General features: G+C 41.9%; 4 protein-coding genes and 3 long non-coding RNA genes across 12 annotated transcripts; 2 read left to right on the forward strand and 5 right to left on the reverse strand.

Annotated features, from left to right (window-relative positions):
- Positions 1 to 31,219: 31,219 nt before the first annotated feature.
- LOC118120360 (FERM and PDZ domain-containing protein 1) lies at positions 31,220 to 75,023 on the forward strand. 4 transcript variants are annotated; one of them, XM_035175237.2, is made up of 17 exons: positions 31,220 to 31,511; positions 41,496 to 41,609; positions 48,694 to 48,816; positions 49,832 to 49,995; positions 55,000 to 55,102; positions 55,237 to 55,282; positions 56,421 to 56,525; positions 59,644 to 59,739; positions 60,074 to 60,199; positions 60,346 to 60,465; positions 63,508 to 63,644; positions 64,250 to 64,469; positions 64,591 to 64,773; positions 65,337 to 65,481; positions 66,207 to 67,183; positions 67,277 to 67,538; positions 69,456 to 75,023. In XM_035175237.2, the coding sequence occupies exons 3-17, from the start codon at positions 48,698 to 48,700 to the stop codon at positions 72,959 to 72,961; spliced, it is 6,309 nt and encodes a 2,102-aa protein (XP_035031128.2). In that variant the 5' UTR covers positions 31,220 to 31,511; positions 41,496 to 41,609; positions 48,694 to 48,697; the 3' UTR covers positions 72,962 to 75,023. The 4 variants fall into 4 exon arrangements, with proteins under 4 accessions (XP_035031128.2, XP_035031096.2, XP_035031104.2 ...); XM_035175205.2 differs by having other exon boundaries at positions 66,207 to 67,538; XM_035175213.2 differs by having other exon boundaries at positions 31,220 to 31,506; positions 66,207 to 67,538.
- Positions 75,024 to 78,852: 3,829 nt separating this feature from the next.
- LOC118120393 (high affinity choline transporter 1) lies at positions 78,853 to 96,208 on the reverse strand. The gene is made up of 9 exons (XM_035175258.2): positions 96,108 to 96,208; positions 94,196 to 94,403; positions 92,305 to 92,418; positions 91,850 to 92,005; positions 91,603 to 91,751; positions 90,651 to 90,794; positions 85,987 to 86,140; positions 79,905 to 80,122; positions 78,853 to 79,728 (listed from the first exon to the last, which is right to left on the reverse strand). Exons 2-9 carry the CDS (start codon positions 94,377 to 94,379, stop codon positions 79,165 to 79,167), a joined length of 1,683 nt encoding a protein of 560 aa, XP_035031149.1. The 5' UTR covers positions 94,380 to 94,403; positions 96,108 to 96,208; the 3' UTR covers positions 78,853 to 79,164.
- Positions 96,209 to 98,316: 2,108 nt separating this feature from the next.
- On the reverse strand, positions 98,317 to 107,753 carry LOC118120400. Of its 2 annotated transcripts, none has more exons than XM_035175278.2 (9): positions 107,663 to 107,753; positions 107,495 to 107,566; positions 107,250 to 107,302; positions 107,032 to 107,100; positions 101,036 to 106,835; positions 100,312 to 100,849; positions 100,148 to 100,204; positions 99,911 to 100,061; positions 98,317 to 99,766 (listed from the first exon to the last, which is right to left on the reverse strand). In XM_035175278.2, the coding sequence occupies exon 5, from the start codon at positions 103,430 to 103,432 to the stop codon at positions 101,870 to 101,872; it is 1,563 nt and encodes a 520-aa protein (XP_035031169.1). In that variant the 5' UTR covers positions 103,433 to 106,835; positions 107,032 to 107,100; positions 107,250 to 107,302; positions 107,495 to 107,566; positions 107,663 to 107,753; the 3' UTR covers positions 98,317 to 99,766; positions 99,911 to 100,061; positions 100,148 to 100,204; positions 100,312 to 100,849; positions 101,036 to 101,869. Both variants share the same exon structure in this region, with proteins under 2 accessions (XP_035031169.1, XP_035031188.2).
- A 258-nt stretch (positions 107,754 to 108,011) lies between these two features.
- Positions 108,012 to 109,068, reverse strand: LOC124854600. The gene is made up of 4 exons (XR_007034781.1): positions 108,986 to 109,068; positions 108,549 to 108,623; positions 108,209 to 108,460; positions 108,012 to 108,109 (listed from the first exon to the last, which is right to left on the reverse strand). It is a non-coding gene; the product is annotated as an uncharacterized LOC124854600 (long non-coding RNA).
- Positions 109,069 to 116,649: 7,581 nt separating this feature from the next.
- Positions 116,650 to 119,255, forward strand: LOC118120432. Its single transcript, XR_004698214.2, has 3 exons — positions 116,650 to 116,735; positions 118,773 to 118,976; positions 119,147 to 119,255. It is a non-coding gene; the product is annotated as an uncharacterized LOC118120432 (long non-coding RNA).
- Positions 119,256 to 121,768: 2,513 nt separating this feature from the next.
- On the reverse strand, positions 121,769 to 125,944 carry LOC118120419 (myelin-oligodendrocyte glycoprotein). Of its 2 annotated transcripts, none has more exons than XM_035175309.2 (5): positions 125,815 to 125,944; positions 123,215 to 123,613; positions 122,951 to 123,070; positions 122,423 to 122,848; positions 121,769 to 122,327 (listed from the first exon to the last, which is right to left on the reverse strand). In XM_035175309.2, exons 2-5 carry the CDS (start codon positions 123,342 to 123,344, stop codon positions 122,146 to 122,148), a joined length of 858 nt encoding a protein of 285 aa, XP_035031200.2. In that variant the 5' UTR covers positions 123,345 to 123,613; positions 125,815 to 125,944; the 3' UTR covers positions 121,769 to 122,145. The 2 variants fall into 2 exon arrangements, with proteins under 2 accessions (XP_035031200.2, XP_035031209.2); XM_035175318.2 differs by having other exon boundaries at positions 123,215 to 123,610; positions 125,815 to 125,918.
- A 2,980-nt stretch (positions 125,945 to 128,924) lies between these two features.
- Positions 128,925 to 130,043, reverse strand: LOC118120430. The gene is made up of 3 exons (XR_004698213.2): positions 129,779 to 130,043; positions 129,643 to 129,714; positions 128,925 to 129,563 (listed from the first exon to the last, which is right to left on the reverse strand). It is a non-coding gene; the product is annotated as an uncharacterized LOC118120430 (long non-coding RNA).
- Positions 130,044 to 144,179: the final 14,136 nt, after the last annotated feature.

Genomic DNA, 144,179 nt, shown 5'->3' on the forward strand with positions numbered 1-144,179 from the left:
ATATAAACAAGTCTTCTTGGAATGAGAGGTAGTAGTATTCAGTAAAGCCTTTGATCCAGCCTTAACAAGATCGCTCTGACAAGTCTAATTTACGGCTGCTTCTCAGCACAATAGCTCCTTGTGTGGAGACGCTGGAGATGATCTAATCACCGCTGCCCTCAGAAGTCTGAGTGATGAGTTGAAGAGGAAACATAGTGGAAACATTGTCATCCATCACTTTTGATGTGAAAACACATGATGGCTCGGCCTTATCGGATTTTTCTTCCAAATTAGTAAAACCAAATGAAATAGAGCAGATCAAACAAGAAGAAGAAGTCATTTAATTGCATTACACACCCACCCTCCACATCCTGCAGTAAACTGTCCTGTTCCTCTGTAGGAATGGACATTGTGCGAAGGAATAGATGGAGAACAATGCTCCTGCAGATGATGGATTGTTGAGTGGTTAACATGGTTTTATCAGATCTCAGCTACCCTGTTGACATAGCTACAAATACATATGTCACATACAAATATACACAAATAGTGTTTCAAAGATTTTTCAAACTACAAATAAACCTGGTTACCAAGAGACAATCAGTGTCGCCTTATCGTTCTTGTGAGACTTCAGATGTCAGCCACACACTCAAAGACAAAGCCGAGCAAAGATACTGACTCATGCCATGCTCCTTTCTCTGAAAAAAAAAAGACACAAGGCAGATTCAGAAATGCCACCTTGTGACTTTTTGGAGGAGCTAATCTATTCTACTTAATGTAGTTCAGAGGGGCACCGGCTCCGCACTGAAGACACAAGGCAGGATTAGTCCTCATATAGTGGTGGCAAGATGAAAGGAGATAAACCACTTAGCCCGGTTCTTGGATGACTTTATATATTTATTTCCCACAAGTCTCTTCCCAACGTTTGAAAAGGGATTTAGCAGCAAAGACACTTAAGTCTCTGGAAGTTAATCTTTCTTTTTCCTCTTTCAAATAAGTTGTGAATTTCTTTTTGTTTTTTTGCATAATGTTGAGTTTTATGAAGTTTCGACAGTAGTTCAGGGAGGGTTGAATGACAGAATTCCCTTGGCTAAATATGGCCTTTGTAATAAAACAAACTGTAATGTTGCCTTAAAAGTGTTCCTGCTGTTCAACCAAAATCAGTGTTTGTTACAAACTGCTTTGACATGTTAATTTACTTAACAGGTCACTCTCTGGATCATATATCTCTAGGTCACTAACCCCTTTTTTAATTTAGATGCAGATTTCCCTAACCCTGAAATGTCTGGCTGAGAGTCTGACCCATCTGCTCCTCAGAATCTTCCCACTGCTCTATTGACTCTGCAGACCCTGTGCTCCGAGCTGAGCCCACTGAGGGGTGCCGACCCAAGGCTTTGGCCCCATCACATCAAAGGCTCCTTATGGAGGATGTTAATATTTGCTCAGGTGCATCTCGCGGGTCTCCCTCTTTGAGCAGAGACTGGTCTGAGCATATAAATATATCCGAGGCCAAAGGGACGTCTGGTAACGCTGTCCCTCTGTGTGTGAGAACAGGGGAAAGGAGTCGATGACAGTGTGTGTTGTCACGAAACACACACACACACACACACACACACACACACACACACACACACACACACACCACACACACACACACACACACACACACACACACACACTCATATACTTAGACTCCACCCCTCCTATTGACTCCTCTAGCCTGTATTTGAACCCCCTCATCCCCCTCTTCCCTTTCTTCTTGGTGGCCTTCTGACCTTCTGAGTCTGCCCTTCGGTCAGGGGGGACATGCACAGGACAGCTGGGGACAACAGGAGCCCTGTCCCAACCGAATCCCCCCCTGCCTCCTGTCTCTTCCATCCCATGATCCCTGCATTGCCTTTGAACTTCTGCCGCCTGATACCGAGGCAAGAGATCCCTGCTGAGACGCCGCCTGTTTACCCAACAATGTTACAAATAGAAGCACATAGGCAAGATTAGATGTAACCTTTCCCAGCCCTTTGTTTATGGCGCAAGACCTCCATCTCATATCGGCACCGATTCCGTCAATGCCACTGATTACAGTGGCTTTCAGAAAGCCTGGGCCCCATCTCCCAACATGACTTGTTTTTGCCGAGCTCAATATATATATATATATATATATATATATATATATATATAGATATGAATAAGATCTAACCCTCAGCAGCCTCTGTCGTCCGACAACGCAGAGAGACAGACGTGGAATGTAGAAACTCCAGCGTCACATCAAAGCAGCCGGAAGCCAGTCAGCCCCACATCTGTGGAACAATCTGACTGCGAGACTGATGTGTTTCATAACCGTCTCACTGACAATACACAGTATGTTGAAGACCTGCAGAACTGCTGCTGCTGGAGAGAACACGTAAACACAGTCTCACATACAGGATAAGCCTTAGGATCCCAGGCAACCATGGAGTTCTGGTGTCTTTGTTAAAAGCTTGAACATAGCAGAGGCCTCCTGAGCAGCCCAATTACTTGTTTCATAAAGTATGAGAGTATAATCATGATATATGCAGAAAGACATAGAGTAATCAGACTACTGCTATAAGCGTTGAACAGACACTTATTTTTTTTCTCACTTTAGAGAAATATTCATACTAAAATGAGTGAGGTAGGACAGATTGTAGTTTACTGAGAGCAAGGTCAATACACATGGTCCCGACAGCAGAAAATTGCCTTCAAGCTGTTTGTATCACATCATACATCTGAACATAATGAATTTCCCCAATGCCAGTGGCAGAAAATGAATGTTGTGAACGTCAGTTTATCATCGATGTACATGTTAAAAAATGTATTTGACAAAGACCTTGTCTATCTAAACTCAGTAATGGTCCAAGGACGTGTGCAGAAGGAAATGTCATTCTTTGATGGCCTTTTTCCCATATTGTCTGTGAATGATGATAAGATTACGGGGAAAAATCAAACTGGAGTGGTAAATTATATAATATTGATCATCAGTTCTTATCAGTGGAGCCCAGGGCTCGTCCTTCACGCTATTGTTGCTTGATATAATCATCACTTTCTCAAAGTTAAAGAAGTAGGACAATATTACTTTTAACTGAGAAGTTAAAAGTTCAATCAAATAACAAAAAGATGTTTTCAAGTTAACTTTATTTGTCAGTAATCTTGTTGTTAGGGCTGGATTATCAGTCGAATGACCTGGGCCACATACCCTAAAGGTGTCATGGTTTTGTATTTTTCAGTGTTTTTCCGCCTCTTTATTAAAAGTGTTTTCTGTTTAATTATTACCTCGTGTTTCTTGTACTTCCTTGTGTTTATGTTTGTCTGAGTTGTTTTGGTGTCCCTGTGTTCTGTTTCCTGTTTTATTTTGTAGTCTCTGTTCCTAGTGTATTTGGTTGCGCCTCAAATGTGTTTTTCTTCTCCCTGATATTGTTGTTGTGCTCTGTTATACAAACAGCAAGAATATATTTTTAACAATCCACTATTTGCACTTCATGTTTTTTTACATTGGTTGCTTTGCAAATTGTTACGCTTAAATGTGGATGTTATTGGATTTGCACTGCATATGCCTGCGTTCATATACAATTATTTTAGCTATAAAATGAATAATATGTTTGGTAATAGATGATTATTGTCCTGTGTGTGGATCTTATAGTTGTGATTAAAGGTGTGGGTGGGCCGCACAAATTTTTCAGTTCTCAAATTGGACCGCGACATTCTTAAGTTTGGGAACGGCTGCTCTACATCATTAACATTAAAACCAACAGCGTTATTTGTGCTCGCGCGACATAACTGTTCCATATGAACCTTCATTCGAAAAAGATATAAAACAACTTACAGCAAATTACATTCAGATAATAACAGCGGAGTTACAGAGCCGAGTTATTAATAGTAAATAATATCTTCTAAAACTGTGGGTGTATCATCAAGGACGAGTGTGTGTAAAATCGCTGCAGTGAACGTGACTGTGCCACCAGGCACAGAACGCACTGGAGATCTCTCACAAAAATAAAGAAAAACTATTCACATTCAAACTTCTATTTACCAAACAATAATCCATAGTGGGGGTTAGGATCCAATGATGTGTGTAGTGATCGGTCCAATTGCTCTAAATATATAAATACTGCGGTGACACTCGTGCGTGATGGATGCACGCGAATGGAAGAGTAAGGAGGAAATGAGGGTTCAGCGATCACAAAGATTTTTGTCCCTTGACGATGACTGATCAGCTGATATAGATTCTATAGATAACTGCCATATATTTCTTTTTTGTAAATACTTTTGGGGATTTAAACCTTTATTGATAGGACAGAGTTTAGTGTGAAAGGATGAGATAGACAGTGAAGACAGCAGGCTACAGCAAAGACCACTGTGGGGCAAATAAGAGGGGGTATCAATCTTTCAAAACTTTAAAGCGCGTTATTTTGCATCTATTATTGATGCAAGTGCTTTAATGCATATTATTAAACTATGCTAAATGATATAGCTATGATTTTATTGATAATAAGGTGGATAACTCTTTGTTATTCCTAAAATGGGGGGGTGGTCTAGACCCCCCTGTCCATTCTGTGATATCCACCCCTGGCACTGAACTCTCCAGACATTCTCCATAGAGGCTTATGCAAGAATACAAATGTCTTTCTGGAGTTTCTCTGTCCAGTCCCCAATTGAAAACTCTGGTGAATGTCTAAATGAGCCGATGTGAGAATACTACATGAGATCATCCAGAGGATTCACCAAGAGTGAATGGACCAGTTGATGCCTTTTTTTAACACGCAACAGATGCAAAAATGAAAAAAACACCAAAAGAATAAAAATATGTCAGTGCATAGTGAAAAAGTGGTGCCGTACACGTACAAGATACAGACAAAGATGTCACGAGAGCTTTTGGTGATAAGGGCCGGTGTCAATGTGCTGTAAACAAAACCACATGACCTCCACAGCAGAATTTAGACATTAAAGCTCTGCCTCTGCGCCACCCCTCACCTGAACGATCCCGGGATTTCTGTGTTGTTGTGAAAGCGTCTGATTGGAGAATCTCCAGCTGCATTGTTAATGTCTGAATGACAAACTCTGAAGCTGCCACAGTCGGAACCTAATTCTCTTGACATTCTCCATAATTCATGTCTAAAAACAGCTTTAGAGGAAAACAGCTTTACAGTGGAAAAGTATATGACCTCTCTGACTCGACACTTTGGGTGAATTCAGAAGTGAGGGAGGCTGGAACGCTTGTGTTAAGCACTTCTGCTTTCGTGTGACCATGAGCTATGGCCGAATCAGTTGTGGTTTCAACTACATTGTATAGTACAGCAAAGACTATAGCAAAGATATAATTCATGTAGGGTATGGAGAGTCAGATCAGACCAAAGCAATCTTTTACAAGCATAAGTATTTTATGTTTCATTAGACTACAACTAATCAAAACTTTTTATGATACTTGAAGCATCAAAAAATACAATTCAACAGCAATGTCCCAGTTCCTCTCCACCGACCTCGGGGTAGAAATAAATAAAACTGAAACTTCACTTAGTAAATCACAAGATCTTCCTTTGTTATTTGGGTGAACTGACCTTTTAATCTGCCTTGCACTGGTTTATTCAGGGATACTGACCTGACCAGATTTTTTACAGTTCATATAAATGGAAAATTTGAGGTGATATCATTACAGTACATTAACTGCTTTAAGGCTATATTTTACTACCATGAAAACTCTATATATCATGTTTCCTTATGTATTATTTAATGAAATCGCATAACTGCACTCATGTGTTGTAATCTATACAAACTACACCCCCTAACTAATCAAATATTCTCTTTAGTATACTATATGTAGTCGTGTGGTAACTCTTTGTATAATTTTCTACCACACTTTTCTACCATATCCCGTGAATGGGTGTTATGTCTGAAAATATCTCTTTCAGCACTTTTCCCCTGCTACACTTTCAAGTGGCTTTTGAGGATGACCTTCCACAAAGAGCACAAAATACTAACACAGCTTTTCTACTCTGTCTCAGTTGATTTAAGTTCAGAAGCAGCTTTAATAATACATTGAAAAGTCCCATAAATAAAAGAATAGATAATAAACAATGGATTTTTTCTATCCTCCTGTGGAAGATACCAAACTACCACAGCGTTCCTCATTTAAAGTTTGTTGATTAACAGTAATCAGTATAGTGTGAACGAGGCAAAGACATTCTGAATCATTAATGAAGACTGACCTTGTCAGTATTATCAGTCTGATGTGCCGCCATGTCAGGACACACATAGTTGACTGGAATTAACACAGACTCCCAGAAGGAAAAAACTAAAGTGAGGGCACCATCTGTTCAGCAATATGGAGATAATTAACTGCACACAAATGAAGTCAATAAACCCAATATCCATTTAAAGTAGACAGAGATTAGTGGAAGAGAATAACCTGTGAAAAAAGACATAAACGTATTTTGTAAAATTATATAACTCACATGACTCCTTGTATTTGTCTAAATATTCAGATAAGAAATTTCTTTATGCAATTTTAGTTGCATCATGTTGTAATCTGTGCAAATTTTAATTTAAATTCATGCCACAAACACTTATTGTGTTGTTTTTAACCAATTGGAGCTATTGCACAGTATTTGTGAGTTTTTTTCAACTGTTCATTTAATATTCTTACTTCCAGTGGTGAAATCTCTCATTACCCAGAAAGACTTCTAACCACCACAGAAACCAGCAGCACTGGGATGTTAGTGGGTAAAAGTTGATACTGACAGCCAAGTATCCTCAAGAGAGTGTTGCAAGGCATGAAAACCAGAGTTGTGCTCGGTTTACTTAAAACATTTCTTCTTTTCTATACATAGCTTTGTGATTGGCTGAGGCTACTTCCAATGGTTGTAGTGGTATCTACTAATACTATGTTGCACTTAATTTTACATCTTAACTTTAGTGCACAACGATGTGGTCTAGCAAGAAGCCCATTCATTTGGGATTGATTGTAATAACTGTATATTTTGGCCACATGGAAGCAGCAGAAACAAGCTGTAAACACAACACTGATATTAATACATAACACCGAAGTTGATGGAAAACATGTTAGCATGATTTTTTTCTTATCCAGCTGTCACAGAGCAACAGTATTATATTCAGATGCGTTTGTGCCAAAATGTCAATGCTCACTCTGGGTTTAGCTCTGTTTTTGGTCTCCACCTGCTCCAGGAGAAGATATCTGGCTCTTTGGCTCCACTATGTGCACCCGGTAATTGTTAACCATGTCCGCTGTGTGTTGCTGAGCATGTAAAGCAGAAAGGACTTTTTGAGCTTGTTTGCTGAGAGAAAGTTACCCAGAAAATTAATAGAGCGAAATTTGTGTTTTTTATGCTTCTTTATTCTCCTGTTATTTCTTCATGTAGTGGAGGGGGGTTTTGATTTATATAGCTTGATATTGCGACACCGAGTGCAGTTCTCAGCAGGTACTTAGGCCTATAGCCTAAAGTTGTCCTTTAGTTTCAACAGTTTTAACTTATGGAGCGATGCTTGCTAGCTAGTTCAGAAAACTTGAACTGCATGGCTCCAATCATGTGACGTGCCTCACTCTCAATCCTCTGTAATACACAACCTCCCAATTTTTGGCGGTCTACTTAAACTGCAAAAATTTCCCATCACTCCCTTTGCTTGCCCCCCTGCTGCTGCAGCGTCAGGTCGCTGCCGGTCGATTCAGCCCCTCCATCACCCCAGCATACACCTGTAGGCTCCGACAGGGGGTTATACATATCTGCTCATCAATCACATCATATCTACAGTATGTAATCATATTTGGGGTGTTCAGAGCCAAACACTAACTATGTGCTGCTGCAAAAAACATTTTTCAAATGTGAGTTATCTGACAGAAACACCATTATTCATAGCATATAACAATTTAATGAAAAAAACTAAGGGAAACAAATATCTCGGTGAAAAATGGCACACAAAGACACCAACGAATATGTCAAGAGAGATAGTGGTTGTAAAAGCTGATGATGGTGTCGGGGTGAAGTAAACATGATCACGTTGATCTCTGCAGTGGATTTGCCGAGGATTTGTTGCTGTGTTGTCCAAGTGTGAAAGCGTAACCGCTGGTCGTGAACAGTAATGTTCTTAGGAGGAATGTGCACGGACACATTCTCTTCCTTGCATCCCTCCATGCTGCAGTGTTTCTTCAGTGTTGTTTGTTGTGGTTAGCCTGTGGTAGCTAACAAGCTGCTAGCTGAGCTTAGCTGATAACATGTCTGCTTGGTGTCGCGTTCGGTGTGGTGGTGGTGGAGGTGTTGGGGAGCGGGGGTGGTGGGTTGGGAGGCTGGACTGGTACCGGCTGGGTGGGACTGAGAGAGGAGTGCGATCCCGAATGACATCATACGGACAGGAAGTACGAAACAAGACGTTTCAATAACATATTTCTTAGAATGGACTGAGTGAAAAAGTCTGCGGAGTGACTGTTTTCATACTTTCAGGGTACCTACTGACCCCCTACAAGTAATTACAGATAGTAAAAGCCCAGAAAATTTATTTTACACAATATGGGCCCTTTAATGAATTCATTTATTGAGCCTTTAAAAGTTTGGACAGGAGTGTAGGATGTAGATAAGGTCTGTGGAAGTGGAAGCACAATAGGAGAGAAGAATAATGCACAGTAACACTGATGATACAAATCTATAATTATCAAAGATGATGTGGAACAGAGCAGCAACTCCTGAAAGGACAAGTGAAACAAGCACAGCAGGATGAAACTGACTGTGAGGAAACCTCACTGACATATTGCACGTCACAAACTCTCCTTGTCAAATATTCATCACATCCCTTTTCCCTCCCGTTTTTATTCCAGCTTCAATAGTAATAAATATATTAGTGGATAAAAGAAAATCAAACCGGTTCCCAGAGGGAGCATGTGAAGCCTCACAATCTCCATGCTGTTTGTACTTGGGAAGAATCAATTAAAAATGTACAGCTGCCATAGATTTATTATTTATACACACATCTTTTTCAATTCGTCGATGGGCCGACACATGTATTTGTCAGGCGAGTAAATACATCAGCGAAGGAGGAAGCGGGAGGAGCTCAGGGAGCATTTGGGATTTTCACCATCTCCTTCTTCTATCTGAGATTTATATCCTTTCAGAGAGTAATGGCAGACCTTTTGCTCAATGCATCTTTTAAAACACTTTCTGTCCGTCTGCCTTTCTATCAAATCAGTGCCTCCCTTTTCTTCTTTCTTTATAACCCACTTTCCTTGATCTCTCTTTGTCTCATCTTCTTTGTCAGTCTGTCTCTCAAAACTCATTCTCAGAGCGCTCGCTCAGGTGCTTGGCCAAAAACATGGATTATTGACTGATGCATTTTTGAATTTTGACAGATTCTTATCTGATATTTTATCATTTCGTCCTCACCCATCTGCCTGCCAGTCAGGTTGCCGGTGCTATAGATCCCTCATAGCGCAGCCAAAGAAACCATTGAAGCTCTGCTACGCAACCTTTCCCCCTGCGCTTTGCTTATAGGATCCACAACTAGACCTACAAAGATGTGATTGAAGTGAAAGAGTCAAGTCAATCTGAGCTCACTCTCTGGCACGCACACACACTCACACACAAACACATGTGGGTGTTTCGTCTTGTAACATCAGAGATTCTTTGAATGCGCTTTTAAAAAAAGTTTCTCGCCAACCACATCAGTAGAGGCGAAACTTGTGAAAAGGGCTGCCAAGTAAGACACAAACACACACATGCACTGACGCACCTACCTTCAGGTTTCTCCTCTATAAGAAGAGTGTCCTTTCTTCCTCCTCCTCCTCCTCCTCCTCCAACACTTCTTTCTCCTTATTACATTTTTATTAAAAACATCAGCCTGTGTGATGCTCGCCTGACATCTGTTCTGGGGAAAATTGTTGAGCCTTAATGGGGTATCAATAGAGGAAATATTACTCGTGCTCAGGTGGAGGGGTGAAGAATATAGTTTAGCAGATGTTCCATGCAAAGATACGTATGTGTGTGTGTGTGTGTGCATGCATGAGCATAAAAATAAGCATATGTTAGAACACGTATGTACGTCGTGGTATGTGTGAGATAGCAGATATAAAGGATCCCTGAGGGAACTCTCTTCCTGAGAGCGTCATCCTTCAAGCAGTAAAGCTTTGGGGGAAACATTTCATACCTTTATAAATTACAAGCTTTGAAATGTGAGCGACTGATAGACAGCAGCGTTCAGGCTGAACTAATGCCTTCGTTTAGCCTTAATGTGTTGCCCTTGTCGGGCTGGATCTCTCCACCATGTCTTTGACTAAACTTGATGGAGGGTGCTCACACATCTTCGTCCATCTGCTGTGTAAATGTTCCTGACATCTCTGAGATGTGTTGCCTCTAAGATAAGATGAGATCTGAGATGACTTTGCCCAAATCCCAAACCGAAGGTATGAGGGTGAAAAAAAAAAGATAAATCTTGAATGTTGTTGATTTGCTCCTCAATCCTCTGCTGTTGTTCCAGCTATTCACCTCTAGAGGGCGAGTTTAGGCAGACACTTCAACTGACATGTCGAGTTAATGACTCTCAATTTGCAGTGGCCATTGTTGTTCATTCATAATTTGGTAAGAAAACAAGTGCCCACTGTAATAAATAAATGTCATTTTGGTTCTGTGATAATTGATAGATAGTATAAAGTAAAACAGCCCAGCTGATCATCAGAGCACCACTGTTTCAAATGAAATGTCATTCATGCCCTGCTTTTAAATTAATAACATTTCTTTACTTCTGTTAAGATTTTTTTCACTTAACTTCTTCCTCTTCATCTTCTTCTTCTTCATCTATTCCCGCTACCATGTTGCTCTCTCTATCTCTATCCATCTATCCCATCTATCTATCTATCTATCTATCTATCTATCTATCTATCTATCTATCTATCTATCTATCTATCTATCTATCTATCTATCTATCTATCTATCTATCTATCTATCTATCTATCTATCTATCTATCTATCTATGAGAGTGATGAGTAAGGTTCATTACTACAGTGTCCCATATATGAAGTTAGAAAAAAACGTCCCCACTCATGTTATAACGTTTTCAGTGCGGGCAGAAGTTTCTATGGTCAGGACTAACGTTACCATGATATACCCGATGTAGACACGCTGACTGACTTTGTATTGATCAATAGATCTGTCATGCAGTTGTCGGAAGTGTATCTGTTATAATGTTGGTTGATATTGTTTGTCACTGTAATGATGTTGGTTGGCTGCTGATGACGTAGTCAGCGGTGTCCCAATTCCTTGGGGAAATTTCCCAGTGTGGCTTCGTTTGGAGGGGACACTCCCAGCGAATGGCCCTTCATATCCAAGGGTTGGGCCAAGGGAGAAGAATATGGACAGGGCATTAAAACACAATGTTACTGTAATGTCTTATCTAGATGGAGAGGTCTTTATAACTTGGTTAACAATGATGATCCCTCTCTCATCAATCAGTCCATCTCCTCATACTTAAGAGCTGCAGTGATGGTTATGAAATTTTAAGCAAAAGTAAAATTATGGAGAGACAGAAAGGAGGAGCGAGTGAAAACACATGATGACCTGCTAAAGCAGCTTTCTGATACAATTCCTTCTGGCTCTTTGCCACAATCTCTCACCGCTTCTCTCCACATCTGGCGGTGGAACATAAAGGGGGTATTTGAAGGCTGGAGATACTGTAGGTTACTGGATGTTCCTCCACCTGCAGGTTGCTTCAATCACACACACACACACACACACACACACACACACACACACACACACACACACACACACACACACACACACACACACACTGTAAAACAAGCTTTATCTGGAATGTTAAAAGCACATCCCAGACGCAGGAGGAGCAGCTTGGATGTTTCCAAAGGCGCTGTTTTAGATAGACAGCAGGAAAGGTGTGAGGAGGAAAAAATACGTGGTCTTTGACCTCAGAGGAAGTGATTTATACAGGACTATAAAGCAAGCCCCCAGGTTTGGAGCTGGGCTGTGATTCTAGAGCAGTGGCCACAGTCAGAAGTACAGGCCGAGAGATTTCCACAGACCAAAAATATCATAATATTACAAGTTAAGCCATGACTGCCAACAAAAAAATAATATTATCATATGAATCAATGATTTTACCAGTTAATTGAGTAATTATATTTGTCTATGTAAACATCAGCATGATGTCAGCCTGGCAGTATTTGTGCACTGAGCAACTTTAACAGGAATGAAAGAGGAACACAGTCTTCAGTTTGCTTGATACATTTATAAAATCATGAAGGCTAAAAAAATCATTTTTTAATAAAATGACAATGTCTGAGATAAAGTGACTTCAAAATCGATTCTGCTCACTGCAGAAAATTGTGTTGCTAATATGACAAAGAACACACGAATGCTGGGTTTTTCCATACTGATCTAATATACCACGATTATAATTGCCCAAAAAGAAAAGGTTGGGGGTTGAACAAGGAGTTAATAATGTATATATAAAATAGAATCCAAAACAAGTCTCCTGTTGAGATACTGACTAACTGAGGTACAGGTTCAGATTCACAGTACAATGACATAAGCTTTCTCCCACTCCAGGGGTTGCCTCCTTCAGACGATGCAGGTTACACTGCCCATGAAGGAGGTTGTTTTCGTGAGCCGCATAAACCATGAGGGCCAAACCAAAAACGAGACGATCTGGTCTACAGAAGATTTCTGAGATCACTGTCACCAGCTTGTCCCACCCTAATTGCTGTCGCCTAGCAACACAGCTGCAGGTTGGATACGATAAGAAAGTTTAAATGCCCTTTGGTTGTTGTTTTAACATGAGCACCGTTAGCACCGTTAGCTGTTCAGTTGAGCTGAAGCTTGATACTCAAGCACTGGAAGTCTTGTCACTTGCCGGCACCATTAACTCTTTAAAAAATAGTTTGTCACAGAAGCGCAAAGAATCCTGGGCCCGAGAAGGATCCACCCGTTAGAGCCTTCATTCTTCTGGGATGGGCGGATGCATTCGTCAGCCACATTTGGAGAAGCCTTCAAAATGGGACAGTCTAGTCATACCATTGTGACGTAGCCCCTGAATTGAGACACATAGAGACAGATACATAGAGACAAACTCCCATCACATGGACCCATAGACATTTAATTTGGACCCAGAACCAGATACTTAATAGTTACTCATCAATCATCCACTGAAATTAACATGCAAACTACCCAATGGAAAAAGTGACCTGCTACACTGAAGGATCATGGGATCTTGCATGGATTTAATACTGCAAACTGCTTTGTTTGTCTGATTGGTTACATGTCACACAGTGTAATTTATACATGTGGATGAATGCAGACGTTACTTGACACAAACACACACAGAGGAACACACAAGAGGTATTTAGGAAAACTTGTCTCTTTGGCTTGGTTTCTTCTCACAGCATCAACCAAATAGATGTTCGCACACTCATTTTCTCATCTCTCTCTCCCTCTCTGTGTCCTGCCCTTGCAAGAGAAAAGGACGGGCTCAGACAGCCTGGGAACGGTTACAACTACCAGAGGATCCGAGCAGTGCTACATCAAAGGACATCCCATTTGCACAGCAGCGTACACACACCCACACATGCACAAACACCAGCTTACATATTTGGGCTTGCTTCCTCTGAAGTTCATTACGAGTGGCAGAACTATTACCCTCTTTGACAGAGTGTGTGTGTGAGTCAAATACAAGAGGGGAGAGTTCAGCTCATAAACAGTTTGAGTTGGCCAAAAACTTGGGAAGTTTTGGACGGTTTCCTGCATTATCATCGGTTTTTCTCTTATTTCCGGATTGTGAGGGAGAGTCGACTGTCTGTGTTTGAAAGTGTTTTATCCACAGATGCTCCAAAAATGTGTCGTGTACACTGAATTGCTTTCACAAGTCATTTTGGGTGACTGGTGGTTTAAGTTAATGGAACAAAGCAGTAAGAATCATAAGTAGATGGATTAGTGGACATCTCCTCCCACACCCTCTGATCTTTTACTGCAGCCTCATGAGAAGGAAGCCCCCTTCAACAGTCATCTAGTACACTTAATCTGAAGTGGCAATATTAGAACCCAGAGTGTGTGCCAAGACAAATGCAGCTCGTGCACACAACTGGCTGTTCTCAGTGGTTCCTGGTGTACTATGTCTGAGAAAGCAGAGGGGGGGGGGATCTCACATGAGTAAATGCTTGGACGAGAGTGGAAATGAGTGAGGGAGGAACAGTTAGATTAACGTGAGAACAGAGGAGGAGTGTATCGTGTGTGGGAGGGACAGATGATGGATGCAAGATGTGTGAAGATCCTTAGGCAGGATGAAAGACTTTGAGGAGTCATATTGAGTTATTGGACCAAGGCTTTGAGCAATATGATAATAACAACAGAGACTGAGAGAGCGGAGGTCACTGTGACATCATTAAAAAGGGGATTAATGTGCAGTTTCAACTTAAAAGTTACGTCGGAAATGGACTCTAATCGGCCTGTTGCGCACTGTTACTTAGAAAGGCTTCATTTCAAGGCCAGGTCTGGTCAAAACATGAAATCTAAGTCCAGATGAATGTGAGCTCAATCAGGACTGATGCCACAGTGGTTGAGGTGGTTAAGGTGGTTAAGGTGAACCGAGAGACTGACTTTGTTGTAAAGTTGAGTTTGCATTTCAGCATCCGCTGGTGGTTGGATACAAATCGTCTCACCACATGTTGGAACCATTACATGATGTCATGGTGGTACAATTTCCCACCAGCTCCTGCATGTGTGAGAGGAAGTGATGTCACAGGCCTTGGCTGAACCCTGCAGATGGCACTCTGACAGACCAATGGAGATACTATCTAAATCGTGTGTGTGTGTGTTTGTGTGCGTTAATGAGACATGTCAACAGATGGTTTATTTCCAAAATACCACCCTGCAATATAATTTTCCATCCTCCCTTCTTCCTGTGTAAGATATGAGGTTAGCATCAGTATGATGTTTAACAATTGGTCTGTGCCTTTAAAGCTGCTCTGATCAATATGTATATATCAACGCATTTTTATTCAAAATTCTAGTGTAAGTGAGGCAGGAGAGATGGCACCAAAGACAAGCAGAGCAACATCAAGCGTTCATCCTCACCTGACTTGTGAGGGGGGTATTGTAATAAATTCGAACAAATTGTCTGTCATGTCAAATTCGTTCAAACTTGATTTTCAGAAAGAGTGACCTACAAGAATTAATCAAATAACCATTTGTTTTGTGAGAGGTGTGAAACCCATTGAGAAATATCCCCTGAATCTGCTATCGTCCTAAGCTCATTGTTTTGGTTCACACTCCTCAGTGTTGATTATAATGTCGGCAGCTGTTTTCAACAAAAGCTCCAGTGCACTGTGCACTACCTGCCTATCACTAAACAGCACACTGACTAACTAATAACATGCTGTACAGAGCTATAGCAGCATACATGATGCTGTAGAGCAGGATTTCTCCCTCAGGAGTTGATGGGGACCGAAAACGGAGCTAAAAGAAGAATAATTAATAAACTTACATTTTCCAACTGACCAGAAACACATCTGCAGGTGAATAATAATGATGTTGGTCTGTGCAAATAAACTTTGTGCTGACATGCTAGCTTTATTAACTTGAAAACACACACACACAGTACTTGATATAATGTAGCAAATATTTACTAAAACAAAAGTGCTCTATTAGATCAGAACACACGTATACAGTGAGCAGGTTATAGACGACATACCCTTTTCAGACACAAAGGATTGTCTGCTACTGAACACTGTTTGTGTGCACAATTGTTATGTTGTACTGATATGTGTTGTAATGTTTCTTATTTTGATTTTGTAACCTTTATAACTATTTTCAGTTTCCGCTCTCTGTTTGAGTTTTAAGCTACAGAACTACTTCCTTTGGATTTCGCAAGACAAATACAAAAATACAACATGCTTTGTATGTGGCTTGACAAACCTTAATGCACATGTAAATACACAGTATGGCCATTTTATGTTACTTTATTCTTTATTTCCATTTCTCATAAGAAAAGGTAACACCAAATGTTTTTATCTCATGTTTTTACTTACAAATAGCCTTTCCACCTTGGGTTTGACCCTATGCTCTCTGATTCTTGTGTAGTATTTCTCATGATTCTCACTACATATACTTGATAACTAACTACATTGCCACAACTACTTGCAGCATTAGGAGCTGTGAGCTACACATATATAAATACCTACTATCAGGTATGATTCACATCATTGCAGCTTCATTCTTCCTGCAGGTGAAAATGTCACGCATCTTAAAATAAGCTAAACTATTCACCCTGTGTAACTGACTATATATAACTAATTTATGATAGACTTTATGTGGAATGCCAAGAAATTGTTGGCTAAAACAGTGCTAAACAGTGCTAAACATGGGAAGATACAATAAACGCTGCCAACAACCCTTTACATTTACATACTGACAGTAAATTGGAACTAAATACTACCACAGCAACTCATAAGACAATATACACAACCTTAAAAATCCCAGGTGTTTTTTTGTTTGCATTTCAAACACATCTCTTTTTGTGTGTAAACTGGTTAAGCACTTAATCACTAGTTTCAGGGGGAGGCAGAGAGGAAACTGAGTGGGGCGGTTAAAGTGGATTATTTAGCAAGAGGGAAAAAAATTGGGGGTAGAAGAGGGAAAAAAGGGAGAGGGAGGCTGAGCAGCAATCGATGTTTTTTTTCCCCCAGAGCTCCACAGGGATTTGTGCTGAGTGATCTGAAGTGGCACCCCGCTGTGCAAACCTGAGTGCTTTGACTCCACATAAAACCATTCAATCACAGAGCACCATGTTCGACTAAAAAGCCCCTTATGAGATCATTACCAAGGATGAACAAACAGGCGCTAATGAAAAGAGCCAGAGCATTTTTCCTTGTGTGAAGGGGACAGTCGGAAGTTGGAAGTGGTGCTTCAGTCACAGACTCACGAGTTTGAACTGTGGGTTTTCTCCCTGTCGCCAAGCTAAGAGGTTGTAGAGGCTCTTAACTCATGTCCTGCTTTGAAATGTTTTAGCTGGGAAAATTTCTGGTTTTGAGTCCAAGGGGAAGTCCACCAATTATAAGATCACTTTGCTCCATGAGGAGTAGCACTGACGATGTGAAAACAATGTCATGTTTTCTGTGGCTCTGGAGGATCATCGTCAAATCTGACATGACATCAGGGTCATTACAGCTGTAATATATAGATTGTGCAAATTACAGGTATTGAGTTTGTGGATGTTTGCCACACACAAATCATCTAAGGAAAGATTCTACTGAGCTGAATTGTGGGATTTGTAAGATTCCCCATTTCAATCTGTGGTTACTCCAGTCCACATGCAGTTTCTTACCTTGCAACATACTGAACCCCAAATTGCCCCTGACAACTGTGCCGGGACGGTGTGAATGGTGTGTGATAGAAAAAGTGCAGCATATGTTAGCACTCTATGAATGTGGCTTGTAGTTTAAAGTCCATTCACCATTTAGTTATAGCTAAATGAGTTGAGGGCCGCTGAAACTTCCTGATGGTTGATGCAAGTGGTTAAACACTTAGTATGTCAAGAATTTTGACTTTTGGTTGAACAATTTAAAGCTGTCCTCTTTCGCTCAAGGGCATTTTCACTGTTTCAATGTCCGTCTGAAGCTATATCTGATATACAGTGTCCTTAAATCAGTGTACCCAGGCTCAAGTGATTAATTTGCTCTTGGGAACCTGACACCATTCATCAGTTTTTAAACGGATCTCTGCCAAAATCAAACAAATCGGTAACCCATTACAAATGAGTCTCAACAATTCCAGACCAAAACAAAATCCTCCTTTCTTTCTGTGGCACTCAGGACCTGGGAACATGAAACCCAAAACGGTCATATTGACAGTTCCTCCTGTTTGCACACACAGGAAAACAGAGTAAGGATAATGATGCAATCCATCAAACAGAAGTGGTAACAAGGGGCAGCCCCTATGCAAAGTGATACTGCTGTGCTTTAAAGCTCTCATAATGCACCTGCTTGTTTCCATAACACAAGACAATTGGTTCACATTTGAAAGCCAATGACTCTCTTTACACTTTGGCCTAATGGCTCTGACTTGGTCACACTCAAGTACGATGGAAACATGTCTAAACTGAGGCATCTTAACTATTAGAGCTCCACTTTCATGTTCTTTGTGTTTGTTGAAATAGCGTCTGATACCCGGGATTACACAAACTATTCTTTCATCTTTCCTAATAACATTATTCGGGACTGTTCAAGAATAACCTGAGAACAAATGGGAACAAAGAAATTGTTATAAGCAAACTGCCAGTTGTCATGGACAGGTGACAAAGACTGTGTCAGTGCTTGAACAACACTGCGTGTCAAAAACACAGAGAGCAATACACATGTCAGTGGTGGATTAAGTAGCTATGCCATGCACAAAGTCCTGCGTCTGAGGACAAATGCAGGGTGGACCCACATGAAACGGCCAGCAGCAGCAGCACAAACTGTATCACAGGTCTGCCAGTAAAGAGTTCTTGGTCAACATACAGTGCTCCCTGTTTTACAGCCACATGCACAGATTAAAAGCCTAGGAACATTAAAGAGGTTGACCACCTGTCTCAGTCCTCTCTCTCAGGCCTGAATGAGACCACAGGGAGATCCTCTTCCTCCAGCACACCACCTGCTACCACTACCTCCGCTTTAATGTTGGGCAACTCTTTAAAGATCCCACAATGGCACTTTGTAAGCGTGCCCAGTTTTACATGGAGGCTATTTGCACAATCACGCCACACTGTGCTGTGACTTGCTTTAAACTAAAAACAAATGAGGTGTTTATTATTCCAGATTTTCAAAATTTTATTCCCAAATGTAAACTCAGTGGGGCATTAATCCTTGTTGAAAATATTCCAACAAATGGATAGAAATACTGTATATTTGCTGCAAAAGTTGATTTGTTTTCATACCACACCTGAAATCATCAACGTTTAAAGAGTAGGTTGTACTTCAATCAATCAATTAATCCTTTTTTATGGATAGTCCATATTCACAAATCACAATTTGCCTCAGAGGTGTAACATACTTTGCTCCTTAATCCTCGACAAGGGTGACGAAAAACTACTCAGAAACAGGGAAATAACACAAAACCTCAGAGAGAGTCAGAGGCGAGTGTCCCTCTCAGGACGGACAGAAGTGCAACATATGTCACGTGTAACAGAGCACATCAAGAAATAGCAATATTTAAAACTATTCAAGAACACATTCTTTTACATTTACAGTACCAACAGATTTTACAACATTTAAACCTGAAATTACTTTTCAGTTTTTCTTGGCCACTTGGGGGCAGTAGAACATATCATCAGCTTTTAATTTGATAAGTGAAGCTTGTTGACAAACAGTTTACACAACAGTTTACAGCAGATACAAAGCAACGTCAGCATTCATTTGGAGTCACGTGTCTGGCCACCTGGTGAATGAAAGTCTAATATTCACTCTCCTCCTTCATATTGCTACGGGAAATATCTGGCCGTATAGCTGCTGAATGAGCAAAACAATGAGCTGAAGGACAATGCAGAGCAGAGGGGAGCTGCAGAGTCGGCTGATCTAATAGTCAGCACGTACACCGACAATCTTTTGATCCATTGTTGATATAAAAACATTAATCATAGCAGCTTTAAATTTCCATTAGAGGTTCAGGTGTTGATAATTTCCACAAAATTAACCACTTGATTCACAAATAATTCTACTGGCGGCTTGTTATTGAGGATGATTCTGAATCTGAAGACATTTGAAAGGAGGTGGACATTGGTGGCAGGCACCATGGACAGATAGCCAGTCCATCAAAGGTGTGATATAGAGAAAAAAACACACCCACATTACATTTAGCAGGAGTGTGTTATGAAACATAATAAAAACACTGTCAGCGTGCATGTATCTTACAAGAGGGGCCGGAAACTTTGGCCTCTGGAAGCTGATATGTGGGTTGAAGCGATGTTACATGTATGACACGTAGTGTGAAGAATGAGATGAAAATAAAGTGTTGGTTGTGCAACTGCAGCCTTTAGAAGTCGGCTCTGCAGTAGGAGAAGAAGAAACAAAAAACGAGAAGTCAAAGCCTTCATACAAAGCCTCTCTTTCTAACTCCGTCTGCCTCTCTTTGCTCAAGGCAAACCTTTTCATCTGCTGTACCCACCCAAACAGCCATCTTAGGAATCTGTTTAACTGTAATGGAATAATAATGACCACAAGAAGGAGCTGATCTCTTTAGAAAAGAGTAAATTACAGTAATAATGAGCAGCACAGATTATATAAGATGTCTGATGGATCAGCATACGCACTTTGATGGAAGTTTATCACACTAAACACAACACAGTGTTAGCAGGAAAAAAGAGTGAAAAGAAACGACTTTATGCCAAGTTGTAGCCAGTGTTATATTTAATGGTACAAGTCAGAAAGGAGTCACATCAAAGGCCACTTAAAACAGGGGGTTGTTTTTTCTGGGCAAAAAAGACAAACTGTCGTCATCATTAAACTTGGCCACAGACTGTTTTTTCCCTCTGTTTCAGATAAAGAAAAAAGGGTTTATTTATCCTCCATTCCTCCCACTGCCATGTAGGTCAGAGTCAGTGAATCAGATGTAACATATATTAGTGGGAGAAAAAAAAAGGCAGAGCCGCAGCCAGACCCAGACGGGGCCATCTGGCAATTTTGGCACACGCCCGAAGAGAGAGTCCACTTTTAAGCCATTGCTTACTGAAATGATTTAATGATAGATATTTGTGAAATACTTTTGTATGAATGTGATGGGGTTGCTTCACTGAGCTGCTCCTCACTTCTTTAACTGTGAAGTCAAAACACTTTGATGTACTGTGCTTATTATAAATGTGTACGGTTTGCTGTTAAAGCATGTGTTTATGTCCACAGCATTTGCTATTTCAAAGAAAGATTTTAATTAAGAAGTGATGAAGTGTACAAATATCTTTAATTAAAATGTGCTGTACAACACCTTATATAGCATTGTATATAGCTTCAAAATGTGATGTGAGGCTACAATCTGACATATTGACCATTTGTCAGACAGATATCTGTACACAAGTATTTCACTTGTGTGGGACAAACATTTCAATAGGAAAATAAAATTGAAAACCAAAGCAGTTGCTTTAATTTTGCAACGTGTCAGTCATTTTAAACCGCACAACAGTATCTCCATTAGGAGCCGGGCACGAGACCTTTCTGTTGTTGCATTCCTTAAAGATCAGCATTATAAAGTTTTTTTTCGTGTCATAAGGTCTCACGCAAATCAGCACAATCTCAGCTCAGATATATATCACTATACTGTATATAAGGATATGAAGACCTCCTTAAAAACTAGTTGATTCATCTCAAGGGGTTTATCCTGAAAAATTGAAATAGAAAAATCATAAAATCAATGAACAATCCATTAAAAAGTAAACAAAAAATAACTTGAATTTTTAGTTATTGAATTCAAAACAGGGAGTTGTTTTGTTTAGGACAGGATATTTGCCCCCTGCAAATTCATATCCCTAATAACCCTAAATAAGATTCATGTCCAGGCCACCTGGTATGCACTTTATGATCTTTCTGTTATTTGAAATGATGAAAACATTTTACTAAACTCGGGTCACAGGTAACATAATAGTGACTCATCCTATGGCTCGCTGAGGAAAAAACGAATGATGTTTTATTAAGAACTTTCCAACAAAAATTCCAAGAAAATTTGTCTTTTAAATTGCTTCTAATGTATCTCTATAAATATATAATTGCAGAATGGTCAACAGATGACACGCGTTTGGTTCTGAGGTTGTTGCTAAACCAAACATTTGCTACTGCAGTAGCTTTACATTAGAGGCATTTAGCTGAAGAAACAAAAATTCACTTTTATTACCAAGTAGTCACATGAAATGTAAAGTTTTTGTCAGTAAGATCAGCACTTACTGATATCATTCATCAAAATTATGTCTACAAAACCATGGACGGTCATTTTGGTCATTTTTTGACAGTGGAGGAGTTTGAAAATATTACAGGGAGGGATGGAACAGACAGGAGAAGCCTCAGTGAGCTTTTAGATGAAGCAAAAGGCGACAGGCTGCAAAACTTCCAACCTCTAAGCCGCCTCCTTTCACTGCCCTACTGTAAGCAGACTCATGCCGTGTGCATGAAAGGCTCATTATTGCTTGACTTCTTAAAAAGTATTAGAGCCTAAAGACTATACAGAATGAAAATCTGAATAAAATAAGACAGAATAAAATTTGATATTTATAAACACAACACTGACATATCCTTATAAGGTTGATACAGAAAACATGAAAAACATTGAGGAAACATGAAGCAACATTATCATTCTCTAACTGAATCTGTGACCCAGTTCAGATCTGCTATCAACATCCATTTCTGAGTGATCGATCACAAGTGGTCGGCTCTGAGTACTCTGAGTACCCAAGAGTGAGGTTGCATTTGAGATCTGATCATTTCGACCATATTTCAAAGGTTCTGGGATGCAGGTGACCACATGTAAAGGACCGCCTACTTAGCTGACATTCTCTGACCTGCTGAAGTTTCACAACAAACAGAAAGAATTTTTACATTTCTACTTCTAGTGGCCATACGCTAATTTCTTGTGACAACCACCACAATATTAACACTGAGATCCACACCACATGTTGATTCTTTCAATTTTTTCAATAAAGGAAAATCTTGTTTCATTGGAAAACTACGCAGTGTTTTGATTCTCTCAGCCCATCTTGGCTCTGCTCTCTCTCTCCCTCTCTATCGCCCCTTCTCATACAGACACACACACAAACACATTGTCATCAGACACATCTGATTCTCAGACGGGCAAAAACAGCAATCGGTCTTTGTTTATTATACAGCGGAATAATGATATCCAATCACAAGTGGTCACAAGAGATGCACTCAGGATGTATTCTAACACCAAGTGTGAAGAGATGAATTTGTGATAAAATCTCTCAGGACAGATGTTAAGCCCTATGATGCAAATTGTGATGTGTGGATATGGACTGTACAATTTTTTTGGATTGATTTATGATTAGAGTTTTAGCTCTGGTTTGGTTTCCACCAACTCCTGTCTGTTTTTTACCTTCTAAATGCTAGCTCTCTTGCAAATTGAAGGGGAATGATCATCAGATGTTTAACTACAACAACTGAGACTAAAAGATTTAAAGACATATACAGTGTTCATCATTACTTCCCATGAGGTCACCATTACTTACCTGACTTGTTCCCCAACGTAAAGTCACATTTTGGTACTCATTTTTAAATGATTACTTCACAAAGATTTATTTAAATCAAGTATTAGCTGCTTTGAATTCTTCCCATATTAAATCGTGATTCATCATTTAGTCACTATTACTTCAATAATTTGTATTACCTTAAAAATTGAAAAGCAATTGAAACCTTTTCATATCCTGTCAGCTTGGAGATTTTCCCCAAAATCTGTGACTGAAGCGGCGCTTCATCTGTTTTCCATTTGCATTTTTTAGCTCAAAATTCATATTTCATTCCCAAAGTTTAGCTAAATTTTTGTTAAAAGAGCAAAATCTAAAGAGAACTTCCCCATTTGTGGGTGTACCTATTCACAGACAGCCTTGCCTGAGTGATTTGTACTGTTACATTGTGATGTTTCCTCTGCTGAGGTGCACATGTACATAAACCCTGTTCAGATCATCAAAGGAGGTGCAGTAGGTTCCCATGCTTGTTCCTTGGGCCTTGCTATTAAATATAAGACGATCAGGTTAAGTGATCAAAGACCCTTGGTTTGTGGGTCTTAACTGTTGCTCCATTTCATCAAAGGCCAGCAGTCTTTTTAACCTCCACTACCTCAAGGTAACATAACACTAGCAGGTAATGGAGCTTTGCCTTTCCTGTAAATATTGTACGTGCCTTATTGAATGAGAAACAATATGAAAGAGGATATAATGACACAAAATGGCAGCTCCTTTGCTCACATTCCTCCAGTTTCCCGACAAAACAGGCACCTGTTTCTTTTATCTACAAAAAAAACAATACAAACAGACTTCAAAAGAATATCCGGCTGACACTTGGTTTTCCTCTGACCACAGTGTTTATCAGACAGGCATATATCAGGCCACTTTGGGGCATTGTGTTGCCAGTAACCCGCTTCCTCCAGGCTTTGGTTAATTGTCACGACATGTGTCCTTCAGAAACCACAACTTGGGAACCATTAGTATCAGCTTCCTGTTGATGACTAATCTATTCACATGGTGCTGCGTGGCACTGGAGTCAACACAATAGCAGTTAAACCCATTTGTTTCACATTAACTCAGATAGTAATACAATTTATAAATGTACAAATTAATCTTTTGATGCAAATTATTGTATGTAATTTCTGCTTTGGTGAATTTATAAATTCAGCAAAAACGAAAGCATTGTCATGGACAATGAGTAGACATTAGACAGAGTTCTTGAGGCCACACATATTGTATCTGCACTTTTAGTGAAAATTATAGCTCAAAGTCAGATTTCAGGTAACAATCAGGTAATCAGGAGTCTAGGAGTCTCTACAGCTCCAGTATTTTTCCTGTTGGTAAAGAAACTGTTTTTCTCACAGTCGTGTGATTTACTGTAACCATCTGCACGCCAGCTCGATCTTGACCAGATGGAGAGGAAAATGAATGTTCCTCTCTCTCTCTTTGTCTGTCTCTCTTTCTTCTGAGAGTGATAGAGAAAGCGTCTGACAATGTGCATCGAAGACAGACAGTCTCTTGAACATAAGGCCAGCATGTGTTGGCATTCTGCACCTATAGAATACTTTGTGTCCAACTCGAGCACTGTGAGCATGCACAGCAGCCACATCATCAGTCAGCTAATTCCACTCACTGTGTCAGCTTCAGTAACATGTAACTTTACTTCTTGTGGGCTGATAGCATGGTAAAAAATGACATTGTTACCATTCCTAACAACTAAAGCTAAAGATTCGACTGAAATGAGCAAAATCATATCCTTTTTTTTTTTTCTTCTCAACCCCAGATTTCATTGTTGTCTGATACTTCTTGTTAACCGTAAGATTTAAAAATGGACCATAGTATAGAGTTACACACATATAATTAACCTTTTTCGTCATTCTTCTTACCTCTAAGTGAAATGAAAGCCCATATAACTTCAATGTGCTTGTGATGGTCAGCATATTTGGGGTCTGAGTTTAATTTAGTTGAGTTTTGGCTTAAAAGTCTGATGGAAAATCATAGTGATGCACACCTCCACTGAAGCACTCTTTAGCAGCTCCACTCTCCACTGGAAATAACCGCCTTACTCTGGACAATACTGCTCTTGTGCATTGGGTCTATGAGTGCCGAAAATCTGGAGTTAAAATCGGTGAGATAAAGCTGTATTTATATTTAACTTAATCTGTAAATCACAACGTGCTCTTATTTTGAAGGCAAAATAAACAACATGCTTTGGGGAACTACAAACATTTTGGAAACTTCTCCCCCCTCACACCTCCAGGCCTTGGGAGGCCTGTGTCTGACAATTTTTGTGATGTACCAAAACAGTCATTGTGAGGTCACAGAGGCAGAGGTGAGGACGATTCTAGGATGATTTTATCAAGCCTACTCACCATTTTAATATCATTCTTTCATGATTTGTGTATATAGACAAAAACAACACCCTGGGAGAAAGTCCAAAAGTGTCCTCTGTGAGGCTTTTCCTCCCATTTTTGTTGGTGGCCATTGAGAACATGCATAAACACGTTTGCCCTCAGATGCGGTCAGACGACACTTCAAGCATACTTTAGCCTAAAGGGTTTTCAAGCACCTGACTCCTTCCTCCAGTGGCACGGTCACTGCTTAGAATTCTTTGAAGAAGGGAAAGCAAAAGCGAGTTTTTATTTCAAAACATAATGCATCTTAATGGTGATAATGATTAGGTGATTTGACCAAACAGTCATCTGAAAAATATGTATGCCTCACACGCTTCCTCTGCACTAATGAGCACCGTATTTCCCTCTGAGCATTTATATGCTTTAACATAAAACATACCTCTGCTTTGTTCAAGCTGTATCGCTGTTGCTGGCCTCCTCTACATTTTCTCTGTCTGCGTCTCAGGATCTGCTGCCAGCTGGCTTGGAACCCAAGCCGTGCTCTGTGTATCGGTAAATATTCTTTGGCCACGCTTTTCTCTGACAGTATCTGGTGACTTCACAGCACTAATGATCTCACTTTGTTGCAGACAACAAATGACATGTACTTTTATTTCTTGCTAGACATTCTGTATTTTTTCCCCTAATCCTTTCAAGTTTGTCCTCAGCAGTACTGAAAGTGCGAAAATCCCTCTCTCGCTCCCTCCCCTATCCCTCATCCCTCTCTTTCTATCTAATCCCAGACGAAAGGGAGTTGGACACTCATTCCAAAAGTTGGAATTGTAAATAGCCTGAACAACATCTAAGGGAGAGACAGAATTAGCAAGAAAACTCAGGGCAGAGAAAGGGAGATAGAAAAATACCACTGTTCTATACTCAGGCCCAGAAACCTTCTATTCTACTGCAAGTTGCACACAAGATGATCCAAAGAGTCCAGAGTAAACCTTGGAGACATGAATTGTTTTCATCCTCACTTAACTTAAGAAGTCTTGTTTGATCTCTGTTATTCCAAAGAAATTATTAAAGGTAATGTGATCACGCTTAGTCCCATTAGATTAATCACTGACACGTACAAATGTCTTCAAGAAGTGAGGAGGCGTTTATCCAGTGTGTGGTCAGATCACTGACAACGAAGTGACCCATAGTGGCCATCGCAGCACTCTGTGACTGAGGACAGCCCCTTTCATGTGGGTGACGTGTCCTGCCCGCTTCTCCAGGAGACGTCAGCGAGGCACCGTGGTCCCACTAGGGAGCTGCTGGCAAACAATACCAGGGCCCGATGCCATCTCCAGCTGCTTCCTCTCCACAAAGGCCCGCGCTGAAGTGGATTGTACATATTTATTCCTCTTTTATAAGGCTGACATGAAAGACAGAGCTGTTTATGTGTGTTTATTATGACTTGGGTTCACAATAGGAACCTCAAGGAAGAGAATCAAAGTACTGGTCCACGTTTGATGCTGGACCCGAGAATTTTCAAATGCTGGGATCAGCAGGTTACTCAGCATACATTCAATCTGCTGACTTTATGCGTGATCTGGCATACCCCAAGATTCTCCTTCTCCTCATCTCAAAAGAAAAAAAAACACCCAAAACAGAAATATGGTTCTGAAAACCCTAACGTGACAATGCTTCTGCCATTGTTGAGCTTGGTACCTCTGCACTCGCTCTGAAATCTTGGCCATATCCCATACGCAGCTCTGTGGGGAATAGCAAAGCCTCACGTCTGCAGCCGATTAGGGAGAGAGATTAAGGCCTGCCAGGAGAAACCGGGCCATGGTGGAGGTGTGGGTACTGGGAGGAATGGACAGAATAAAAGACGAGTTCAAACCAAATCAGGCCTGCTGGGCTTATCCACCATCAACTGCGGAGTGGTTGGAGCTTCCTGATAAAGATGCAAGAAACCATGTTGAGAAGAAGAAGGAGGGAGGGGAAAAAACGCTGAACCATTAAGTTTACATAAGTTTCAATCCCTACCAATTGTCTGCGTGCTATCCAAAACCTCTTTCTGCCTTTACCTTCATCTCAGCTCCCACCCGATGTGATGGACCCTCGGATTCAGAGGCAGGCTGAGACTTTAAGCTCTTAACGAGCCCATGGAGATTTTTCATCCTTCTCTGTCTATATTCATTTTCAGATAAGAGGACACTGTCTCATTCATTTATTCACTCAAGGTGCATTAGATGAGTGTTTTCGATTGCACAATGTAATGGCTTATATTTATAAACCACCAGCATTTAGTCTGTCTGCCACTGCAAAAGTTATATGAATTTAACCTGTTATGTTCTGTTTTTCTAATTTAAATACACTTAATTTTACAGCATAGCACATACCACCAGTGGGCACTGTGAGGATATTTTGTTATCAAGTCGTTTTGTACAAGTCAGGGGTCAGTCTTTTATATATTAGTATATATGAGTTGTGTCCATTCAAATCATTCAAGGTCTGTGACAGACAACTATAATGGTAAATATATAACTACAATTTTTATTGTGCTGCTGGATTAGATGTCTTCTCTCTGTCTTTTGTTGTGAATATATGCATCAGGACAAATATAGGGCAAGTGAATAAACTGTATATGTTAAAAAATATTGGAGGAGATGTATTGGAAAAGTTTGTCAGTACTTGATGGAAACATACTTGTTTTATTATGGGGTTATGTGGTTTATTTAATAAGATTAAATCTCTAATATCTTCCAGTATTTCTACTCTTCTTCCCCATCACATCTCATTTTGAGGCAGGAGTAGCTCCACCATCTAGTGGTTGCATCTGAAACATGTCGGCTTTCTTCAAATCGCACCCACTAGATTCTAAATGCAGTCTTCTCAAACACAGGATATAATATAGCTCTCTTGTTGCATCTATGGTTACACAAATAACTCCAAGCCAGTCATTTGAAGATGATCCATGCTGTGCTAATGATGCTAATAAGGCTAATGACATAGAAGACCTTCTGTTCTCTTTTCATGCCAGCCACAAAACAAGAGCATCTCCGTTTCTTAGGACAGCATTGAATGGATTTTGGCTTCAGAGGGTAGCTCAGTTTGCTTTGAAAAACTGGGATGTTTTTTTTTATTTTATCACGAGAGAGGAAGCAACTGGAGCAAGCAAAAGATAGTGGGAAAAGGATTGTTTGGAGTCAGAAACACATTTCAAAGGCTTCCCAAAAACAGCCTGGAAATCTGAGATGAAACCAGCTAATAAAGCGCCACACGGCAATAAATAATGCAACAAGAGGAAACAACATGAAAGATCTTTTCATCTCCATATAGAGAGGAAAGGGGAGAGGAAGCAATAAGAATGTGTATACGCTCAGTTCTATAGTCAATACGATAGTTTGTTGGACTTTCCTTTGAAACTCTGAAACACTTGGTCAAAAAGGAGAAATTCCTGCTATGGTCAGTGTGCTTAGTTAAAGTTGTTGGAAAAAAAAGTTTAAATAAGTCAGCAGGAACATAATAACCTTTGACACCTGCCTCCTGTCTCCTCTTGGTCTTCACACATCATTGCTTATGGTTTAATTTTCTCTTTATTTAAAGCATTCATCCCTCCCTGTGGATAAAACTCCCTCGTTTTAGCACTAGAATGTGCTTCTTCTCCCACCACAGCCCGTCTCCCTCCTCGAAGCCAATTCTTATGACTCAGTGAAATCAACAGGCCAGAAAATCCCCTCACACCCACCCAAAATAGTTCTGTGCACCAGCTGACGGCCAAGGACAGAGATAAAAATGACCGTAACGCAAGGCAGGGGGAGGCCGAAGTAAGACCAACAAAAGAGTTCCTCCCCTAATCTCTGGTTAGAATAGACGTGCGTTGCAGTGTGGGCTTCCTGGAGAGGATAAAGGGACTTGAGTAGTAACTGGAAGTGGACTGTGTGGTTATGATATTATTAATTAAGGCAGCATGGAGGGTGGACATGTGTGAAAGCTTTGTGTGTGTGGATGAGAGAGAGAGAGAGAGAGAGGAAGTAGCAAAGTTGTGTAACACTGACATCTTGTGACCAAAATGTGAAAACTACAAACAGTCGGACCCCAGGAAGCAGTCGATTTCCTGTTTTATTTACCCACTGATCACCACAATCAAAACAAATCACTGCACAAAATGAACACAAAGAAGGTTAATGCACAACTCTCTGTGTGCAGTGTTGTCATTGTGTAGTCCAATCTGCACATGCAGGAGCAAGATAGAGAGATTAAAAAAACTATACCATGATGCACACACTTTTACACTGCATAATGATATAATTACATACTTTGATATAAAACTTTGGGATCATCTTTCGGGACCACACAGTCAAAATAGTTTTTAAAAAATGGCTAATCCGTGACAAATGAACATGGTAATTTTTACAAAGAAATTATAAATATCCACTGATGCAATCCACCTCATTGATTTGCCACAAAACCCCAACTGTCAGTGTACTGTAGCACGTCTTCTGTTGTGGGTAATATAAAGCAAAGTCCATAGGTGGTTTGTCACTCCTACAAGAGGTTATGTTTTCAACCATGTCTGTTTGTTTGTAAGCAAGATAATATGTCGCAATAACTGACTGACCCCAATAGGAGGCGACAGAGATCAGTCTATCAATCTATGTATCTATGTATCTATCTATCTATCTATCTATCTATCTATCTATCTATCTATCTATCTATTATCTATCTATCTATCTATCTATCTATCTATCTATCTATCTATCTATCTATCTATCTATCGATATGTCTTTCCGTCTGTCTGACATGTAGTTGCCTACAGTAGACTACTTCAGTAATAAAAAGTTAACTGATGATGCGCAGATGGATACAGAAAGTTTCCAGGATGGAATCCAGGTATGGGGCATTTTGACACAAAAATACAGAGTTCTGCAAAAGTATTCTGCGAGTACTGCATGAATAAGACCAATATCCATTACTTTATTATATCCATTACTAAATATACACAAAAGAGCCATCAAATTGTGGAGCCATATTAGAAGGAGCACTCCTGAGAGCTACCAGTATAAAGCCCTTGCCTACCAGGAGTTGAACATAGAAAGGAGTCCCCTCAGCAAACTTGTCTTGAGGCTGGCTAACCTCTCCCCGTCTGACATCACCCCAACCAGCCTCAGAGCAGTCAAACCATTCTTTGAAAGATCCGCCCTGAGAGGATAGGCTGTGCTCTCACTGTGATGAGGGAGCTGTGGAGAGAGACACTACACTTCCTCACAGTGTCAAAAATACACACACATTAGAGAGGAATTCTTTACAAAATCCCAAGAATAAATGCCAGAATTCCTAAGAGGAGAAATGACCCCCTTATTCTAGGGGAAACAAAGAATGTGCAGTGCTGGCAGCTCAATATGTCACTTCCTGCCACAGAAAAACCAGTGGACATGTAATATATTGTTACTTACCTTCAACTCCTTCTGTTTTTTTTTCAATCTGTTATTCCTTGTAATTTCTCTTTAGATTATATTTTCATACATTATTGTTGCTTTAATATTATTATTGTAATTGGGATTTGGCAACATATTTTAATGAACAGAATTGAGAGAGAGGGAGAGGGAGGGAGATAGAGGATAGAAATGAGAGAGAGAGAGAGAGAGAGACAGACAGACAGACAGACAGACAGAGAGAGGGGGAGAAGGACAGAGGATAGTGTTGAGGAGAGAGAGAGAGAGAGAGAGAGAGAGAGAGAGAGAGAGAGAGAGAATTGTCACTTACACCGCCTTCATCTCGCGCGCTCACCTGCTCTGGGGAACCTGATCGAGCGCACCTCTCAGTGTAGCGGGGACCTGGCGGCTGGTCCCGGGGACGTGGGTGAACCTGCCTCGGTGCGAAGAGGCTCCGGATGGATTCTTAAGCGGCGCTTTTCGAAGTTGTCCCACATCCAGCCCGGCCGGCACGGCCCGCCCTGCGCTCAGGAGAGGATTACACAGGAGACACCCGCTGCTCAGTAAGGTCTTTACAGCTAATACTTCATATACAGCCTCCCACACTTGAAGAGCCACATATATAATATTTGTTTCCCCTTCCTCGCCTCGAGCTAGCTAACAAAACACGCCGCTTTGATCCCATTAGCATACCAAAACAATGAAAAGCCAGTTTATGTTCTGTCTCTTTCCACTAGCTCATTTATCGTCCATCATTAATCTCTTACATGTAGAACAGACAGAGAACTGATGAATGCTACTGTGGTTGGGAGGGAGCAGGTGGGAGGTGCCCCCCAACTTCACCTGTTTAAATACTCCTATAGGTCATGTGGTGAAGCAGGGGGGCGCACATGAGGGGGGGGGGTGTACGCTTGAGGAAAGCTGCTTTTCAGACATGCTCCGAATGAGCTGTTGTGAGAACACAGCATCGCATCCTCCACTGGAATCACACGTAACGAGTGGGCACGTGGATGAAGTTTCTAACGTTCGACGGACTCAAGAGTGAAAAAAACGAAAAGCATTCAAATATCTCAGGATGGAAAAGAGGTGTCATACACGTAGATGACGCAGATGTCATGACATTTTTTTGAGTTTAAAGGCTGAGGCCAGTGTCGATGTGCTGTAAATAAAAAACATGTGGCGTCCTGCCTGTGCCTGCTGCACCACCCCTCACCTAAACGCTCCTGTGCTGTTGTGTACATGTCTGAGCGGAGAGTCTCAATTGTGCGGACGTTCTCCGGAATTCATGTCTGAAAGGTGTGAGGAGAAGGTGGAGCTTCAGTAGAGCCGTTTTCAGACATGACCTCCGGGTAAAACGCAGAGAATTGTCTACGGAGTTTACCCAGAGTTCGCCTTTCACACACGCACAACACAGCGGGGGTTTTCTGCACAGACGCGTTCACCAAAACAATAAATCCCCTGAATTATTCAGGCGAGAGGTGGAGCCACCGGGTGCAGCAGACTGAGACCGGAATCGGCATATTAACTCTGCTGTGTGGATCACATGATTTTGTTTACAGAACCCTGACACCATAGTCAGCTCTTATCACCACAAACTCTCTTGGCATCTTCGTAGGTGTCTTCTACAGGTGTCACCGCTTTTTCAGCTGGAGATATTTGTTTTCTTTTAGTTTTTCATGGTGAATCCAGCGGGGGATCCCCTGCTGTGTTCTAAAATCCAATTCTCCTGGATTTCTACAGCCATTATAGTAGGAGGCCAGGATAAAGCTAATAGAAAATATGGAGCGTCTCACGCTGACATTTGCGTTCACACATGCACCTCCTCCTGAGAAAATACGGAGAATCTGCGGAGTCCAGTGCATGTCTGAAAGTAGCTTAAGTGTAGATTAAAAACTGACTGAGGTATCCCTCCGGGCTCACTGTGAGATACTCACTCATTTCCCATATTCAACCACAGCTGAAGATAGAATAGACTAATGATACTTAGTCTGTGTGAAATTAAAGTGTATCTCACTAATGCATCAATTAGGAGCATACAAAGCCATAGTCACTCTCACTCTCACACACACACTCTCACACACACACACACACACACACACACACACACACACACACACACACACACACACACACACACACACACACACTCTCTCTGCAACATGCATATAACAGTGAGATATAGCTCTAGATTTTTTTGCTGCATCATGCTCCAGCCTCCTGAAACACTGCTGCTGACACCATCTGCATGTGAACTGCATGTGCCCAGACCAGTGTGTTTGTCTGTGTGTGTGTGTGTGTGCGTGTGCGTGTGCGTGAGCGTGAGCGTGAGCGTGTGCGTGTGTGTGCAGTGTTGATGGTTGATGTGTACCTGTGTATCACAAGGAGATGAGAGTACAAAGCGAGCCCTGACACTTGCACAGAATTGAAACAGAAGAGGAAAAAGAAGAAGAATATGAGGCTGGCAGTGTTCTGACGGCTCTCCCTTTACTAATTTATGATGTTATATTTAGGCCCAGCTACATTTTTGATGCTTTGTATTTGTCAAGTTTAATACAAAGCGAAAACTTGGGGTGTGTCTGTCAACCTCTTTGTATGTAGCTGCATGCAAATCCAAACATACAGTACAAGCACACAGCCATAACAGCACATAAAACTGTATTATTATATTTATTATTATTATTATTATGATAAAGTTTATTAGTGTAGCACCATTTCAGACCAATGTTATCAAAGTGTTTTACATGAAACAAAAGTGTAATGATCAGCTTTATTCCCTGATGTAACCAAATCTCCCTCAGCTGCATCTTCACTGTCAGAGGCTCAAAGCTTTAGACTCAACAGTAAAATAAGAAGTCACATTTTATTTTTTCCTCCAGACTAATGAGGTGACACATTGAACTCTTGACCCCAGAACATAAGACCAACACTGTGCTTCACTTAGGCTACATCTTAAACCTAAATATTGTAAGAGGTTGATCCCTTTGAAAAGGGGAACTGCTCTAACAAGGTGTAAAAGGTTTTAGGTCATTCTTAATCTCTCTTTCCGTGTAGACAGCACTTTCAGCCAAGTTTGGCTTCAATCCGAAACTCATGGTCAAAGGGATGTCCAACAACAGCAGAAATAGTTCTTTAAGCGCTTTTAGTGCAGTGGGGCCATCAGAGACTGTCCATCAGTTCTTTCTGGACAGAGTTAGAGAATAAACGGAGACCTGCTGAATCAGTGAAGTTCCTTTACATTACATTTGACCTCCATACATTCTAAAATGTGCAGCTGTGTTCAGGGAATTCCTGAAGTTCAATGTAATAAAGGGTGTAACATTCATATACATTTACATAGTTTGAGACAAACCTTGGCTTTGTGTTTTCAGTTTGGTACAGAAGATAAGTTGTTCGCCATAATTTCTGTTACAAAGTTGTTGCAGTATGGTCAATAGTGAAAATGAACACCAATATCAATATATCAGTAATGCTTCATCATATAGCCTCTAATACCCTCCAATATATAGAATGTCATTAAGTCTTATCTAGTTATTACTGACTCACTGTAAATTGGCCATTAGAGACAGCAGTGCAGTTAAAGGTTTATGTTCATACTCAGTGAAGTTTTACATAGTTACTTCATGTAGGCCTGGACACCCATGCATTGATATCTGTTCACAGCAGACATACGAACAGATTTCACAAACATCTGTCTGTCTGTATGTGGAACGCATATCTCACAAGCCGTTTATCAAATCAACTTCACACTTGGCATGTGCATTCTTATTGGCCCACGGAAGTGCAGAGCTGAGGTTAATGCAATTTGGACATGTGATACTTTCAATATGAATACAAATTGAATAATCAAGTGGCCAGCGCTCTGTAACTGGCAGTGTGGGGGGAAGGGCAGTGTGCCTTCTTCTACATCCTCAGATAAACTACGGCAGTGGTTGGCAACTGGTCCAAAACGCATTCAAAATCGCTGTCGGACCATTTTGATACTAAAAAAATTCCTGAATTCTGAATAACAGACATGCAATATATTCAAAAATAACAGCAGTTCAGTAAATCATTCAAATGTATATATAACAAACCACACACATGAACAGTTATAAAGCAAGTCAGTTTCATATTATAAAAATACATTTACTATAAAATCATCATTGCAGATAAACCAAATAGGATGAACACAAAGTTTTTCTAACTTCACTCTGCACCATAGACAAGGTCCAGCACACAAACAATAAAAAGTGACAGTATATTGTAGATTGGTTTGAGCAAGTATAGACCAGAACTAAAATATGTTTGGTGTTTTTGCTTTAAAATGATCAGAATTAACTATCAAAATTGTTTTAAAATATTTTTTTGTCAACTAACTTATCACATAATTGATCAATCAACATATCATAGCAACTTTCACAGCAGCACTCACTATATGAACTTCAGGGGCAAACTGCATGGTCTTTAGCTGACAGGTAACAGATGTAGATTTAGTTTTTCGGTTATTTGTTTAAACCATTATTTTGTGTGTGTGTGTGTGTGTGTGTGTGTGTGTGTGTGTGTGTGTGTGTGTGTGTGTGTGTGTGTGTGTGTGTGTGTGTGTGTGTGTGTGTGTGTGTGTGTGTGTGTGTGTGTGTGTGTGTGTGTGTGTGTGCGTGTTACACAGTGCCAGGAACTTTATGTTTGTTGCTTTGGATTGAGCAAGCAAACAAAGTGAATTAGCAAAAAGGCTGATGAGAAAAAAACAAGCCAGTGTCAAAAACATCACTATCAGTAATAGACTTAAGTTACCAGACCCAGTCAAACTGCTTGCATGTGAGTGGATTAACAGTAACTGACTAACAGTAAAGCCAGTGGGTGTATGTCTGTGTCTCAGAGGAACAAGACTAATGGCAGCTGCTGCCTGTGATGTAGTTTCTGACCTCCACTTACTTCCCTCTCTGTATTGGTAGACAGATATATCACAAGGAGATTCACAATCTAAAACGGTTGCGATCAATCCAAAGGATTTGTTGTATAAATAAATAGGATCACACTTTGCTACATCAGACAGACTAAAATACACATGAATGAATATAATAGCACCAGTGATACCACGTATTCTATACTCATATTTGCTGTAAACACCAATTTACCTTATTGATGGAGTGGAGAATCGAAGGAAAATGTATTTTCTGATACAAAGCCAACTTGCAGCTGCCTGCCGCTCATTATAATGTGCAATGCAATATTAATCAGCTAATGAGTGAAATGTAACATATCATCCAGACATTCAGTCTTTCTGGGTCTACATACAAAACCAGCACACTTTAGAAATCTCTGTAAACTTACATCCCTGTAACTAACTGTAAATTAGATGTACAACGTAAGACATACATAGTGCACAACACCCACTGTCTCTGTCAATTAAATAACTACAATTACCTCAAAAGGTTATTAGGTTACAAGGATTGTTTGTTGCGTGTGTGTGTGTGTGTGTGTGTGTGTGTGTGTGTGTGTGTGTGTGTGTGTGTGTGTGTGTGTGTGTGTGTGTGTGTGTGTGTGTGCCTGAGAAGTGAGCTGCTAATTGGATTGTGTCCCCTCTGCTGCCTGCAGACGAGTGAACATATGCAAACAGTGTAGAGGGCAGCTAAAATGATTAATCTGACTGTGATGTATATTGACAGTTTCAAAACAGCTTTTGCATTGAGTGATGTGTTTAGCATCTTCGGTGGTAGCAGAAGTTTGTATAACGATTTTAAATGCAGGAGAAACTCTCATTTACAGAAATCGGAGAAAAAAAATGAAAGGGTGCAAATACAGAAGATGACTGACAGTTTCCCATGTGATGTATCTCAGTGGGCCCAAAGAACACATGCATAGGTAAACACACACAAACAAACAACACAGACCACAACTAACTTTAGTATTTAGAATCGAGATAAGAAATCCCACATATTTCTACCAAGCAGACAAAGCAACCTTTTATAGAAATCCAACCGATAAAATGAGTTCCCAACTGATTTGTTTTCATCAGCTTGTTCTTCTTGGCTGGACTCCCCACAGTCCTCCTGTGCTATATTTACATCGGACATGACTTAGTAAGTGAAAGGCCTGAGTTTATGAACGAACTACACCATCAAACTGCCAGCACCCAAGTGTCTAATGTCTGAATAGAGCAGGTAATTTCTATAAGATTAGAACATGTCTGATGCACATAATCTCTCGTTGTGTGCTGTTTGTGTTGTGTGCAGCTATTGTCGTGTGTAGGGATTTTTTCTGATGATGTTGCAGCTTTAAAATCTGGAATTTAGTGTAACAGTTGATAAGGCTCGTGGGTGCTGTATATCCCATTCATACCATACACAGTCACATCACATTAGCCTAAACTCTGATATTATGAAAGGAGAATGCACTGTTTATTTGTTGAATAATATTGAGATTGTTGTTGAAGGTTTGCTGCCAAATAGGGGGAAACGTCCACACTCTGATGGGGCGTACTTATACATACAGGCTTGACAAGGGAAAACATACACAGCTTTTTCATCTGGCGTTTCATAGTGCTGCCCTCATTCCCCTACTCACCCATATGTTTTCACTCTCTTACTCTGATCAGAGCCTTTCTCAGGACTGTGTGGGATGACCAAGTTACAGGATTGACATCTTCCTCGCGCATAAAGTTTAGTTGCATCACACAATTCCCCAGTAATTCGATTTTCAGATAGGCAGAACACTAGTTAATTTTATGTTGCTTATTTTATGCCCCAAAACATGCAAAGATGCATGGGGACATAAAATCAGCAACCAAATTGCTGTTGTTTATAGTAAATAACATCCCCTTGGACGATTTCAATCGTTTTGGTTGACTAGACGTCCTCTTAGGTTTGTATACAAACTGTGCTTGTCATTTGCCTAGTAGTAAGTACGCAGGCTTTGGTAACTCTTAATTTTGGTCATCGGGATTTGCGACCTTTAAGTAATTAAATTTCCAGCATAGTTCCACCTTCTTTCAACCCAAGATAGAGGTCTAATGAGACAGAATGAGAGAAAACTCCTGTTCATGACCTTTAGGTAATTCAATGTATTAATTTCTACTGGACGGCACGGTGGTGCAGTGATGAGCACTGTCGTCACATTGCAAGAAGGTTCTGGGTTCGAACCTTTTAAGTGGGTGAGTTTTCATGTTCTCCCTGTGTCAGCGTGAGTTTACTGCGGGTACTCCAGCTTCCTCCCACGGTCCCATGACATGCAGCTTAGGTTAATTGGAGACTCTAAATTGCCTGTGAGTTGTTTCAGCCCTTTAATACACAGGGGACATGTCCAGGGTGTACCTTGCCTCTTGCCCTGTGTCACCTGGGATCGATTGCTGGAAAAGAATTTCTTTAACTTTTAATAAATTGGGGAACATTAAGCTGTATTGGCCCAAACAGCTTTTACATATGTCTCCTTTATTATTACCTCTGCCAAGGAGGTTATGTTTTGAAACTTGGTGAAAGGAGTACAGTACTTGTTAGAGAAGAACCCTTGAAATTTTGGTGTGGATCTGGATCAGTGGGCAGGTCCAGGAGGTTTTTTATCACTTTCTTAAACATTGCAAGATAGGGCTTACGTTTTCACAGATTTCCCAGGGAATAAAACATGGTTCTATAGATGAAAAAATCTGGTATATTTAGGGAACTGGTCCATGAGTATTTGTAATTTGGTGCAGCTTGATTGGATTTGAGGGGACTATTGGATCCTGATGGAGGTATGTGCTCTACTGAGTGCCATTCTAGTTATTTATGTGTTCTGTTCAACCTATTGGTTTCAAGCAGTGTAGAACAAAAGACTACTGTGGCAGAGTCATGTATTATATGGATCTTTTCAACCACCCCAACCTCCTCCTAACATGGGCTTTGTCACTCTTCATATCGGACATACGTCGTCACCTAATTTCTTTCTTTACTCTGCTCATTATTACTATGGCCACTAACATTAAAACGTAACTGTTGGTTACAATTAGCTGCTTACACAGAAGACCTGTGACTTTGCTTTTATAGGGGGGCACTTTTTGTATGGTATGATGCATAAGCGGAGCGGCACATTTATTCTGTATGTGTATGACGGCTGTGCAGTTAATCGAAAATGTATCGAAACCAATATTGAGAATCTCTAACCGACTTAATCCTTCTCATGTCGGTTTATTCAGTCGATACTTCCCCAATGCGTGCATCCATGAACTGTTCAGTGTATGCCACGATTATTCTGCAGCGGCCTAGGTACCTTGTACTGTACTGTATTACCCTGCTGCATGTCCTCCATCTTCACTCCCTCGCTGACCTGCGCTCACTTTACTCGTTAACAAACACCAACACTAATCAGAAGTTATTAGGACATGTACAGTCCTTGAAATTTAGTTTGTGTTTGATTTGCTCTAGAGTTTATGAGACATGAAATAAAGTCCAACATTTTGTGCACATGCAGTTCACCTGCCACACACAACACAAGACGTAACATGACACACACAGCCAGGACATCAGGGTTAAAGCAAAAATCTGTCCACTACAGCTTCAGACTGCAAACTGCTAACACCCTCACCTTAATCTCTCCCCCTTCATGTATTGCTCACATTTCCCTTTCTCATCTTTCCGCTCTTTGCTACCTCATGTGTTTTCTGTCTCTCCCTCTCTATGTCTCTCCCCCTCTCTCCCCCTCATTCTCTGTCTTCCTCTGTGCGTTGGTATGCCTGTTAGTTGTTGGTAGAGTGAAGCGGCTGCATTATATAGATACATTATTGATGCACGCAGCACTCTGACTAATGTGCAGACACACGCGCCCCCACCCCCCCACACACACACACACACACACACACACAAACTCCATCCTCTCACTCACATAATCAAACCATACATACACTCACAAAATCAAACATATTGTTGCATGTAGTCACACATATACATACTCACAAAGAGCTTTTACCTCAATTTGTTTTTGGATGTAAGTGGGTACAAGAGAGAAAAGAGGAACGGCAGCACATGTTCATGCTGTTTCTTTACAGCTGAGAGATCACAGCTGATTCTACCTAAAATTAAGCAAGTACTGTAGTCGGAGCCTCATGCTGAGCTAATAGTTTGGTTTTGTGTGCTTGCTTAACACCCTGTACTACTTTGGGAGGAGTTGGAGACACAGGAGCTGGAGGAAATAATCAATCTTTAAAAATAACTAAATGATGAAAATAGACACATTCAGAAAGCAGAGAGAGACAACAGGAAACTGAGAGGAGGGAGAATTATGAAAGAGAAATGTATTAAGGGTGAGAATTTGAGTGGTGGGACGGCAGAGGTGGAAGGGAGGGGGGGACAGCAGAGTTCCCAGCATCTCTTTTCCCAGGGCTTTGTAGGGGCCTCATTAAATATGGATGGTGTTTGGAGCAGTGCAGGGGCAAGTGGGACTCCACAAACAGCACAAGCAACGCAGGCAGCCAGGCAGGCCCATCCTGTCTGACTTGACTCATCTGTCTCTCTGTCTTCCTCCTCTCATCCCTCATCTCAGTTCATTGTCTCCCTCCCTCCTTTATTTCCCACCACGTATCTCTTTTCCGACCTTTATCTCTGCCGTCATGTGTGTCTGCCTATCAAACTCTCTGATGGGAAAGTGTGTCTATTTTTTCCGCTGCTTGGCTTGTCTGTTCTTGTCTCTTCCCCTCACTCCCTACTGCTCTGTGCATCTTCCTTTCATCACTGCTCCTTTCCCTTCCTCTGTGCTCCTCAAACTCACTCTTTCTCATTCTCTATGATGATTATCAAGATGTTTGATTACTGCAGGTGAATTAAGAGGGACATTCAATACATTGTTCACTCCTGTCATGAAAGCTTTCATCGTTTTCTGTGGAGATTTTCAGGCTTAATATTGTAACCATCCAAGGCAGATTTACCACAAGCTTCGAGATTGTGAAACGATGTTATATTGTCCTGTAGAAGCCACAAGTCTGTATGACATCAACTGCATATCAATAAAAAACATGTTTTAGTCACAAGGATAAGTACTACACAACCCACAATCCTCAGGTGAAATAGCAATATCTCCGATTGGTGGAGCTTGCCTTTACCACGGAAATGTTTACCACCACAACAAGAATCGTATTGGCTACGATCGACTACGATCCCATCATTCAGCGTTACTACACAAGGTTACTACACTATACTCTACATGAAACACTATACATACATAACACAAAACACATTATATTTCAACACTATATTGGGTTATATATTAGTTTTAATTCAAGAGGAAGCGCTGGATGTCGTTGGATTCACTTTTACTGGTTTATGGGATGTGATGTTCCCTCACTCTTAATGTTTTATGGTCACAATTCATCTCATAGCTGGTCGACTTGGTTCCAACTTAAAACTCTTTTTATCTCTCTTTCAAATGAAAATCATGTATGGATCAGTCATATAATACTGTACTTTTGCACATTCATCCTGTATCTATGATCTATATTTGTCTGCTTGTAAATGTGTGATCCATCAATCCATCTGATGGTGTCTCCTCAGCTTTGTGAAATGATGCAACAATCCTAACACTTGATCTGATGTTGTGTCCCTATCCTCAGGAGATGAAGAAAAGCTTTCTCTGTCCTCTTCAGCAGAACGATGGACAGACAGAGAGCAGAGCGGGACTGTAACTGGCACCTTCATGTAGCCCTGATACTCAGGCCAGAGAGCAGGTGTGTTTGTGTGTGTGTGTTCTCATGTTGTTGGGACCTAAATCTGTTTCACAGTCACATTATACATAAAGTAAATCAGGAAATCAATGTAAGTCAATATAAAGTCCTCTAAAGTCACAGAAACACGACTGTGTGTTTGTGTCCCATAAATCAGTAAATATAAATATGTTTGTATGTGCACACAAAAAGAAAGATGGCAGACTTAGAGGATTAACAGAGTGTAAGATAAGGAGAGACTAAGCCAGACAGACATAAAGAGGAAAGTGAGTAGTGAACAAGTGTCTGAGTTATAGTGTTAGTCCGTCTGTTCGCCTTAACAGCCCTGTGAGGTTAAGGTGACGCTCAGTCTAATCTGGCTCAGCAGGAGTGACGCACAAACTCCCTGTCACAGCCTGCAGACACACACTCTAATCCTATTTGCCTGCTCTATGCTAGTATGTGCGTCTCTATTTGTGTGTATTCAGAGCATGATGCAAAACCAAACTCTGTTGTGGAGGTGTGGACTTGGCACTACTTGCACTCCAGTCGGACACCATTCATGATTTTGATGACTTCAAACTTGACTTGACAAAATCAAAAATAACCTGCAACTCAACTTGGACTTTAACATCAATGACTCAAGACTTCACTTGGACTTGACCTCATTTACTTGTAATCACTTGATATATTTCATAGGTAAAACATTACATTTATTTATCTTATTAAAATGTGACCAGCTATTTCCTGTCGGCATTCTCACTTGTCAAGGGAAGTGGTGGCTGCCTGTGTTAAAGCCGGATGGGGTTGCCATGGCAACGTGGTCACTGGTCGTGGGAAAGTAGTGAGGTGTCCTTTAGCCTTTGACCTCTGTGTTGTGTTTTCCAAAAAAATATAGCAAGAAATCAAATTTGAAGCCAGTTTAGTGGTTTATTTACCTGTATGAGTGATAAAAAAAAAGCGGTCAAAAAGCCTAGTGTGTGCTTGTTTGTGTGTGTGCTTGAGTGTGCGTGTGTATGTGTTTCGCTGACTTGCTAGACAAGTCCAAATCCACAAATTAATGTGTCAGTCTAATTGTAAATTGGATTTGTTGATGTTTGCATTTTTAGGCCATGTTTAATGCTTTAAGTCAAGAAATGAAAAAATATCCATCCTTGTTCACTTTTTTCTCCAGGGTCAGCAGTTTAAAATGACAGCTCTCCTGATTTACATATTTTGGAGTAACTAATTTTTTCTCCTTTGCTAAGCATTTCCATCCCTTACCAGTCTCTCTGTAAAACAGTGCTTTCCGATAAAGGTTTTTTTTTACAAATCAATAACACATTGATTTGTTTTCATTGAAATATTAAGTCTTACTTTGATGAATGAGAAAATTATAACATGCTGTAAAAGCAACTCACTCATTCACTCCTCCACACACCTCGCACCTCTCTCACCCACTCACTCAAATCAACTTGCTTTATTAGCATGACTGTTAGGATACAGCACCAGCTAAGTATTCAGTAGTGTTCAGAAGCAGTATGCAGTATTCATTCTTATTTGTCTTGTCTGTAAGAGAATGTGTTAGTAATTTGAAAATATGCAGTTTTATCGGTGTTTCATTTATAAAATTTATTTGAAAATGATATTTCGTTTTAAAAGTGATTCACTATTTGTGTTAATTTATTACACAAATTTATAAGTGTTAAGCCCAATTCATGGTTCTGCGTCGAAGCTACGCTGTAGCCTACGCGTAGACGTGTACACTACACAGAGTCCTACGCCATACCCTGTCGTGCCCCTCCCCAAAAATGTAACTATGTGTCGAGGTGACGCAGACCGCAAGAGCTGTGATTGGACCACGCATCTCCAGCAGACTTGCCACTATTTTTTAATTGAGTTAAAGGAACAAACAAGGATGACGTCTTCCTTTTCTTCATTGCAGTTCTTTAAGAAAAACGAATTGCTCTTCAACATCTCTCAGCTCCAACTCCAACATGATCCGCTTAGTAACACTCAACATTGTTCTGAAGTAAACAGAGACGCCGGACAATTTGTAAATAAGCGGACCAGAAACCGGAAGACACTCCACCAGCATAGAAACTCTACCGCTTCTAGGGTTTCGGTGGTGTTGTTGCAGCGCGACTCACACACTCCTACGCACAACTATGAATGCATAGGCTACATGCTTAGGCTACGTACCTACTCTTAACCCAAACATATATGTACATAAAGACTAAACTACCACAAAGACCATTGTGCAGTACAAAAACTGGATATGTGTGACATTCAAAGATTCAGAGAGGAATATGGATAGAGGGAGAGCAGTTGACCTAGTGAATGAATGAAGAGAGAGTATAAGTGTGGGCAGTGGGGGATAGTCTACTATTTAAGTGCTGCTGCATCCCCATTCCGTAACTTGTGTGTGTGTGTGTTCCTCTGCAGCATTTGTTATGCTGCTCAGCTCCAGTCCAACATTTCTGGCAGATGACATTAAAGTTTCCTGCAGCAATTTAATAGAAGAGTTGTGCCAACTGAAATAAATCCCACCAACACTTATAAATAACACCTACCACTGGATTATAATTTATTATACATGATGTAATGTTAGGTAAAAAGAAAAGTTTGTAACTTTTCTTTAAATTGGGAAAAGCAAAGGCAAACAGATCAGTATATTACAATGAGAGGTGGGTGTCTGAGAATAAGCAGAGGAGTGTAAGCAAATGGTCAGGTCATGATTCATCGATTACGGTTTGGATCAAGTTGAAGATTAATGTGAGATATGGATAAGCTGCAATAATAATTTTAAACATTAAAGATGTTTATCTTGAAGGTCTGTGACAACAACATCAATGACTCTGATCAGTGGGTTATATAGTCATTAGTCGGAACCTCAAATTGACCTTTTCATGTCTGAAAAAAAACTCTATTAAATGATCAGTCTAGGCAACTAGTAGTGGCAACTAAAGGTGAGGTTTGTTTGCGATGCACCACCATGTTTCTACAGTGGCCCAGAATGGACAAATCAGACGCTGTGGAAGAGGACCCACCCCAGATGTAAATATGGAGCGTTCATTCTGAGCTATCACAACCACAAGTCATAGTTTCTGTTCACTAATGAAAACATAATAATGAATATTAAATACAATTTCTACCAATAGAATTTTAATTTCAATCATAAATGTGACTAGATCTACCCTTGCCTGCACTACCGAGTTGTTCCAACTGTGTACGTGTGGATACAGTAACACACCCGTGAATATGGCACCCTGCAAGATGAGCTCTGAAGGTCATCCAGGTCATTCAAATCTAATCTAATTGAAAATTAGATACACATTTTCGTTGGTCATTACAAAATGAATCATAATTTTCCTAATTATATGATAGCATAGTAATAATTGGTAATGTATTATTTCTCTTTGCAGTTGTGACGAATCACAGGGAAAGAAACGAGAGAAACCTGATTCCTCCCACAGCTAAACAATAATCTAATAGAAAGACAGGGAGGGGGACACACAAGCAGGGGATTACATAGTGAATAGTGGGATATCTGAACGTTTATGTGAAAATATGAGACGACAGACAATAATCTAAATGAAATCCAAGGAAGGATTGGAACAGCACACCTTAGTGATTGGCTTCATGAACACGCCATGTGGAAAAACACAGTTGTTTTCGGTCTCTAGATAAGTGGTAATATATATTTAGTCTTTAACAGGCCTACAAATAAGCAGAAAGCGGAAAGAATGTGCTCACACAATGCTAAAAATACAAAAATGATAGCCATGAGCCATATTTTGGCTTTTGATGTTTTAAGTATTGTGCAAATGATTGTTTGTCAAGACGTTCCTCCACTTTTTCAACTACTTCCTAAACCAGTGTCTTTTAACTACACACTAATTGGACAGAAAAAATATACATTTCTGCAACACAAAAACATTATTTTAATTTTTTTCTTTCTCTGTGTTCCTGCTGGATAATCCACAATCTTTCAGAATAATGTTCGTCTTTAAGAGACTGAGCTGAGCAAGTGGATGTTATTAACTGTATTAACATCTTCAGACTCAACCTAACACAGTTTAACTGTGAATTAGCTGAACGACAGTGTGTTGGATTGAAATGTTGGTTTGAGTCATACAGTGCTTTAACACTGTAATCTGTTTTGTCTGTGTTTTCACAACTGACCTGTTTTTTGCTTAAGTGTCGAAGTTTTCCTTGAAATTCTGGTCTGGCCCAAACAATAGAAATGTGTCTTGTGATTGATGTGAGAAGGAAGTACAGTATGATATACCCACCTTCATCTAATGTTACACCTTGTCTTATCTCAAACACTGTGGTGGAAAAACAAGAACTGTTGTGAATCCCTACAGCCAATGAAAGCCACAAAAGTAAAAGAGGGGATTGGCCATGTATGACGAACCAGTTACCAGTGTTTGACATTTGAATTGCACAGACATTTAGTTGTAATCCATCCCTGATTATCCATTTTTAGAAAAAGGTAAATCCTCTGTCTCATTTCCTTGCATTTGTGGATGTATCTATGTCACTCGTGAGATCACTGGGACATTGAGCTAGTTGGATTATTCTGACCCTAACAAACATTGTGTCTCTGTAACCTGAGAAGTGAGATACTGCCAGCTAACAGGAAGAGTGAGATATGGAAGAGCGAGAATTGAGGGGCAGATAGGATGAAAAAGAAGTGAGAGGCGGGAGCAGGAGAGGGGTATACACAGACAGATGGATGGATAATGTGCTTATGACTCAAGATCTCCCAGGAGACATTGCTGTCTGGCTGTGACACACACCACTTTCATCACTAAGCCCTCCTCCTGTCTCACCTTATATCACACTTGTGTCTTTTCTGTCTTCCTCTCATTCAGTTTCCTGTGGTGGTCACATCACAGTGTGCCTGAGGGACTCTTCTCCTCTCCTCTGTCCTTTCCTCTCTCCTCTCCTCTTCTCTCTTTCCCTGCTCCCTATACTCACCCTCTTTGCTCGTTTGCTTTAATGGATGTTGCTAATGCCCATCATCAGTTACATCCTTCTGGGGGAGATTCCTTCCTGCAGCTGCTCATTGAGGGACACAGTACGCCTGCTGAGATCATTCACTCTTTAATTCTATCCATTAGTCCATAAATGTTTTTATGTAATTAATCCATTGTTCTGCGTATTACCCTTTTCAAAAGACAACAGCTCTACTGCTTGTGGCTGAAAAGTTCCTTCTCATTAATCCATCAATTCACTGATCATTTAATTCATCCATCCTTTCATACATTCATTTGTCACTTATCTGCTTATCTAACATTTTCTGAATGAACTTCTCCATCCATCCTTTTGTCCCCTTTGTGATTAATTTATTGCTAAAATAAATGCTCCATTCATTCATTGTTCACTTGAACCCATCGTTCATAGTGAAGTGATTCTACATGAACGCTGACTGTCAGTATCTGTTTCCCAGTCACAGTCTGGTAGTTTCAGTCTTTGATTATGTGAAAGGGGTATTGGGTATCAGCTAATGACCAAGTCTTTGTCTGACTGCCTCAGTCATCTGGGAGGGAGTTTGTGTGGGTGTGTGTGTGTAAGTGTATATACACTTGTATTATTGTAAACTCTTTAGGACTGTTCCAGCATAAACTCAAAGCATAAGGTTTGATGATGGAAGTCAACGCAAAGTTAAAGGGATAGTTCACGGAAAAATGAAAATCCACCCATTATCTAGTCACCACTATGCAGATGGAGGGGTGGGTGAGTGCACAAAACACTTTTGGAGTCTCGGGGGTAAACGGCGTTGCAGCCAAATCCAATGCAATTGAAATAACTGGTGACCGATTTTTTTTCAAATGTAAAAAAAACAACAGAGGATATAAGAGAACATTTATACAAATATAACTTATTGCAAGTATTGAAATCAAGTCCCAAAGTCCAGACTGAAATCTGAAAGTTTGTGTCATCATGTGTATTGGGTGATCACACAAAAAGCAGAACAACAACATCTAGTATTTTAGTAAACTGTTAGGGTTCTCTGTCTTCAGGAGTGGTGCATGTAGGACTCCTAAAGATACATGAGTATATAACACTGAAAGCTTCAGTTTACATTGTTACAAGCTATTAACAAGTTAGACGAACCATAACATTTTCCCTGATTCCAAAATTGCACTGACGCAAACAAACAGACTCCCATGCTGCATCAGGGACACTGTTTTTAACTTTGGTTGATGCATGACAGTAGTGATCCTGTGGTTTTTTTGTGACAAATGACCTAAGGTCATTTACATTGGAGGAGTTTGGGAATCCAACACAAAAACGTTTTTCTAAATCAGACTGCTAAAGCTTTATCTTAGCTTTGGCTGTACAATTGTGGACATTTTTACAAAAACAAAAACAAAAAATCGGTGAAAGTATAATTAATGGTTGAGGAGTAATCAAGCCATGGTCGATGGCGACAGGTAATGAAAATCTATGAAGTAGTCAAAGGTAACATTTTCTAAACCCTGTAACCTTTTGTTAGAGAGCACATGTATGTAAGGTGATATGACATGATATAAAATATTGAGTGGTTCCACAAGGACCCATTAAGTCATGACCATAGGATCATGCATTAGCCTGACTACGTCCCACTGAAACCAAAGACAACTCATGTCCATTACATCCATTTCACCAGCCACCACCGCCTGCCAGCAATCATTTATGATAACCACCAGCAATCAGCAGACACACATGGAGACACCATCATTATACAACATTATTTATTAGAATTTAGGGAATACTGATTCTGATGTTTGTTGAGATTTGAAATCAAAATGTGAGCAGTTGGCTCATTAATGGCACTGAGAGCCTATTAGGCTGCATAAACCCAGAAGTGACATCATTGTTGGCCTCAGCCCATGTCTGGTACTCAGAAGTCCCACTGTCAAGCCTAATGTGTGAGGGTTGTGTCTCTTAAGCAGGGTTAGGGGTTAGTTCTTAAATTTGCATTTTGCATTCTGTAAATATTTGATGACCTAACCTATTTATGTTCCTGATTTGATTCTGGCACAAAAATATTTAATCACATTACTTGACACTTTGCATATAAGTGGAGCATGTTACAGAATATATGCGATCCCTTTCACACTTTCTCCCATGCTAGGTAAATGGAGGTGGAGGACAGGAGCCGCTCCCCATCCCGTAAGACCAGCCGGGTGGAGCAGGTGGTGGGACGATGGCTGAGACGGTCTCGAGACTTAGGCAGCAGGTCTCACTCCCTGAGCAGGTAGACCTCTTCCTAATTCTGTTTCTTGAGTTAGATTCTCCCACGAGTGGATCTAGGATTTTAAAGGGGCCTCAGGGGCCAATTATATGTCCAACATCCATGCACAATTCCTGATTCAGTAAGGTGCACATTTAAGTAATTCCTTGTTTACTTTTAGGTATATAGCTTTGAGCAAAGCCACCTATTGAATATATTTTTTAATTAATTTCTGAATTCATCATTTCATCTGACTGGGTGTCCACTATGGGTTTGCTGCAGTAATCAGTGTTACTCTGTGTTCAGGCACATAACAATTATGTAACTTTCCCCAATTTTAGGTTCATTTTTGTATATCAATGGTAGTGGCCACGTCACCAGTTATCAATGCTGTCTGATTGTTGTCTGTCTGCACAGTGCAGCAGCAGTCATATCACAGAGTACCAAAGTCTAATCACATGATGAGGGGAGAGTTAACCGATGAGGATGATGAGACTTTGGTGTTTAAATATGAATAAAACTGTGAATATTTTGAGGGTCTACCATCTCACCGCTGTACACTCTACAATGAAGCAACAGCGCAAAACTTCTTAAAGATCTTTGATGTTCCTACGAGGAGTGGACCGCCACAGTCTAGATAATGTGCATCTAACTTCAGTGCAGCAGAAGAGTGAGGCTGCTCAAAGTAAAATGTAACGTTACAGATTTCACTCAGTAAACACTGCACAGACACTGAACCAACACACATCTTTTTCATTAATTGTGTGGTGTTGTTACGAGTTAATTACTCAGTCGGAAAATTTCCGTACCTTGGCATTCCTAGTGTCCACATGAGTGATTCACTAAATCATTTTAATTAGCATTTTCCATCTGTGTTATGTTTTGATACCCTCTGTTGTATCCATTCTTATTCTGCTGATTATTCTAATATACATGTATAAATGAGAATTGATTAAATTGCTTAAACAGAATGTGTAATGTTCGTGTAAGATGTCAGAATTCACAGCTTATTTATTTCTGTCCCTCTGTCCCTCTCTAGAGACCGAGTTGCAGAGAATGGGAAGACTGCAGAGTCCAGTGGCTCTGATCAGAGGAATTACCCATTTCGATTCAATATTCAGATTCCTCGGGACCCCACCCTCAACTCTCATGGCCTCACACTCTCCCCCCAAGCCCCCATCCTGGTACAAGAGGTCACCCCAGGTACGAACGATTTATAAAATGTTAACCTAGTAATGAGGAAAAAAGCAAAGTAAGACTACAAAGAAAGATCTGCAATTTTAACTTTATATAGAAAAAAATGACAAGGTTAATGACTAAGCTTAAAATCTGGATTGTCTGAAGTACAAACCTTGTTGTTCTCATGCCTCCCAGTGGTGACAGCCAGTGGCAGGAGGCATTCTGTTTTTGGGTTGTCCGTCCATCCTTATGTACTTCTGTTCGTCCAATACTTTAGAACACGATAGCTCAAGACCACCTTGAGGGAATTTCTTCAAATTAAGTATAAATGTTCACTTTGACTCACGAATGAACTGATTCGATTTTGGTGGTGAAAGGTCAAGTTCACACGAAACCTTTCTTTTACTTTCTGAAGACGTTATCTTAAGTACGCCTCAAGAGAATCCGGTCAAATTTGGCACAAATGTTCACTCAGACTCTTGGATTAACAAATTTGATTTGGGTGGTCAAAGGTCAAGGTCATGGTGGCCTCACAAAACCCGGCCTCTTGAACATGATAAGTCTGCCTTTGGGGAATTTCTTCAAATTTTGACCACTTGTACAAAGAGATTATCTGATTAGATTTGAGTCAGAGGTAAAGGTTACGGTGACTTCAAAAGAGTCTGGAAAAAAATAGTTAGACTAAAGACTGCATCTGTATAAACAGACTTGTTCTACACAAACCCAAAACACAGCACTCACCCTAGATATCTCTGGAATAGAGGATTATTTCTCAGTGTTAGGGAGTTTGGTTTCATAGCTGACACTGCATGTTCAGTTTAGCTTTGTCGCCATTGTACCTCTCCATTGGCTTCGACTCCTTTTTCCACAGAGAGGCCATTCTACTGTTTCTCTTGGCATTGTCTGCAGTGTTTTGGTCTGCTTCATCAGTATCTCCTGCCCAAAAGAAACAGCTGCTACTGTGTACCTGAGTACCTAAGAGAGCAGCCTTGTACCAGCCTGTCCACCCAAGTGAAAGGAGAGTAGCCCTCCAAAAGACAAGTTGTGTCTCAATAGCCACTGGAGAAATTAATGAAGCCTTAGTGTACTGTACTTCTGTAGCAGGAGGTACCGATTGTGATGGCTCGTGGGCCTGGCAAGGAGGCCCCAGGGGACTATACTACAGTAACAAGAGCTTTTTAAATCAGTATTTTCCCCTGATAAAATTAACTGATCCAGAGTTATGAATTGTCAAAATGTCTTTTTAACTTTACTCATCCATTCATATATTATCTACATCTTTTATTATTTGAGGGGGGCTACAACCAATTGATTGTAAATCTCAGTATCTACCACTACCAATCAAATATCTAATATACTTTATCAAATGATGGGTTTTTGTTGGCATGATGGGAGATTCACTCAGAGTGACCAATTCTTCTGAAATAAAGACACTGATGGGGACATAGGGGAGTGCCAGCACCAATAGGTGGATGTCTTACCGCGACTGCATCTTATTGCACAGCACCTCGCAACTGATCAAAATAAAAAAATTATAAAACAATGCACAAATTTGGTGTGGTCACACCAGTAATACGGACCATACAAGTAACTCCCCAGTGATTGGCTACTGTGAATATTACATCTAACATAGAGCCTCTCATTAGCTCTCCAAAAACAGAATAATTCACCCTCACATACAGTGTGTTGAATATACAGCTCTCAAAGCTCTCGCTCAATAAAGGATTAATTGCCTCTAAAAGCTGATGCCAACCTGTGTGCCATGTGCCGTGAATAATTAATACATAATAATTGCTGAGCTTGTGTTGAACCAAATGTCTGTCTCCGTCTCTGTCTTGTCTTGCAATGTGTTTACATAACTCCTCTTGTCATGGTAGAGAACTAGAGCCCAACCGAAATGGTATTTTGGGGGTCGTTGCTGATTTATTAGGGAGTAGTATCAACACATTTATTTAAAAACTTGAATGACACTCAGTAGAGTGCATATCTCTGCCAGGGCTCAACAGTCCCCTCATTGCGCCGCATTTAAATTTACTAGATCTGGATTTTTAGGGGAATCTGAACATTTTACATATAAATATCAGTCCCTTAAACACTTAAACATGTCAGATTTTGAGTTGTAGTTTTTTCTTTATGCTGTTAACGAACATATATACATACGTAAACAAGAATATAACCCCCTTGGCGAAGGTAAAAATTTGGCAATGATTCCTAAGATGTCATTCTCAATGACATCCTGATGACAAAGAAATATGATTTAGGCTTGATATTTTACAATGCAAACATAAACTTTATTATGAATAACCAAAAGAAGAAAAAGAAAAAAACAAATCCAACCAAATATTTAGAACTTCAATTAAGAAAACAAATGTTTTCTGAAAATAAATGTACAACACATTTCTAAAATTAAGCTGAATGGATAGAGGAAAGGTTCCAGAACCTGTTTCAGTTTTGTTACACCAATCATAAACATCTGCTCAGTCTTGTTCGCTTTCCATATTAATACTTAATAACTGAATACATTTCAATGGATAATAGGTCCCCTCTAGAGAGTAGGATTTTGAAATAAGGAGACATTTAAGGAGATATTTATATTTATATTATTTAGGGCTAGGCGATATGGAAAACAATCTTATTATTTTTTTCACATCAGTCAATATCGATATACTGTATATCGCAATATAAATCAAATCAGCTCCAGTGCACTGAGGCACTACTTTGCGCAGGTCAACAAGTGACTCTGCTTCTCTGATGTTCTCTAATCATTACACACTTAGAACTGATCCTTATAAAAACTCTGCTGAATTTATGTTAATGTTCCTTGATAAGCGGAGCGTTGATTTGTCTGCAACAATGAAGTTAAAGGTCCAGTGTGTAAGATTTAGGTGAAAGGGATCTATTTCCAGACATTTTATATAAAATAATCTCATGTTTTCACTAGTGTGTTTCATTTAAACTGTACAAATTATTGTTTTCTTTACCCTAGAATAGGCCCTTTATATTTAAATACTTTATATTTATGAGAGAGGTCCACTCTATGGAGGCCACCATGTTTTTTACAGAAGCCCAGACTGGACAAACTAAACATCTTTTGAGTTTTTATGACAGCTGAAGGCTACCACAGATTATTTCATGTTTTGAAGGGGAGGGTGAGGTGAGGGGTATTCAGCTGCAACATGAAACTTTACCACCATATGTAAATTCTACACACTGAACCTTTAAAATCCTGCGGTGCATCATAATCTGCGGAAAGAAATCCTGTCTGCAGGAGTGTGTGTGTGTGTGCGTGTGTGTGTTTGTGTGAGTGTTTTCAAAATCTGGTCCTATATTCTAAAATAGGCGTCGGATCATGATTCTGGATTGTTCTGGTCACTTTAACTCTGATGTGCTGACTGTGTGCGTCAAAATATAAATCAATCAAACAAACACAAAGTAAACGTCAGTCATGTAAGTGTCCTAATAACTTGTGATCAGTGAAAAGTGAGTGCGGGTCAGAGGGGGAGTGAGGAGGAAGCAGACTCCAACAGGAGAACGGACCTTTATTGAGTGTCTGTCCTGATCCTGGAGCAGCAGTGTTAAACTTAACCTGACATGTCTGTAACTCAAATGGACCTGTCTTAAATTTCTATGGAGGTAAAAGTTATATCGCGATAATTACCGTTATCGCTTTATCACCCAGCCCTAATATGATCTGTATCTTTTTATTACTGTTCTAATTACCTCCCCAATTTTCAATTGTCTGGATACACAAGCGCTTCTTGCTCAGCTGCAGAGCCACGAGGACCTGAATCCCCCAATGGTCCGGGGATAGATAACCTTGCTTTCTCCTGTGTGGCAAAAGTCTGCTCTGTCAGCCTCTGCGCACACACACACACACACACACACACACACACACACACACACACACACACACACACACACACACACACACACACACACACACACAGAGGCTCATGTCTCCAGTGACCCTCCTGAGCCTTGATTTTTCTACTCTCTGTCTCTGGCAAATGCTTCAATATTTTGATATGAATACTTTACTTCAAAGCATTTTGTAGATTGTCACCTGTGGTATCGTTCCATGTTCAAAACATCTGACTAAACACAACTAACACCCCATTGTCATCGCTAACACACAACCACTCATGACTGAACACACACGTGTGCAATCATGTTACTTTAGTACTCTAGTACTTTAGAGAATCGTGTTTATGTTATGTTGCGGTCAAAGAATATGTGAATTGTTTACATGTATCAATAACCAGCCTGTGACCTGACCCGGCCCACAGGCATAATGCTGAGGCAGAATGAATGATTGGCATTTCTGTGTAAAATCATATAATGCAGTTTTTTTGCTAAGTGTAGTGTGTAATGATTGCTGATTGAAGTTTCTGCATTAGCTCGCTTTGTGTGTCATCTGACAGCTGTGTTTGATTTTGCAAAGGTGAGTGTAGCTTGAATTTTGGGGTTTGTGTTTACTGTTCTGAGAAAAGGAGAGGATGTTTAGGTCTGTAGGGTTCTTAAAACAACAACAACAATGCACCAGAGTTAGATGAAAGCCAGTCCCCAGAATACAAGCTACTGCTGAGTCTAGTAAATTGTGTTGTTCTAAATTGTGACATGTCTCATTTAGATATCTCAATATTTTTGCCAGTCATGGGTTGAAGATACCTCTCAGCCTTTTTAGACCCAAGCAATGAAGTTGTCAATGAATCTAAAGAGACAATAGACACACAACACAGGTAATTACAATTTACCATCAATAAAGAATAAAAAAATACAGAATTGTCCATGACATTTCCAAATCTTGCAATATATTTAGCTAAAAGATGTTAAAGGAGAAAAGTAAGGGGAGACTGTGGACTGCTAATTAACCTGTATTTCTGATCTTCCTGCAGTGGGACAGTAAGGTTTGTAGAGTTGGGAAAAAAAAGAATGGCTACTGCTTCTTATCCACCCCTGTTGCAATATTAATGCAGAACAATTGAACACCCCCAGGCTTGACAACACAAGGACATTTTGTGTGCGCAGGTGGTCCTGCAGATGGCCGGCTCATCCCTGGCGACCAGCTTGTGAAGATCAATAACGTCGCTGTGGATGACCTGACCCCAGAGCAAACTGCTGAGATAATCAGGTCTACCCTGACAGCTGCATTCACAAACAAACATGCACATGCATGATTATGGGTACACGCACAACACAAAACAGTTTGAAATAAGTTATGCACATCACGTCTAACAACAACACCCTCCCTTTCTTGTATTTCAGGGAGTGTCAAGATACGTTGACAATGACGGTACTCAGAACAATGCTGGTGAGTCTGCTGTGTTAAACTTACCACACATAGAGACACACACCTAGCAAAAATGTACATTAACACACTGGAAGACTCTTTGAGAATTGGATAATGACTGCCAGCAGAACTTTAGATGAACTTAACTTTAGTTTCCTGTTTCCTCTTTTCCTTATGTTGTAGAAAAACAAACATAAGCCTCTGTAGTGTATCTACACTCAAGAACATACAGTCGATACTGTACACACTGTCAATATACACACTGGATTCTAATTCGCTGTTGTCAGTACATCACTGATCAGCTTGGGGTCAAGTGTCATTGGTAACAAGAATCTTGTCACCAAGGTACCACCACTACATCACTGTCAACAGCGACAACATGTTATACCCCATCCCCACTCACTTTCACACACACACACACAAGAGCTGTCTATCTGAGTGTGTGTGTGTGTGTGTGTGTGCTGTCTGTATCTGTGAAGTTGACGTATGTATTTGCACTAAGGTGAAGTAGATGGGTAATCAAATCTGTCCCTCAGTGATTCTCATCAGCAGCTCTGCTGATGGAGGCACCATCACCATCTGATTCATAGCTCACAGCTCCTCCAAGAAATCATTACTGAGCTGCACGGATTTATTAGCATTGCCCAGAAAATATTTATTGTTGTGATGGTAACACAACATCAGAAGACTTTTGAAACTAGGCATGCCTAATTGAAGATTTTGATCACAAGGTGATTTAAGAGCAGCAGTCTGACAGCTTCTAGTGCCTTTGATACACCAACAGTAACTGGTTGTGCAATAATTAAGGAGTCAGTTTGTTTCCAAGTACCTGTACTTGGAAATCTCCAAACTTTTAAAACAGTCATTTAGCTCCCATTATTTTACCCAAACATGTAAACAGCCTTGATTTATACAGAAAAACCTTATCCTTAACATCCTGCACCAAGATAAAATATGCAATATCAGCATTGTTGTTTTTGTTTGATATACTGTATATCAATATATTTGGGTACATTTCTGTATGTATCGTTTTATTTCCCTCATATGTACCACTTCATATACTTCACTGAAAATACACCCCACACATCCAAATTCAATGACAATTAATTATATAAAAATTACTATGACAACTTGATTTATTGATTTGTATTCGTTACAGGGCCCAAAGTCATCATTCATCACACCGGAGAAGAGGGCCAAGCTCAGATCCAACCCCGTAAAAGTTCACTTTGCAGAGGAGGTGGAAGTAAATGGGCACTGTCAGGTGAGTTGGAGAAGATGTTTTGCTGGTGTTGTTTACCTTGATGCTAAAACCCAGGTTCAACACAATTTGTCTTATAGGGCTTAACAAGATTAACAAAAACCTCAGAGAGAGCCACATGTGAGGGATCCCTCTACCAGGACGGACAGAAGTGCAATAGATGCCACGTGTAGCTTAGCACGTCACCAAAATAACAATATTTACAACATTGATGAGAAAACATAAATAGAGAGGTGTATTTAAGCAATTTAGTTGTAATCATAATCCATGATCAGCTGCTACCACGATCCACCACCACGATGTGCCAGCAACCGCGATAAGGCAGAAACTGGGAACAAGTCAAGTCAGTAACATGCATTGATGCAACATTAATGTGATGAAGAGAGAGAAGCGGAAAGAGATGCTCCATGTGTCAAGTGTCCCCCGACAATCTAATTCGATCGCAGCATATCTAAGAGCTGGTCCAAGACAGACCTGGACCAGCTCTAACTATAAGCTTTATCAAAAGGAAGGTTTTAAGCCTACTCTTAAACGTAGAGAGGGTGTCTGTCATCTGAAACTGGGAGATGATTCCACAGGAGCTTGATAGCTGAAGGCTCTGGCTTGTACTTTAGAAACTTTAGGGATAACAAGTAAGCCTGAATACCAAGAGCACAGATCTAGTGGGGTGATTGGATACGATGAGCTCTTTAAGGTATGATGATGCCATATTATTTAGGGCTTTGTAGGTGAGGAGGTAAATTAAAAATGTTATCCTAAATTTAACAGACACATAATTTAGGTGCACCCAAAATTTTTCACTGTGCATGTTGGCACCGCAATAATACACCCATTATACAGTTCACATATACATTGCTAATTTTTAAACTTTCAGTGTGTAGAATTTAGTGGTGAAGTTTCATGTTGCAGCTGAATACACTCCCCTTCCAAACATGAAGGAGAACCTGTGGTAGCCTTCAATTGTCATAAAAACTTAAAAAGTGTTTAGTTTGTCCAGTTTGGGCTACTGTAAAAAATGGCGGCCTCCGTAGAGAGGACCAGCTCCCAATGTAAATATTAAATATTTGAATATAAAGGGCCCATTCTAGGGTAAAGAAAATAACAATTTTTACAATTTAGATGAAACACACCAGTGAAAACAGGATTATTTTATATTCAATTTCTGCCAATAGATCCCTTTCACCTAAATCTTACACACTGAACTTTTAATTAGGGCTGGGTTCAATTTGATTTGTTCGAATATCGATTCAGTTCAGGATATTTCATTGTACATACCAATTTTGCCTGGATATGAAACTAGAGAGATAATTTAAGTTGTAAACTGAACAAGGAAACCTCCAACAAACCAGGATTGAAAGATCGCTTTGATGATGACCACACTGGTGATGATGCATGTGCTGTTGCTATATGGCTGACAAACAAATAACAGACAGAAGAAGTGCCATCTATTGCCTGTTTCCAGTTTTCTGTTTCTCACTCTTGAAGTCCAGCTGATGGTGCCATTCCACATTAACCAAGCTGAGGACAGAATACTCCCTGCATGGCATCATTACATGTCACTTCTAGCAGCACGAAAGAAACCTTAGGATGCAGTTCTCTCCAGAAGGAGAAGAATGACCCCAAACTGGGAACTGGTTCCACAGGAGAGAAGCCTGGCAGCTGAAGGCTCTTCCTCCGATTCTACTCTGGCAGGCTGTAGGAACCACAAGAGTATTTTCACAGGGAGCCAATGTAGATAAGCTAAGACAGGTGTAATATGATCTCTTATTCTAGTTCCTGTCAGCACATGTGCTGCAGCATTTTGGACCAGCTGCAGGTTTTTCACAGACTTACTGGGACATCCTGATCCTAAAGAATAACAGTAATCCAGTCTGGAGGTAACAAATGCATGGACGAGTTGCTCAGCATCCTTCTAAGACCGGATGTCCCTAATTTTCATAATATTGCGCAGGTTTAAGAAGGCTGTTTAGAAATAGATGGACGGTTTGATATGGGTCTAGAAATAGCTAAAACATTTGGGTCAAAAGTAGGCTTTGGTATGTAGCCTGTTTGAATCAGATCAGAATTGATTTAATATGGAACTGTTTATTCATGATAAAACACTGGCTGGAAAAACAATTGTTTTGGATGAAGAGAGGAATGAAGTGAGTTCGGACAGATCTATAGAAGAAAAATATATTATGTTGTGTAGCGTAATCATATCTATTTTTCGTTATTCCTTTAATCATCTTTTTACATATCTTGGTTGTCTTAGAACCTCTCACAAACCACTAACTTAAGCTTTCCTAGATTTTGATAGAATCTAAATGTGTAACAGACAGTGCTTGAAATGACATTCGTTATTTTTAGTGCGTAGCTTTTCACTATGGTGAGGAGTGATGTTTTTGCAGTTTTCTCATCCTGCTAGCGGATGTGAAAAGAACTGGATGAGGAAAACCACAGAGCCTGGAGTGCCCATTACTAATCACAGGGAAAACACTGATCGATATCTGCCTCATCCTCCAGTCCTTATGTCTGTGATTACAAGGCAGTAAACCTCAGATTAGGTAGAGAGAGGCAGCGGGAGACAGAGATAAAGGAGGGGGTGAGCTGTGTCACCGTTGTTAAAAAGAAGACAAAACAATAGAAATGGAAGATGGAAGATGGGGGTTGTCTAAAAGTTACACTGTCAATACATAAAAACACTTTCTAAAAACTGAAGAGAACAGGAATGAGGCAGGGAAAGATGAGTCACCACAGAGAACAAACCCTGCAGACAGAAACAGGCCAGAGGATATGGTGCAGAGAAATGCTCAGTGAGAAGAGCTGAAAATTACTCATGTCTCTGTTACTTACTGCAAGTACAGTATGTTATAATCTGTAGAGTGTGCATCTAATATTTACCTCCAAGGTAACCAAAGAGGTTTTTTTGCCCCTGTCCAGGTTTATGTGTTTGTTTGTCAGCAAGATTATAATGATGATAGAATTATTATTAACATATACAAATCCATTTAATGTCATCTGTCTCTGTAAGTCTGTTACCCATAATCCTCTTGAGCCAACAGGTTTACGATGCACATATTTTTATCTGACACCTTCTTTTAAACCCTGACCCTGACCTGGACCCATGTCTGGTTTGCAGGGTAACTCGCTGCTCTTCCTGCCTAATGTTCTGAAGGTTTATCTGGAGAACGGGCAGACCAAGGCCTTTAAATTTGAACCCAGCACCACGGTCAAGGTACTGTACAATGTTCAGTCTACCATACAGACATCCATTCATACCTTACAATTATCATAGACTGACAGATACCTGAAAATATAATACTTTTGGGGGTTCCATGTGAGATACATAATGTGCTTATGAAGTGTGGAAGAACATTTTTAAAAACTTTATTCAACCTAGGTCAAAAACTATAGGCACTATTGTCAAATCCATATTAAATTAAAACTATACAATAAAAACAATTTCATATTGTATTATAAAGTAGTATTCAAATTCCATCCACCAGCTCAGCAAATGTTTCATGATGTAAAACATTGTCTTTGAGGTTGTGATCTTCTGTGTGCATCAGGACATTGTGATGACACTGAAGGAAAAGCTTTCTCTGAGCCGTATTGAACTCTTCTCCCTGGTGCTGGAGCAGCAGCACAGCATCAGTAAACTACTGCTGCTACACGACGAGGAGAGAATTCAGCAGGTACACAAATGCATACACACACACACAAACTAATAACAATTATTTTACATGTTTCATAAAATATACATATCAAATCTGTGACAGTATTTAGCTGCATTGAAAAATACAGGATATTTGATGGAAAGTGTGCATGTGTGTGTGTCCAGGTGGTCCAGAAGAAAGAGGCCCATGACTACAGGTGTCTCTTCCGCATTTGTTTCATGCCCCAAAACTTCCAGACTCTGATGCAGGAGGATCCCAGGGCCTTCGAATACCTCTACCTGCAGGTAGACAGATGAAACTAGTTTGGCATTGTCAGACCAATTCAAATTTTAAAATGTTTCTGAAACCTTATCGTTCATTTCTCATTTCCATCAGTGGTCGCAAAGCAACCAATCAGAGCAATGAAATGTTTAACATAGCACAGTGTGACGGAAAAATGTTGACGGTGTACAGCACATATACCGACAACAACTCCTACATACTTCAACCGATGTCAACCATTCAGACATCAACACTTTCAGCTCTTTCATAGTATGGCTGCTCTCTTTTTTCTTTCTCAAACTCAGCATACTTTTTGAAATGTTCAGCTTTTCGGCCATTTTAAGGCTATCGTGATCAACACCTGCTGCCTACTTCAACCGATTTCAACCATTCAATCAGCTTTATTTTGCAATTTTGTTTCTGTGGAAGGCATCTAGATATATCACATATAATGTTTGTTTGTATTACATCAGGTTTTTTGTCTAACGCTGAGGTTTTATTCTATTTATTCACTTAACTGTGTGTTGATATTTTAATTTGTGGCTCATGTTATTTGTTTATAATACATGGTCGAGATGGTCAAGGCTTTTATGTGCTCACATTAGAACAATTATAAGATGGACATAACTCAATAGACTATATTTATTTTGGGGGAAATTTTGATGTACTTTGTCATTATAACTGCCACTACCTGGAACCAAATTAACCATTTATAATAGTGTGCATTATAACTAAGGGGTACTTAAATGTAACAAGGCGAAATAAAACTGTGCTTTAGGTTACACCCTGCAAACCCCATAGTTACTCTGTAAGTAAATGTAAGAAGGGGGATCTACCACCGTATATACTGTATATCTAACTCTATAACTACAGAGAACAATATGAGAACAGTGGTTGAGATTTTATTTGCTTCAAAACATGAAAATACTAACTAAATGTACCACTGCTGTCAGAAGAGTATATTAACCTTATGTCTCATCATCCAGACAGAGCTTTAAAAGGTTAAGACTGCACTTAACTGGAGCTGTATGATCCTCATCTGGTACCTTGGAGTCTGCAGCTGTTGGGGTTCTGCAGGAGGAATGGAACAGCTATATAACCACAAATAACACTGCTGGTTTAATGTTCATAATTAAGTGGATCTTTAATCTGGCTTCAATTCACCACCTCATGTCAGCATCACCAGTTTCTCTTGTCTTCAGAATGTTGGAATGCATGTGCATGGAAGTGGCTCACACCAACAGTTAAAAATTGGGCCTCTGGTCAGTAGAACTGTTACATAAATGGCATGTTTTAAATTACATGCAGTGGGTGTGGAATTGCAGTGCCTCCAGTAGAGGGTACAGTGCCTCATACAAGCTGCTTGTAAAAAATAAAATAAAAGTGACATTATTATTAACAACCAGTTTGATGTTATGACTATAAACTTCAACTTTTAGAAATGGTTATTAGGGCCCAAGCACCAGCGGTACCAGGGCTGGAACATTCCCTGGCATGATTATTATGCAATGAAAATGTATGTTCAATGGGCTTAGGATAATTGTAGACTCACCAAATTTGGCAAAAACATCAGACCTGGTGAAATGTGTAAAGTTTGTTAGTGATTGGGCTTGGCACTGGTAGCAGCCAGTGGTCGGAGTCATTCTGTTTTTGTCTGTCCCATTTTTCAAAATGCCACATCTCAAAAACACCTTGAAGTATTTTCTTCAAATTTGGAACAAATACTAACTTGGACTGAAAGATGGACTAAGTAGATTTTTGTGGGCAAAGGTCAAGGTCATGGTGGCCTCACAAAACAGTTTTTTTGTCTAGTGAATGCAATATATCAGGAATGCCATGAAAGAATCCTTGCACATTTGGCACAAACTTGGACTCGGGGATTAATTGATTTGATTTTGATAGCCAAATGTCAAGATCACGGTGGCCTCACAAAGTGTGATTATGTTTTTTCTGGAAGGTGGTATCTTAATTGTCTCCAAATTTGGTACAAATGAATGTGATATGTGAATGTCATATCTCAAGACTGCCTTGAAGGAATTTCTTCAATCAGTTGTCACTTGGACTCAAAGATGAAGTGCAATGGTTGTCAGAGGCATACAATCCAACGATTTTTTTTGGCCTCCAAATGGACTTCAGAAAACAATTTCAAACACAAAAAACAATGAGTTTCACTCTGTTGTTATTCCTCTGCACTGGGGAATGCCAGTTGCCAGAGATGTTTTCAGCTTATCCGTCTTCCATCCCATTTTTGTGAACAAGATAGCTCCAGAACGCCCTGAGGAAATTTATTCTTATCAGTTTGACAGAAGTATGAACTGATTCGATTTTGGTGGTCAAACGTCAAGGTCACTGTGACCTCACAAAGCACCTTCTTTTGCCTTGTGAACGTATTATCTCATGAATGCCTCCAGGTAATACTTTACAATTTTGTACAAACATTCACTCGGACTCAAGAATGACCTGATTAGAATTTGGAGGTCAAGGTCAGTGTAACCCCACAAAACCCTTTTGTTCCTCGTGAGCACATTATCTTAAGAAAGCCTCAATAGAATCCTTTCAAGTTTGGCACAAATTTTCACTCACAGATTAACATGATATGTCAAGTCTACCTTTCTGAAATTTCTTCAAATTTTGATCAGTTGTAATTTGAGCACAAAGATTAACTGATTAGATTTCAGTGGTCAAACGTCAAAGTCACGATGACCTCATATGAGTCTGGAAAAGTAATTGCACTTGTAGCCGAAGAAGTACATCCGCAGAGCGGTTAATTTAGCTAAATTTTTTATTGACAGATTTAGTCATTTTGAATTCCCTGTGTCATATACACACACACACATACACACACACGTTGAAATCCCCAAAAGTTGTATTCCTGTCTAATTGTGCTTACATACACACTTCACAAGTGAACAAGAACTGTAAAAACACTACGATGTATGAAAGAAACATCTGATTTCAGTTGATTAAAAAACATGGATAGAAGAATATCCTCAAAGTATAATGTTTACATTTTTTATTTACTTGTCACCACTTGTACTGTTTTTGTCACTATCTTTTTGTCTTAGGGAGTGAATGATGTGCTGCAGGAGCGCTTTGCTGTAGAGATGAGGTGTAACACTGCCTTGCGACTCGCTGCCCTGCACATCCAGGAGAGGTTGGCGAGCTGTGGACAGTCATCAAAGACCAACCTGAAAATCATCACGTGAGACATAAACACATATTTACAGCCATTAATTTAAACTACAGTGAACCTAGGGTTTTCCTCTTGTCAAGATCCCAGGACAAAGTGGGGTTCCATGCTGGTACAATTGTGTTGAGGGGACATTAAATGAAGTCAAGGCGCAAACAGTGTTTTAGAACATTTATAAAGTAATAGAAGCCGGTAAACAGCATTGCAGCCAAATCCAATACAATTCACGTAAATAGATTTTTCAACCGTAAAGAAAACATGAAATGCCTCCACACTGCTCGTGTGGTGTCATCCAAGTGTCCGGAAGCCCTGATATTCAAATTCGACTAGAAACGATGTCATTTACACCATGTTTCTGTTGTTTTTTCACATTTGAAAATTTTATTACCAGTTACTTCAAAAGGCAACTCCTCTCTGTCTTAACATCAAATACTTCCTTTTCCTGTGAGGAATACTGTAGGCTGCATGCTGTATACAGTACCAACAAATACAGGTGGAATTCCAACGTTTAACTTACAATTTACTCTACATTCCTTCCTTTCCTTTGCACATATCCTAACATCAGGTTCAGCTCTCTCACAGTCTTTTATACTCATACCTGTATTTGTTTGTTCCAGGAAGACGTGGGGCATTGAGAACTTTGTGTCATCCACATTGTTGAGGAACATGCGAGAGAAGGATCTGAGGAAGGCCATCGGCTACCACATGAAGAAGAGCCAATCGCAGCACGATCCCAAGCAGAAGGGCGTGGCAGTCGATCTGGCACGGATAAACTACCTGGAGGAGCTGGCAGAGCTCAAGTCATTTGGAGGCAAATCCTTCAGTGCCACCATGATGGTAGGTTTTGGGACTATTATTTGAACATGTATATTAATTTTGTTGAGATTTGGTTGATTAAGTTCCCAATAATTTCTCCTCCTCCGTCCCTCTGTTAAACAACCCCTCTCCCACCCTGAAGCTCCAGGACAGGGAATCGATGGTGACCCTGCTGGTGGGGGCGCGGTATGGGGTTAGCCAGGTGGTCAACCACAAGCTTAGCATCCTGTCTACCCTTACAGAGTTCACCTGTATCACACGCATTGAGCTGCTGCCTGAATCAGACAAGGTCAGCCTGGTCAAAATATACCTGCAGGACATTAAGGTAAGAGCAGGAGTACACACACAGACAAAATACTAAACACTTTTACATTTAAGTAACTGAACCAGACACTGCTACAAAGATGGGTCATATAAGGTTGAGCACCAATTAGCAGTATTCGTTCACCCTTGTGCAGTGTATGTATTTGTATCTGTTGGTATTTTTACACATCATTAAGTGTAATGTTGCTTTTTGTGATGCGCCTACAGTTTGGAAACTGTAGCAGGAAAACGTAGCCTCTTTGGTGTCTGAATGCTAATTAATCAAACCTGCCGGATGTCTGTAATAGCTTTAGAAAACCGCTAATTATTTTTCACCTTAAAATGACCTACCCTTGTAGTTGTTTTAAGTTACTTTACATTGTTTTCATGGCCTGCAAATATCATTTTGTGTACATGATGTGGAGACATCAGTATATACAAAGGTAGAATTGCTTTTTCATCAGTATTACAACAGGAATACTGTATGTTCATTGTCTTTCCACTGCCAACATCATCTATCTATTTTCTCTTTTTCCGTGTCTCATCTCATCTCATGTCATCTTGTCTCCTCTCTCTTACACAAAGCCCATCACATTGCTGTTGGAGTCAGTGGCAGCCAAAGATATGTCCTGCCTAATAGCAGGGTACTGTCGAGTTTTTGTTGACCCCAGCCTCAACATCTTTCCCTGGATAGATGACCCCAGGAAGCACAGAGTGTCTGCTGAGGAAGGTACAAGGAAAACACATTTACACAGAAATATACAGCAATAAATTAATGCGTAGCTCTCGGGTTGGGCAGATGGACAATACCATCATCCGTTGCAGATGGTGACAGTCATCATGATGTTGAGCCCATCCCAAGATTAATCTTGTGACATGATATCAATGAAAGTTACATCTGGAGAATGACAGTGACATTAATGCCACACAACTGCAAAAGCTAAAACAAAAAAGCCATAAAATGAAAAAAAAAACACAATAGAACTGAGTGAATTTTCACCATGAAATGAGCAAAGTTACTTAATGCAACCAGTGAGCCGTTGTTTGTGAAAAACCAGACAAGTCAGTAACCGCTTAAAATGAGATGCTTACCATTTTGAGGTGTTACCGTACAGCTGCTTGGAGCATCCAAAAATGAAGACCGCTCAATTGACCCAAACATCCATGAATTGACTGCAGCAGGTATCTCTGCTCATTTCATTCTCAACATCTTTGTGTTGCTTTTGCATTTGTGTTGTGGCTTTAGCATTTTTTACTGTTCATGCACTTGTGTGAGACATCTTGGTCACCGTAAGACACTGTGTAAAAGTTAGTAAACCCCCCCTTCCATACCATCGTCCATTTGATTTTTCACTAGACACATTGTCATTTGCCAATTTTGCAGACATTGCCCAACACTATGTCATCCTTAAAGTTGGTTTCTAATCTAGTCTTCTTTTTCATTCATTTTCGTAGGTTACGTCTCCCGCTGTGGCAGCAACTCAGATGACTCCTCAGACCTGGACATGGAACCACTAGTCAGCCTGGTGTCTTTCAACGAGAGGCTGTGCCCCCGTGTCAGATCCTCCTCTGATCCAGATGGAAGAAAAAGAAAAGACAAAAGGAGATACAAAGATAGGGAAAAGGGAGTTAAATCTTGGGAAGATAAAAATCTAAAACCAAATGAAGAAAAAGATACTGACACTGAAAAGGAAAAGTCTCTGCTAGATATGAATAATGAGGCTAAGATTGAAAACACTGAACACCAAGAGGAGACAGAAGGAGCGCAGGATGTTGGACAAATACAGATTGAAGTAGCAGACAATGACTCACAAGAACAACAGGTAAAAGTGGGGGAAGAGGGGAAGGTTGGGGTTGGAGAAGAGGTGCAAGTAGTAGAGGACCAGCCGTCCGAACCATCAGATTCTTGTCAAACTGACTCTCGTGTCCTCAACAGCCCCTCCAGCGATTCCCTTGATGCTTTGGAGGAAGATGATTTACTGTTGTGTTCCTCTTCCTCCAGCTTCCTAAATGTTCCCTCACAAACCTATTCACACATCCACTCTCCTCTTCAACTGAATCCTTATTTTCATAGACATGTCCAGCCTCACCTCCTCGCCCCACCACCAGCTCACTCCCACCCCCTCATCCACTTCACAAGTCAGGACAGGGGAGGAGGACGCTGCAGGAGGTCAGGCGATGGAGCTGATCCTCAACTCATCGCACCTATCTCCACCTCTCAGAACCTTCACCACGCCCAAAAATGTTCAAGTAACCCCTGCTCTGATGAGAGTTCCCTGTGCTTCGCTGAGCTCTCTCGCCTCATGGACTTCTTGCCGAGCCCTCCTGAGGCCAGTGAGGATGATGAAGATGAAGAAGAGGAGTTGAGGAGGAGGAGGGATATGTTGAAAGAAATGGACCAGTCAGTGAGAAGAGCAGGGGAAGGAGGAAGTGTAAGTGGGGAGGGTGGTTGTAAAGAATATCCATTGTCCCTTTCCCCATCCTCTGACTCCTCCCACATGGACTTTGTGTTTAACTTCAACCAGAGCGACGCTCGCTGCTACTACAAACTCTGCTCCAGCATCACCCCAGACAGCGCCCGTAGCCTACCCCGCCCCCTATATCATAATGAGGGAGAGGACTGTGAAGAAGTGGAGGGAAATGAGGATAAGGCTGAAGAGCTGGAGCCAATCCCCATCCTCCAGCCACCTCCAGGCTTTGGAGACAGCAGCTCTGACGAAGAGTTTTTTGACGCAAGAGATCGCTTCACCTCCCCTGAAGACCCAACCTCAGGGGCCCTGCCAAAAGGTGATTGAGTTTTCATTGCTGTTTGAGATTCGTATTCAAATGTTCATAAACATTTACTGTCGTACTGTCATTGTCCTGAGAGTGATAAAAGTACAGGCTGTAAAATCTGCTTTTGCTACCATCTAGTGGCTAAAGCGTCTACTTCTCAATAGTGATACAACATTGTATTTTAGACTAAAGTAACATCATTGCCAGGAAAGCAGCAGACGTCACAAATGGCCACACTTTACAGTGATGTTGGATGTGGTCCAAATAACCATCAAGAAACGGCTTAGAGCTCAATGCTCTCCTGCCAGATTAGCTACAACACTTCATCCATTACCCACTGCCCAGTGTTAGGTGCACATACTCGAGTTTTGTAGATACAAATTTACTCCACTATTGATGTAGTTACCAGGTACTTTAGCAGTTTTTGACAGATTAAGGAATTAATTTAAATGACTGGTCAAAGACCTGACATTATATATTCATTAATTGTGCACCCCCTAATCATGTAAAATATGCAATGTAAATTATGTTATTGAATTAATTGAGACCTGATACCTCATAACAAAGGGTAAATGTTGTATTTTCTGTCTTAACTTTAAAGTGGGAAAATATAATGAAAATAAAAACAGAAATAATAGTTTTTTACCTGGAGGGAAGACAGAGGAGAAGCTGTACTTCTTAAGCCCAGAGTAGTGCCTGCAGGCTCCACTCAGCCACGATGGAAGTTTCAGTGCACATTATAATTTTTTTAAATGAACACACACAGAATATTTGACCTATACTGCAAAAGATAACGCTTTTTAAACACGAACATGTTGAAGAGAAGAATATTTAGTCACAACCATAGTCACCCATCTTTAGGTTTTACACACTGGTGTTTACGTATTAAATGTGTCACATGTTCCATAGTTTTACAGCTACAGCTTTTATTTAAAATGTTAAGTCCTAGTGTGGCCTGTTTATTTCTGTTCTGAGACGAGTGATGGCTCAGGAGATGCAACCGCACCGCACAGGTAGCACCGCACCCAGGTCTGTAGGTGCTAATTAGACATGGTATTTGTTAATATAAGAACACAGATGCAAGCAGTTTAAAGGTTCAGTATGTAGAATTTAGTGACATCTAGTGGTGATGTCGCATGTTGCAGCTGAATACCCCTCACCTCACCCCCCCTTCCAAACATGAAAGACAACCTGTGGTAGCCTCCAGTTGTCATAAAAACTCAAAAGGTGTTTAGTTTGTCCAGTTTTTGCTACTGTAAAAAACATGGTGGCCTCTGTAGAGAGGACCCCCTGCCAATGCAAATATAAAGTATTTCAACATGAAGGGCCCGTTCTAGGGTAAAGACAACAACAATTTGTACAATTTAGAGGATCAAACACTAGTGAAAACATCACTAGGATTATAAACTCTTCATGAATTTGACATAGAGTTTTCTTGGGAAACTTCTTAAGAACAAAGTTAAGAAAATTCTTAAGAAGATATTGGTAAATGAGACGCATTAGGTTTATGGGTTCCATTACACAGGAAAAAGTATGTATTTTACCTATATGCCAAAATCATAAAAAGACGTTTTAATGGGTTTCAATGGGGACAATTTTGTGTGTCGAAAAGTAGTATTTCATTACACAGTGAAAGAAAGACGTATCATAGGAAGGATGAGATATTAAAATTCCACAAAAATGTACATACCTTAGTAGAAGGTCAGGCCATATGCATTGACAAAACAATATAATCCCAAAATAAAAACTGAAAAAGCCAAGAAAATGCAATACATTTGGTCACTAAAAGAATTCAGCATGTTTTCTGTTGTTGTACAATGAACACAGGAGGAGCCAATAAGCTTTCTGTACCATAAAAAGCTAATTTTGATTCACATCGTACTTTCTATTAAGACATTTTTGACGGAGCCTTTTCTTGCTGTCCTGCAGATATTTCCACAGAGATGAAGCTGGACTTGCTCAGTACACTCAGCCTCAGTGACATCAGAGTGACACATGGAGACAAAGCTGGAAGAGCAACAGAGGACAATAGAGGAGGAGAGGAAAAAGGAGGAGGCAGAGAAACATTGTTCGAGCTTAGAAAAAGATCTCGCAAGCGTCGCTCCTTCATGGAAACCACTTATACCTCCATGGTGTCATATCCAGAACCAGATCCAGAATCAAAGCAGGACCCTGTTTCCAATGGGCTTCATATAAACCTTTTAGCAGAAGATAGTGATGCCCAGATGTTGAGTTCAGATCCTGAACCTTCAGAGCAAAGCCAGAATCCCAGCCCAACTGTCTCCTCTCTGACTCACTCTGAAGGTGAACCAGCTCAGCTTGAGTCAAAACCCATCCTGTCAAAAGCCTGTTCTCATGGACCTGGCTCTCCCTCTGCCTCTGGGTCCCATGAACCGGCCATAGAGACACAGCCCTCCTCCAGGACCAAGACACAAGAAATGGAGATGGAACCTGACACAATGGAATCCAAATCGGTTACAGATCAGGTGAAGGCTACGTCACCAACTATTACAGTCGTCCGCTGCCGGGTGGATCCAGACGGGAAGGAAAGTGCTGATCGGAGGGGTGATGGAAAGGAGGAAGGGGAGGGACAGGAGGAGATGGGTGAGGGGAAAGAGGAGGAAGAAAAGGAGGAGACGACAGGTGTGTCCGGGAAGGGGCCTTTCACTTGTCATATGTTTTTGCCGGAGATTGTTAATGAGTTACAGAAGGAGGAAGACATGGGGGAAGAGAAGATAGAAGCAGCGAGAGGGTACAGTTCACAGAGACCACTCGTATGCCCTGATAAACAAGTAGAAGCCAACACACTGCCAAAATATTTGATAGAAGGTAGTAATGGCTTTTTGGGATCTCATCTAACTACACAAGATTTAAACTCAAGTGTAGAGGAATATATGCTTGAAGTTGTGCGTGACATGTCATACTCACCACCACCCCCTCCACCTTCTTCTCCTCTACCTCCACTAGCAGTTTTTCACAAATCCCAAAGTGACTGTTTGGTGAGTGACGAAGACAGAAGCAAAAATGTGGAGACCTCAAGCAAAGCATCTTCTGAGGAGACACCATTTAGCAAACAAAATCACACTAACAAAGCACAATTACATTTACAGGTCACAACCAGTGTTAATGAAGATGAAACTATTGGTGTTGTAAATTCTGCTATGACTACAAGCGATGAAGTTAGCGACAGCACCAATTCTGACAATGTGTTCGATGATGATGAGCTGAGTAATTCTTTAAATTCTAGTTTAAGTGACAAGAAAGATGACTGCAGTTTGGCTTCAAAGCATTGCCTCAGATCTAAGTCTGTCACTGCAGGTAAAGGCGAGTCACAAATGAGGAAAAAGTCTCCAACCAACACTGAAGCTCATACAAGCATTCATTCAGTTAATTCTGATTACACTCGTGCTATAAACTCCATCACAGCAAAGCTTGGAGCTGCAACTAGCATCACATCTCCGACCTTTAATTCAGCTTCTGGATCGCAAAGTGCCGTCAAACATGTAAATGCTTCATACTCAAATCAAAAAGTGGATAAAGCCCAAAGTGGTTCAACCTTGCCAAGTGCTGACGCTAACAACAGTTTAGCTAGTCCTAGCTTTGTGAAGGCGAACACAGACATGATCAATGATCTCTCCAAAGAGCCTCCCTCTCCAACTCACTTCCGCTTCCAGGCCTGTTCCCACAGCATCATGGGCCGCTTATCTGCCTCAACACTTAGGGGTAAGATTCAGAATTTGCCCCTCTATTTATCGCGCTCCCAGGAAACCCTCCACCAGACTGGTGTGGGGAATCGAGCCCAGAGTCCTGCCGAGGACAGCAGCAGCAACAATGTTGAGATTGCCATCATAGTTACAGACGTTCATGATGTTACCCAAACTATAGATAGTGAACTGGGCACAATATCAGAATCAGTAGATTCAGACGATTCAGATACAACAGTTACAGGATCAGAGGTGGACGGTGAGTTTTTTGTGGAAACAACTCCAATAAACACTTGTCATTCAGGTTTAGAGGTCAAAGATGTAAACTCTCCATTGCCTGTCCTGACCGAGCCCAAACCCAAACACCATCATCAGCTCCTGCACAGTATCCAGCACACACCAGGACCAATAACCGAGCCTCCAGCCCCCATTGTGAACAGCTTCCAGAGGGATACTTCAGGCATGACGGTAGACACCCCTGGCCCCATAAAACTCACTCCTGAACAGAACATGGTCACAACCCCAGGTGAAGACAATTCAGGTTATAAAATGAACTATCAGTCAACTTCCTTTCCCCCTCCAATTGTGGTGACCACACAGAATCTAAATAGGGCAGGACTTCCTTTTCATAATCAGTCACAGACAGTAAGACGGACCAGCAGCGACAGGCCCTTGATGGGTCTTTGTAGACCTTCAGAGCAGAGTTCAGACTCAGCAAAAACACTTTCCTCAGGCTGCAGAGTGTTTACGATCTGTGAGGATCCATCTGAGACAAAGACTCCAGCCGAGCTTGGGACTACCGCGCCCTTAAAGTCTGAGTTTGGCTGCAGGTCTGTGCTAACATCTGGATGTGAGTCTGTTGTGGATGGGTTGCAGGTCCCACTGGACACTTGTGGTTGCCCAGTGGTCTATACCAACTGCTTTAGTGGAGGTGACAGCTTTGACGATGAGCTGACTGTCTATGAGTTCTCTTGCCGCACACAGAGCAGTGGTGTGACTCAGACTTCAGGAGCAGTTCTTCCTCTCATGACTTCTCCAACTGTTCCCTCCTTTCTCTCCTCTTCCTCCATCCACTCTCCCTCCTTTCCACGCTCAATCCTCTTCTCCTCCTCTACCTCTGAGCTCAGCCCTCTCCTCTCCCCGCTGTCCGACACCTCTGACTGTTTCCCTTCTCAAATGCACAAGGACATCATTAGTCGTTTAGGTCAGCAGCGCCATCTAGAACCCCCTGCGGGTTTTCAAGAACTCCGTGTGGAAGTGGACCAGCTCCTCTCAATTCTAGAGAGTAGCGGTAGTGGCCGATCAGTGGCAGGTCACGGAGGTCGTCACCCCCGGGACACCTGTCCTGCTCACTTTACAGAGAACAAGCGGGTGCTCCAGATGGAGGCCCGGAGTCTGATGTCAAGCTGCCAGAAGGTAGTGGGGATTGGGCAGAGCCCCATGGAAATGCTTCACTCCCTGGGAGACAGCTTCCGAACCCTGGTGAAGTTGGCCAGCATATGCCTGTGGTTCTCTGGTTGCGACAGGTGTGACCGGAGGAATGCGGAGGCAGTTGCCGGGCTGGCAGATGTGGCCCGCTCATTCAGGGACTTCTGTCTGGCAGCAGAACGAGCCAGCAGCAAGCGCAGCTGCCAGGACCTGAGCACCAAGCTGCTCGCCAAACAGTGCACGGCGCTCACCGCATCCGTCTTCTGCTTCACTCAGCTGTTCCGCACCCTCACTGCACTATAAGCGGACTACAGCCTCTGAAGACTTTGAAAGGACCTTCCAGCAACCGATGTGTCACCTGAGATATATGGGGTCACCACAAGTGTGATCTGGGACAGTCAGTGGGTTTAGAAGGGCAGACAAGTGGGAGATGAGGTTACCAGGGAGCTCCACGACTGTTCAAACTACCACAGAAACTCTCAACACCATAGAGCCAGTTTGCACCTTTGTGCACTGATCAGGCCAGAGATGGTTGAGATGCATGTGGTGACTTACAAAATGCTATATGCAAGTACTGTAGCCCACAAACCACACAGTCAGTCAACAACTAGACTGTAGAGTGGTGCAAGCTCCTTAAGCAGACCCTGCTTGCATTCCAGTATTGAGGAAGTGATGTACTTGAATGTATTCTATGTAGTCTAACATGTTTATTTATTTATTTTTTATTTTATCTGATTGATGAGTGTCTGCGCAAGCGAGGAATGTAAAGATAAGGAAGCAAAACGTTTAGAAATGTTTAGAGGCATACCTTTAGACAGAGGAACAGTGGTGTGTGAGAGTCATGGGCCTTTTACAAGCACATACATCCTCATATACAGAAAGTGAATCAGTCTTAGATTCATGCATTCATTAACAGGCTCACTGACTGTGAACGTTTTGTCCTCTCATCTTCTGATAAGAAACACTGCAGTTTACTGATGCTTACATACTGTATCTTTATAGTCTCTATAGGCGGACAGCCAGGACTTCTTTGAATGTTACTGTTTACAAAACCAAAAACTGGAGTGAGACATTATTTGATGGAATCACACAAATCAAGCCTGAAGTTTGCCATTTTATAAATATAGTAGCAGAATGCTGAAGTATGCACATTATATGACTTTATAAAACAATAATTTGAATGAGGTGCAGTCCTTCACATATTCAGTTTGTTGTCCTTTTGACATTTGGTATGATTTATATAAATGTAATGCATTTTGCTAGCTTTTCTCTCATTGGTTTGTCAGCACTTTCTCCACCTCCAGATGAAACCCTGAACCCTCCAGTGCATGCTGATACAACCGCTGATCCTTTCAATACATTTGTTTAAGTTTTTTCTATTTGGCACTAACATTTGTCCATCGAGAACAAGAACCTTAATTCTAAATGAGACCGTGTGAAGATGCTATCCAACAGCTGTTTATGATATTCTGTATAGTTTTATGAGAATTTTAAGAATTTTAAGTTTCACACTTCACACTTGTGTCTGAGTTTTTTGATCAGTCAGGAGGGAAGCTGACATCTGCTGACTTAGACTACACTGTTGCTTACACAAAGTGCATTATAACTACAGATTTACCAGTATGGCCACAAATAGTATTAACCCTGTGACTGAATATGGGTACAGATACCCCAAGCAGTGCAGGAGTCCAGTATGCAGTACTGTTGGCTATCTGTATGTTCCTTTTTTAGTCTTTGAGTGACATATTGAGTGGAAGAGTCCGAGTGTCAGAAAGTATCTGTTGGACTGATGCAATCATTGGTCGACAGCTTCTAATCAGAACTCAAGTCAGAAAACCGGGTTTTACCTGATTAACCTGAAGCTTATTGTAGTGGACAAGCTGTTGTATTGGAGCGTTTTCACTCAGAATCTTAAAATGATAAGGATTGACGCACATTGGACCTGCATGTTCACTGGAGAGATTAAAGTTGTCAGAAATAATTTCACCTCTACAGTACTGGGAACACAATATGTTTTTGAGTGTTTCTATTTCTATTTACTACAGCAATTGAAACACTTTTATTGGTTAATGTGTAGAGCTTTGTTCCCTTTTGTTGTAACTGAATATGATTTCCTCTACTTTATTCCTGATTTGCACCAGAGAAAATATTAATTCCTTTAACCACAATCTCCATGTGGAAATTGCCCCAAACAAATGATAGAAAATCTTCTTTCTTATTCTTTTAATCATCTGTGCTCACGAAGCATGCTTTAATAAGCCATACAATGCATTGTTTCATCAGGGACTTTATATGTGAATGAATCAATGATGATGTCTGCTCCTGCTTTGTAATGCTCATGTCACCATTAAAAACAATGTCAATATTTTCTTTTTGCGGTTCCTTTATTACGCGTCCATTTGTGCCGCTTTTGCTAATACCGCCGAAAACCCACAAGGACAAGTTCATTTACAGTCACAGACAGAAAATCTTTACACAATTTACACTATATGTTACTCAAAAATAGACTTGTACAACAAAAAACGTGTGAGACTGTGCTGATACAAAAACCCTAATTGTTCATTTATGAAAATAGTGTGACATTTTTCTGATGTAAAAAAAACGCAACAAATAGCAATTACACTGTGTCTTTTACCTATTCTGTACTTCATATTTATTTTCTATGAGACAGGCGTGTCCGGCCTACCTATTAAATTAACATTAGACTGCTGATATATGGTGTAAAATATGCCATCTTAAACTTGAGCCAGTAGAACAAAGCTCCCTACACAAGAAAGAAACCCTCTGAAGGTGGAGCATTTGTAGGTCGCGGTAAATCATTAAAACATCTGTAACATCACATTTCTCCAGCTTGTGTGAGACTGCAGTCATTATGTAATTCTCTACGTTCCTAAATTTGTGAAGAAGGGGAAGAGAGGAGTAGACGAGAGACAGTTCAAAAGAAACTCATCAAATATTCAGCATCATTGTTTGTTGATTTTAAGTCTTAAATGTCCTGAGTAAAAAATGGGAATTTGAACCTCTACAATTTCATGAAGCTGAATTAACTCAGAAATACCCTGTACAGGATGTGGTATGATTAAAAGCTCAGAAGAAGCTTCTAAATGGGCTCTCAGGTTAAAGGGATAGAACAATGAAAATTCACTCATTATGCTGATGGAGGGGTGGGTGAAGTGTTCACCCACCCACAAAACACTCCTGGAGTCTCAGGGGTAAACAGTGTTGCAGCCAAATCCAATACAATTGAAGTAAATAGTGACCAATACTTTAGATCAGAGGTCTTCAACAGTGGGTCCGCGACCCCTAGGGGGTCCGCAGAGGTACTGCAGGGGGGTCGCGACATTTTCTGTTGATTAGACAATAATTTTTTTTTCATATATATATATATATATTTTTTTTTTTTCCACAAATTTAAATGTCTTTAAATACACATTAACATGAATCCAACATGTTGTAGCGAATGGATGAATGGAGGTAGAAGACGTTATCTTTCAGTCAGCAATGCACACATTCAGCGACACACAGGAGCTCTCTCAAGCTGGGCACCGGTTCACTCACAGCACGAGACTAGCCTAGACCTGTCCCTCCAAGCCTCCTGTACGCAAAGAGGAGGACCCGCCCCTATCGCTGCTGTGCCAATCACGAGGCCGCATGTTACACGCTGGCTCTGTCAGGTTCCCCGTGATTGGCCGAGAGCCGATTCAGTCCCCAGCTGACTAAGATCCCAGACACAAGGATGCACGCTGCAATATTATTGAAAAGAAGATACCTTTGTCAAAGAAAAAAATAGAACATGTTTAAAATAAAAACATGAATATATGAACCTGTGTATTATTTGATTAGCTTAGTATTGAATGCACAATAACAGGGTAGCTATGTTTATACATGGCACTAGGCCCAGTTTAATATAAAACACAATTTTATACAATATATATAGTAGGGGGTCCCTGCTCCATCTCTCCATCAGTTTGGGGGTCTTTGGCCTGAAAAACGTTGAAGACCCCTGCTTTAGATGTAAAAAGAACAACAGAAAAAACATAACATGCCTCCATACTGCTCCTGTGGTGGCATCCAAGTGTCAGGAAGCACCGACATTTAAATTTCCGAAACGGCGTCATTTACACCATTATATCCTAAAAGTCCTCTGATATCCTCCTCGGAGGCGCGTTCACGTACGCACAGACACACCAGAAAACCGCACAAGGGCACGTTTGGGTTGCACATTCGTATCACTATGTCTACTAGCATAGCCATTTCTGGTTGCAGACTTTTAGGCTTAAAACAACTCATGTTATTTATTTATAATACGTAAGATGGACATAACTATATAGACTATATTTATTGTGGGTAAAATGTTGATGTACTATAACTGCCACTAACAAGAACCAAATTAACCATTTATATTAGTGTACAATATAACAACGGGGTACTTAACAAGGGAAAATAAAACTGCGCTTAAGATTACAATCCGCATACCCCATAGTTACTCTGTAAGTTAATGTAAGAAGGGGGGATGTACCACTGTCTGTATATACTTCTAAGTTACCCTGTAACTACAGAGAACAATATGAGAACAGTTGTTGAGGTTTTATTTGCCTCATTGAACATTGAACAAACTAAACACAGCACAAATTCTGCTGCCAGATTAGTATTAACCATACAGTACATATGTGAAGAGCGTACTTTGTGTTTTATCAAGCTGTAATTGCATTTATTTCCTGGGATGAAAGAAGGCTGTGCACAGAGCTTGCAGCTTGAGGAACTGTGTGGTCCTACATTATATCCTGGGGGAAAAACTTTAAATATTTTAACTGTCAACATGTGATTAAGACCGAAACACAAGTGAGGCACATCCAGGGTAGAGTAACTCAATCAATCAATCTTCATTTGTATAGCCCATATTCACAAATCACAAAATTCCTCATGAAACAACATGTGACGTCCTTTGCCCTCCACCCTCAGTAATAGTAAGGAAAAACTTCCCAAAACAAGAACCTGGTGAAGCCAGATAAGGTTATATCGTCTTTGAGGAATTATTTTTTACTTCCTGTTTTATTTTGTGTACTGACCTTGGCTCTCGTTTCAGACACTTCACTTCCTCCCTGGAATTTCCATTTCTCCACCCCTGATTGTTTCCACATGTGTAGTTCATTTAGCCTGTAGTTATAGCAATATCCATTTGTTGTGTGTCCATCCAATCTACTCAGCGCAGAGTCAGGGAAAGAGAACCTACCGGACTGTGTACTGTGGTAACGTGAGCTGGAGTATGGCTTTGCATTGATGAGTTACCTTGGCTGGCCAGCTAGCTAAGTTAGCTAACTTGTGCTATCCATGCATAACGACGAATGACATTTAAAGCAACAAACACATAAGTTTTACAGGAAGTGGGCTACTTAAAAAAAACACTCACGTGTTCTTGCTCTATGTGAAAGAAACACTCTTCGGGTAATCTGCCATTTCTTTAAAAATGTATCAGTGGGGCATCCCTGTTTTGAGCCATGTTTAGAGACAGCCACAGTAGTGCATGTATTGGGGAGTTTACCTCCACCCGAGACCTGATGATATGATAGCCGGAAATGTTATAATGCAATACTATATTTCTGATGAGAAAGCAATACGCTTCCGTACCTGTCAGTTACTAGGCTGCTGGAGGCAGCTGGGAGAGCACATTTACCTGGACCAGAGGATCATCATCACTGATTCATCCTCTGGTACAAAAGGCAGCAGTAGAGCTTCCTCAGAGAGACACACAGAGGAACACGGACACACAACAGACACTCAGAGACTCATGAGAGACAGAGCCGTGCTAAGCTGTAAAGCTATATGCCAGCAGAAAGTGATGGATTTATGTTGTGTTTAAGTATATGTTTGCACCTGGTCTCTAAATAAAAAGCTGAAGAGCGAATGGTTCGTCTCTGGCTGCTGTGATGAGACCCCGGTGGCAATGTCCTTTGCCACAGCTACTAACAACAAATGTTTGACAATAAAGAATTTATATTTTGTAAACTCTTTAGAACAAGGAACAATTTTCAATTTATACTCGATTATGTGTCTTTGAATCAAAGCTGTAGAGCTTCATTTAGGTATGAAACTAAACAAATTATTGTGATTTAATTCACTATTAATTTAGACTGGGGTTACACTAGGTTATTTATGGGGAATACTGGAAATAAAATTATTGATGTAATTGGTAATTTGGACAAAATATGTTTATTCACAAAATTGCTGCAAGTACATTGCATGGAATGCTGGTAGACACTTTGAGAAAACCGTGTTTTTAACCTGTGTTGTGAATTAACAAACAATTACAAACATAACTTGTTCCCCCCCCAAAAAAAAATACAACATCCAGAGAAAGAAAAGGAACTTATTTAAGAATGTAAAATGTTTATCAACACCTGAGGAACAACTAGGAACTAACTTCAGCGACTTTAACTTTATCTAAATATACAGTTATTAAGAAAATAAAATGCTGGCCAGCAACTTAAGAAAGGGGGAAAAAAAGGTTATGTTCCATTCTGCAAAATTGGTTGTAAGGCAACTCCATTACTGTCGTTGTCACACTCACCATCACTTCCAGCTTCTTCTTGGAGATTCTGAGTGACAGCGTCCGCTGATGATACAGCAGTGTTACATTTTACTTTAAAAATGTCCCAACTTTCAGGCAACAGGCTGTGGTTGAACATGAACAAAGAAAGCACAGAAAAGACTAAGATGGTTAACAGGGTGCACAGCATGGAGAATGTTCTGACCGGGAACATTTGGACGTAGATGCCATCTTCCAGAGTGCAACCAGGAAGATGAAGAACAACAGGGAGACCTACAGTGTTCTCTCCCACCAGAATCCTCACAATCAGCCCTGTAACATAACCCACTGCGGCGCCATAAGCATTTGTCACTTCAAAGAAGAGCACGCAGACCAGATGGGGGAATATAAGTGTGTAGGAAACGTCTGCTCCAAGAATCCAGAGGATCAGGGGGCTGTTGGTGAAGAATGTTAAAGATGTCCCAACGACACCCACAACAACCACTGTGATCCGAATCACCCATTGCATTTCACAGTCTGAAGCCTGGGGACAAAAGGAGACACTTTATTATTCATTCATGCACCTGTGCTTTCAAAAATGCTTTTATGTGATCTGTTTTTTAGTTTCCAATGAACGAAAGGTCAAGGACAGCCCGAGCTCACATCTTTAGAGACACACTGTGCCACAGAGCTGCCAACATCAACATCTTTACTCCTCACCTGTTGGCGCAGGATGTTCTTGTAGATGTTTGTTGAGAACACTGAAGTTGCGGATAACAGGGCTGAGTCTGTTGACGACATGACCGCAGCAGCCACAGCTCCAATTCCAATGATGGAGATGTAGGATGGAGTGAGAAATTGTAGAGTCAGGGGAAGGATAAATGTTTGCTCACCACGTATGTATGGAGATGGAGAGCCATACTGTGTCAGGTTCCAGTCTGGACAAGAGAATCAACCGTAAACATTTTGTAAAGATTTCCTCAGCAGAATATTATTTCCGTACAGCACTCTAACAGAAATCTTGGCTCTATTCTGTTATCAAAAGATTTTGCGATTTCACTTTAGCAAGTAAAGGAATTATAACCATTTTATGTTATCACATTAATTAAAGTTCTGTAGTTTTATACTTGTAATACATGTTTTGGCCCACTAGGGGCAATGGAAGCTGTAAAAACAACAATTATATACTAGGACCTAGATTAAGTTGTTATGGCAAATGTAAGAATTATTTCACATCCTTCCAGCAGAAACCTGGCATCATTGCATTTCATTCAGTTATAATTTTGATTATATTATATTTAAACTTGTGGGGTAAAACATCTAGGGTAAAACACTAAAAACACAGACCACTAAACATAAAACAACATAAAAAAGATAATCAAAAGATTCTTGGTCCAGCTCTGCATCAAAATTTAATCGGGGTTTCTGGTCCGACCCTTACAACATCCTTTCATCAAGATCCATGGAAATCTGTTAAGTTGTTTCTGGGTCATCTTGCTGACAAGCAAATGTACATCGTTGAAAACATAATCTCCTCGGCCAAAGTAACTGCAGATCCAGACATGCATTAGAGTTTAAATATAATTTAAAACAATTTTTAACCTATTACAGTGCAGTTTAAAAGTCTTCAGACTTGAACAAAAAAGGCCTGCCTCACCTTACCCCACAGACAGAGCACATGTAGCTTAATGTGAAACAATCCTTGACAAGGTTTTCAATACCTGAATGTTGTAACAACTGTTGTATACAAAGGAAGAAGAAGAAGAAGAAGAAGAAGAAGAAGAAGAAGAAGAAGAAGAAGAAGACTTGACTTTTGAATAACTTTAATTATGACACATTTGTCAAGTAAAACCTAATTATTCAACTATGTGAACAGAAAAGAATAACTCCTTTCATGCACACACACACATCATACACCAACACTAGAGTTAAAATATTTTCTGCTAAAAATTTTAAACCAGAGACTGGCTGTCCCCCAGTGAGCACAGGACCTGTCCAACACCCCACACAGCCCTGAAACCCTCCAAATTGTCCGTCAGTGTGAAATACGCATGTTCGATCTTCAGCCGAGCTGCCACCAAACCCCTCAGACAGCGCAGTGGATCAGTCCAGCCTCCCCCAGCCATTTTGTTCTTCCGACTTATCCAAGTCGCTATCTTTGCATTTGCAAAGAGAAAATTCATTAAAACCATAGTGGGTTTTTCCCTGCTGTGTACCCGGGTCCAAAAACAAAGAGTGGCATAGAGAAAACCTCTCTCAAACCCCCCACCCACTCCCGCAGCTGTTCAAAAGTGCCCGCTAATCGGGGACAGGACACTACTAGGTGTTCTAGGGTCTCTGGCAGTGAGCAGAAAGGACACCCCCCCTCAGTGCTTGGGTCCAGGTGAGCTCTGTATCTGTTTGTAGCTAGAGCTCCATGTATAATCCTCCATTGGATGTCTGCCATCCGTTTCTCCACAGGAGGTTTATACAGGACCCGCCAACTGCCACTAGGGGAAGAGTCTGAGCCAAAAAAACTCAGTCCATCTCGACTCCCTGACTCCTGCAAGAGAGCGGCGGTTCAGGACCTTCACACAGCTACAGTACAGCTGTTTCCCTCCAGAGGTGTTGAAGGTGCCCAGTGCTGGAGTCCTGAGGGTTAGCAGTCGGCCGCTCTCTTCTCTCCACTCCCCCACAGCAGGACTCACATTCAGGATAGGAAACCTGTACTCCTGTATTTTTGTCCACTGGTCAGCCTGACTTTGGCTCTGGGCGAAGGTCCGAAGAGGCTGGGGCAGTGACTGCCACACCTCGTCCACGAGGCTCTGCAGCACTCTGGTGGATCTTATCCCCGTCACCTCCCCCAGCCTCTCAAGTGACGTCCGTGTCAGGTGGCCCAGCTTTACTATACCTGCCTCCCTGAACTTGTTCTTTACCGTAGTTGACGTTAGGACCGAGTCGGCCAGGAACCCATTGTCAAACAGTGGCTCCTCAAAGAGCCACATCCCAGGCGTGGGGTCAGGAGGCCTAGTGAAGCTGAGAGTCCTCCAGGCATCTATCACCGAGGTATAATAACAACTGAGTCCAGTCAGTTTGTGCTCTCCAGAGCAGCAGGCGTGCCACAGCCGACCAACACAGTGAGGAGCCGTACAGCAGCCTCTGGGCTGCCTGCAGTCTAAAAGCAGCAGTCCTGGAGATGATGTCCGTTAATCCATGGTCCCCCTCTGCCACAGGGAGGTACAGAACGGACGCCCGCACCCAGTGATGACCTGACCAAAAGAAGTCCACCAGCAGCCTCTGCAGTTGTTCCATGAGTCCCGGTGGAGGAGTAAGCACCTGGAGTCTGTGCCACAGGGATGCTGCAACCAGGTTATTGACTATCAGAGTTCTTCCCCTGTAGGACAGCTGGGGTAGCAACCATTTCCATTTAGACAACTTTGCTTGCACCTTCCCCAGCACTCCCTCCCAGTTCTGCCTCTCTATTTCTTTACTGTCTAGATGCAATCCGAGGACTTTTAACCCCTTATTCCCCATGTCAGGTTCCCAGGGAGACGGGGTATTCTCCCTGCGTCCCACTGACCAATCACACAGGCCCCACTCTTTTCCCAGTTCACCTTTGCTGTCGTAGCCTTCCCATATAATGCCAGACTGCCCTCTAATTCCTGGATGTCCCCCTGACCTTGGACAAGGACGTTTACGTCGTCAGCATAAGCTGATACTATTCTAGGGGGGCTGTGAGCCAGCTCAGGCAGACGCAGGCCTTTCAGCCAAGCCCTGAACCGACACAGGAGAGGTTCGATGGCCACGCTGTACAGCTGGCCTGAGATGGGGCATCCCTGCCTGATCCCTCTTTTGACTGGTACAGGTCTGCTCAGCCCTCCCCCACCTTCACAACACAACACGTATCATTATATAATAATTTCACCCAGGACAGAAAGTGCTCCCCGACACCAAAAGCCTGCAGTGTGGCAAACAGGAATGACAGGAGGGATATGACAGCCCGTCTGCAGGAGGCTGGAAGAAGTCCTTTCCCAAACGACTCCTTCAATACATCCAGCAGGTCCTGTCCCATAAAATTCCAGAAATGCTGTAAAACATCTGCCGGTAATCCGTCCAACCCTGGTGCCTTGCCTGCAGCCATCTGTGACACTGCAGTGGTCAGCTCCTCCAGAGTGATGTCGGAGCTCAGGGTGTCTCGTTCACCTTGACTCAGCTGTGGGAGGTCCTGCAGCAAATCGGCAACAGCTTCCCCGTCACATTCCTCTGCCCCAAACAGGTCGGTATAGAAATCCACCGCGTGTCTCCTCATCTCGGCTGGTTCCGATGTTAGATTCCCACCCGGCAGCCGGAGACACACCATCTGCTTCCCCTGGGCCACGGATCTCTCCAGGTTAAAAAAGAAGGTGGTAGGTGCGTCTATGTCTCTTAATTGTTGGAAACGAGCTCGGACCAGAGCTCCTTTGGCCTTCTCCTGGAGAAAGGAGTTCAGTTGTTGTCTTTTCACTATTAATTGCTCCGTGTTAGTAGATACACTCTCCAGCTCCTTTATAACTGCCTCTAGCTGCTCCATTGCTCTTTTAATGTTTTCTGTAGAGTAGGAGGTGTACTGCTGGCAGAACACCCTGATTTGACCCTTGCCGACCTCCCACCACTGACTCAGGGAGGGAAACGACTCTTTCTTGGACCCCCAGTTGGCCCAGAACAGTTTAAAATTCCCACAGAAATTAAAATCATTTAAGAGCTTAACATTAAAATGCCAAAAGGATCCAGGCTTTCTAGCAGGAGATAAAAGCAGCTCTACTAAAACTAAATGGTGGTCTGTGAAACCAACCGGGTGGATTTGACAGTTTGTCACACAGGTGATAAAAGGAGCGGATATGTAAAATCTGTCCAGCCGGGCAGCACTGACCCTGCCGTCTGTTATTTTGATCCAGGTATACTGCCTGGTTGAAGGATGTTTCCTCCTCCACGCGTCCACTAGATCTGCCTCTTTGACCGTCTGACCCAGCAAAGAGGAGGACTGAGGATGGAGCTCCTGTCCTGTTCTGTCTAAAGTGACGTCTGTGCAGCAGTTCCAATCCCCCCCCATTATTACACACTCCCCTTGACCAACACTACCCAACTTGTTTTTTAATAATTCAAAAAGAGTAACCCGTTCAGGACCTTGGTTTTGTGCATATACGTTGATCAAATTAAAAATAATATTGTGTATTTCCACTCTTATAATCAGAAACCTGCCTGCCACGATCTCTGTGCTGGATAAAATGTTCATGTTTAATGAGTGAGAAAATAAAACAGCGACTCCAGCGCTCAGGTTAGAGCCATGGCTGAGTACGTGCTGCCCCCACCATACTCCCCAGTCTGTCTCATTCAGGCAATCACTGTGGGTCTCCTGTAAAAAGAGAACATCCAGCTTTTTTTCTTTAAAAAGTTCTGATACTAAAAACCTTTTGTGAGCACTTCTACCCCCGTTTATATTAAGTGAAGCTGCCCTTAATGCCATGTGAGGATAAAGAATACAGCGTAAAAAGACAAACAGGTATACACAACAGATAGAAAACACCCAGTGTTGAATGATCATGGTCAATTTTATTTACAACTTGTCATTCTCTTAGATCTTATATTACATGAGAGACCTTTCCTTGCCGCAGTCACGTGCTTCCTGAGCCTGTACCTTCTCTTCCCATCCAGGAGGTCGGTCCCTACCACTTTCTGGAGGGTGCTCACTGTCTGGATGAACTTTTTTATATCTGGGAAGTAATCCCCGGACCCGCCACCGCCGGACCCCCAGCACCGACCCGCCACCACCGGACCCGCCACCACCGGACCCACCGCAGCCGGCCCGGCAGCCGCCGCACCCTAGCACCGGACCCGCCACCGCGGACCCCCAGCACCCGACCCCCAGCACCCCGGACCCGCCACCACCGGACCCACCGCAGCCGCCCGGCAGCCGCGGACCCCAGCACCGGACCCGCCACCGCCGGACCCCAGCACCCGACCCCAGCACCCCGGACCCGCCACCACTGGACCCACCGCAGCCGGACCGGCCACCGCCGACCCCAGCACCCGGACCCGCCACCGCGGACCCCCAGCACCCGGACCCGCCACCATCGGACCCACCGCAGCCGGACCGGCAGCCGCCGGACCCACCGCAGCCGGCCCGGCAGCCGCCGACCCCTAGCACCCGGACCCGCCACCGCTGGCCCCCCAGCACCCAGACCCGCCACCGAACCCACTCGCAAACCTCCCGAAGCGCCTCAGCTCTCGCTCCAGAGCTTCATTGGGGATGAAAGGAGGGACGCCGGACACGGTGATCCGGGTAGAAGCTACCGCTAGCGGGGAAACCTGAAGAAACTCCTCCTCTACTGTTACCCCGCTTTCAATGAGCTCAGTTACAGAGTCCGGATCTTTAAAGAATATCACCAGCGCTTTATTCATGCGGGAAGCGTAGGAGATGTTCCCGTGTCCTACCTGCTCCCCCACGGCTAACAGCACCTGCTCCACTGTGGAGCTGAGCTGTGGCACCAGCCTGACGCCATGTCTCAGGGACATCGGCGGCGTCCCTGGGGACGCCATCCCCGCCACGAGACACGGAAAACTACACTAAACGTACACAAACACCACAAAACAATGATCATACAATAAACACACAGTAAGATAACTGCAAAAGTTTGATCACACTTCCCTTCACCTTCGCTCTTCACCACTACACTTCCACCATAGAAGAAGAAGAACAATATAGGGCTGCTTCAGATACATGGGGGAATAGGGGATATAGGAGAAAGACAGAAGGATGATTGAACAAATTTCCAATAACTCCCACCTGTGGAGGCAGCGACAGCCCCAACCAAGACAGGGGGGATTCCCAGTATGGCGATGATGAGGGCAGCAGCATAGCAGGTAAACTGGGCCGTACGTGATGAGGAGGCAGACAGTACCCTCTGCTGGAAGCACTGAAATGAAACACTGCCAAGACCCTAGAAGCAGAGGGAGAGGAGGAAGCTGCACGATGAGGATGTGGAAAGATGAAATGAAAAGACAAACTGATAACAGCCTTTCTCTGAGAAAGACTGAGGAGATATATCAGTCAAGTTGAAGAATAAACGAGGCTGTAAAGATTTCTACCACTGCTCGGATGTATAATATTTGCTCCCTGTGATCCATTTATTCCCTCTATACTGAGAGACACAGTCAACACTTAGGTCTGAATAACATTGATCACCTTAGTTACATTGTGTGAAGTGCGGGAGGAAAGCAGAGCGACCGCAGACTGACTCAGGAGTCAGACCACAGACCTCAGCTGTGTGAGCCAACAGTTCAACCACTGAACCACTGCTTCGTTCCACATTTCAAGTTGCACAAAGAACAGTAAATACAGGCTAATATCAACATGTTTAGCCAACTAATGCTAAGCTAACGTTACCTTTTGATTGTACAGCAATAATCAGTGTTGCCTGTTCTCTCCTCCACTTGTACTTCAGGTCGAACAGGATGACAAATCGGTTTCTATTGTTACGCTCTACAATCTGCTAATGTTACAGCAGATAAATAGTAACATAGCATTGCTATTATATAATATATCATCTGATTATTATTGTTACACTTGCAGGCTTTTACTGTTGTTGAGCAGGGGCTCATCTTAAAGTGTAGGATATATTGTAAAGAATATATATAGTATACTGTATATAACAGTAACTAATGATAATTTTCATTATGGATGAAAATGCTGATTATTTTCTCCATTAATTGATTGTTTGGTTTCAAACAGTCCAAACTTCAAAATTACATAAACATTAAAATTATTAAAAGTAAAATCTGTCAAAAGCAATAATCTTTTACATTATTACATTTTATTTTTATTTAGCTCACGCTATTATCCAAAGCGACTGACAATAACTGCATTCAACCATGAGGGTACAAACCAACAAGAACAATAAGAATCAAGAAAAGTACAATTTTCTTCAAGAAACCCAAATTACAAAATCTTGCTCTTACAAATTGTTTTTAAAAAACCTTTAAAGATCTCTGTAAATATGACGCAGCTATGTAACTTTTACTGAGCAACAGCGCCCTCTGCAGCCACACCTGGTGATGAACTCTATTTGACCTTGTATGAGTGATGAAGGACTTTCATGTAGACCAAATACAAAGTCTATAAATCTGTTGACTAAATCTCTAACTGTGTTGTCCCACTGTACTGAAACACAACTGAAAGGTAGCTATTTCTCATGAATGTGAAGATCTATATGTATTTGGTGGGATATATATCAGTGGGAGGAGGCCAGAGTACCTGATAACAACTCCATACAGAAAGACTGCAGCCTCTTGCCACCACACCACCAGGTTGCCCTTATGATAATCCAGTAGTAAGAGCCAATACAAAAATGTTCAATATTACCACGATTTAATTTTGATCCACTGTTTGTCCTTTGGGTGTCGCTGTGCCACTGTTTCTGGCTCAGGTGTAAATATGGGAGGAAGTGACTGCTTATCAGGTGTTTGACCCGGAAGGGCAAATGTTTTTTGACCTCTTTGGCACTGAATTGTTTGTTGTGCTGCAATCTGACTTTTTGGATCGATGAAATGGACTTTATAGACAAGTGCTTAGTGAGAGAGAGAGATTTAAATGGACTTTTATACTGCAAACCAAGGACGGCGTTTGGTCTTGGTACTGGACCCTCTTCAGTTCGCCTACAGGCCAAATAGGTCGACTGCAGATGCCATCTCCCTCACCCTTCACACTGCCCTCTCCCACCTGGACCAGAGGGACACATATGTGAGAATGCTGTTCATTGACTACAGTTCAGCATTCAATACCATCGTGCCCCTGAAGCTCGTCACCAAGCTCAGAGACCTTGGGCTCAACATCGCCCTCCGTGACTGGATTCTGAACTTCCTGACGGGCAGACCACAGGCGGTGCGGATAGGCAGCACCACATCCTCCACCCTGACTCTAAACACCGGTGCCCCCCAGGGCTGTGTGCTCAGTCCTCTCCTGTACTCCCTGTTCACGCATGACTGCGTGGCCACCCACAGCTCCAACACCATCGTTAAGTTTGCTGATGACACGACTGTCATAGGCCTGATCACCGGCGACGATGAGAAGGCCTACAGAGAGGAGGTCAGAGCCCTGACATCTTGGTGCCAGGACAACAACCTCCATCTCAACGTCAGCAAAACAAAGGAGCTGATCGTGGACTACAGGAAGAGACAAGGAGTAGAACACGCCCCCCTCTCCATCAACAGGACTACGGTGGAGCGAGTCAGCAGCTTCAGGTTCCTCGGGGTCCACATCAGTGATGACCTGACCTGGACCAACCACACAGACTCCATCAGGAAGACGGCCAGACAGCGGCTCTTCTTCCTCCGCAGGCTGCGGAGGCTCAACATGGATGCCAGGATTCTCTGCAACTTCTACAGGTGCACCATAGAGAGCACCCTGACTGGCTGCATCACCGCCTGGTACGGCAGCTGCACCGCCCTCAACCGTAAGGCTTTACAGAGGGTGGTGAAGTCTGCCCAGCACATCACCAGGACGGCGCTACCATCCATGGAGGACCTCTACACCCAGCGGTGTAGGAAGAAGGCCAACCGGATCATTAAAGATCCCTACCACCCCAGCCATAAACTGTTCTGCCTGCTGCCGTCTGGCCGATGGTACCGCAGCATCCGGGCCCGCACCACCAGGCTCAGAGACAGTTTCATCCCCCAGGCCATAAGACTTTTAAACTCCTCCAATTTGTCATAACTCTGCACCTTAGCATATTTGCACTATTGTTTTTCTTTTTTCTTTAGGTGTATATATATATTTTAGATATGTATATTTTATTTTAAATTTTGATTGAGCATTGTTATAAGAGAGCCTGTGACCCAAGCATTTCATTGCAAGCAACTGCTTAATGTTATCGTTGTGCATATGACAATAAACTCTTGAATCTTGAATCTTGAATCTTGATCGCAACCCACAGCTCCAGCATCCAAGTGAAAGTGCAGGTTACGTCAACCAGGTTACTCCAGGGTTAGCCACCTCAGTAGCTGCAGTGTCAGACTCAGCTCCTTTAACACCAGTACTTTTACTTTTGGTACTTTTAGTATATTTTATGCTTATATTTGAGAGATTTAGACCACAGAGAGCATATCAATATTATGATAATGATATGTCTGCTTCAGGAATACTTCTTCCACCACTAACTTTAGCCAGCTAAACGTTTTCAGTCTTAATCCTGTTCGATCTTCTGTCTCTGTTCCTATATCTGCCTTGAAGACCACCCACCTGCCCTCTAACTATCACCCACCTGCTTGTGCTCTTTGGTCCTGTTTGCTTGTTTAGACTACTCCCACATTGACAACTGTAAGACTGCCAACTCGGCACTGGTTGCAGTAAACAAGGCTGTCTGGGTTTGTCATGCCTGAGCTCAAACTCTGATGAGCAATTACAGCTACAGTTCTAACTGCAGAGGTCGGACAATAGGCCCAGTCGACTTGGGCAATTTAAATTGCAAATTCCCTTTCAAATGTCTTCGACATATTCAGGGTGGCACTGTGGCTCATGGGTTAAGATGCAAACCATTAACTGCAGCATTTCAGGTATGATGACTCCAATGGTCTCTGGTCACATACTGTTATCTTGTATTTAATTACCTTCATGTATTAAATTTGTTTTGGTTTGTGCCATTGTTCAGTTTCCAGACTATTTTACTCATCACCTGCTTTTAGTTATATACTTGGGCCTTAACGTATTTATACTTGTAGCTATATTTACAGTCTGTTTGCTGGACAGTCTTAGTTCTCCTTGCCATGATTTATGTCTTAGTTGTTTGCTACTATATGACCTCTGCCTACGATTTAGTTCTGATGGTTATAGTTAGGGTAATGGGCTGCCAAATGCATTATGCCAATGTGTGTCCTCACTAAGAGAGAAGTACAAGAATGTGTGTGTGGGTGTGGGGGTTGTCACAAGAATGCACACAGTGAAATTAGTATCTACCAAGTTTCTGCCTGCCCTCTGAGGACGCTTAAAACTTAATCGATGTTTTAACGGCCAGCAGCAGCCGCAGATGGTCAGTCTGACTGACGGTCAATTTGTTTGTGTTTGAGAGAGAGAGAGAGAGAGTGGGGCAAAGAGCGCTGCACACAGCTCTACAAAGAAGCAACGACACAAAAGACAAAGCTAGAGATTGTTGATGTCGTGTAAAAAACATTTTGGTTCATTATGAATCTGTAGTGGGACAAATATTTTCATATTGTGTCCCGGTGTTGTATATACAGTACAATGTGTGTGTGCAGGCTATCCGTTGCCCCTCCGATGCTTTTCATTTTAAACTGAACTTTCTGTGATATCACACCAAATGCAGCCCTGACAGTTGGTATTTCTGTCCAGTAGCTGTCATCTGAGCTTGGTGATGGAACCAGAAAGAATAAATATACTTGCCTAAGAAGAGTGAGGTCCTGTAAGTCAATGTATGCTATTGATGATTCAATATTTACCAGCAATAGGAAGTCATCAATCCACTTCCAGACTTTGTCGTGTTCCAGAGAGCCAACCCAGGGTTCTTGAAATGTGTTGTTGATAGCAGTCTGTAAAATGTTTGTTGATGTGGGGTTGACCAGGAGGAAGGGGACGCACAGCCACTGCAAACAGAATTTTCCTTTTCACTGATAGGTTCTTTGTGTTCATGTATGTCTCCATACTTCTCATTGTTGTTCAGATTTTTATTTTGCCCATTTGCCCATTTGCCCTTCAACAGTCGACAGCGGAGACAGAAAATAGGTGAAGAATGCTGGAGCTACAAACACACAACAAAAAGGTTGCGAGATGGAATAAACTCAGGGTCTTAACAATTATATGGTATATTTCTTATGGAGACTTTCCCAGATACAGGTAATTGTTTTTGTTTTTTGTGATGTGTGCTTCCAGTAAATTTACACAATATTTTGGCTGCTTCCGTATCAGACTGTGTATTTTATCTTGCTGTTCACAACTTCTTCTACTCAGCTGAGAGTCAATTCTGCTTTTGACCTCAATTTCTTTTAGTAAATGAAGACTTGTTCAATTCAAACTAAAGACTGGGTGGATATTTTTGTTCATTATTCAAATTAAAGGTCCAAATAGACAATTGTAAGAGCTAAAATAAAATAAAAGTTTTTGGTTTTACTAAACTGCAAGGAATAATTAGTTGGTGAATAAACTGTAACCCTAACTCTGTGAGAAAAAACACTGACTGACTGTTGCTTTGAAACGTTGGTTCCATGAGAAAATAATTTTTTTTACACATACTTACTCGAAACCAATAGAAAACTTCTTACGGACTTTTGATGGCACTGCTAACATACTGTATACATCTAACATATAAATTGAGCTTTATAGAAGGTGTTAAACTGTGCAAAGCTGTAGAAAATGTATGTCTTAAAAATAAACATGTGCTGAATTGTAACTCACCAAACTGACAAAAACCAGAGAGAGCTGGATGATGTCAGTGTAGGCCACTGAATAGAGGCCTCCTAACAAAGTATAGATAATGGCCACAGCCGATGAGATCCAAACAGAGTAAACATAGGGGAGGTCTAGTATCACACTCATAGTTGCTCCTGTTAGAAAAACCGACAAACACGGATATACAAATATCAATGCTTTACCTTCATCCACATAATGGAAAGTGTGTATTGTATGTATAATGTATGTTTACCTAAACCAAGCAGAGTGCTGGACACCCACAGCACATCCACCAGCAGAGCAGGCAGTACTAGAGCACCACTAAGTAATCTGCCATACCTTATCTGGAATGGGTCCATCATGGTGACATACTTCTTGTCCCTCATTGGCTTGGCAAAGAAAAGACCACCTTTGAAGTGGATGAGATATGAACTATCATTTTTAAGGTGATACCCGAATACATTTTACATTGCATAGTTTTGTCAAGTTTTTTTGAATTTTTTGATTCAATGTGCACTATAGACTGAAAGTTTCACACGGAATCTGAGTCCTGCTGACTAATGAATGCAGTTAAAAACATAAGATCATGGTGGAGGTAATGAGTAAATGGTCTGTATCCATACAGAGTACATAGTCATATGAAAACATGCTGTTTATGTCTGGTATCTAGATCACCGCAGCCTGCTGTCTTTGTGGTGTATGTCTTACCTAGTATGAAAGACACAGAGTATTGTATCGGCATTAGAGACCATATCAAGCCCATTTTAGGACTGTACACTGCCTCAGCAATCCCCAGGATAAAACCACCTCCGACCCATGTAGCTGCAGAAAAAGAAATATGTGACAAACACACACACACACACACACACACACAGTTGGGTTAATATTGCTGAGGTTAGATGTTGACCTTTGACAGTTAAGTGGACCCAACCATTCTGGTAAGGGGCCTATTCTAATTTACTATTATTATTCATGTTATTTTTATATATGGTTTGGCTGAAATGACTAAAGATCTCAAGTCTTGAAATAAATGACTGAATGGATGTTTTAAAAGGGCGAATCAGTCATAAAGGTGCCATCAATGTAGCTGCAGAAAAAGCAATATGTAACACATACACAAACACACGCACACACAAACACAGTTGGGTAAATATTGCTGAGGTTAGATGTTGACCTTTGACAGTCAAGCTGCCACAAAGTTTCTTGTGCAAACTGGAAAATCAATGATTCATTACACCCTTATAGAACAATCATGAATTAAATGTTGTTTTACAGATTACCGTTGCTTTGCTAGATCAAACACTGGGCTACTGTATCTGTTTATTTGTTTATTATATTCATGGTTGCATGAACAGATATTTCCTGTGCTGATTCTTATTTACTATCAGAAATTGAAAGATAAGGTTGACTTAAGCAATTTAAAAATATTAGTTAAGTCACTGTTTGAAAGCCTGGTAGACTGAAGTGGACCCCAACCATTCTGTGTGATAATCTGTTCAGTCTGTTTTCTATTGTATTCACTTCCTGTTTTATTTTGTTGTCACGGTTCTTGTGTATGGTGTCTAGTTTTACTTCCTGTAGGTTTCCCCCACACCTGTACCTTGTTTGTAATTAAGCTTGCCCTATTTATACCCAGTGTTTCCAGTTACCCTCTGCCAGATTGTCATCGTCTCCTTTGTGTGCACATGCTTTCAAGTCTGAATTTCCTTGTGTTTGCTTGCCTGGTTTTTTACCTGGATTATGGATTTTGGATTTTGTGCTTTTTCCCTGAATGGACTTGGTTGCTTTCTCTGACTGCCTTCCCGTGTATGACCTCTGGATTGTTTGGTAAAGTTTTATTTTTGAACTTTATTTTTGTCTCCGTTGCTTCCTTCTGCATCTGAGTCCCTGTTTCGTACAGAAGTGTCAGTCATAAAGGTCTACTCTAGCAATCAATCCTGTTCTGAGTCTCATCACACAGCCAGCAGATCAGCACAACATCCTGAATATCCATCTATCCCTTGAATCACAAACCCACAGCCCATCAATTGAGTAAAATATAATCGTACAATTAGATTGGTAAAGCCGATCTGCTTCCCAAGAAATTGTGATGAAATGAACAGTGTCTACAGGTATACTGAATGAACTTGGCCTGTGACTCTGCAGCCTGGCTCCCTTTCTCCTTACATGAAAATACATAGATTTTAATGCTGTGTGCAATGGAAATACACAATGCTTTTCCTTTTCTTACTTAACCTACTCTGTCATACTGATCAACAATAAATAATTTCGTAGATTTACATTATCTGGTTAAATCAGCCGCTATACAAGCCAAGATCACACTTCTATGCTTCCTGACATAACATATTTAATAATGTATTAATTTGCTTTTGTTTCTACTGTTTCTCATTTTCTAAGGATGACAAGATGCTAACAAGACCAGATCTACCTGGGTATGTCAAGGTTAAATAAACAAGGAATACAAATAATATATTAGCACAAGACAAACATTTTCAAACGTAAAATAACGAGATTGTTACCTGATCTCACAAAACATATTCGACAAAATAATATATCAAATTGGCTAAGATGAGCTTCTGAGTCCCACTGATCAACTTACCAGTCATGGTGAAAATCCCAACCAGCAAGCCGATATTCCTGCCCCCAAGAAGCACCACTTCAGTCCTGTCTCCTTTGCTATTCTTCTCTGCCACCCTGGCCTTTCGGGCGGCCCACATCCCTGTGCCCAGAATAATGATGTAGAAGAACAGCACCGCAACCACACCGGGAATGTTCAGAGCCATGGTGGTCTGCCACTGTGGAGCACACTGACAGGAAGGTCAACTGGTTGGCAAACACATATTGATGCTGCAGGATTAAGTTATCTATAGTTCACCTTGGATGACAATATTGCTAAAGTTTAACCTGCATAAGTTAAAGTTTAGCAAGGCAACCCTAAGAGAAAAATGCATGTGAGGTCAATAAAAATAAATTGTTAAGTAATTCAGATGATCTACTATATTCACCTTTTTGTTTTAAAACATTTTTTTTTATGAATAATATGCTATCATCAGAGGCTGTCAAACGAATATAATGTTTAATCAGATTAATCACAGGGTGGCTGTTTAATCACGATTAATCACCATTTCTAAATGCCCCAAAAATCCCCATTTTCTATGTATATTGTTGTGTGAATGGAAAGATAAATGACAGAAAGAGGATATATACATTTAACATTTGTTTTAAAGTCCAAATGATAGTTATTAAGATTGAAAAATAAAATCAAACTAAAACATACCACACCATAATTAAATGTGGCTGTCTCTTTGCTATGCCTCTGAGCAAACATAGGATGATGATATTTAGAGCTTTTTTTTTTCACACTCAAAGATGACCTTTATCGTAAACAATTGGGGCATCTTACCCTTTGCTCTTTTTTTTATTTAGCAAATATAGGGTGGTTGAACACATGCAATTAAGACTGTAACAAGTGAAAGACAAAAAAGTTAAATATATTGTTAAAAATATTCCTCAAGAATGATTACTATATTTAAATCAGTATACATATTAAAATGAAAGGAAAGAAGTGAAGACAAGAACCAAGGCACTTTCACTATGGTGTTTCAGGGTTTAGCTAGATAACAACAGTTGTTAGAAGATCAAAACTGGGGTCACTTTAATGTTGTAGTTGGATATATTTGACTGAGACAGTCAAATATATTTGTATATTCGTGCCCCTGAAACAAAAAAGTATTTAATATACGTAAATAAACTGTCCATTCCTGAACCAATTAAAGACAATTTTGAGTGCTACTTCACTATGATTAAAGATTATTTTTCATCATAACAGAATTTAATGGCTATCTTTTTTCTGTTTTTTATTTATTTTTATTTCGTATTGCTGCGTTCAACACACTCTTTGATGCTGGGCCAGCTAGGTGCGAGGCATGCACAGTCTTACTAAGCTTACTTAGCTAACAAACCTTGGCTTCTAGTTGCAACTGTTAAGTGTGTTAGCAATCACAGGAGGAGAGAAAGGTAATCATGTGAAGGCATTGCACTGCCCTCCAGGAATACCATGATTAATTAACTTTGATCAGGATTTATTTACCTCCCACGTAAAACTAATTTTAAGAACTTCACATGTGTAACTTTCTGCTTAAAAAATATGCCGATAAACTAGTCAATGCATTTGTTTCTTCTGTGCTGGATTGTTGTAATTTGTCTCTAAAGACTCCAGATGATCCTGACAGGAACTATCAAAGATCATATTTATTTTATATATTCTATTCATCCTCAGTGTTTTGGTTCCCTGTACAATCTAGAACAGATTTTAAAATCCTCCTCATCAACAAAGCCTGTGATGGTGAGGCAGCATCATATCTTACAGAGTTCATGATTCCTAGAGTCCTGAACCCATCTTCTAGTTTTCAAGTACAATACATCTCTATGTGGAATGTGACTTGTGTTAAGATCTCTTCACATGAATGTTTGGAATGGTTTGGTTCGGTTCGGAATGGTTGGGTTCTTACATGCACAGATGATGGGGAGTTTGGATGATAACTTGACCTGTTCTATGTTTCCTGCACCAAGCGCATTCCCCACTCGAACACTGGCAGCCGCAGAGAATCCCAATGGGAACTGAGGAAAAACAGAGAAGTAATCCTCCAAAGTGTATTCAAACTTCTCCTTGGAGCAGAGAATCAGCATTAATAATTACCATGTAAGCTAAAACAGCTAGCTCATATGCTATCGACTGAGCTCCCAGCTCAGTGTCACTAATCAATCCGGCCAGGAATCCTCCCAACTCAAACATCCACCACTCCAGACACAGCATGAGCATACTGGGAATGGCCAACTGCATGAAGGGTCCCCACTCCTGCAAACAGTCCAGTGACCAACCTGTGAGTCACAGGTCCACAGGTCAAGCAAGTAAAATATGGTAATACCTTTTTATTTGATTTCATTTTTTTATTTCATGTTAGAGGCAGCATGGCCAAATGCTAATGTGAGATTTATACTTAAGAGAATGTATCCATTTAAGTTCAATATTTGAAATTATTAGCACTAGTGCAGTGCCTGTTTCACACACCTGACAGTCAGACAGATAGAAACACGCACACAGAGACAGACACACACACATACAAAGTCAGACACACAGTCTGATAAATACACAGACATACAGTCAGACAGACACACACACACACACAGACAAACACACAGACACACACAAACAGTCAGACAGACACACACACACAGACAGTCAGAAAGATACACAGACATACAGTCAGACAGAAAGACCAAGACAGTCACAAACACACAGTCAGACACACACACAGAGATAGACACACAGACACTCAGATAGAAAGTAAGACACACAGATCGACAGTCAGACATTGTGTAATTATATTGCATGCGTATTTTAGGGATTAAAGTTTAAAAGAGCAGGTTAAAAGTGCTCACTTAATACATTACTAGTTAAGCAAATGTTTACTTCAAGTCAGAAAAAGAACTGAATTACTGTTTGACGAGCAAATGATCAGTTGTCTTATACAACAGTCTTCTGAGAAGCCCTAACTCTGAGCAGCTACATCTTCTACAGGGGTTCTTTTTATTTCTTTATTTAAGAGCATATTGCTACTTGAGATTTTGAAATGCCAGCATGGTCAACGTCCATTCAGTTGGTTATGGAATTGTGACAGTCTTACGTCACTAATGCCTGAAAATGAGAGCACAAATCTGAGAGCAGGACTTTCGTGAGCGCACAGAAGCAGCCTGAGTGTGAGAAGAAGGACTCAATGTGAAGTTCAGCAACAACATATACTCTGAGTGAAGAACAGGTTGGAGCAGGAGCAGAGGAAATCTGTACATGAGCAGCGGCTATTTGAGGGGGGCAGGGTTTTGACATTACAAAATCTGAACATGAATGAAGAAATAATGAAACACTCTGGAATAAAGATCTGAGAGAAACTCCAGTCATCACTGTGACCTGTTCTCTACACAGTATTACACAGTTATTACCTTGTCAAACATTACATAGAGGAATGTTTATAATGTACAACTATTATCGTCACAGTCCACGCACTTGAATGATGAAAGAGGATGAAATTAGAAGACAGAGTAAGACAAAGAGTCAACCATATAAAGAGAAAGAACAGATCATACCTCCCCACGTGGCCTTGTGCAGACCCCTACAGCAGATGTAAATGTATAAAAACACAGCCAACAAATACTGAGAGATGGCATTGGCAGCTGCAGATCCACTTTGAGAAAAAGAAACAGACGAGTAAAGAGAAATTAAAAACTGTCGAAAGCATTGGTTCTTCACAGATATGTAGTATTAAATTGGACTGTACTATTCAGTGTTGATGGACTGATAACATTTCTAAAGATCCATCATTAAGTCATTATAAGCAGAAATGCCTAATTTTCTTTGGAGATTGCAAATTTTTAAAAAACTTACGCAACACCCAAATTCAGAAGAAAGAGGAAAATGTAGTTGATGACAGCATTGAAGACATTTACAACCACTCCAGTTATAACCTGAGGCCATATAATTCCCTGTAAAGCACAACACAAGCTTGGCTCAATATTCATTTTATGGACTGAAGGAAGTGTGTCAAGAAAGTTTGTGAAAGTGACAGAAAGTGTCACCTGATTTTGAAGATACCTCCCTTGCAGCTGGTACATAAACGCTTGTGCTTAATCAAACAGTTGCTCTATAAAAATCAACAACTGTCATTGTATAGCATAGATACATTTATTTTGATGTATTAACGTGCTAATATTAGCCTCAATAGCACTGAAGTACAGCCGAGGCTCATGCAAATTTTATAATCCTGCAAATATTTAGTCACAAACCAAGTTTTTTACAACTTAAAATGTTGATCAGATGATGATGCTCAATGAAAATATCTCAACTTGCTTTATCTTAAATTATCTTGTCATGATTAAATAATCCAATGGTTGTCAAGATATTTTAAGAATTTATGAACTTGTGCTGAAAGAAAAGGTAAGACATCATCAAAGTCAGTAGGGTTCTTACAATGAAATCCATTTCTCAGAGTATCTCCAACAAGTTTCATGGAAATCAATCCAATGGATTTCCATGGGTTTTTTCCCCAAGGATTTCTAATGATTTTTAAGATATTTTGGTCTGAACCAATTTTGGTGGACTGACCCATAGAATGACTTAAAATGACTAAAAATTGAAAAACCACTTTGATCCATCAATGTCTAGAATGTACCACACCCACCGGTAGAGCAGGCATGAAGATCTTCACATACATCTGTGACAGGCTTTATGTAGAAAGACAAACAGAACAAATAATGTGAAACTGCATGTGTGACTAAGATTCATGATTGTACATCAAGTATGAGGTTATAAATCATTAGGATTCAGCTTTTGGGCGGATGTCAACTTTGAGCCAACGGACAAGACAGTTCACCTTAAATGAATACTTCAGTCCCTGAAATCATATACACAAACTTGTAAAAGAGCAGTTGGAACTAGAAATTTCAAATGGGTGCCTTGCTTGCAGGAAATTAGATTTGTTTTACAGAATGAATAATAATTGACAGTTTGTACACTCTTGTTTTAAAACTACTTTCATAACTTTCTTGGCAATACAAATTACACATTGAATTTGAAAACTATAAACTCAGATATGCAGTGACAATATTTCATAGAATACAAGTAGAACATCAATACATTTGAAAACATACTAAATTATGATGGCTTAATTGGGTTGTTGAAAAATATGTTTTAATATCAATATTTATAAAAATATACAATGAATAGAAAGGTGCGACATCCTCTGTCCATAACCCTCAACAAGAGTAAGGAAAAACTACCCATAAAAACCCTATTAACAGGGGGGAAAAAATGTAGAAACCTCAGAGAGAGCCACATGTGAGGGATCCCTCTCCCAGGATGGACAGAAGTGCAACTGATGCCGTTTTATCAAATCTTAAAATTAAAACATTTAAAATAAATTGAAATATACAAGTACTCAAAAGAAATAACTACACCGAGCACAATGTTAAACCAGATAGTGTGCAACATACAAAAAAGAGCTCTCTGCACAAGGTTAAGACTCCATGAGTTTGCTGCAACCATTCTGGTGAATAGAGTGGGTTTGATTTGTGGCAGAGGGACATTTGGGGACAATCCAGTCATCTTCCTCTTTTCCTGAAAGGACACAAAAGCAAACACATCAGTAATGGCAATCTTACATTGCAGTGTGACTCAACGGTATTTGAATTCAGTTAGGAAGTCAAAGAAAACAGCAGTCCTTAAAAAGATGAAATGCCAGTTGTCAGTCACGTTGTTTACCTCTGTATTTTGTGTTGTGATGAGTTCTCTGGAAAGTTGCAGTTGTTACTTGGGTTCTCGCTGATGATCCTCTTGTCCGTCATTACCGCTATTGCTGTACCCATTTTACTGATCATTGATTCTGCCGCCGTCTCATCTGGTTGTGACTTTTCTAAAAGAAAAAGCATAATCAAAAACTTCCCAAGAGCTACTGTAGGCATCACTTGGGTAATTATTGTTGTTTCTGCTTTCCCTTACTGAAACTGCTGCTGTCCTATGACATGTCAGTCTGGATTCTCCCTCCTGTTCTGGTTTCTAGTGTGAGAAAGACAAGTTGCTGAAACACCATCTTTGGCAAGTAGAACATCTGATTAACAGTAATGAAAACAGTCTTCAGAAAAGTTTAATGTGTCAACTCAAACCTTGTGTGGAATGCTGATTCTTCACTGGAGCTGTCTTCTGTCCTCACTGACGAACCTGGTTCTTCTCCTTGCCAGCCTCATTTGGGTCCCTCACTGGAGCTGTTGCTGTCCTCATTACAGTCTCTCACCATTGTCACGGTTATGGCAGTGATTTTACAGAAAAGACAGGGAAAACAAAACTGCATTAATGTAATGTTTCAGACCAAAGAGAAAAGACACATTTCTATTACGTTGAAGAAAAAGAGTACTTAACTTTATGGTGTTGATCTGCATACAATAATTATGTAGTCAGGCAGGACCTCATGTGGGTGTCATGTCGTGAGAAAACAAAAGCACGATTAGGCACTGGGCATAATTTGAGCAACTAACTTAAGAAAAAATATTAAAGGCATAATGATCATAGAAAAAAAAGGGAAAGTTGAATGTCATATTACCAACAGTCCTGTGTAGTGCAACATTTACCAAATTTCTTCCCTCTGACATGCTGACACCTTTCGGACTGCGTCTTCATTGCTGTAACCGTCTTCACTCTGGGTGGCTATGGAAAAACAATACAAACATCAGCATACTGAGCATAACCTGCAAAACATCTAGATCTGTCTGAATGAATTCCAAACAATAATACTGAAGGGCATTATATTCCAAATACGTGGATGATCATTTGACTGAATGAACACCTACAATGATGTGTTTTGCATCTTTATAGTTATCTTAACATACTAACCTGGATCTCCGGAACTGCACTGCTGTTGTCCTCAGTGGAGCTGCTTCTTCATCCCTCTGTCTCATTTCTTTGTCAATTTGTTTGTTTTTTCGAGTTAGAGTGTGTGCCAGTTGGTTTGATAAAGTCGTTTCAGATGTAATGTTAATACTATGTCCAGCCAATACATACCACTGTGCCACTATGACTCAAAACACTTAGAAAGGCTAAGAGATAAATCGGTCTGACCACTGGCTTGTATGACTGTCTACAGACTGCCATTTAGCCCGCTCAGCAGTCCTCCTCATTACCTCCTCGCCTTCTAAAAACGTGCTGCTGCCTGAATCGCACCCTTGGGAGCCAATCCAAACAGCCAGCAAAACAACAAACAAAAATAAAAATCGAACACAAAAGGCTAAAAGATAAATCGGTCTGACCACTGGCTTGTATGACTGTCTACAGACTGCCATTTAGCCCGCTCAGCAGTCCCCCTCATTACCTCGTCGCCTTCTATGAACAACTAAATAGAACTATCTAAAATTGAACACAAAAGGCTAAAAGATAAATCCGATGACTACTGGCTTGTATGGCTGTTGAGAGTGCCATGTAGCCCGCTCAGCAGTCATCCTCATTACCTCGTCGCCTTCTATGAACAACTAAATAGAACTATCTGTGCACCCAGAGAAAATAGACTTAAAGAACGTGATGAACCCAGAATCGCAAATGAAAGCATCAGTTATGCTGCTGCTTTGTAAACCTGACAGTACGCAAAGGCTAACAATAAACAAAAAAAACCCTAACACAAATAAGTCAGAGGAATTACCCCTTCAGAACATTGTGGCACTCTTAACAACTGTATTAGCTGTATGTATTGGCTGGTAAAGTTATCAGTGTTAAAACACAGTAAACTGGATTGTGATAACTGTAATACGTTTGGAGGACACCAGATTGGAGGCAGGTATTTGGCTGAGATATGTATATGTGATCTAGGAGTGTCTGACCTTCAGTTGTTGCAGCTGTGATAACTTGTGCATAGCCTCTGGACTGAAACAGTTCACGAATGGCCTTCTTTCCTTTGCAAAGGAGGTCTTCGTTAAAGTCTCCACACACAATGACAGGCTGGTGATTCATTATGGCGAGAGAGTCCAGGAGGTTGGTCAAGTTTGGCAAAAACCTCTCGAGGCTGAACTGTGGTGGTCTGTACACAGCTGCAATCAGTGCTTGGAATGGGTTCTCCACTTTGACAACTACAAACTCCAGATCCGTCACATTTTTAATGAACCGTCGGGCCTCTGCTTGAATGTGGCTCTTACAGTACACTGCAGCAACCCCACCTCCATCTTTTTTTGCCATGTCTGGATAGCTGGTGTAGGAGACATGTCTGCTGCGTGTAAACATGTTGTATCCTTCCAACTGGAACTGTGGGGAATCAACTGATCCAGACAAATGCGTTTCTGTTATGCACAAAACATCGGCAAGTCTCAGTTCATGGTGGCACTTCATGTCCTCAATGTGAGAAGGAAGTCCTTGTGCATTGTGGTGGATTAGTGTCATCGTTTGAGCCATTTCATCTGCTACTTTGACGTTTTGCAACAGCGGCCTTGTGCTTTGGAACGATGCTTGTGTCATTTCTTGCATTGAAGCAGTGATTTGAGGAGCAGCATAGATTTTCTTTTCATTGAGGTCAGTGATGTAAAGTCCTTGCAGCGAGGTTGTCCGGCTGAGGGCAACATAGGACATTCCAGGCTCAAACACACGCTTCAAGCCCACCACTGCAGACTGCATTGTCATGCCCTGCACTTTGTGAGCTGTGCAGGCAAAGGCCAGCTTCATTGGGAACTGCCTTCGAACCATTCCTTTTCTGCTGCCGCTTTCCTCATGCGTCTCTATGTACACAAAGTCATCTGATGCCCCTTTTATCTTTTTGCGGAATTTGCGTCCGGCGGTTGGATTGTCCAACTGAAGTCCAACCAGTTTCACTGTCGTTTGTCCACTTTTCTCGGTTGTCACTATGTTGGCAATGGTTCCGAACGTGCCATTAACGAGCCCATCCTCCACATCCAGATTCCTGATGAGCATAACACGTACGCCGTGCGCAGCTTGTATGTTGTCAGGTAACTCTCTTTGGCTTCCTTTGACAGTTCCTATCTGGATCATTTGACCGGTGGTGGGGTCCTTTAGATAGTCCTCTGCCTTAATGTTTAGAAAGTCAGGGTGGAGGGCAGTTACGGTGGCACAATTGTGGGCATCGACCTCTTTGTTTGTGGCAAATATATGCAGGACATTGGGTGGACAGTCTTTGATGTCGGTGACAGCCTGGTAGAGCAAAGCTTTGTCGCTGTCACAGAGTTCTTCTGTCTTTTGCTTAACCCGTATCCTGTTCAGGAGCTCTGCAAACACGAGATCATCTTTTTGACGCATGATGTGTCAGGTTGACCATTTGAAACTGGTCTTTCCAGAGGTCAAGCACAGACCCCTCGTAGACACAGAGTGGTTTGGCTCTACCGAGGGGCGGCAGTTGGTAGAAGTCTCCTACTGCCAGGACAGACATCCCTCCGAAAGGTTTCTTGTTTCCTTTGATCTGCTGAAATCTCCAGTGGACATAGGAAAACAGCTCTTTTGAAACCATGGATATTTCATCTATTATGAGAATGTCTGCATTGGATAGCGTTGCTCTCATTTCATCCAGTGCATTTCCAAGTCCTTGATATGATGGTTTCAAAGATCTTGGCAGTTTGAGGATGGAGTGCAAGGTTTTTCCAGAGATGTTGAAAGCTGCTGTGCCAGTGAATGCAGTCAGTAGCACTGCGGGCATGGACATGTCTGCCTGGTCGCGGAATCTGGGGAGTTGGCGCAGAATCTTGGTGGCCTCCTCATATATGCACTTGATGACATGGGATTTTCCACAGCCAGCTCCCCCGGTGACAAAGTAGAAGAACTGTTCTGGATTGTGGCCCCAGACACGCTTGAGGCACCACTCATGCACAGTGTAGAATATTGATGCCTGTGTTACGTTGAGACTTTGGTACAACTTTCTCACAAAGTCTGGGCTCAGCTTTGGTGCCTCTATTGCTGGTACAGCTCCGCCACTGTCACGTGCGATTTCGTAGTCTGGCACATTGTCTCTCTCTTTCTCCTCATTGGGGTCTGATACTGGTCGCTCGGCCATGCACTCCAAACGTTCCAGTTCGACCTCTGGTGCAAAAGTCCTCCATGCATTAGAAAGTGGACCTTTTTCAGACACCTTTACAAGGGCCTGCTGCATTTTTTTGCCATGTCCTTCGTATCGCTTCTTCATGGCATCAACCAGTTATTTTACTACGTAGTCCGATTTGACAGCACATTTGTAGTACTGCTCATACGTAGGGTACTGTTCGGTTTTAAGGTCATCGTTGGATCTGTGTGGCAAGTACAGTTTGAGCAATCTGCAGTAAAACTTCTCTGGTTCTTTCCTTTCTGAGAAGCGGGGAAATCTGATGATGGCAGGTTTTCCCACACTTCTTTTTTGAATGAATCCTCTGTCATTCAAAAGGGGAATGGCATTTGGGCCTTCAGCTTGTCGGCCGTAGAGTATCCTGTACTCTGACGCAAACTCGGCCAAAGACGTGTTTTCGAGTGTCCTAGGTCTGTCTGCATATTTCTCGGGTAATCCCGACATCCACACTTTCTCTGCATCAGGATTGCCTGCAACCTGCTCATGGGAAGACTCATCTTCAGTGCGTTTTCATCCGTCTGTATGAACACCACACTACGTGAACACTTTTTTAGTGGCAAGCTGCATGTCCGTGCCACAGACTCTTGAGCGCTGACCTCTCTGTGTTTGGAGTACGCCTGCATGATCTGCTTCATTTCATCTTTCTCATTGACGTCTTTTTTCCGCACTTCACTAATGACTTGATTCAGCGTCGGAGTCATCTCATGTTCCGGCTTGGAAATGTATGACAACATGTATGCGATGCAGCAGTACTCGTCAAGAACAAACTGAATGTCCATGTTAGCGTTCCATACCCTCAGCAAATGGATATTGTATCCATTGACCCAACAGTCGATTGGACTACGCTTCATCACAATGACATTGCCAGTGGTTAGATTCTCCACTATTGTCCTGAATTCGTGGTAGGTGAGTTTGAATTTCACCAGCAACTCTTAAAAAAGACATGGGTGGGTTCTTTGATTCGTTGAGGAAAGTCCACAGTGGTCTGATTTTGACCATGGCCTCCATTTGTATCTTTCGAAGAGGTCTGATTTTAGAGTTGGACTTTTTGCCTGTGAGTTTTTCCCCACTTTCACTTTGTTTCTTCACTTCACCATCAACTCATGATCTTTACGGTCATCTGGGTTGGTGACGACGGTTTTGTCCATGGGTGTTCTAGGAAAATCAAATCTGCACACGTTGTTGCCTTTTTTGCACGATTTGGAATGATTTCGGCTGTGAATCTGAACCTCACACGATTTTGTGGAGCTCGGGGTCCGCATCTGGGTCAGGCAACTGGCATGTTATATACTGGTCGATGAACTCGCAGACTTCATCGTCATCAAACTTGGGTGCATCCTTAATCCAAACCACCAAGTGGATATGTGGGCTTCCTCTTGCTTGAAACTCCACTCGATAGAAGAAATCTTCTACTTCACCAATGGGCTGTCCATCTGACAGGATCAGATTGTTCATTAGTGCGTCAACCCTTTTTGCAAACATCCGCATTACAGTGACAGGGTTGCTTCGTAGAATGTCACATTTTGCATTCCAGTCGAGCTGATCAAAGTCAACACTTTCACCTTGTTGAGCTTTTATAATCTCTATGAACTCAGGCCATCTCATCTCAGCAGCAGAAAACGTGATGAAGAATGTGGGCTTGCCCACCTGTCTGACCATGGCATACAGATCTTTCAGTGCCTTTTCCCAATAAGCTGGAGTGCCTCGGAGAGGTTGCATGAACCGAGTTGCGTCCTTGTTCGTTATCAGTTTTTGCACCTCGTGATTATCTTGAAGCATCCGGTTGGAAATTTTGCGTCCATCTCTGGTGAATGGTTTGCCTTTACGCAGTTGTATTGACATGCTGTTTTTGGCCATGTGGGTTTCTGTCACAAACTGCGAAAAGAAGAGGTAACTCTGGTCCATTGCAAACCTCCTATCTGCTGAGAAGAGCCTTGCATTAAAGTACATGCTTGGGGAGAGTTGAATCGGCCGAACCTCATCTAATGTGTTCTGTCCAGTTGGGAACAGAACAGGGAAGGCCATGGCTTCTAGTTTTGGAATAGCGAAGAAGCCAACAGGTTTGTTACCTTGGGCAGGCACAATGCTAAATATGCCATCGCCGTATGATAAAAGTTCCTGGGCTATGTCAGGTGGCTGCATGCAGGTGTCCAGGGCCAGACCAGGTCTAAGTTCCTCCTTTTCCTTCTCTGGGTCTGATTTGGACTGATCGGCCTGTTCACCGTTTGCAGCATCACTGGTTTCCATTTCTGTGTTCTTGGGCTGCTCAGCCCGTTTTGTCTCATCTATAGGTCTAACTTTCTCTGGGTCTAATTTGGATTTATCAGCCTCCACTGGCTGATCATCTGTGTTGAATGTAGCACTCTCATCAATTGTAATGTCTTTATATTCTGAGTGCATCTCTTTGAGTGTTGCTAGTCCTGCTAGCACATTTTTCATATTGACAGTATAGAAGTACTGATGGCCTTTGTACTTGATGTTCCTTTTTAGTTTGACCTGCAACAGCTGGGCTTCACCGCTGGGTCTTGGGAGACAGTTCACTGTTGCATTTACCTCTGATGGCACACACACAACTGCGCATGATCGGGCTGGTGGAGGGTTCTTGTCCATCTGATAAGACAATACCAAGTTTGTGAAACTCAAGATATTGTTTATTGTATAGTTATACCTGAGAGAGTCTGAGAGAGACAGAGTGTATGTTGTGACAGTGATGGGGACTGTATTTCAGCCATCTGGTAACACAATACCAAGTTCATGACACTGTATTGTATAGATTTGCTTCAGTGTGGTGGGAAAAAAAACTCACCTTTTTAGCTGGAGAATGGGAGCCAGTAGGTCCATCGGTCTTCCAAAAGTTTCTTGGCTCTGGAGGGGTCTGTATTTCGGTAACCAGATGGCATGAATTTAATTTACTAATGTTGGGCATTTTGTCAAACATAGCACTACTTGTTTTTTTATAAAACATACATAATTGTTTATGCAAAGCAGTTATTTATGAATAATTGACTAAGTAAAAGTCCATACCTTTGGAGGTGACTTGTCCACAATGGTCGGGCTGGTGGAGGGGTCTCGGCCATCTGAAAAGACACGATACAAAGTTTGGGAAACTCAAGATATTGTTTATTGTATAGATATACCTGAGAGAGAGAGAGATAGTGTGTGTTGTGACAGTGATGTGGACTGTGTTTCAGCCATCTGGTAACACAATACCAAGTTCATGACAGTGTATTGCATAGATATGCTTCAGTGTGGTGAATAAAAAAGCTCACCTTTTTAGCTAGAGTAGGTCCATCCGTCTTCCAAACATTTCTTGGCTGTGGAGGGGTCTGTACTTTGGGAACCTGATGATACATGAGACTTATCACTTAATACAAAATATTTGCATTACATTGAGACAAATCACATCAAACTCAGCTACATATTTATTGTTTAGGTACCTCGCAATCAAGAACGGGTGGGCTGAGTGGGGCTGGATCAGCCAGGTCGAGCTTGGTCCAGCGCAATTTTTGCGCCTGTGACCTCTTTCCCTTCCTCAGCATCTCTGAAACAATTTGGGGATCAAAAACAATTGCCTTGTCATAAAATTTAAGTTCAGAAATGTCAGTCTAAATTATGTATGATATTTTATTATTATAAATACCTTCAAACAAGTTTGTCGTGTCTGTGTCCAGTAGATGATGATCACAGTGAAAACAGAAAAGTAGTAATGTAAGGAGAAAAAAGAAGCAGAATAGTACAGCAAGGTGGATAGTTATAAATCTATGCATCCAACATACTCACCAAGATAAAAATATTTTACCGGACGCTGGTCTTCCTCGTCACACGTTGGCCTGCCTAGGTCTTGCTCGTCACACGTTGGCCTGCCTTGGTCGTCACAAGCCGGCCTGCAATTTGGGGTACAAGTTAAGAGTTTGTGTAACCTGACTGACAGGTGTGCTTTACCGTCCTTTGTGTAGTACATGTTCTCGTCTACTCTAATTTACCGTGAAAATCCAGAACCTGTGAAGGATGCCTAAACAGAGAAACTCACAAAGTATGTTAATTTCAATAATATGAAATTACAAATGCTTTGAAAAAAAATATTCTGTCTTTATAACTACAACCCTACACTAGCCCAACAAGCTAAAATAAATTATATATATCTAATCTAAACCCAATCTAATACTTCCCTCTAATCCCTAATAATAAATGTAATAAGAAAATTAGCCTGTCTTGAAGATGCTGGACACAGGAACCTGAAAAAGACAGTACAGTGAATTACTCCTGGGTAGATATCATTGATGACCAGATACGACAAAGAATGACTTAATGTGCCACACTCACAATGCTGAAGGTCAATGAAGAGCTGGATGCAGAAGGTCGATGAAGGGCTGGATGCAGGAGGTCGATGAATTGTGTCTATAAAAAAAATTGAAAATAAAAGACACATGAGCATATCAGACTTGTTACTAGAATAGTTGGACAAGATGTATCAAAAATCATTGATTATTATTTAAATTCATTATCATAAGTACACAAATGTAGGCAGGATTTTCTAAATATATTTTACATTGAAGAAATAATTGTCTGCCTTCAAAGTGAGCTCTCTATCATCAAATCACCCGTCATGATTGGATGACTAATGAAATAAATAGAAACAGTCAAACACGTCTATAGAAGCATGGCCAATTGTATTGATTTAATACATATACACACAAACATTAATAATATGCATTTTCAATAGTATTTTATGCTAGTGACAGTATTCAACCAATACTCACCGGTAAAGCACTGCTCAATAGCCGTGAATCTGTGAGTGAAATAAAATATTAAACCATTAATGGCAGTGCAAAATTACATAAACACATACACATTGAGTGCTGTCAGTCATCTCAAAAACAATCTTAGCAATGCTGGCACACACACTGTGCTTTAATGTTACTTAATATATAATCACATAGTGGTCTGGCCTACACATTTCTGGTAGGCTCTTTCACACCTACACTCAGAGCAACTACTGTACATTTTAGTCAAACGTCATTGAGAGCAGTGAAATCTTAAAATCAATCACCCATCAGAGCAAATAGCAAGCAGGACACACATTTAGTGCTGAGTAAAAAACTGTGTTGGCAACAATGTCCCCACTTAAAGGTTCAGTGTGTAGAATTAAGTGACAACTAACAGTAAAGTTGCAGCTGAACACCCATTGCCTCACCCTCCCAAATATAAAAGACAACCCGTATAAACCTTCAGTTGTCATAAAAACTCAAAAAAGGTGTTTAGTTGGTCCACTCTGGGTTACTGTAAAAACATGGCGGCCTCTGTAGAGGACCCACTCCAAATGTAAATATAAAGTGTTTAAATATTAAGTATTTAAATATAAAGGACTCATTCTAGGATAAAGAAAACAATTTGTACAATTTAGATGAAACACAGTAGTGAAAACACCACTAGGATTATCTTATATTCAATTTCTGTCAATAGATCCCGTTTACCTAAATATTACACACTGGACCTTTAACCACATACTGCCTTATTTAGCAACACAGTACATTAATTGCTCAGAGTAAAATCACAGAACATGTAACTAAACATCCTCTCAATTATTTCACATCAGTTTTAGCAACGAGCCAGCATCAAGGTCCCACTTTCCACACATCTTTACAACATGAATCCAAACACACAAAATACCCATGCTCTCAGTAACACACATCGCAACAATTAGTTAGCAAAAATGAACTCACTTCCCACAGACTTGTGCACACACAGAACTATAAGTTAATTACTTGGGGAGTTAACCAGATACCGTCAGAGTGCATTAATAGCTCTCAGAATGAAATCAGATAAACAAGGACGATTATTATTAATTATACAGGTGTAATCAATAAAAATACAATTTTAGAAAGTCAAAGTTTAGTCTTTAGAGACTTTAGCTTGGTTCTACTCTTTGAAGTGTTTCGGTTTTTCGACTGCACCTGAAGGCAGCACCAAACAACAAAACGTATGGAGTAAAGATCGTTGGGATTGTAAACGATGCTTTCTGTCGTCTTGTTCCTTTGTAATGCACATGGGAACAAAGAGCGATATAACGGTAATGGTAAACCACGATTGGCAACATAAGCTGTGAACTTTCTCATCCAATAGTCGGGAACTTTTGGGGGAACTCTGACCTTGTGTGACAGCATTAGTCATCCGCGTGAAACAGTGGCCACTGAGCAGTAAGGGCCGGTCTACACACATCCGCCGGCAGTATTTAGATTAAACTAAGCTTTAAGGCGAGTGAAGGATTTTTTGGTCCACACTTTACACGCGCACACACAAACATTTTAAAACAGAAATCCAAACAAACATAAATACACACAAAAATACCCAGGCTCTCAGTAACACAGACATTATGTGCACACCAATGAACAATAAAACCAATCACCCCGCTAGCTTGCTTGCTTTGTCAAGTAGTTGTAAAACACACTTTGTTAAGCATTAAACCACAACCGTTACCTGGTTCCGGCGTCCAAGCCGTCGTCGGAAGCCATCTTGGCTCTAATGTTCGGCTATGGCGGCCAGACGACGGACTTCGGGGCTCACCTGCCTCCCTCCGCACGGCGCTGAAGCTCGGCGTGCGTCTGGAGGAGGAGCGTGTATTCACCGACATAGCTCAACAGAACAGACCGCTACGTTCAAACTTCTCTGAAGCTTCTCTGTCAGCCGAGCGAGACGCAGGCTCCCGCTCTCTCTCTCTCGCACGCCCACTCACTACAGCGCAAGCCTTCCGTTAAAGGAGCTACGCTGCTAATGTAACACATGCGCACCTAGCGTTAGCTTAGCTTCCCCGTCAACTCATCCTCAAACTCCACAGACACCAAATAAAACTCACTAAACCCGCCGCGGTTAGTCTCCGTACTGTTTCATAAACCACTCACACTGACGTCGGGTCGAAATAAACACTTAATTCAGCGACTTAGATGTGAACATAGTCTGTGGCTAGAGGAGTTTTTTTTTTCACACTGGCCGCCCGACCGAGGCGAGCTAACGCTACTTAGCATCACGCTAGCTTCTCACTCATTCATTTAAATGACAATATATAATGACAATAATACCACCGGAATCAAGGATAAGCAGCAGAAAACACAAGACAAGCCAGCAACAGTATCCCCACATTTGTCATGAAAGCAACATCACATAAACCAGCACATTATCAACATTAGGCAGCAGCAGGTAACCGCAGCTAACTTATCATGTTACAGTATTTTAATTTTAAACTTAAATTATGAGCCCGGTGTGTATAAGTTGGCATGCTGGATAAACTTCCATAGAGCGATACATCACTTACCTCGGACGAAGGTCAGAGAGGCGGAGCAGAGTTGAAGTCCAGTATTTAGTGTTCAGTCAAAAAGACAACAGCCAATCAGATCCATCCTGACTTCCATTTTACGGCATTGTTGAAATGTCAGTATCAATCAAAATCAGCTTCAAATTCAAATCTAAAATGGCTGCTTGCCATGGTGATGAAACTTTATTTCAGTAAATACTTTTTTACTCAAACTCATGGAGTTATTTTGATGAGTACATTTGATTTACATTTAAAATAATAATGATAATAATAATGTTATGAATAATGTTATCTAATACATGAAATGGTTTTAGTCTAAATAGATCTGTAGTTCCAAATTCATAATACAGGCTTATTATGAGGGAATTGTTTTGACCCGGACTATACTGTGAAGGCATGAAATATGAACAGTATGTACGGGTCAAAGCGCACATTGTACCAATAAACTAACCCAATAATATAAGACAGAGCAGGACAGGCTGATGAATGCATTGATCATAATGTTATGATCAGTGTTGCAATTGTGGAGTCATGTTTAAACCATAGTAGGAAAGAAACGTCAGCTGTGTGTGTGTGTGTCTCTCTCACACATAAACCACAAGGGCATAACTTTGCATATAGGCCTTATATTTGGGGAGGAGATATAATGATTTTTTTTCTCTGTTTGGATTCATTTTTATTACCCTCTCTCTCTCTCTCTCTCTCTCTCTCTCCCTCTCTCTCCCTCTCTCTCCCTCTCTCTCTCCACGTGTGAGATTGTGTGTGTGCGGGGAGAGTGTTCAGGAACAAAACAGTTTGTATATAATATTCCATTCAGTTCATAATTCGATTGGTAAAGAAGGATGTGTGGTTGTTGGAGAGGGGAGTTAGGGTCCAATGAAAAGGTAAAGTGAGGGAACCGTGTTTTCTTTATGGCGGTCCTTTAATCTCCAGGTAGAGGGAAGATGAGGGGTGAGGTTTCTAGAGGCAAAGGGAACTCGGTGAAGCCAGGAGACTTTCAATAGGGAGACTTAGCTTGTTTGGTTCATCCAGGACAGAGGGAATCACGTTCCAATCCGAGCAGGTTAGATGGGTTTTTAAAATCCACTTCTAGCTCCAGGGATCAGCTTTTGTACCTCATGGTCCAGGACGATTGTGAAATAAATCCAGCCGGTTCTTGGAGCAATTTTCCAGAAACTAGTTTGTCTTTTTTGTGATCTCCTTCCTACAGTTCCTCTCACTTCACATGCTTCCACTCCATGCTGCCTTTGTTTGATTTCCCCTCTCCTCTCCTGCTCACAGGTGTGTCCCACTTATCACCTCCCTCGCCCCTCCTTTTCCTGTTGAGGAGTAAAGGGCCATTCTGCCCTTTTAGTTTTCTCCTTTCTGCTACAAGGTGTCCCCACAGGAGGGAGACTTTGGATTCATGACATACATAATTAGGGAGTTTGTACCAAAGACAATGAGAAGCTGTGAAGGGTTTGGGTTTATAGCTATGGAAGCCCATCTCCGCTCAATGGTGAGAGGCTCAACCCTTTCATACTCGGTGTGTGGGTGTCCACCGATTGGCTGATGGGACACAGTGTGAGTCCCAAATGTGTCATCAGAGCTGTTTTTGAACGATCAGGGAACATGGACTGGGACAGAGTTTTTATATATTGAACAATTCAATGTTCTCAGTAATTTCTGATAAAATCTTTATTAAATTCTTGGCCTGTTCTCAGACAGCAGAATATGACAGATCTGATTCTTTGATCAGGCTTTATGGTTAGTTTATGGGTGTTGCTCCTCTACTATGGTGCTTATATAGAGGACAACACTTGAAGGAACACTGGTATAATCATTACAATTGTTATTTTATTCATTAAGTTCTTCAAAGATACTGAAACAACACTTAAGTTATTTATCTTTGTAAACATGTAAATATATATTTGTGTCCCCTTTAGGAGTAAGAGGAGGTATCCACCCCTTTAACATATCAATATTTAATAAAATCATATTTCTTCATGTGACCGACTGTCACCAAGTCGCTTGTGTGTATACACAGTATATATATACATATATCTATATATCTCTATATGTATATATCAGTCCCTGCTGCCAGAACACGTGAACACAAGAACCTGCTGAATGTTGCATCAGTAAAGACACAGACACTGATTTACATGTTTTTATCTCATTACACCAGGATCACTGGTCTTATTATAAAATCTGTAGAGCAGAGAACTTCTGTCTCACGTTTATTCTTTATTCTATTCTACTTGTTTTCATGTTCATGTACAGTTCTTGCGCCATCTGCAGGCAGACGTCACCACTGAGTCTGATTCTTTCAGTTAATGAGGAGTTTGTTTTCAACGTGTTTCTCTATATTTTTTAAGTCTTGACCTTTCAAGTAAAGAGCCTTGAGATTATGTATATTAGGATTTGTCACTATACAAATACAATTTAATGGAACTTTCTCATCTTTCTAATTGAGACAAATTTTTCATTGTATTTAGTTTGACATTATTCCCATTAACTTTTCCCCTGTCTCCTCTGAACATGTATAAACTGTTTTATCTGCTTCAACTGTTCTTAATGTGGGAGAACCCATTTGGAGAGGGCAGACAACCTCACACGTCTGGAACAACATCTCAAAGTGGTGATTCTGGATTGTTCTACTACAGGTGACACAGATTCAGTACAGAGGAATCCAGCAGAATAAAAACAGACGCACCATCAGCTGCCCTTTTCCCCGACAGGAATACATTTATTTGAATTTATTTCAAATGATAAAAACAACGGTTGGTTAACATGAAATGACCACAGGTTGGTTTTTTCTTGTTAGAGTAGAGACAAGGTGCGAACCTGAGGAGACAAACGTGACGCCTCACCTGTGGGTCAAGGTGAACGCACACGCTGGACAGGAAGTGTAGTTTCATTTGTGGTTTGTGTTTCTCGTGTCCATCAGCCACCAGGTTCCCTCGTTTACCCGCCGGCTGGATGTTGTTGTTTGTAAAGAAACATGATCCCCAAAGTTTATTCTTGTTGGCAAAGTCTCACACGTCCGTTCAGCTCATTCACCCTCATGTGGTCAAACATCCAGAGAGTCTGCTCAATCCGACCAAAGCTCGGCCACTGGAACATGTTCAACTCTTCACCATCTCTCTTTCCTATATTACAACCTTTTTACAACATAAAAATAGATCAAGAACTATGATTAACATATTCCATTATGTAAATACACAATATTTATTGCATTTTCAAATAGACTCGTTTCTTATTTACTTTGACGTCATCATCTTCCCCCTAAGAACAAAAAACAAAAATCAGAATAAAAGCACTGGTACCGCGGAGAGTGACAACAGATCTGTGTAAGGCAAAGACCAGCAGGGGGCGCCGCATGGCAGAGAACGGAGAGTCTGCCCTGAACGAGCTCTTCTTTGTGTTCACTTCTCCTGCTGGGTCTCTTTGAATATGTCATTAGTGTTTTAAAGTCAAGCTAAAAGAAAAGTGTAGTAAAGAACCTCCATGTACTTCAAACATCTGGCACTTAAGTGTTCCTCTGTTTTTTGGTTCGCTGCTACCAGCTACAATCTGTACAAACTGCAGAGCAAGTTCCCAACAGCTCGTCGCCCTCCTGTGGCCACGTCGTGCTTCTTCCACAGGCCCACCAGCAGCAAAGTCTAACTAGGGATTCTGAACAGAGTCGAGATTTAAGACGGACTTCCCTGGAAGAGGAAATCCACAGAAAGTGATAAACGATCCCTGATCAGCTCCTCCACAACTCTGCAGCTAAATATCATCAAAACACGGTCCAGAAAAGCAAAGAACAATTCAGCCTCGGACCCAGAGAGAGACGGTGGCTACGAGAACGACAGCTGGTCTGACACATCACTTTCCTCTAGTTTTACATCAATGTGAACGGGATCCTGATGTGTCAAGTGCATGAATGAGCATCGTGCACAGTGTCTCCGCTGAGCAGATCAGCTCCTGTGCAACATCGTCTGAAGATGGAAATAAAAACGTCCCCAAATGAAGGAAAGATGAGGGAAAAAGAGAAGCAGGAAACCGACCCGATCTGAATGTGACAATAAACAACCAGGCAAGGCCTCTGTCGTGACGGTGGCTAAATGTCCCCGTGATTCATTTCGTCCACGATCCAGAAGAATTTATATATTTCTATAGAAAACAAGTGTGGAAACATTCCTGGCTCTGCAGCTCACCTGGCTTCACCTGCTTTTGGCACACTGAGACGAGATGATTTAAACGCACCCTCACCTGGCACAGCTGGAATGACTAAGACAAACCCACCCCCCCAAAATAAAAGCATCAATCAGCCCCACATCCATGGCCTCATCAGTTCTGCTTAAAGACCTCCGGGGGGGTTGACCTGGAATAAAGAAGGTCTGAGATATCTGGGCATTTATCTTGGGGATGCAACCTTCATGAGTAAAAATTGGGACAATGTTTTAGAGAAGGTAGAAGGACGTCTCACAAAATGGAAGTGGCTTTGCCCACACCAACCCAGTCTCATCAGAAAACGTACACCACCTACGTTGGTCCACTTGGAAAAACGTAGTATTCTCACAATTTGGCCTCTCAGATTGTGAGAATATTTCTCTGCCCATTGTTTTGCATTGGCCTGTGCCCACGTCACGTGACTCAAGTTCCCGTCTGCGAAAACGAAAACATGGCGGACATTCCTTGTATTTTCAGATAAAAATGTCATTTTATAATATAGTTTGGGCATTAAAATACATTCTGACACCATTTCTAGCGAGAAATATGCTCTTTGCTTCCACAATCTTCAGCCAGTTCATGCTTACGATCTATATTTTATTAGTTATCACGAATATTTTTCAGATCTCGCCAGAAAAATCGTAGTAATGTAAAGTTTTTATCGTTGCTATGGTGGTTGCTGTGAACGCTGCCATGCCGTAAACCACGTCGTAGCGTGCTGTTTGAATCATCGTCCGTGCGTTGCGTCGTTCAGTGAGCGTGAATGTTATTTCACGTTCTTTGATATTAATATTTGATGATAGATTACACCTCTAATTCGAAGGATCTAAGAAGTCCCCGCAACTACATTCACACCGAGGCGGGCCCGATTGCGCATGCGTGAGCGGACCGGTCGTGTGACTGTCGTAAAGTTTTTTTTAACTTTCCGGTCCATTTAACACAAAGCTACGTCATAAACATGGAGCGCTTGGAAGACGACGATGTTATAATCCTTCTGTCAGGTAAGTAGTTCATTTTGTTTAGTTTTTAAATATTGTAACGATCTGGGTTTACAGTCCGAGTGCTGACACAGCGAATGGAGTCTGTCGATACAGACAATGGATGCTATTCATTTGCTAATATTCTATTGTTTGTACTCAGGCTACGGCCCATTGTAGCCTGTGTTACCTGGGATGTGAATACGTGGTTGGTGAGACCAGTTCCAGACGCTTAGCTCATCATTGAGGGACGCTACAATATAAATATAAACATAAACAGATAATGTAATGGTATAAGGAAACTAACAGAAACCACGAATCAGCCCATAAAATAGTTCTACACGATACAGTGTAGGGTGCAGGGTGAAAGGCCCATTGTGGGGCCTTCACTATACATTCATTCTAAGTTTTGAGAGTTTCCCTATTTTTGGAGTGTGATAGTTTGATTTCGTCTTTCAAATTAAGGATGGTTTATGATTGAACTTTGATTTATGAATGCTTTAGATTAACAAGGGATGTATTTGTCTACCATTACTCCACAATATCAGATCAATTTGGTTTAATTTATAGTATGCAATATGACAATAATGTTTTCAAAACAAGATGTTCGGGCGTTGCGATACATTTTAAAGGGGACATAGCATGCAAATTCCACTTTGTTAGTGCTTCTACAGGTTAATGTGGGTATCTGGCATGTCTACCAACCCAAAATCCTGGGAAAAAACACTTGCGCGTTTTGTTATAGTTCCTCTAAGTCAGAAACGTCATGCTTGAGCGACTGATTGCGCTTCCTGGGTATTGTGTCGTAACAATACACTGGAAGTCTCCTACATGGTCTTGGCCCACCCCCCGTCCGTCCCGCCCCCCACACTCGTTACTTCCGGGTTTACACCGGAGGCTGCGAGGCAGTGCAGCGCCGTTCCCAAGCACGCAGCCGGGCTGTTCACACGGGACGAGCATTTCTCCGCTGGTCAGCCCGCGATTCACTCACATGTGGCATTTGTCTGGATCGTTGGGACTGGGAGGCTGCAGCAGCTGCTCGGGAGCGACCGCCGCTCCGTGCGTGAGCTGGAATTTGTGTCAGCGCCACGCAGCCAGCAGTGTGGAGGACTTCCGCAGTGTTCAGAGCAACTGAACCCCGAACATTCAACGGGTACAACAACAAGCGGAGAATCAAGCGGGCTGACCTTATATATACAGTCTATGGGGCTGACCAGCGGAGAAATGCTCGTCCCAGTGAACAGCCAGGCGGCTGCGTGCTGGAGAACGGCGCTGCGCTGCTCGCAGCGGTCTTCCACACTGCCAGCTGTGTGGAAGACTTCCGCAGTGTTCAGCTCTACTGTATGCCGGGTTACAGTAGTTCCGCCGGGTTACAGTAGTTCCGCGGTTACAGTAGTTCCGCCGGTTACAGTAGTTACGCCGGGTACACCGACGCGGAAGTGCCGCTGCGAGGCAGCGCAGCGCCTGCTCCAGCGCGCAGCCGCCTGGCTGTTCACACGGGACGAGCATTTCTCCGCTGGTCAGCCCCATAGACTGTACATATAAGGTCAGCCCGCGATTCTGCTTTCTCCGCTTGTTGTTGTACCCGTTGAATGTCGGGGTTCGGGGGTAAATGATGGTCTTCATAGCCCCCCACCTCTTTCTCTCTCTCTGTCTGTCTGCTTGTGTGCTTGTAGTGGATGGGCAGAGGGGGACATTTAATTATGTGATTGGGAAAATTAAAACTCCAGGACAACAAGGGAATACAAAGTATGGGATGCATATTTGATAATTTATATCATATAAAATATGTAATTTATATCGTTTAAAATCATGGGGGAGAGGGGAGGGGGAGCTGGCTCATTAGCATTTAAAGGAACAGGCAGTCAAAACAGGTCGCTCTGTGGAGGGCTGTTTTATACAGGGTAAAAGGGTGCTGTTTATATGATCCTTGTGGTATTTTGACCAAAGTATGTTACAGACATTTCATTAAGACCCCAAGGAACCATATCAACTTGTGGTAAAATGGGCATGCTATGTCCCCTTTAAGTAACAATTGGTATGTTCTGTTTTTTAATCAAGGAGGATCCAAGTGAAGCTACAGGAGTTTCAGCAACGTCAAAAACTGGGACCGAACAGTTTGTTTGGCTTGAGGAGGAACAGGAAGGGCAGCCTCTCCCAAAGAGAAGGAGACCTGGAGAGAAACAGAAGCCGGGTTTAGGCCACTGCCACCATCCACATACATCGAGGAAGATGAGGGAGAGAAATTCTCTTACCATCAAAGAGGTACTTTTAAGTTACATACCACAAACACCATTTTATATAATATACTAAATAGACATTTTTATTAAATCCCCAAAGTACGCTGGGTGAAATACAAGTTAATATCACACTGAAAGAATACCTCCGCTGATTAACGTTGATGTTAATTTGTTTATTTTTCCCTTGCTTCCTAGAATGGTTGTTTTTTTGACCAAGCATGCTTCCCTGCTGTGATTGTTCAACTGGGAAAACAACTCTTTCCACAGGAAGGCAAGTCAATTTGATTGGAAGGAATCTAAATGTTTTTTGGGGAAAACAATGTATGCAGTAATGTCATTTAAGATTGCTTGTGCATTGAAATAATTGCTTTTTGTCTTTGAATTTCAGGGCGATACAATCAAAGACTTTTTCTGTGGACATTGCTGATCTAGTTGAAAGTGGGTACTGGCCAGCAACAGTCAATTTTAAAACCTTGTATGCAGTGGATTGGTTCACTAAATATTAAATATTATTAAATATTATAAAGATTGCGGCTCTGGGAATGTCACGGCAAGCTTTTGTTAGCATGCCTGAACATCGCACAAAAGTCTTTTGTCTTTTTCTAGCAGATTGTTAAGATGGTTCAGGTGACAATAGGTGGAAGGTGAAGGTCATTTCCATGAGCTCAAGAGAAACATAATGTGACGTCTTAGTAGTTCATATTTGGGTCCTCTTAAAACATGCACCCACTAGGTACTCTATACTGTAATCCTGAAAATCAGGGACCATGCTGCATTGGGGTCTAGGGGAAGGGAGTAGCAATGTTAAAAATCAAAGGGAAGACTGATATGAAAAGTGTTTCACAAGGAGAATTAGGTCTACACTTGCCCAAATTGAATGCAGATATATGTATCAAGTCAGATGGATACCATAGATTTATACAGAGTCAATGTCATTGGTAGTGAAAGTAGAAAATGAATACACTAAGATACATACAGTATGAGAACATAAAGAATTCAAAGTTAGGGTCAGGGGTTAGCCAATCAGAACCAGAGTAGGGGGCGGGCATAATACATACATCTTTGTTTCTACAATTGTCATGACATTACATCACATTATGTAAATTGAAATTTGTTTTGTATATATATATGAGTGTGTGAATGGATATGATTCATAAAACTGAGCTCACCATTCATGTTTACTCTTTAGATTTTTTTATCTTTTCACATATTTTTAGTGGATTTGGACTCACAAACATATGTCGTAGGGCGACAAAAGAGAGAAAAGTGAGCAGCGGAGTCGGTGTTTGTGCGCCGTTGCCTTTCCCTCAGATTCTGGGACTATATTAAAGAAGCTGTGCAATTCTTTTATATAATCATCCGTTTATAGACATCAATTTGGCCCGGGACAAGCGTGATTACTAACAATTTCCACTGTACACAATTTTTTAAGGAGGCAGTACGAAATTTGACAGAGCCGGCTCACAATGATCTGAATATCTTTAATTTATTATCTAGGGCAGCAGGGCTCCGTCTAATTGGCCAAATATATTGACATGCAGAGCGTGAATACATGGCACATTGAACACCATTTATCGCAGTCCAAGCAGTCTTTTGTGATATGTACCTCGCCCATGTTGATATCGCGATGACCGTAATTTTTAGATATCTCATACAGCCCTAGTGTCTATGATTTAAAACCCATAAGCATGATCTGTTTTTTCCCCTGTTCTAAAGCCAAATAAGGTTTGCTGCCATCTAGTGGTTATTTCTTTCCAACCAGCTGACTAGTTAATGGGTTTGAGGTCATCAGCGGATAATGAGATGAAATGTTGCTGGTCATCAACGTAATCATGTTATTTTTGCTGATGATAAAGCCAAGGGGAATCATGTCAAGTTAAAAGTGCACAGGAAGGAACCCTGTGGAACCCAAACACTAATGTTTTTTGTTGGAGTGGAAGTCGACTGTTAATCGATTTAGTTGTTGCAGCCCTGGAGTGACACCCAGTGTTTTAGCATTTCCAGTATGTTCCCATGATCTCCATGATGCATGTGCTAAATGCATAGCTCTGGTAGGAGTATTAGGATGTTCAATGACAATTGATTATCAAATTGTGCAACAATGCTAATATGAATATATATGAGGTCAGATTGAGAGTCAGTGTACTCTTGTTTTGCTCTTTCAGAAGCAACCATTCAATCACTGGAGGAGAGAAGTATTACCCGGTGAAGAAGGTACTGAAAAGCAAAAGGCTGAAGGTTTTATTTGTTGTAATTTGAGGTCAAAAAATTGAGTTGTAATATACAAAAAAATGTTGTACTACAGAGATACTAACTGGATTTACAATCACCACAACTTCTGTGTATACACACTGTATATACAGTGTATACACTGTATATACAGTGTATATATACTGTATGTATTAATAATGTAATATTACTATTGTTTTTATTTGTTTAATTGAAAAGACTATCTTGCTGTTTCTTTAGCTTACTGTTAATTTACATTTTAGGAATGTAGTCACATTTGTTTTGTATGTATGGTACCTACATTAATTAAAAACCCAACGCCTTGTGTGAACTGCTGAAACCATTTGCTGCTGGAATTGTTTGCTGAATTTTATATATAAATTATATAATTGATTTAGCCCTTGCCTTATACAGTATGTCTATCATCTCTATACAGTAATACAAAATAAAAAAATTAAAATTCAAGTAGACAGCAGATTTGTTTTTATTCATCGCTATTACAGAGCACATGAAGATTAACAGTATGTACAAACAACTCTTTACATAGCAGAAATACAAATACAAAGTTATAAGAAAAAAGTAAAGATAAAAATGTAATTAATGTTATACGAAAAATAATCTTCATGTTCATCATCATCAGTCCATATCAAATTTATCAAATACACAATAGGCATATATACTGTAAAAATGTGCACTCGCCATACTAAGCCGTCCAAGATGACAGGTCCGCTCACGCATGCGCACTCGGGCCCGCCTCGGTATGAATGTAGTTGCGGGGACTTCTTAGATCCTTCGAATTAGAGGTGTAATCTATCATCAAATATTAATATCAAAGAACGTGAATAACATTCACGCTCACTGAACGACACAACGCACGGACGATGATTCAAACAGCACGCTACGACGTCATCAACTGAAGTCAAATATGGTTTTCTTTAAATCCTTTTCAGTTAGATAATCTCTCTTTAATGCTCCAAGTGAGGGGAAGTCTCTGCTCGCAGCTCACAGGGGCCTGTCTCTCTCATTTCATCCGGTTGGACCATGTCCTGGATGTAGACTGGACCCGACCCGGTCTCAGCATGGTAACCAGTGAAGGGATCTTTGACCTTTTGTCCTCTGCATCTCGTCACACAATTCCCTGTGAGACCTGAAAGTGGTTTTGAGACACTTGTTAAAAACTCCAACAAAACTGGAGTAAATGCACTGAAAGTAAAATGCTACAGAGCAGAAACTGTCACTTACTGTTTCTTCCACTTCTCAGTCTGATGAAGTCCACCACCAGGAGAGCACCAAGAGGAATAAGAACAGGCATGAGTTCAGGATCCTTACCAACATCCAGGGTGATGATGCACCTGGGTTTCAGTCTGGGGATCAAACATGTGTAATCTCCTCTGTCAGACATCTTCACAGAGGAGATCTGCACTGAGATGTTTCCCCTGATCAGGCCTTTGAGGTCCAGTGTGGTTCTGTTTCTGTACTGCTCCATCGGGACATAGTGGAGGACTCTTTTGTCTCGATACAGGAGGACGAACTGCCTGAGGTCAGTTCTTGTTACTTCCACTGTGTAACTCATCAAGTTGACTGAGGGAACAAGTCCACACCAAAGACTAACGTCTTCACCTTCTTCCACCGTTAATGACAGATTCGAACATGTGGGATGAAATCCACCTGAGAAAACACAGAGAACATTTAGTCCTGTTAACATCACACAGAGCTGATGTCTCTCAGGACAGATGTGGTGTCAGTGTGAACATGAATTAATAAACTCACCAGAGACAAGTGGGACAATGAGCAGTAAAGTCAACAGAGTCTTGTCCATTTTCCAGAGTTTTGTCCGCAGCACAGATTGTACCGAACCCGTACAGGGATCTGAAGAGCCGGCTGCAGGTCCTGGGAGGAGTTGGACAAAAGTCGGTGAGGAAACGTGCTGGGACCGAGTGTTTGAAAAGTCCTGGGACCGACATTCATGTTAGAAGTCTGTGTTCCGTCCACTGCAAATAAATAAGATGCTACAGAGCAGAAACTGTCACTTACTGATTCCTCCACCTGTCACAGGAGCGTTGTTCAGTCGTCCTCTGATGAAACGTCCCCTGCTGCTGCCTCCGACACAGACCGAACCACGGGGACATTCTGGGACCGATCCCATCAGTGTCGCTTCCACCATCGCTTTGCTCGCGTGTTCCCTCGTTAAGAGTCTCACTGACCTGCAGCTGATGTCCTGTGCGGATAAGACTTCGGAGTGCTGCTTTTATATGAGTAGATTTCGCGGGGAGTTCCAGCCTCGGTCCGAGGGGGCTTGGTCTGCCTGGTGTGTCACACGGTCCGGGCGGAGCAATTGGCTGGTGTAACGCAGCAGCACTGAAGAGCGACGCGTCAGAAACAGGAAGACGGAGCGGGTCTAACAGCCGCGTGTGTTGGTGTCTGCTCCTTCTGCTTCAGAGGAAAGGAGCGGAAAGAGGATTGATATCAACAGACTGAGTTCACAACACTTCATGTCGTACATGGTGAAACGTGCTGAGAGACTGACAAGGGGAGCAGAGACAAAAGAGACGGAGACTATAAGGATTGAATTTGAAACAAAGGTGTCCCCACAGGAGGTAGACTTTGGATTCATGACATATAGAATTAGGGAGTTTGTACCAAAGACAATGAGAAGCTTCAACTGTGAAGGGTTTGGGTTCATAGCTATGATATGTAAAGGGAAGAGGAGATGTGTGAGATGTGGCGGGAAACATGAATATGGGAAATGTAGTAATCTCATAATCTGGCCTCTCAAATTGTGAGATGTGGACCAACGTAGCTATTTCACGTTTTCTGATGAGACGGGGTGTGAAAGGGCGCGGTGGGAATGCGTAAAGAAGCGTCCTGGGCCGATGCACTAATGCGTCCACACTGTAAACAACAGTCATGCACTCATACTGTAATCAACTTTACAGTGTGTTACTGTATACAATCCATTGAATTACAGTGCATTGCTGTATTTTCTCATTTTCTCAGTAAACTGCTGGCAGCAGGGTTGACAGGGATTTACCGCTTTCGTACTGTAACCTTAATTTACAGTTTAGTGCTGTCCACATACTGAAACACACTAAGTGCTGTATTTTCTTATATTTACAGTATACGATAAGCATCAGTCTGTACATTATTGTTTTAAATGAAATTCAACATAATCTCAAATCCAGAACAATGTAATTTAATGTAATAGCAGCATGACAGTCAATTCCTGTAAATTAAACTCCTCTTTAACAAAACCTTGGTTCCCTGTTTTGATGTGATATTCTGAACAACGTATACTGAATGATTAAGGGAAATGAAATGCAGCAACCAGAACTTTCTGTAGAAAAGAGGAGACTTGGAAAAAACAAGATCAATTGATTAACCCAACATTTATTTATAAAAGGCGACACCAACTGAAATACTTGGTGGTTTTTGTTGATAGAAACAAAGTTGTCCATTACAGATGGAGATGTCAGAACATGACAGTTATCAGTCTGTTCCTTACATGTGATAAAACTAATGAACCTTTTAAAACACTCGGAGAAATTATGCATCTTGACACTACAAGTATTAGGACAAAACATTAATCCCACAAAAAGAATCTATAACTATTCATGACTCATGAGTCATTTCTAGTGACATGAGTTAAAAAAAAACCTCTCTCTCTCTAGTATGATTGTTGTGCAACAAAATGATGAAACAAACTTAACAAGAATCTTCTTTACACCAACATAACAGTGACTCATTCTAACCAAATGGTGTGGTTTACTGCTCAGGACTCAAAGACAGAAGAAAACAGGAAGTGGAAATGTGACAGTGTCACAGATTTTGAGTTCAGCTGTTTCTCCTGCTTGTTTGGTTCTTGAAATGACACGAGTCAAAAAAACCTCTCTCTCTCCAGTGTGATTGTTGTGCAACAAAATGATGAAACAAACTCTTAAATTCCTGTTGTACAAACAGGTCAGGATTCATGGACAGAGTGAGAACAACTTTTGAAGATCCTTTCTTATTGATGGCGAGCCTCCCAACGTGATTCCATCTAAGAAGAGATCCATCGAATGTTCCCTGTGGTGGTAGGGGGGTGCTAGACACCCGGACTGCGACACACACTAATAAAGGGTGCACACTCTTTTAAGGAAGTGTCACAGGAACAGTCACTGTCATTAACCAGTGGATTGACAAAACACATCAAGACTGATCACAGGAAACAGACTTTAAAGACGACTGACGTAAAACGACTCATTTATTTTAAAGGGCCCAATATTTATTTTCATGCAAATGTTTTTCCCAATGCTTGTGAATTATCACCTGCCACTTTAAGTTAGTAAAGTTACATTTTGCATTTAATTGTTTGTGTATTGTGTGTACTTTCATTTATGGTTATTCCAGTTGAAAACACTTGACGGACACGGTGAACCGTTTAGTCCGTGGCTGTGTTTATTGTCTTAGCACCGGCCCATCAGGTGAACAGACACTTCTTCACTGACAGGGATGACACAAGCTCGCGTTCCTACTTAGCGCTTCAGCGCCTCACATTGGCATATCCATGATACTGCACCCCCAGTGAAATTACATACAGAACAGCACAGCCCGACACAACCCTTCTGTAACAACTGAGGACACATGTGAACACTCACTCTTAACAACAGTCGATGTCCCTCAGCTCCTCATCGGACCTAGTAGATCGTAACCTGGCCACAAGTGGGTTACAAAAGCATGAATTGTATTCCCATTAGAGATGTTTGTGTAGCGAGGTGGGAAAGCGGGGGATAGTCTCTCACTATCCCCCGCTTTCCCACCTCGCTACATTCTGGCGTTGTTGGCAGGATATCACAGTTAAAGGGGCAGAGACGTGTTTTAGTTTTTTTTTTCCTCCTGTTATTTTGTTGAACTATTTATTGATGGGCGTCTTCTCTCTCTGTGTGTGTGTGTGTGTGTAAAGCCAGAACAGCAGTGTTTAGTCTGATTTAATTCCACGTACCATTTTGTCAGGCTTTGGTGCCGTTTCACCTTGTCAGTATGGAGGAGGAGATTCAGCAGCTCAGGGAGCTTGTGTTACAGCTTAAGGCAGATAACGAACAACTTCGGCAGGCGCGTGCTGCATCTCCGTTGGACCCCGGTGGGGCTGTTTTCTTTCCCTCTGCTGCAGCTAGTCAGGCGCCGACTGCAAGCGTAGCCGCCGCTGTCACAGAGCGACTGGTTGTGGTTCCTAGAGACCCTACGTGTCCCATGTTTAATGGCAAGGCAGGCATAGGAATAGCTGAGTAGATAGAGGAGATACAGGCATGTGTGCGTGCTCGTCATCTTTTTGCTGTGGACCAGGCCCTTTTTATGTTTGATCATTTGGAGGGAGAGGCAAAGGAGGAGATTAAGTTTCGCCCTAGTGCGGAGCAGCGAGACCCAGTCCAGGTTCTTGCCATCTTAAAGGAGCTATATGGTTGTGCTCAGTCGTATGTGACCTTACAGCAGGCTTTCTTTTCTCGGCGCCAACTCGAAGGAGAGACGTTGCAAGAGTTTTCCTTAGCTCTCATGGCTTCAATGGCACGGGTTAAGCAGTGTGCACCTGATGGGATGCCTAATTCAGATGTCCTCCTCAGGGATCAGTTCACTGAGCATGTTCTTGACAGCTCCCTTCGCCGGGAACTCAAGCAACTAGTCAGACGCCAGCCTACTGTCACCTTGTTGGAGCTTCGTGGTGAGGCAATTAGGTGGGAGAGGGAAGGTCTTCCAGGGGGTGATAGGGGGCGTAGCTCCTCCTTGCCATCAGCTTATGGTCTCCAATATGGAGTGCAGGGTCGCTTTCAACCCGCCCCTCATGTTACTCCACCGGGGCCAGGTTTGAGTGAGTTGATGGACCTTATGAAGTGTCAACAGGAGCAGCTTAACCAGCTCACCCAGACAGTAGCCTCTCTGCAGGCCCCTCGCTCCCAAGGTCAGACTTTTCGTGGTGGTCCTTTAATCTGTAGAAGGTGCCAGCAGCCTGGACATTTTGCTCGGGAGTGTGATGGTGAGCGGGCTTCGTTTCGACGCCTTGCTAATTCAGTAGCTGGGTCGAACCCACGCACCACCGTACCGTCCCATTCCTCCCGCCAATCGGAAAACTGAAGCCCACTGAGCTGCAGAGTCACAGCACAGTTGGGGAGTCTACAGGCTCACAGGAAGGTGTAACAGCTGACTTAATTGCTGCTTGTCCAAACATTAATGTCTTGATCGGAGGAGTCACTGCTTTATGGACACTGGTTCCATGGTGTCCACAGTTACTGAAAGCTTCTTTCTGGAGCAGTTTGAACCTTGGGGCCACGATCGCCTTCGGTCTTGTCACTGGCTACAGCTGCGAGCAGCGAATGGTCTAGCAATTCCATATATAGGCTACTTGGAGCTTGATGTGGAACTATGTGGCAAGGTGATGCCCCGTTGTGGGATTCTTGTTGTCAAAAAAACCCCTGGTTTTGTGTCTTCTGTCCCTGGCATCTTGGGGATGAACGTGATACGCAAATGCTATCGAGAGCTCTTCGGCGCATTCGGGCCCTCTCTTTTTGATTCACCTTCGGTGTCGCAGGCGCCTGGTCCCGTTATTGCGGCCTTGCAGCAGTGCCATCAGTCTGCCGCCCAGGCTCCAGGGGGCCACACTGGCATTGTGAGAGTCCGAGGCAAGCGAGCGGTGCGCATACCTGGAGGGGTGATGAAACTGGTTGCTAGTACCTGTCCAGAACAGTTCACTAGACAAAGTGCTCTGTTTGAGCCCCCTGAGTCAGGTTTACCAGCTGGGTTGCTAGTTTCACCATGCCTTATACAGGTTGTCCGGGGTACAGCGTACGTCCCAGTGGTCAATGTTGGGACCACCGAGGTTCTCCTTTACCCACGGACTACTCTGGGCGTCTTGAATGCCGCCCAGGTTGTCAGCCTGCCTGCAGGTGTAACTGAGGAGAGGTCAACCTTGGCAACTGTCTCCTCCCATACAGTTGCCCCCTCTGTGTCAGATAGGTTAGAGTCACTAGATCTGTCTGAATTGACTGAGCATGAGCAAGCCAGTGTAAACTCTCTAATACGCAAGTATCAATCCGTCTTTTCAACCCATGAAGGCGACTTGGGCTGCACCAACCTCCTCTCCCATGACATACCTCTGCTCGATGATGACCCTGTCCGGCAGAGGTACCGGCGTATACCTCCCTCAGAGTACGAAGCAGTGAAGGTTCACATTAATCAGCTGCTGGAGTCCCAGGTCATTAGGGAGAGCAGTAGTCCATATGCATCACCCATAGTATTGTGAAGGAAAAGGATGGGAACCTGGGCGTGGAGTTATCGCCTCCTTAACAGTAAGACAAGGATGCATTTCCTCTGCCTCGCATCGAGGAGAGCTTGGATGCACTCTCTGGGGCTTGCTGGTTTTCCACCCTCGATCTGGCCAGTGGTTACAACCAGGTCCCTATGGCAGAACAGGACCGACCCAAAACTGCATTCTGTACACCATTTGGCCTTTTTGAGTTCAATCGCATGCCTTTTGGCTTGTGTAATGCCCCAAGCACTTTCCAGCGTCTGATGCAGAGGATGTTTGGTAACGAGCAGGGTCAGTCCTTGCTACTTTATCTGGATGATATTATTGTCTTTTCCTCCTCTGTTGAACAACATCTGCAGAGGCTGGAAACACAACACCACCTGGGGAATTTCACCTCCAGGAAATAACTCAAATATTGTAGGTGCAACAGCACAGGTTCGTTTAAATCACGGGGCAAGAGACGTGTTTAACTAATAAAAAAAGAACTTTAATATAACTCAAATAAATGCATAAATCAACAAGCAAAATGAAAACAAACAGAACACCAATTAACATGCAATAAAATGCTTGACAGGAGCAACACAGGGACAGGGCTGGGACTTACCACGGCGACGACAACCAAAGAAAAAGGGGAAGGATTAATAAACTCGCCACCCGTGACACAGCAAACCAACAAAACGGGTGGTGAAGAAAACCCCGCCACCAGGTATTGGGTCGCCGCCTCAGGCCCACAGCACCTGACCAACAATAAAAGAATAATTAAAACATGTCCGCGTGGAAACAACAAAACAAAACAGAACAAAACAACGAAATACCAACCAATATAAACGGGATTTAAAGGTTGCTAAAAAACTAGGCGTCCCTTTGTGGTGATCACTCCACGCGCCGTGAAGGTGTAGCGTGGAGAGCCACAGTGCACGAGACAACACTTTAAGAACACACAGAATTGGTCCTGAGCCCGGGCAGTCTTCAACTGTGGAGCCGTGCTCTTATCAGCTGCAACAGTTCATTAAAAGTGTGATTTAGGATAGTGCAATTTCCGGTAAAGCCAAAACAGCAGGTCCGTCTGAGACGTGGTGGCCAATGACGGCCGACGAAGGAGCAGGGCCTCTAGGAGGGCGAAATAAACAAATTTAATAATTAATATGACAACATAACTGAATTGGGTTAATAATGGGGCCATACGCACCACCCTGCAAGCCAAGGCACCGTCACAGCAACCCGGAGGGTGGGAGTCTCCCCCAGCCGTAGATGAGTCCAGCTGTTGCATGACAAACAGTCAGCTTGGGTAAGAGAAGCAAGAAACGGCAGACAACGTTACTTACAAAGCAGACCCGCAACTGCACCCCGAAGGTCCCCCGGCGGAGCGATCCCACGCCAGCAGTCAGTCACGCTGCGTACGAGGGGGGGAAATTAGAGGAGGCGCTGGCTGTTGCACAACCACGCCGCGGCTACAGAGGTAGCTCTTCCGCGCTATCCACGACCCACCGGAGAGGAGCGGAAACGGAAGGAGTGCGAGCCAAACACGGCCGCCTCCTTAAATACGGGACGCCTGACGTCGCCTAATGACTGGTGCGCCATTAGAACAGGTAGAGCGCCCCGCAGCGGCAGGGAGGGAGCGCGCATCTGGCTACATCTGCAAAAGTCAAGATGCTTTTTGAGACGAGTCTTGACTCATGTTTCAGGTGGAAACGTGCCTGTGACAGCTGGATACTGGATGATCAGCCTTGAGCCTCTTGTGCCGCCCTCTCGGCATTTTGCGCCCCAGGGAACCACCTATGCCGTCTTGGCCAGGAGCCGGCCCTGCCCGGAGCGCACCGTGGTTTCCGTGTCTGCAGCGGCTGATGTCAGGCCGCTCGTGGGAGACTCCGTGGAGCGGAGACGAGATCAGAAATGACCCAGGGACAGACGAGCGATTGTGGGTCAGCTCGAAACATTTAGTCCTTGAACCACTTTCCTCACACACAGAGCTGATGCCTCTCTGTACAGACGCAGTGTCAGTGTGGACATGGATTAATAAACAACCAGAGACAAGTGGGACAATGAGCAGTAAAGTGAACAGAGTCTTGTCCATTAATGTGCAAAAACCAGGCGAGTCGTCAATGGAAAATGAACTCAGTACAGTTTAATCATATTGGGTAGTTGTGTTAAACAAATAAACTCTTCAATCACATAAACTGTGGCTTCTAAATTTAAATATCAGAAGTTACGTTGTAACAGTTCACCTCGCTTAGAATGTAAGGGGGACATTACATACGCTATTCTAAAAGGAGCCCGGGTGGATCTGTCGCTCTGTGTACGGCCGCCGCCGCCTGACCATCTTACAATAAACGAATAATACTTCATAGGACCGATAACCTTGTCATCTGGCCCCGCCACACATGAAATAATATATATAATAACGAAATTAAGCCAGAACGTTGCAATTAATAATCTGTATTTTCAATGAACCTAATTATACACACGTAGCACCTGGACGGGTGCCCGCAAACAAAGTCGGGAAAGTGAACACAACCACTCAACTGGGACCGCCCAGAGAAAGAGTCCGGTCCTCACGGTATCACTGAAAGTTTCGCCCAGGCAATAATCCAGTTTCTTTGGAAATAATCCTTCGCAGGTCCTCAGGTCCGCCGTTTCACCGAACTTCGCTGGTTGCTCACCGGCACAAACAAAACAACCCCCTGTCGAGACGTCACTTCCGCCCATTTATAACATTCGGATATAAAGAAACAAACATATACACAATAACACATACAATAAACAAATAAAGATGGAGATCCGATCCCTTATCCTTATAATTTAAGGCTTCTGACAGATAAATATGCACAGACTATAATATATGCAGATTGTCTGTCCTCCCTAACACATTGACTGTGCATATAAAGTGCACTAAGGTGACCTTTACACCGGAAACACTGAAGAGTTGTTATATCTAATACATTTTAAAGAGTTAACAGCAGTAAACATGTGTTATGTTACTACCACCTCTAAAAACAGCAGTTCGGAATTTGAACAGAAAACTGTTTTGGCGGAGTAGAATTTTCCCGGGAAATACCTGATCGTAGATGTGTGAATAAAGTGTATTTGACTTTACTTCAGCGGTTTGATTGTATTTATACTTCTACTAAAGTACATTTCAGAGGGAAATACTTTACATTTTACTTCATTACATTTGTTAAAATACACCATGATGGTTTTTACCCTCCTCATCACAACTCTGAGCAGGAGGCCACGTCTCATCTCCTCTGCCCTGTGCGCGCACTGTCCTGCTACGTTGCATTTTGAATTTATACTTTTATTGATACATTTAATTATATATTTCGAATTTTATTTATTTATTATACAGTTATTTATATATTTCGAATTTTATTTATATATTTATGTATTTCGAATTTTATTTTTACATTTATTTATATATTTAGAAATTTATTTATACATGTATTTATATATTTAGAAATTTATTTATACATTTATTTATATATTTAGAATTTTATATATTTATTTATAAAAAAATTGTTTCATCGTTTGTGTAACCTCAGTACAGTTTAATCATATTGGGTAGTTGTGTTAAACAAATAAACTCTTCAATCACATAAACTGACTTCACTTAAGAGTTTTTATATCTAATACATTTTAAAGAGTTAACAGCAGTAAACATGTGTTATGTTACTACCACCTCTAAAAACAGCAGAAATCCTGAATCTGAGAATAAAGAGAATCAAACACAAAGTTCTGTTGGTCTGTTTCTCACAGGAAACTGTAGTTTGTGTGATTTCTGTAGTTTGTGTGGTTTCTGTAGTTTGTGTGGTTTCTGTAGTTTGTGTGGTTTCTGTAGTTTGTGTGATTTCTGTAGTTTGTGTGGTTTCTGTAGTTTGTGTGGTTTCTGTAGTTTGTGTGGTGAGTGTCGTGGAAAACGTCAGTTTGCTTGATTTTTCTACCTTTTCTTTGCTCTTCCCTCTTTACTTATAGTAGAAGTGTGTTTCTGTGTGAGTCGTAGTGTGTGTAGCAGCAGTTTAGTTGGTAGCTGCCGGTGTGTTTGTGCAGCATGGCTGCTGCAGGTGGAGGCTTCGGCCTCCACAAACTAACACGCCGACACGGCATCAAACTGTGTCCGGCTGTGGACTGCTCGGTCGAAGAGGTCAGTCTGGCTGTAGGTGAGGTTGTTGGATATGATAGTGTGAAGTCTGCCTCACGAATGAACAGCGCTGTGGTGGTTTTTCTAGACAGTACAGACAAAGCTAACCAGCTCCTGGAGAGTGGAGTTGTGATTCAGGGCTCCTTCACACCTGTGTTGTCCCTGGCTAATCCTGTCAAAAAGGTCCTTATCTCTAATGTGCCCCCGTTTCTGAAGAATGAGCTCTTAGAGAAAGAGCTGGCGAGACATGGACAGTTAATGTCCCCGATAAAGATGATCCCCATCTACTGCAAATCTCCACATCTCAAACATGTCATGTCTTTCAGGAGACACGTGTTCATGGTGCTAAAAAAGAGTGAGGAAGAATTAAACTTGGTCTTCAGGTTTAAAATTGATGAGGAAGGTTTTTTGATTGAGGAAGATTTTCTCAAACTGTCAACCAAAAGAAAAAGCCCAGAAAACAAAACAAACAGTGAACAAGCAAACAAAGTGTCAAAGATAAACCCACCGTGTTTTTCCTCTCAGTCAGAGGACAGTTTGATAAACACACAGGAGAACCTGCAGGTGGACGAAGAGAGTCTTTACTCCTTCACCAGAATCCGGACCTTTCTACACAACACTAAGGGCACAAGACTGGTTAGAGTGGAGGACTTTTCCCAGATTTGAGACTGTTCCTCAACTCGGTGAGAGTCTTCATGAGAAACACTGAAGGTACTCTGCAACACTTCCTCTTTTCGAAAAGATCACACGCTGGTTGTGTGCAACGTTTTTATCTCTAAATTAAAGTCCAGAAGTGCATACTGGCATTTTAACACGTCTCTTTTATGCGATGCACATTTTAAGGATGTTTTTAAGTTTTTCTGGAGCGGTTTTAAAGAAAGAAAAAATGATCTTATTTCTATAGATCAAGAAAAGGCTTTTGACCGGGTTGAACACAGATACTTGTGGCAGACGCTGCAGGTGTTTGGGTTCAGGTCTCATAGCCATGATCCGGACATTGTACAGTGACATTGAGAGTGTTTTAAAGATTAATGGTGGTTTAAGTTCTCCTTTTAAAGTCCAGAGGGGAATCAGACAGGGCTGCTCCCTCTCTGGCATGCTGTACTCTCTAGCCATAGAGCTGCTCCTGCACAGACTGAGGGTACAGCTGTCAGGTGTGAATCTCCCAGGGTGTCCACAAGCTTTAAAAGTCTCTGCTTATGCTGACGATGTCATGGTCCTTGTTAAAGAACAAAATGACATCGATGTACTGGCTGAAACTGTTGATCAGTTCAGCAAAATATCATCGGCAAAAATTAACTGGGACAAAAGTGAAGCTTTAGCAGTGGGAGCTGAGCTGAGCAGAGAACTTGTGTTACCGGGGGGGTTGACCTGGAATAAAGAAGGTCTGAGATATCTGGGCATTTATCTTGGGGATGAAACCTTCATGAGCAAAAATTGGGACAATGTTTTAGAGAAGGTAGAAGGACGCCTCACAAAATGGAAGTGGCTTCGCCCACACATGTCTTTAAAGGCCGCACCCTCATCATTAACAACCTGGTGTCCTCCATGCTATGGCACCGACTGGCATGTGTGGACCCCCCAGCACGTCTGCTGGCCAGAATACAGGCTGTGATGGTGGACTTCTTCTGGGACCGTCTGCACTGGGTCCCACAGAGTGTCCTCTTTCTGCCTAAGGAGGAGGGGGGACATGGACTTGTCCACTTGGCAAGCAGGGGGGCGGCTTTCAGGCTCCAGTTCGTCCAAAGACTCCTGACTGGACCTGGGGACCTGGTCTGGAGACCCGTAGCCCGTGCCATACTAGAGTGGTGTGGTGGGCCGGGCCTGGATGAGTCGTTGTTTCTCATGGATGTAAGTTGGACAACCTTCCAGGTTTTTACAAAGGACTGCTCAAAGTGTGGGGAATGTTCCATAAAGAGAGACTTCAGAACTGTGACTCTCTGTTCTGGCTCCTCAAAGAGCCAGTGGTCCACGGGACTCGGCCCCGGTGTGATGCAGAACCAGGCCTACCTCAGAAACTGTGCCAGGCCAAAGTCCTCACACTGGGCCATGTGGTGGAGGTGTGTGGCCCGCACCTGGACCACGCTGCAGGTCTGGCCTCACGTTTGGGGATCAGGTCAGTCAGGGTGGTGAGCCTCCTGCTGAGAGGCTGGAAACAGCAGCTGACACACCCTGAACTTCTGTTGATCACTGCTCACTGTGATGGACTCATTCAGCCTGACACCAGTGATCCTCTTCCTGATGTAAACATTGTTCCTGTCTTTAAATGTGAAGGTTTTTTGTTAAAGTTAAAAAATACCTCTTGTAACACACTGAGCACCATGACGGGTAAAACTATGTATTACTTATTAGTTAAACTTCTGAACCAGAACAGACTGGAAGACCGGAGTGACTCTCCATGGAGGACTCATCTGGACCTGACAGAGGCTCAGAGGCCTGAGTGGAGAGCACTCTACAAACCACCACTGACAAAGAGGGGGGGGGACTTACAGTGGAGGCTTCTACATGGAGCTGTTGCTGTCAACGCGTTTGTTTCGGTTATTAATTCTGACGTTGCTGCTACTTGTCCCTTCTGTCCACAGAGGGAGACAGTGTCTCATTGTTTCCTGGAGTGTGGTCGTCTCTCCTCACTGTTTCTGTTTCTGACTCACTTGTTTGATGAAGTTTGATGAAGTTTTCTCAAATCAAATGTTCGTCCTGGGAACAAGTACAACAGAAAAAATATGATAAAATGTCAACTCTTGAACTTTGTTTTGGGTCAAGCGAAGATGGCGATCTATCTCTGCAGGAGAAACAAACTCGGAGACTCACTCGATGTAGATGTGATGTGCATCTTTAGACGAATGTTAAAGACAAGACTGAAAACTGATTTCACTTTCTTTATTTTGACAAGTAATGTAGAAGATTTTGAGAAGATGTGGTGCCTCAAACAAGTTTTATGTTCTGTGGAAAACGATCAGCTGGTTTTTGGTCGTATTTTGGATTGAATATGGTTTGATTTGATGTTTTTTTGAACTTTTGATACTTTGTAGTATTTGTTTTTTGTGGAACTTCACTGAGTAAATAAAAGTGGCTTGAAAAATCAAAATCTCTCTCTCTCTCTGTCTCTCTCTGTCTCTCTGTCTCTCTCTGTCTGTCTCTCTCTCTCTCTCTCTCTCTCTCTCTCTCTCTCTCTCTCTCTCTCTCTCTCTCTCTCTGTCTCTGTGTCTGTCTGTCTCTCTCTCTCTGTCTCTCTCTCTCTCTCTGTCTCTCTCTCTCTGTCTCGCTCTCTCTCTCTCTCTCCCCTCTCTCTCTCTCTCTCTCTCTCTCTCTCTCTCTCTCTCTCTCTCTCTCTCTCTCTCTCTGCCCAGTTTACTGCCTCATGTAAACTTGTAGTTTTTCTACATGTATTTATGTATTGCTGATCTACACTGATGAGATCTAGACCTCATACTTATTACAGTGGGTGGATTAAAGGCCTGAGTGGAGACACACACATGAAATGGACCTTGCTTGAAAATACCTGGTATGTGCATCTTATCAGTTCTGCCATGTAACTAATAATTATTATTCACGACGATGTATATTAAAGAACTCTATTTTCTGGGTTTGAGCTCAGGCTTCATTTGATGGAGTTGAGCAGTTTGGGAGTTTTACACATTTTAACAAACTATTGACGGATCAGACCAATCGCAAGGAAACACGTCTTCATCGAACCCAGGAGGAGCAGCCAGTGAAAGTGAAAGTGTTCAGACTTGTTCTAACTACAAGGAGCAGACGGAGGAGACGTGAAGTCTGAGGCTGGTGAGTGTTCAGCAACATTTATATTATTCATTCATATTATTTTACAGTCAGTGACTGTGTTTTTCACTGGATCCCCAGAGACAGATGTGAACAGCAGGTCTGGAACAAAGAGCCTTCAAAGGACTAATTAACAGAGTTAACTCACAGTTTCACTTTTTATCTTCATCACATCTGTTCATCAAGTGTTTAATAACAGAACGTGTTTTCACAATCATACGTTACAGCAGTGGTCACCAACCAGTCGAGAGTCTTCACTGTGGATCCCAGTAAAGCTCTGGACTCACTGGCTGAGGTGTGAGGAACATCGACCTGCAGAGCCAGGTACACACACACACATATATATATAAATATATATATATATATTCTATAAAGGTCAGTAATTCATTTTATTGAATTTGAACTTTATGACGTGAACATGATACTAGATGTTGAGTTTCCTTCTCTTAGTGGCAGGGGGTTGAAGGACACATGAACTTTTACAAGCTTGTATTCATTCACTTTAATGTAGTTGATTGGTTTGAGTGTAGATCAGGAAATGCTCAAGCTGCAAAAATACTTTTTTATTCAACGTTTGTTTATGGCTATGCAGGTTTATTGGTGGATTTACAAACAACATAAACCAATATTACATGAAAGGGAACTTTATTATTGTACTTGTACAATAGTACACCTCCATACCCTTATTGGCTGGTACCCTAAAAGATATATTCATATTATTAATTTAATAATGTTCTCAATGAAATGGTTGAAACTGGCTGAATAAATGGAGTGATTGACTGAAATTTGTATCCAAAAATAATGGCGGCTTCCTGAGGTCACCTGTCAGGAGAGAGAGAGAGAGAGAGAGAGAGAGAGAGAGAGAGAGAGAGAGAAGAAGAAAAGAGAGAGAAAGAGAGAGAGAGAGAGAGAGAGAGAAAGCCTATTGTCCTTCACCTGAAGTTTTTAACTTTTAATGTAACTACTTCCTTCCTGAGGTTTCTGATGTGATCACTGTATTTCCTTGTTTATAAGTAAACATTGAAACTGGTGAGAAAGATCATTTCACTGTGTTCTGCTGTAAACTGAGCGCAGAACGAGAAGGAAATAGACCAGACCTTGAACATCTAGAAGAGCAGCGTGGCCTGAACCACAACTGAGCCGCAGCCGGCCCGGTGTAACATGGACGAGGACATTTCACAGCAAGTTGGACCCTCACACACAAAGTAAGAGACCTGCTCCAAACATGTGAACCTCCAAACTGAATCCTCAGAGAAGGAACCAGTGAATAAAAACATGTTTGTGTTTGCAGAGGTCAGGACCACAGACTGAGAGCAGAGTCTCCAGGGTCCAGCTGTGTGTCTCTGAAGAGTGACAAGTCCATGGATCCTCCTCTACTCTTCAGTAATGGACCTGGACCCTCACACACAGAGTAAGAGACTGTTTCTACTGTGACCTGCTCTGAAGAGGATTTAGTTTCCTCTAGTGTGGCCCCTGCATTAGGACACAGCTTCATTGAAGTTGGTGACTAATCTCTCAGAAGCACTCAAAGAGCTCAGACCTCCACCAAGAACCAACACGCTCCTTATGAAACCACTTTGAAATTCACTAGAGACTCATTTTGATTTGGATCTGCACCAAATTCCACACACTGGTAAACATCAGTCCTCTGAACATGTCTGTGAAAGAGGAACCCCCATCACCCCCCCGATCTGGTTCATAGGACACATCCTTCCACCAAGTTTACTGGTAATCTGTCGTTTTTTATAATCCCACTAACGAACCAACCAACACACAAACATACTGGGTGAAAACAAAACCTCCTTGACAGAAGTAATGGCATCCTGTGACTGTGACATGTGAGTTATCAGGAAATGTCTTCACAGAGAGAGGAAGAGGAGTCATGTTTCTGAGGAGGAGCAGTCGTCCTGCTGTGCTTCGTGTCAGGACGTCCTGAAGGATCCAGTCCCCACCTGGTTTGGACACTGGTTCTTCAGACAGTGCATCACCTCATACTGGGACCAGTCTGGCTCTTCAGGAGACTCCTCCTGTCCCCAGTGTGGACAAAGATCCAGAACAGGAGCTGGAGCTCAGACAGCCGGTCAGAGCAGCACTGTACATGTGTCTGCTGATGTCTTCACTTCTGACAACAGCACATGTGGTTTTATTTTGTTCCTTCATACAGCATCAACATTTAACATCGTTATAAAAGCACAAAGTTAAAAAGCTTTTATTTTCTGTGGTTTTTCTGTATCTGATGAAAACAATCAGCAGATTCTCAGATTCTCTGTCTCTGACATTGTTTCTTGTCTTTCAGCAGATCGTGGTCTGCAGGAGGTTTTAGATGAACATAAGCTCAGTGTGAGGAGGAGATGTGAACATGTGACTGAAGGAACTGATGAAACAGGAAGTAGAACCCTCCTCAACAGGATCTACACTGAGCTCTACATCACAGAGGGACAGAGTGAAGAGGTTAATACTCAACATGAGGTGAGGCAGCTTGAGACGGCTTCCAAGATGAAGAGCCTCCACGACACTCCCATCAAGTGCACGACATCTTTAAAGCCTCAACTGACCAGCAGAGCAGCATCAGAGTCGTCCTGACCAACGGCGTCGCTGGCATTGGAAAAACCTTCTCGGTGCAGAAGTTCACTCTGGACTGGGCAGAGGGTTTAGAAAACCAAGATGTGGGTCTGCTGACTGTGCTTTCGTTCAGGGAGCTGAACCTGGTGAAAGACCAGCAGCACAGTCTTCTCACGCTGCTCCGTGTTTTCCATCCAGCGTTACAGAAGCTCACGGCAGAGACACTCGCTGTCTGTAAACCTTTGTTCATCTTTGACGGCCTGGATGAAAGCAGACTTCCTCGGACTTCACCAACAGGGAGCTTGTGTCTGATGTCACACAGAGGTCATCAGTCAACGTTGCTGACAAACCTCATCGGGGAATCTGTTCCCTCGGCTCTCGTCTGGATAACCTCCAGACCTGCGGCGGCCAATCAGATCCCTCCTGCATGTGTTGACAGGGTCACAGAAGTACGAGGCTTCACTGACGCCCAGAAGGAGGAGTACTTCAGGAGGAAATTCAGTGATGAAGAGCTGTGCAGCAGAATCACTCACACATCAAGACGTCCAGGAGCCTCCACATCATGTGTCAAATCCCAGTCTTCTGCTGGATCAGTGCTACAGTTCTGGAGCACATGTTGACCACAGACCAGAGAGGAGAGCTGCCCAAGACCCTGACCAGCCTGTCCTGTATCACACTTCCTGCTGGTTCAGACAAAGAGGAAGAACAACAAGTACGGTGAGGACATGAGACGACTCCACAGCAGCTGACAGAGGCTGACAGGGCGTTCTTCTGAAGCTGGGAGGCTGGCGCTTAAACATCTGGAGGAAGGAAACATCATGTTCTACCAAGAAGACCTGGAGCGGTGTGGTCTTAATGTCACAGAGGCCTCGGTGTACTCAGGAGTTTGTACTGAGATCTTCAGAAGAGAGTGTGTGATCTTCCAGAAATCAGTCTACTGCTTTGTTCATCTGAGCGTTCAGGAGTTTCTGGCTGCAGTCTACATGTTCCACTGTTACACCGAGAGGAACACAGAAGAACTCAACAACTTCTTGGGAACATGTAAGAACACAGACAGTACCTCCTCCCTGGATGACCTCCTGAAGAGAACCATGGAGAAATCCCTCACCAGTACAAATGGTCATCTGGACCTGTTTGTTCGCTTCCTTCACGGCCTCAGTCTGGAGTCCAACCAGAGAGTCTTAGGAGGCCTGCTGGGTCGGACAGGGAACAATCCAGAGATCATCCAGAGAGTCATCAACAACCTGAAGGAGATGGAGAGTGATGACATTTCTCCTGACAGAAGCATCAACATCTTCCACTGTCTGACTGAGATGAACGACCACTCAGTTCATCAGCAGATGCAACAGTTCCTGACGTCAGAGAACAAATCAAAGGAGAAACTCTCTGAGATCCACTGCTCAGCTCTGGCCTACATGCTGCAGATGTCAGAGGAGGTTCTGGATGAGTTGGACCTGAAGAAGTTCAACACATCAGACCTGGGTCGACGGAGACTGATCCCAGCTGTGAGGAACTGCAGGAAGGCTCTGTGAGTCCAGACATGATCAATAACATGTTCAATCAGTGGAGATGAGTCGTTCTTCAAATACACTCAGTGTTAAATGGTTCTCATTGTTTGGGGCAGCATGGTATTGCAGTGGTCAACACTGTTAGTGCAGCCTTTCTGTGAGGAGGAGGTTCTCCTGGTGTCTGCAGGGTTTTCTCTGGGTTCTCCAGCTTCCTCCACAAACCCACAGACATGGAGATCGGAGTTAGGTTGGTGTGTGTGTGTGGGTGTGTGTGTGTGTGTGTGTGTGTGTGTGTGTGTGTGTGTGTGTGTGTGTGTGTGTGTGTGTGTGTGTGTGTGTGTGTGTGTGTGTGTGTGTGTGTGTATTAAAGTTATTATTATTATGTACATATACATTCTCATTGTTCTCATGTACATATGAGAACAACTAGATCAGATGTGGAGAGTGAAATCCAATGTGATCACTGTGCTGGAGTTTGAGGGTTCAGACATACGACCATGTGGGGTGCAAGGGAGATTATTGTATATACTGTGTATATATATATATATATATATATATATATATATATATATATATATATATATATATATATATATATATATATATATATATATGAGCAAACAGCTAGCACAGTGTGAGGAGACGATCACTGAATCAGTGTTTTGGATGAGAATCACTGACGGTTCCTTGAAACTGAAGAAGCAGGAAATATAGTTTCTTCTTCTTTCTTGTCAAACTGAATTCCCACCCTGCGTTTGTACGCCACCACCAACCAGTGCAGTGTCCGTCCCTCCAGGTTCCTGACATGTGGACTTCACAATAATATGAGGTCACTGTAACCTTTGACCTTTGACCACTGAAATCTAATCAGTTTCTCTTTGAGTCAAAATGTGAAGAAATCCCCTAAAGACAGACTTGAGACATCATGTTCAAGAGGCCATGAACATGTTCTGTGACCTTGACCTTTGACCTTTGACCACCTGAATCTAATGAGTTCCTCTGTTAGTCTGAATGAACGCTTGGACCAAATCTGAAAGGATTCTCTTGAGGAGTTTTTAACAAAAAGGGGATTTACCAGGGTGAGGGTCACATGATCACGTTTTGTATGAATGTTGTGTTTTCTGATTTAATTCTCACAGATTTGATATTTTCTTTAATTACAGACTCGGTGGTTGTTTCCTCTCAGAGACTCACTGTGAAGTCGTGGCCTCAGCTCTGAAGTCAGACCCCTCACATCTGAGAGAACTGGATCTGAGTGTAAACTACCTGCAGGATTCAGGAGTGAAGCTGCTGTGTTCTGGACTGGAGAGTCCAAACTGTCGACTGGAGACTCTGAGGTCCTTAAATCCTTCTTCACTTTTCAGACTTTCTTTCTTATTGGGTCATTATTTATTTAAATTGTCTCAGTTCTGCTCTGCTCACTGTCCCTCAGTCATCTGTCCCTCACCCAGCCTGTCAGTCACGTCCACCTCATCAACTCCATTCACCTGCACTCACCTGCTCCTGATCACTAAGAAAGTGTCAGTAAATAACATGTGGACTGAGGCCGACATGTGGACTCATCCTCCTCAGGTTTTCAAAATAAGACACATTCTTATTGAAACACGTTGGACAGTTGATAAGTATAGAAACAAACAGGAAGTGACTGTCAGGAGCCATCCCGACTTTAAACAGTGTTTAATTACACAAACCTGCTCAGTGACCAACACAGAGAAGAAGCTGATGAATGAAACAATGGTCCAACATGTCTGATCTGATATTTATCTTCAGGTCACAGACTGGACTGAGGTCAGCAGCATGTTGAGAGTCTGTGTTGACATGATGACGATCCACAACAACAGGAGGACACATTCTAATATTCATATTTCTTTATCCAGGTTGAGGGGCTGCAGACTGTCAGAGATCAGCTGTTCTTCTCTGGCTTCAGCTCTGAGGTCAAACCCCTCTCATCTGAGAGAACTGAATCTGAGTCTAAACGACCTGAAGGACTCAGGAGGGAAGGAGCTGCTTGATCTACAGCAGAGTCCAACCTGTCGACTGGAGACTCTGAGGTCAGTAGATGGTTGGAGTCAGTCCATGCTGCTTTCTTCAGTATGTTACTAAACACAGTCAGTATCACAGATCCAGGGTCTGTGCTACCAAGCAGGATTTGTGGTTATCAGGTTAACTTCAGGTTTAGTTTTTTCAGTCCTACGAAGCTCGTCCACTTCTTAACGAGGTAAATCACCATGGTAACTTCTGATGAACGGCTAACCTGCTCCAGGTTAAGTTGGAGATCAACCCGTATTGAAGCTCCGCCCACTGACCACAGTGACTCTCCCTGTACTGTGGTGCACACTCTCCTTAAAGGGACGGATAAGGAAGTTTAAATCAACGTCTGGTTGGTTCAGTTGATCTCTAACTCACCCAGAACATCTCAATCTCTCCAGACTCATCCTGTCACCAAAACACCAGATGCACTCAGTCAGCTTCCTGAAGATAGGTCCATGTGTTTCTATTGAGGAGTGATGTCAGAGGTGTCCACCACAGTGTGTCCTCAGAGACAGTGAGACAGTGTGTCCTCAGAGACAGTGTGTGTCCTCAGAGACAGTGATACAGTGTGTGTCCTCAGAGACAGTGAGACAGTGTGTGTCCTTAGAGACAGTGAGACAGTGTGTGTCCTCAGAGACAGTGAGACAGAGTGTGTCCTCAGAGACATTGAGACAGAGTGTGTCCTCTGAGACAGTGTGTGTCCTCAGAGACAGTGTGTGTCCTCAGAGTCAGTGAGACAGTGTGTGTCCTCAGAGTCAGTGAGACAGTGTGTGTCCTCAGAGACAGTGAGACAGTGTGTGTCCTCAGAGTCAGTGTGTGTCCTCAGAGACAGTGAGACAGTGAGACAGTGAGTGTCCTCAGAGTCAGTGAGACAGTTTGTGTCCTCAGAGTCAGTGAGACAGTTTGTGTCCTCAGAGTCAGTGAGACAGTGTGTGTCCTCAGAGACAGTGTGTGTCCTCAGAGACAGTGAGACAGTGTGTGTCCTCAGAGTCAGTTTGTGTCCTCAGAGACAGTGAGACAGTGTGTGTCCTCAGAGTCAGTGTGTGTCCTCAGAGACAGTGTGTGTCCTCAGAGTCAGTGAGACAGTTTGTGTCCTCAGAGTCAGTGTGTGTCCTCAGAGACAGTGTGTGTCCTCAGAGACAGTGAGACAGTGTGTGTCCTCAGAGTCAGTGTGTGTCCTCAGAGACAGTGAGACAGTGTGTGTCCTCAGAGTCAGTGTGGTCCTCAGAGACAATGAGACAGTGTGTGTCCTCAAAGTCAGTTTGTGTCCTCAGAGACAGTGAGACAGTGTGTGTCCTCAGAGTCAGTGTGTGTCCTCAGAGACAGGTGTGTCCTCAGAGTCAGTGAGACAGTTTGTGTCCTCAGAGTCAGTGAGACAGTGTTGTCCTCAGAGACAGTGTGTGTCCTCAGAGACAGTGAGACAGTGTGTGTCCTCAGAGTCAGTGTGTGTCCTCAGAGACAGTGAGACAGTGTGTGTCCTCAGAGACAGTGTGTGTCCTCAGAGACAGTGAGACAGTGTGTGTCCTCAGAGTCAGTGTGTGTCCTCAGAGACAGTGTGTGTCCTCAGAGACAGTGAGACAGTGTGTGTCCTCAGAGTCAGTGAGACAGTGTGTGTCCTCAGAGACAGTGTGTGTCCTCAGAGTCAGTGAGACAGTGTGTGTCCTCAGAGTCAGTGAGACAGTTTGTGTCCTCAGAGTCAGTGAGACAGTG

Source organism: Hippoglossus stenolepis, chromosome 2, assembly GCF_022539355.2.
Source record: "Hippoglossus stenolepis isolate QCI-W04-F060 chromosome 2, HSTE1.2, whole genome shotgun sequence".
Lineage (NCBI taxonomy): Eukaryota > Metazoa > Chordata > Actinopteri > Pleuronectiformes > Pleuronectidae > Hippoglossus > Hippoglossus stenolepis.

What these genes read in the sequence shown, in the direction of transcription:
- LOC118120360 (XM_035175205.2), top strand. Translation starts at nt 48,698, where the DNA reads ATGGAGGTGGAGGACAGGAGCCGCTCCCCATCCCGTAAGACCAGCCGG. An exon ending in AAGTAAATGGGCACTGTCAG is followed by an intron (nt 56,526 to 59,643) that starts GTGAGTTGGAGA and finishes TCTGGTTTGCAG; the next exon opens with GGTAACTCGCTGCTCTTCCT. An exon ending in ACCAACCTGAAAATCATCAC is followed by an intron (nt 63,645 to 64,249) that starts GTGAGACATAAA and finishes TGTTTGTTCCAG; the next exon opens with GAAGACGTGGGGCATTGAGA.
- LOC118120393 (XM_035175258.2), bottom strand. Translation starts at nt 94,379, where the DNA reads ATGGCTCTGAACATTCCCGGTGTGGTTGCGGTGCTGTTCTTCTACATC. An exon ending in TTGATGACTTCCTATTGCTG is followed by an intron (nt 86,141 to 90,650) that starts GTAAATATTGAA and finishes CTCTGCTTCTAG; the next exon opens with GGTCTTGGCAGTGTTTCATT. An exon ending in GGCTGTCGCTGCCTCCACAG is followed by an intron (nt 80,123 to 85,986) that starts GTGGGAGTTATT and finishes TCTCTTGTCCAG; the next exon opens with ACTGGAACCTGACACAGTAT.
- LOC118120400 (XM_035175278.2), bottom strand. Translation starts at nt 103,432, where the DNA reads ATGCGTCAAAAAGATGATCTCGTGTTTGCAGAGCTCCTGAACAGGATA.
- LOC118120419 (XM_035175309.2), bottom strand. Translation starts at nt 123,344, where the DNA reads ATGGTGGAAGCGACACTGATGGGATCGGTCCCAGAATGTCCCCGTGGT. An exon ending in TGTGACAGGTGGAGGAATCA is followed by an intron (nt 123,071 to 123,214) that starts GTAAGTGACAGT and finishes AACTCCTCCCAG; the next exon opens with GACCTGCAGCCGGCTCTTCA. An exon ending in ACTGAGAAGTGGAAGAAACA is followed by an intron (nt 122,328 to 122,422) that starts GTAAGTGACAGT and finishes AACCACTTTCAG; the next exon opens with GTCTCACAGGGAATTGTGTG.